The sequence below is a fragment of the Lepidochelys kempii genome, chromosome 15 (assembly GCF_965140285.1).
Source record: "Lepidochelys kempii isolate rLepKem1 chromosome 15, rLepKem1.hap1, whole genome shotgun sequence".
In the NCBI taxonomy this organism is placed as follows: domain Eukaryota; kingdom Metazoa; phylum Chordata; order Testudines; family Cheloniidae; genus Lepidochelys; species Lepidochelys kempii.
Window position 1 is genome coordinate 29480789 of NC_136394.1, and position 116137 is coordinate 29596925.

A 116137-nucleotide genomic window follows, 5' to 3' on the forward strand; every position below is an offset into this window, starting at 1 on the left:
AAATGTGGCTACACCAAAGTCCTTGTAGATGATCTTTCATAATAGCCCACAACTGGGGGTGTTGGCTTAGGATTTGATGTCAAAGTGAATGCACATTTGCTGCTTCCATAAGTCTCGTAAACTTATTCGACTGTCACGCTTCTGTGGGGAAAAGCCAGGCTGTTGACTTGTATTAGTCTATTAGGCATATCTAGGAGAAGCTCAATGCATAGTACCAGTCAGCTCTTGCCAAGGTTCTGTTTTTAGGAAGTAAAAATAGCTTGTGCCGTAACAGTGTCTTCAGTTTAGCTATTGCCTGTAAGTACATTGCAGTGCTGAATGAAGGACCAAGCAAAGAGATTTGTCAGAAGGATTTTGTGGATAAAAGATAAGGTAGCTGGCTGCTTTTGGTATTGAATGTTCTTTGGGTGTTAGAAATATAACTGAAGATCTCTTAACCAGCATTATGCTTCTGTTATTATTTTTCACAGGATCTGTGTGCACAGGGGTGATAGGAGGGAGGTCTGCAAGGTCTGGCTGCTGGCGGCTGCGTTTCGTTCTGTTAATCTAACATACACCACTAACAAACAGCTAACAGAGAATAGTGCTGGCTCGAGGAGCAAGGGTCTGTGGTTTTGGAGCAAGGGGGATCTGATTTCTATCCTTACTGCTATAATACAATTCCTAGTGCTCTGGGAGGATACATATTGGTCGTCTTGACATCAGCTGTGACCACAAAAGTTTTACAGTGTTGTTTGATCCTGTGGTAGCATTTGGAATCCAACCAGTCTTTCTCTGTTAGAATAAGGCAGTCCCAGTCCACTTGCAGCCTGTTAGCATTAGCTGAATAGATTGTGACTTCTATACATATGCATTTCTTCTTCTTCTAGGGGTTCTGAATGGTACTGCTGGCCCTGTTGTCCTGTCTGATTTTGCTATGGTTTGTTTGGATCGAAATGGCAAATTCTCAGCCCATTAACCAGTTAAATTCAGAGACTGAGAGATCCAGTCCAGAGCTGCCAGCAGCCTCTGAAGACGAAGAGCAACCTTCAAAAGGATCAACATGCCAACTGCAGGAGAGGGCTGTACCAGCACTCCAGTCCACAGGGCCTGCTCAGACTTCACTGACCTCTGGACAAGTGTTCGTGGATGCCTTTCAGCAAGCAGCAAGTACGCTTTGGCAACACAAACTTCCAAATCTCCCTTCTTCCCCTGACGTGTCAGAGCCGGTACAAGATGTTCCAGAAAACAGTTTAACAGGGCCTTTATATCAAGTTGCGCTTCCTTCATCAAAGCAGCAGATGAAGCTAAAGAAGTCCATCTCCAGAGGAAACCAGGAGCAGTTTATAGACAACACTCAGGTACAGCTCAAAAGGCAAGCAATGGCAAAATTTGTCCTGGGCTCTTTTGAAGATAACTCGTCTGATGATGAGCTGGTATCTGGATCCTTTAAAGTCACTAGCAGAAGTAGCCTGGTGAGCGTTGGTTCCTCCTCCTCTTTTGAGTCCTTTTCGCTAATATCACTGTCAGAGACTGGATCTTCTTCCACAACCATGAGGTAAAGAGCCCTGAGATTTATTTCCAGCTTCTTTTGCTCAAAGCTATTTGTAAATAAGTGAGGGGGAATGTGGGAAGTAGGAGTCGGTGTATAAAATTAAAAATTACCCCCCAAATCCCACCCCACTCCCATTTTACTGAAAATTGCTCTTTTTCTTTTAATGAAATTTTGTTTTTAAAAAGAAATGTTTTATTTTCTGTTAACACAAGTCGGGTGCTGGAGTTTGAGTAGAACCTCGCTAATCCACACTTCGCTGGTCTGTGCATTTTAGAATTTTGCCCCCAAACATCAGGCAGTCCCTGCCCGCATCTTAGCCAAGGTTTAAAAGAAGAGCCAGCGCTGTTGCAAACTTTTTAAATCTAAACCTGAGCTACACTTTGCAGCAGCGCGTGTGCTATTCTTTGTGAAATTGGGGCCTCACTCAATAATTTGCAATTGTCAGTGATTCCTAACAGTTGTCCTGGTCACTAGTGCAGATTTGCAAGGTTATGCTTGGAGAGGCTATTTATGTATATTACAACATTGCAATGTCCAACTTGCTGATGCATTAAATCTATTACTAAGTGGACTGGGCAGGTGAGGGATTAATAATGGGATATGAAACTGCAGAGTGTAGTCTGCCCAAACTTGACCCCTTCATGATAAGCCTTTAGGTGTACATATAGTTGGGGTTTTGAGGGGGCTTTCAGGTGAGCATGTAGGAGTATTTAGTACCCCTGTTTGAATTAGAAATGGGCCTGGATCCGGATCCTTGATCTAAAGAGGCCCCTAGCTGTGATCCTGATGCACATGTTGCTTCTCAGACCCATCTCTACTTTGAACTAAATGCCACCATGCACAGTATGTTGCTGATTTGGCTTCAAAATGGATATAAAATAATAAACTCAGTGCAGCTGTTTGAGGTGGTGTAGCCCCAAGAACTGTGTTCAGTGTCTGTGCAGAGAGTTTTCTCCTCTCTGCATGTGTTGCATACGTGTCATGGGAGCAGAGGTGCCTGAACAGTTCTGAAAGCACCTTATTCATGCTCAGACAGTGTCCCAGCCAAGCAGCTACACTTCACCAGTGTCAGCCCGCTCTTGCCAATGAGCACTTCTGTGACTTTTGTCTGAAGAGGGGACTTTTGTTTGATTAGAGAGTTGCAGCTTGGATGCAGCAACTAGAGAGGTCATCCTAGTTCTTGCTCTTACATGTCAAGAGGAAAAGATTTCAGCTGAATTAAGGAACGTAAAATGAGAGAAATAATACAAGGTGTATTTTAACCCTTGGACTGTGATGGGGGATGTAATTTGATAAATCAGCTTGACCCTGAGTTGCCCTGCCAACCTTTGTAGTTTTACAATCGTGTATGTGCGCTGACTGTGCAAAGGAGAGAAGAAAGTGACTATACACAAAGTTCTGTCAAAAGCACAAAGGAAACGTTGCAAAACATAGATTTTTTTTCTTCTAATCTTTCCAAGGTTGTTATAACAGGTATTTATTGTCTGTTTAAAAATATCAGATGTAAATGTGCTTTTTTTTTTTTGGTCCATTGGATGTGCCCCTTTAAACACAGTCACTAAAGTTAAAATCAGATCACTTCTTTTTCTCCCCTGCTTTTTCTTTCATTTTGGTTTTTCCCTTGTGTGCTTGTTGTGAGGTGGTGGTTGTTTTTTCTCTCTCCAAGTACGCCATCTGTTGGTATGTGCAAACGTTGCTACCTTGTCACTGCCAATAGTCACCACATGGGCCAAAAATTTGCTGTCAGTTACCCTCATGCTAGCCTCACTAGTGGCTTTGCATGGAGGTAACTAAGAGCAGAATTTCTCTCACTGGTGGGAGGATAAGACCATATTTGATAGAGGGGAACATCATCATGTATGTTACACTTACCTTAGAGTTTATCTGTATGGTGTAAAAAGAAAAGGACTTAGTCTCTAAGGTGCCACAAGTACACCTTTTCTTTTTGCGAATACAGACTAACATGGCTGCTACTCTGAAATCTGTATGGTGTATTTGTTTTGCTCAGTAACTGCAATTTTATTTGGATGACGTATCAGCATGATTTTTAGACACATTAAGCACACAGAATGAGTGCACAGTTAATGGCAACTTCATGTGCAAATATGGTGATTGCATATGTAATGCCGCCAGACCCTGGTCAGTGGTGAGCAGGATCTAACCTGGGACCTCCGTACATGAGCCTCTTCCGCGTGAGCTAAAAGCCAACTGGCTCTTAGCTAAGGCTGTAGAGCAGACTCATTTAACTCTCTCTAAGTGGTCTTGGTGCCACTAGATGGGACAGAACACCACACCTGGAAGTTGTGTGTGTTATACATATACAAATGTGCCTAGAAAAGCGGCAAAGAGTCCTGTGGCACCTTATAGACTAACAGACATATTGGAATATAAGCTTTTGTGTGTGAATACCCACTTCGTTGGATGCTCCAATACATCTGTTAGTCTATAAGGTGCCACAGGACTCTTAGTCTGGATCTGTAAAAGTGGCAAACATGGCTATCACTCTGAAATGTGCCTAGTTAGCCATTTCCCCCTGCAGTTCCTAACTTTTTTTTTAGATTGGTACACAGTTGTGTTAATATGCATCATGCCTACGTGTTCTGAAAGTCTAGTCCCAACTGAGCATTATGGAATTTTAAGGAACTATTTTCAGTAATTATTCTAAATAAATTTGCAATGTGCTGTCGGGGGTAGGAGACCTTTATACTCTCCTACCAGCATCACTTAGGGAGATTTGGGCAGGAATAATTTAAACTTTTTTGCCCTTTTAAACTCAGGTAGAAATACAGCCTTGTACTGTGCAACTTAACTGTGTTATTCCCTGTCTTTGGACTACACCAAAAGTAATATTTAATTCAGAAATTTCCAACATTATTTGACTGTCTCTGTTTTGGGCTGGAGGGGCTGGGGAGAGGGATGTTACTCAGACACTGTAATGAGTAAATGAAGGCTACCTGCCAGGACCATTTCTCTGCTTTTTCACTTTGTAAACGCGTGGTTTCTGAGTGTGTTGAAATGACTACTGGCTGTTAATAAATGAATTGTATCACTTTAAAGAATAGCAATAAGGTGACCTGGGGCTGAGCTAGCCTTGAGCAAAGGGCTGTTTTCCTTACATCTTGGATCAGCAGATTATAGCGGTTGTGCAGGGTTTGCTTGCTCTTTAGCTGCTGAATTGTTTCATTTGGTGTCCTTTAGAGGTAAGAGCTTTTAAAACTCTAAATGATAACAATATGCAGATGTGAGTGTTGGTGAACTGCTTGTGACCCAAAAGTGGGAGCATGTACCTTAAGTGATCACAGTGTTTGACTGTCTGGTGAAACTTGGGGCCTGATCCCGTGCGGTGCTGAGCATCCTCCATTTCTGTTGAATCCAGGAACCACACCTTGCCAGGTCAGGTGCTTAGAATAAAGAGTCGCTGCTAGGAAAGGGGTCATTCATGTTAGGCTTTTATTTCACCTGTGTGTCATGCTGAGGGTCTGGGATCCCAAACAAGTTACTTTTGTGTGTGATCTTTGGTGACAGGCTGTGTCCCTCATTTTTATCCGTGGAGATGGCCAGGCAGAATTTTATCTGCTGGCACCACTGCTTGGGGAAACCATCACTATCCTTCCTTCGGCAGCAAAGGAAACTGCCTTTGCTAGTGGAAGAATCATAAAGCAGAGTAAAAATGTTTACATGTACAAATGTGGGAGAAGGTGTGTGAGGCCTGGTGGCTGGGCCAGGGAGTTGGGATTCCTAGGATCTGTTCCCAGCTCTGTCACCAGCTGCCTGTGATGACCTTGACCAGGTTCACTTCATCTTCCTGTACCTCAGTTTCTAATGATGCAGATCTAACTTGCAGGCAGGGTTATGAGGATGAGTGAATTGGTGTTTGTAAATTATTCTGAAATCCAGAGAGGAAAGCTGCTGGTGTTAATGGGATCAAATCCACAGCCCTCCTTGGACAAAACAATCAAGAGCAAGAGCTGCAGATTTGGCCCTATCTGTTACATATTATTTAATAACGTGTATTTCTAAAGAGCTTCTTGCTGAGGCACTTGAGGTGCTGAGCAAATGAATGGGACGTGAGACAATTAAAACAGCTTACAAACTAGACGGTGCTGTTATTTCAGTAAAGTGCAGATTATGTGCTTGGAACAAAGTGCCCTCATTTTAAAAAAGAGGGGTCTTGCCTGGGGTTTGGTCTTAACACTTTGGGTTGCCTATTGCTAAAAAGTGAGACTGATTAAGATGTGTGGCGAGTCAGAGGGGGTGGGTGGGATTCATACCCTTGTGGCCGCTAGAGCAAAAGCCTCCTTGCTCATCCACCTTATGCGTAAAGAGGGAAGGCACATGCAGTGGCATTACCAGAGTGCTGATCCTCCCCAGGCACCTTGCCAGCAGGGCTGATGCTGTCTCTACGGTGACCTGTATCAGCCCTGATGCTGCACCATTCACTTCAGTACGCGCAGGATCCAGGCCCCAGGGCATGTAGGATGGGTGCAATGTGCTCACAGCCGCTTGCAATAGTGTTTGTTCCTCTTCCACAGCCTGAGAACAGGGAAATGGGTAGGAATAACTTTCCCTGTCACACGGTGAAGGGATCATTAATTTAACCCCCTCCCAGTGCTGAGCATCCAGCTTTTCAGTATATCTGGGAGCAGACTAGCCATGAAACAATGAATCAGATAGACCTATCTGTATTCGTTTACCAGGAAGGGGAGCTTGCTCTTCAGATAAGGCACTTTGCTGTGTCAGTGCTTTTCAGTTTCTAGGGCTGGGCTTGCTGTGAAGGTGGGATCTGGAGTCAGACATGGACTCCTGCAAGGTGTTTGATTGGGGTTTGGACCCAGAGTGACAGTTCAGGCCCCACTCTGCCCATTGCATCTGTTCTCGCCCTGAATGTAAATTGTCATTGACATGAGCTGGCCCCCTGCTCTGATATGAGCCCGTTATACATGATAAGGCTGATAGGAATAGATTGCAGCATGAAACAAAAATAAAATCCAGTCTTTCAAATCCCTATTCAAACCCACTTCTGCCATGATGCCTGGAAGAACTTAACCAATGTTTCATGGCTAAGCTAGGCAGAGGTCTTCATTTGTTTATGTAATTATAACATTTGCTAAAAGGTAGCAAATGACATTGTCCATAACATCATATGGACTTGATTCTCTTTCTCTCCTGCCCTTTGTATGTCGTCCTTTGTCTTGGTCTGTAAACTCTTCTGGGTGGAGACCATGGCTAGCTGTGTTGGTGCACCACATTGGAAACACCTGCTTTGATGCAAGTTTATGTCACTTGAATCCAGTCAGGAAATGCAAATGTTCAGACTCCAGATCAAGGTGATGTCTCTGCCTTTACACATACACTATAGTAGGGTAGAGTTGGGTTCCTCCCCCTACTCCCACCCCATCCCTATTTCGATTTTGCAAAACAAAACTCTGGCCTCTGTAGGTGTCTGGTAAAGGTGAAACTGCTACTGTTGCTTTAAGAGAGAAGTGAATGGAGGCAGCCCGAGGTCATTTCAGAAAAGTTTCTAATCTGTGCCACAGGGTGCTGCTAGAGAGTTCGCTGTTATTACGACTCTAGCTGCCTGGGGAAGGGGAAGAAAGACGGAGAAATGGAGGAGGAAGAGGAAGCCCCCGGGATGGACTCTGCAATGGGACCCTAATCACACATTGAATTCCAGAATGGAGGGAGAGGATGGGTCCAGCCTCAGCTGGTTCCAGTGTTTGAGAAGGTTGGCACCAGGGGCAAAAGAAATGTTCTGCCTTGGGTACCTTGAAAAGGGGATCAGGACTTCAAGGCAGAATGTAAATTGCTGAGCAGCTGCAACTTTTCTCTGCTTAGCAAAACAACAGGCCGCTGCTGCTCCTTTCCGATATGCTTCTAGGGTTTTTCTTTACCAGGTTCCTAGTTCTGAGTGTAGTTCAGCTATGAATCCTTGTACTTGTTGAGATGCGTGCAGAGAAGCACTCCTTGAAAGTTAGCGGTAGCCAGGCATTGTTCCCTAACATTGTCTCCTGCACACTGCATTGTTATTTTTATTTTCTCATTGAAATGTGAAAGTTAATGAATGTTTGTCCAGTGATTTGAATTTATAGAGCAATCCATGTACTTAGGGAGATTAAGGCAGCAGATTTTCTTATGCAACTTTTTCTCTTTAGTTTTCTGAGTGTGGTAGTGAGTTATATCTGGTTTGTTTGTTTTTTTTCCCTGCACAGTGAAAAATATTTTTGTGGCATTTAATTTTTTTTTCTGCGTTTGTGAGAGCTGCTGTCAGATTAAAAATAAATTATTTGAAAAACAAACCCAACTTCCCTGTACTACCTGTTCATTTATTAAAGCTAAAATCTTGTAAAACGAAACTTTTTTATAGTTTGTTTTCTTTGAATTTCAGGCATCTGGGACAATGAAAAATGAACTGGTCAGTTTCTCTTTAGATACTGGGTTGTCATCATGTTGTCCTGCTCTAGCGTTGCACTGCATTGCTTGGGTTCTACCCAGTGCGGGCTGGGGTTGATGTTGATACAGTTCTTACTGAAATATAAGAGTATTTTGGGGGTTTGGGAGAGGGAAGGGAAGGGAAGGGAATCTGTGCACATTAGCTTTATTGTTGAGTTAGCAACCCATTCATAACTTTATTGCAAACCTCATTATTTGGTGCTTTTTCTTAAAGCTCCACCTCCTGGAGTTATTTTCTTATGCGAGAATCTCTGATTTCATTGGGGGAAGGGTGGGGAGTACATTTCTAGCCTGTAAGGTTGCAGGAAAAAAAACTTAAAAATATGAGCTCTGGATTCTCAAAATCCAGAAGGCAATTAAAAGAACCCAAAGTGTAGTATTTTAAAAAAATCGTGGCATTTGTAAGCCACTCTTATGACTTTTGAATGCTTGCGGTTGTTTATCCGAGGAGTGTCAATCTAAATATCTGGTCTTTAAAGCTATTTGTAGCCTTTTGATCATTAGCATTAAGTACTAAAGGATTCCCATCCATGAAATTTACAAGAGACTGTTGTCTGAACAGGATTTGCAAAGGAAGGGGTTCAGTCCTAGAAAGCCCTTGCAAATGAACTTCTTGACTGGAGTTAAAGTGAGTACAAATTGCTCCTATGAGTAAAGGCTCTGACAGTGGGGAGGCAGCATTCTGCCCACTATTGCAGTATTTAGTGACTGATAGGAAAATGAGATTGATTCTGTCAATGTGTTTGATTTCCTGTTCAGAACTACATGCTTGTTTTTCTTATGTGTCCTACGCACAAAGAGCATAATTTATTTGATTGTTGCATGCTGATTTCATGACTAGCAAGTGCTCTGACTCTACAGTCTGATCTGCGTGGGCAGGGCAATGCTTACTTCAAAGTGCCTCTCTGGCCCAGGAGGTCCTTTCTTGCTTCCATGGAAAAAACAACAAAGTATGCAGCAGAGAAGCAGGATGGTCTTGTAGATTGAGCATCTGGTCATTGAGGAACTGGCAGCTGGTCCCAGCACTGCTGTTGATTTGCTGCATGTCCCTTGGGCAAGTCACATAGCATCTCTGTGCCGGAAGGAAGGTGTGCACTTAAAACACTGCAGCGCTTCAGTGAAGATGCTCCTATGTTGATAGGAGAGTTTCTCTTGTTGGTGTCGCTAATCCACCTCCAGGAGAGGCAGTAGCTATGGGAGAAGCCCTGCATGTCTTACACCAGTGGTTCTCAAACTTCTTTTTTCGCAGACCACTGAAAATTGCTGAGGGTCTCGGCGGACCACTTAATGATCTTTCCAAATGTTGTTTGTATCATTAGCTAACTGTTGTAAAGCACTTTGGATAAAAGTGCTATATAAAAAAAACCTTAATAATTAACACTCCCCCCCACCCCCCACAAATAAAAGCACTCAACTCGTATTTTACTATCAGTAGTCTTCCCTTTCTAATGTGATGGTTGTGCCCTCTCTCCCCCCGCCATGGCAGCACTGGGGCTGGGAAGGAGGGGGAGGGGGGTGTCTCTCCCCTGCCATGGCAGCCCCAGAGCTGGGGAAAGTTGCCTCTTTCTCTGGCCGCCACAGCCCCCTCTTCTCACCCCACTACCCCCTGCCACCTACCCTGTATTTCCCCCAAGGCCACCACCTCACTTTACATGTCCAGGCACCTAATTAGTGAAACCATGCCTGCATGGCTCCACTGATTAGGTGGAAAGAAAAGGAGTACTTGTGGCACCTTAGAGACTAACCAATTTATTTGAGCATGAGCTTTCATGAGCTACAGCTCACTTCATCGGATGCATACCGTGGAAACTGCAGCAGACTTTATATACACACAGAGAATATGAAACAATACCTCCTCCCACCCCACTGTCCTGCTGGTAATAGCTGATTAGGTGGGTTGCCCTTCATTCTCTCGTGTGCGGCCACCCAGGCACGCACCTTAGAGGGAACTATCCGCAGACCGCCTGAATGGAGCTCGCAGACCACAGTTTGAGAACCTCTGTCTTACACCATGGCTTAGATGGTTAAAACTGTGTTACTCAGGGGATGTGGTTTTTTTTCCTCACCCTTGAGCAAAGTAGTTATACCTGGGAAAGTTTATCATGTAGACCTGGCCTCAGGCTCCGCTTTTGTGACTTGGAGATAAGAAAGGCCTCCCACATAGCGGGGTTGTGAGGTTTAATAACTGTTTGCAAAGTAATTTGAGGCCCTTGTGTGAAAGGTCACAAGTAGGTGAAAAGTGTGATTTATAGTAAAAGTATTTGTGTCTAGCTGTGTCTGTTCCTACTGCCCAATTGCTGCCTGATGTTATTGAATTCATGAGTGTTTAGTTTCCTCTCTGTCCCTTCTAAAATACAGCTTGCACCTTCCTCCTTTTACTCCTTCACCCCACTTTTTAGCTTTTACGCTTTTGATTTCAACAATGCCCATTTCTCAGAAGCCAAGCTGTTCATTATACCGTATGCAGTGTAGCTGTAGCCGTGTCAGTCCCACTATATTAGAGACACAATGTGGGTAAGGTAATATGTTTTATTGGACCAGCTTCTGTTGGTCAGAGAGACAAGCTTTTGAGCTATACAGAGTTGTTCTTCAGGGCTGAGAAATGTATTCAGAGTGTCACAGCGAAATACAAGGTGGAACAGATTGTTTAGCATAAATAGTTAACACACATTTCAAGGGATCATTCAAGCTGAAGTGGCCCGTTAACACCCCTCCAGTCATCAGAGGATAGGCAGCGGGAGCAGCTGGGTGGGGGGTTGTTAGCAGGTTACAAATTGTTGTAATAAGCCATAAATCCAGTGTCTCTGTTCAGTCCATGAGTTTTAGGGTCTAGAAAAGTTATGAATGTGAGATCCCAGCCTCATCTTTTGAAAGCATTGTGCAGGTTTCCTTTGAGGATGAGGACTGAGAGATCAGCTGTAGAGTGATCGCTTTGTGAGATGTTTTCACCCACAGGTGATAAGTTGTTTTTGTCTTATATCATTTTCTGGTGTGGGTTCATTCGGGAGTGCAGTGATTGTCTGGTTTTGGGGCAGTTGCTGTTGGGGCAGTTAGTGCATGGACGAGGTATACCACGTATTGTGATAGGCATGTGTAGGACCCAGGGATCTTGAAAGGTGTGTTGGGGGTGGTGTCTATCATTGTAGCAGTGGAGATATGTCTGCAGGCTTTGTTCTGGCTGGGTCTGGTGCTGTGTTGAGTTGGTGTGTCTGGTCTGTGTTTTTACCATCTGATGGGTACTCGGAAGGTGACAGTCAACGTGGCAGTACTTTCAGTACTCCTGGGGGCACTCTGTAGATTGTAAAAACAGTTTACTCAAAGTCTTACCTCGTCTAGCAGCTGCAGTTGGAAAGATTAGAAGCGCAAGGTGCAGGAGTTCTGGGCGGAGCAGCAGCAGGAAGATAGGAGGCATCAAGAACTGAGATCAGCTGCTGACTGGGTCAGATGGCAGCAGTAATAGAGAAGACTAAGTGATGGGGCTGAGCAAGGGACAGAAGCAAGACAGCAGGGTTGGAGGGATTTTATTGTATTCCTAATAGGATCTTATACACAACTCCCTGACAGGCTGGAGCAGCAAGCCCTAGACTGAAATAATTCTGCCATAAGCTGCTGTTATCAGCCAGTCTCTCTGAAGGCACAGTGGTTCTGGTGATGATAGCTAATATGGAGCTGTTTCAGAGTAACAGCCGTGTTAGTCTGTATTCTTTTTGCTAATATGGAGCTATGTAGGGAAAAAATGTAAATTTATGTGCCGTGCTTGGGGCAGTGGCCTGGGCTAGTTTAGTATCATTGCAAGATGTAGGAGGGTGATAAACTGAGATTCTAACAAGGTCTGCTAGCAAAAGGGTGATCAGAAGGTGACCACATTTAACGTATGGATTGTTGTGTGCTTTGCTAATGGGAAAACTGTAGGGAATTTTTCCGTGATGGCTTCATACTCCCCCTAATATTGTCTAATTTTATGCACAGTCCAAAGTGTTATTTATATTGTGACCAAAGAATTGTTGGCTGTATCCTGTCAGTTGATCCTCTTCCAGTGCTGTTTAAAAATAAGAGGCAGTTAGGAACTTGCTAGGAAAGTTGACAGTCCCATCTAAAGCTGTGGAACAGATTCACCCTGAACATTGTGTTTTTCATTGGTTGAAAGTCCTGTAACTTTAATCAATGGTTCTGATATTAAAATGTCAATCCAGCTTTAATTTCCTTTTTAATGTGGGAGGAACTTTCCCATGTTTTAAAGGGCATGCGGAAATGTCAGGATTTCTCAGTAGCCGCAAGAGAGAAATGTTGCAATTAATGCAACTTGTGCAGGAAATAATTAACGATGTAACCCATTCAACTTAATTTTCATAGTTGAGAACTGGATCCCATCCGTGCTGCATGACTGAACCTGTTTCAGTTGTTAAGATAAGGAGTACTTGTGGCACCTTGGAGACTAACCAATTTATTTGAGCATAAGCTACAGCTCACGAAAACTTATGCTCAAATAAATTGGTTAGACTCCAAGGTGCCACAAGTACTCCTTTTCTTTTTGCAAATATAGACTAACACGGCTGTTACTCTGAAAGTTGTTAAGATATTATTGCATTATAACTGGGTCCCCACACAGCGTGAGATTCACAGTGTAGATCAACCCATAGGTCCCTAAATGCAGAACAGAGCACACAATTGGGTGCCTTAATTTAGATGCCCAAGTTTGATAAATGGTCTTCTCATATCGCAGCTGTAATGAGATGTTTAAAATTGGCATAATGATTCTCTGTATCACTTTGCTTCTTATTTATTACAGTTCTTATTTAGTTTTCTATATATAGTATTCAGAACAATGAAGTCAAGGAATGTGTACTATAGACACATTCATCAATAACTTACTGTTTTAGTGGTTCACATATAGCTTTCCAGATGTTAAGAATGAGATTTAATGTGTCTGAATCTCCTAGTGTAAAAGCTTTGTTGTGATTTTAAATATTCTTATATATTTCTAGTATCTGAGGCCTCCTGTGCGCTTTCTCTGCATGGCAATTGCTGGAATACTAGACAGAGGTTCAGAATATTTAGATCTGGTTGAATCACAAAGGAGAAAATTATGAAAAATGTAATTGAAAGTGTTTATGTTAAAACTTGCTGGCTGAACTATTTACAAATAATAATTTTGATCAGCTCTAGGTGCAGTGAAGAAGCAGCTGTTCTCTGGATGACATGCTTTGCTTGTTCCTGTGTGTCAGGCTTGTTTGCATAAGTTGCCCCCTACAAGAAACACTGTGGTCCAGCAGACAGGGCGTTGGCCCCTGGGAGACCTGCTTTCAATTCCTGGCTCTCCTACTGACCTGCTGTGTAACCTAGACCCCCTCTGTTTCCTCTCTCACCCTTTGTCTGTTTAGAGTGTAAACACTTTGGCGCAGAGCTAGTATCTTACACGACAGGGCTCTGTTCTCCACTGTGACCTGTACTGGTACTGTAGTACCAATGCTAACGTCACACCTCCCCTCCAAGCAGAGCAGCACAGTATTTTAAACCAAAGCAAAAATTAAACTCCAGACTCACAGCAGAACAGAGTGGAAGCAACATTTGTAGACAAGGGAAGCGCCACCAGCAGCCATGCTATGCTTGGGAAGTATTTCACAGTGTGGCCAGAATTCTGTCACATAAGGCACAGTAAGTTCAGTATCTCCTGTTTGCATCAATGCTCTCCTGGCCCATGTGCTTCACTATTCCTGTCCAAGGTAGCCTCATTCCGAATTTATTCAGTAACCAGTAGTGGCCTACTTCAGTTACAAGATGCAACTGTATGAGAGTGAATCTCAACCCCCGTGTGCTAGATGTAGGTGTGTTGTGGTCTGCACCAGGCCTGGCCAACAGAGGATCTGGGTGGATCCTCGTTTTGAAGCCTTCCCAGCTCATTGAACGATTGTAACACACACAGTATTGATCGTAAAAAATGAAGCTGTTTAGGCCGCTAGCTTTTCCTTTCCCTCTTTGGAGAGCCAGTCGTTGGCCTCGAATCAGGCCTTACTTCTCTTTTTTGTTTTTTTTAACTGAAATCTTAGGTCATGCTTACTTGAGAGGTCTGTTCTCAAACGTGTGGAACTTTGATTGTTCTCCTGCCTAAGGAACAGGAGTCAAAGATCAGGCCCCTGCTTGCGAAGAGCCAAATCCCAGATCCTGTGCGCAGCCTGAGACATTGGGAGTCTGTCTGCAGGGGAGTATCATGGGGGTGCAGAGAGTGGCGTGGGGAGTGAAGTTGACTGATCTGTGAAAAAGGAAATTGCTAGCCATGCACCTCTCCAGCTCACCTCTCAAACTCTCCCCCCCCCCCCCCCACACACACACCAGTTAGGGGGAGGGAAATGCCTACAGAGGTGTGTTCCCCAGCCTCTGCGTGGGTTCCCTGTACTGCCTTCCCCCCACCTGCCTGTGCAAGAGAACTGTACTGATTCCACTGCCTTCTGTTCCTGCCAAGGTAGAGGTACAGAGTGTGTGGGGCAGGGGGCAGGATTTGCCTCTGAAGACTTGACCTGTGCTGAATCTATCTTGACGCTACAGAAGGCTCAAATGCTAAGCATACCTTGGATGAGGGGAAGGTGGACACGTGATGGGATCTGGGATCCGGAAAGGTCTTGCTATGTAACTGTGCTAACTGAACTTCAGTGCCCGGTTTGGCATGGAAACAGAACGCTTTCCTGCCAGGAAATGACTCTTTCCCCCATGGAGTTCAGTTAGTTGACAAAAGGTTGCCTCAGCACCCTCTGTAGCTGAAGAGACTCTGTGTGTGTGTGTGTGTGTGTGTGTGTGTGTGTGTGTGTGTGTGTGTGTGTGTGTGTGTGTGTTAATAAGCCTCTGAAGTTTAGCAAGGGACTTCGCTCTTGCTGTCGATCGTTGAGTGCACTCTGCATTTTGTCACCCCTGGGTTCTTCCTGTTTCTCTTGCTTATGAGCAGAGCGTTGGCACGTTGCCAGCATTGTGTACTCTGTGAATCTTTGTCAGGCAGGAAGCGGATTAGTATTTGTCATGGCACTGTTGTTCTCCCGATGGTAGCTACACACACACTCGACCTTGTCCGTCAACAGTCCTGAAATTCCCCAGTGATTTTGGATGTGTGCGCGTCTGTGGTCTGAAATGCAAACACCAGGATTGCTCTCAGCCTCTCTTAGGGTATCTGTGTAGAGATAGAACATCTCTCCTAGCAGCACAGTTGCCTTTTATCAATGGTTTTGAAATCAGTGACACAAAGCCAAGGTCTTGGGCACTTGGCATCATTAAAGATATCCTGTCACTTTGCATAAGAGTAGGGGATTCAGCCCTGACAAATTACATTTTGCTTACCTAAATTTACTGCTCCCATGCCTCTCAATTGAGTACAGTGTTCTCCTTCACCCCTTGTTCAGTGTGCCATTTAAACAGCTGCTGTGTTCTGTCTCAAAAGTGTCTGCATATTGGTAAAGCAATCCTTTATATCCCGTATTTACCTCTTCAGGGGTGTACGGGTTAACTGATGGCTGTTCATTGCTTTGAGACCCTTGGTTGGAGGAGCAAAGTATTACTGCGATGGTTTGTTTTTCATCTTAAGTTTTAGGCTGTTGCATGGCTTGCCAAATTCATTCCTTCTCAGAGTCCCAAGCCTGAGATCAATCTGACTCTGCCCTTCTGAACTGTTGGCGTATCTAGACAGCAGCCTTGCTTTGATGATGATTTTTAAACCTGTTGTTTTGTATCTGATTCAGGCCTAGCATGTCAGGACTGCACCTGGTCAAGAGAGGCCGAGAGCAGAAGAAGCTGGATCTCCAGAGGGATTTCACTGTGGCCTCACCTGCGGAGTTCATGACTCGTTTTGGGGGGAACCGCATTATTGAAAAGGTACCTTGGCCTTAGCCCAGCCCAGTGCATGCTCTCGGGGACGTCTGGCTTCCTAGCTCTCTTTGCAGTTGGGATGCTGGTTTCCTGAACAGTTCTTATGTTCTGTAGGGTCCTGGCATGGAGGTTCCGAGGATATTAACATAGGTCAGTTATGTCAAAGCACCATTAAGCATCAAAATGGACCCTACAAATACAAAACTCTTTGGAACTCCTTAGAGGTGTCTCCTATATGCAGTTTTTTGCTTCTTTCCTCCCTTGGTACATGTGTGCGAACCCGCTTCTCCCTTGTCCCTGCTGATTGCCTGAAGGTTCCTTCCTTTTTTCTTTTCATTGTAAACCTCAACTCTTGACTTCCAATGTTGCTTCCAACACCTTTCTAGAGGGTGCTACCTGTTGAAGCCAGTCAGTGCTGTGCTCTCGGTCCTCAGAGAAAGGGCTTCTGCAGAGCTTTGTGAGGTATTTTATTCCTTCCCATGCTCAGGGCTGGGCAGTGCCTTGTGTTATGCTTGAATCAGCCAAGTTGTTCTTGTCAAAATTATTTCTCACCATCCCAAAAGTAAGTCTTTTTGGCTAAGACTCGACATCATGAAGACTGGCAGTCAAGTCACAGCTTCGAGAAACCATGTTTGTTAGAAACATTGATCTTGTCTCAACTTCAGCATTCGCAGGCAGCCTGCTCCTGAACTGGTTTCGTTTGATGGGAACAGACATCGCAATTAATTGTTAGTGAGTGGCTGAGAGTCATTTTAGGGTGTTTATGAATTGTATTACAGACATTGGGCCAGTTTCGATCTCCATTGTGCCTGGAATAAATCCAGAATAACTACTTTGACTTCAGTGGAGTAACCAAGAGCAGAATTTGACCTCATATTTCAGCTTTTTCTCATTTGCGTAGAAACGGTAACTAGCCTAATGCTTCCTTCATCTGGAGACTTCCTGCAAAAGTTCAGCTCTTGGAAAGGAGCTATTGTGAACTTTCTGGGCTGTTATAATGTGTCTGTCCCTGTATTCTGCTATTCTACTCTCTCTACAACCATGAAACTCCCATGTCAATAACACTACTGTGTGTGTAATGACCAACATACATGTTACTACGTAACTCCCTTCCAGTGATCTAAAGTCTGCAATTTTGGTGTCTTGGCAGAATTTTGAATAAGGTACCAGCCTTTTAACCATTCCCATAGCTGTGCATTAGGGCCAGATATTGCAAGGTGCTGGGTGCCCTCGTCTCAGTTTTCAGGGGAAATGAAGGGTGTCTCTGCCTTTTGCAGGTTTGAGTCCAGCCAGATCCAAACACCTGCCTCTGACCCCTGTGTTCCTTTCTGCCTTCTTGCTTCCAGGTTCTGATTGCAAATAATGGCATTGCTGCTGTGAAGTGCATGCGCTCCATCCGCAGGTGGGCCTACGAAATGTTCAGAAATGAGCGAGCAATTCGATTTGTTGTCATGGTTACACCTGAAGATCTTAAAGCGAATGCAGGTAAGTCCTAGGTCCATAAAATCTAACCAATACCTGACATTTGCGTTCCCTCTTTCCTTGCGGTACCTATTGCAAACATCTCCTGATAGGCACCAGTGCTGCTGCCTCTTTGTTCTCGCCTCAGCATCACCTGGGAAGTTGTGTAGTGACTGGTTTTAGTCAGAGGCCATTCTGCACAAACGCCTGCAGTCATGAGCCAGGGCATCTCCCAGTGTTTTCAGAGTTTCTCCTTTGCATGGACAATAGGATCAGACCAACTGATAGATTTAGCCTCTTCCCCTCCTCGGGTTCTAGAAGCGTAGTTGCTTTGCAATATATAGTGATGTGTGCAGCTTGTCATGGCTGCAGTTCCCTGGGGGAGCAGCCATAATAGGAGCTGAAGTTGTCAACTCTGATGCAGTCAGTTTGCTATGCATGTTATCCCCCAACCAGCCCACTGCTCTGTACACTACCATGAATGGGCTCTCTCTTCCAGAGTACATCAAAATGGCTGATCACTATGTTCCCGTCCCTGGGGGAGCCAACAACAACAACTATGCCAACGTAGAGCTGATCGTGGATATTTCCAAGAGGATTCCGGTGCAGGTACAAGCAGCTCACAGGGGGTTGGCCTTCATGGGCTAGGGATGGTCACACAAAAGTTATGAACCTGAAGCTCAGGAATCCTCCTGGGCATATTTGATGGTCTGGAAATGGGTCCTGGCATTAGGCAGGTAATTCTGGGGGGACAACCGGAGATCTTAGGGCCTGCCAGTGCCTGTACAAATGAATGGAAAGATTCCCGTTGGCTTCAGTGGGCAACAAGAGAGAATGGAATGTGTCTGCAGAGCTGAGGCTCTGGCTCCTGACTGGGGGGTAATTATTTGCAGTGCCTAGCACTGTGGCAGCAAAGGGGGTCTCCTGGCTAAGTTACAAACAGAAATGGCTCTGGAACCATCCCTGCTCTTTCTGTTACACAAATGACCTTCAAAGCCCGGAGCAGACCCGTACCTTGGTCTGTGCCCTCAGAGGTGCCACTTTGGTGCTGTGGCATGAGGGGGAAGGTGCCACCGGGCTAGGTGGCCCCTCTGTTTAGCGTACCATGGCTCCATCCTTTGAGGAACTGAGAACAAGAGCACCCACTGATTGTTACCACCATGACAGGACAGAGTAGGAGGGGTTGAATCCTCAGGTAAATGGCTCCCTGACCACTTAGGCCTTTAAAGACTGTGACTAATACTCTTACTCTCGAAGGGGAACAGGTGGATTGTAGAGAGAGGCCAAAACTGTGGTTAGGACTTTGAAGTTTGAAGGTGTTGGGATCCATGCTGTTGATCTGCGCCTGTCTCTATTAGAGGGCAGCACAGGCTGCTGTGACGGAAAGATGGGAGGACACTTGTGCGGACAGCTATCCTCACACACTCACTGCTTTTCTTTCATCGCAGGCCGTGTGGGCTGGCTGGGGCCATGCTTCTGAAAACCCTAAGCTTCCGGAGCTGCTGCAGAAACATGGGGTGGCTTTCCTAGGTAGGGTTCTTGCTTTTTCCCCTCAATGCAGCCCTCTGCTTAAACCAACAAAACCCACCACTGTCCAAGGGCATCTCATACACTAAGTTAGCAAATGTGTTAGTGTCCTTGGCTTCTGGTGGGCACCACTATTTCAGAGTGTGGTGTCTGTGTGTATTGGCCCTACAATACTAATGTAGGGACTCTCAAGCCAGGGTTCATGGAGACTTTCCAGTTACATTCCCCATAATGAGTGCTTGTACTCAGTTGTGTTTGATGCGGGTGGAGGGTGGGTGGGATACGGAGTTCTTTGTCTCCCCTTGAAAAGGGACCCACTACTGCTGTGAGTTTGAGGCACTGACTTCATGTTTTTGTTTCCTGCTGGCTTTAAGGTCCTCCCAGTGAAGCCATGTGGGCTTTGGGAGATAAAGTGGCTTCCACCATTGTAGCCCAGACTGTCCAGATCCCCACGTTGCCGTGGAGCGGAAGTGGTAAGAATGCCTTCTGCATGAGATATGCTTTTTCTGAACTTGGCTTGTGTCAGATTTATTTGGGTGTTTTCTGTCAAACTTAGAAGGGAAAAAGTGGGGATCCTCCTAGCCAACGGGCCAGATCTTGGGTGGGTGTCACCCCTCTTCTGCCCAGGCACATTTAAGTGCTTACTTTTCTGCTTGCTAGGAATAGCCAATCCATCATTAAATTGTTGACTCCAGTTGCTGTATAAAGCAGGAGTTTTGTGAATCCTTAGTGCTTTCCTTTTTTCTCTTCCTAATCGCCAATTCTCCTGCTCTGTCTTGATGCATCTCTTCTTCCTTGGGCTTTTATTGTTGCTTTTACCCTCATAAGTAGTTTTTCATCCAGTTTTTTTTCCCAAACTCTCCCATTCATAATCTCCTCCTCGTCTGCCTTAGCCATTCTCACTTTATCATATTCATCTTCACTGTTTTCTCCCTTCCCTTCTCTGCCTCTCGGTCCCCTCTGTTTCTGTTTGTCCTGTGTCTGTGCTTCGGCTCTCTAGGGATGGGTACCTAAGCCTGGTTCCTGATCACTCTCCCAGTACAGAAGTGGGTGGCAGAGAGAATTTACAGGTGTTGCTGTCCACGTCTCAGCTCAGCCACAGCCCTGTGGCTTTTGATGGCTCAGAGTTTATCGGACTTGAGATACTAATCTGGGGTCTCTGCCATGGTGAGATGCCTGGCTGCCTCGCTCCTGGAGGGCTGCTAGACCCCAATTTGTGTGGGGTTTTAAAAAAAGAGCCAGAATGATTTAAAAAAAACAACCCAAAACCTTGGTAAACAACCCAAAACAACCTTGGTAATAGCAATGCTGAGATCTCTGCAGGTTTGTTCTCTGGCTCAGAGCTGCTCTCCTGTGTAACAGGGCTTTGGGGAATACAATTGGTCCCTGCTAAATCTGGCCTGGCTGCTCTCCAGACAAACTGTGAACCCCTGGTTGCTTTCCCATATGATTCACAGTGGAAATATGGCTGTAGTAGTTCCTATGGCTGGGCTGGTGGTGAGGAAGCTTCAGTAATTTGTCAAATCCAGCCATTTGCTGTGGGTCTCCAAGGCAAGAGAATGAGTTAGCGAGGTCCCTCTATAACCATGTGCCCCTCTGCTGCATTAAGGCCTTCTGAGGTCAATGTTTCATTCTGTAGGTCTCATGGCAAAATGGACGGAGGAGGATTGTGAGCAGCGGAGAACAATCAGCGTCTCCCTGGAGACTTATGCACGAGGCTGTGTAAAGGACGTGGATGAAGGCCTGGAGGTAAAGATCCGGGCCCAACAGCGGCTCAGCTCATTTTATTTGAAATTGTAAATAGGGAATCATCATCATCCAGTGGGTGTGTTTCCAATGGCGTCCCGCAGTGATCAGTCCTTGCCCTTGCCCTTGCCCTATTTAACATTTTTATCAATGACCTGGAAGAAAACAAATTCATCCGTGCTAAAGCTAGCAGATGATACAGAAGTTGGGGGAGTGCTAAATAATGAAGAGGGTAGGTTGCTGATTCAGAGTGATCCAAATTGCTTGGTAAACTGGGAGCAAGCAAACAATGTGCATTTTAATACGGCTAAGTGTATGCATCTAGAAACAAAGAATGTAGGCTGTACCTAGAGGATGGGGGACTCTCTCCTGGGAAGAAGTGACTCTGAAAAAGATTGAGGGGGTGGGCGTGGATAATCAGCTGAACATGAGTTCTCAGTGTGACACTGGCCAAAAGAGCTAATGTGATCCTGGGGTGCAGTAAAGGGGAATCTTGAGCAGGAGTAGAGAGGGTTATTTTACCTCTGTAATTGTTTCTGGTGTGACTGCAGCTGGAATACCATGTCCGGTTCTGGTGTCCTCACTTAAAAAGGATGTTTATATGTTGGAGAGGATTCAGAGAAGAGCCACAAGAATCATTAAAGGATTAGTGATAGGCTCAAGGAGCTTAGTCTATTTAGCTTAATAAAGAGAGGATTAAGGGGTGACTTGATCACAGTCTATAAGTCACTACATGTCAAACATACATTTAATAATTGGCTCTTCAGTCTAGCAGAGAAAGATATAACATGATCCAATGGCTGGAAGTTGAAGCTAGACAAATTCAGATTGGAAATAAGGTGTAAAGCTTTAATGATGAGAGTAATTAACCATTGAAACAATTTACCAAGGGTCATGGTGGATTCTATGTCACTGAGAATTTTTAAATCCAGACTCAACGTTTTTCTAAAAGCTCTGCTCTAGAAATTATTGTGGGGAAGTTCTGTGGTCTGTGCTGTACAGGGATCAGACTAGATGATCAAAGTGGTCCCTTTTGCCCTGGGAATCTATGATTCTATTCCTTAATTGGATTCCTAATAGTAATAGAAAGGGACCTGACCAGGGCTATTCGCTCCCAGCACATGTCACAGAAACAAAAATAAATTTCAGCAGTGACTGCCACATGTCTAACAGCCAGAAGAGCCGACCCCTCTACCTGGTACAATGCTCCCCTGCCCATTGAAGATCCAAACTCTCACCACACCTCACCTCCTGCTGCAGGCTGTGCAAAATAGAGGTACCCTGAAATCCAGCAGATGGGGACTGGTTTGAATCAGAGCTAATGGGAGCTGTTTGAGGGCTGAGGCCCTCCAAGCAGCTGATCTGCTACCAGCTCCCTCTCTGTTAAATTGAGAGGAATTCAATGAGTGCATCTGTGTCCGTTGTATTCGCTCTGGACATATTGAACCCCAGGGCCAGGGGACCCGACTCTGTGGGCTTCGATGAGTGCCGCACCCACTTACTCCAGGGTTGCATTTGGCCCAGAAACATCTAAACCTTTCCCTTCAACTTTCTGGCCCTTTCCCTCCTCCAGGCAGCCAAGAGGATTGGCTATCCTGTGATGATAAAGGCTTCAGAAGGCGGCGGTGGCAAAGGAATCCGGAAAGCAGAGACCACAGAGGAATTCACTGGCTGCTTCAGACAAGTGAGAGACTCTGAGGAGAGTTCGTACCCCCAAATCCCACCTTTTTAATTTGCTCCCTCAGAGAAGTAAGAGGCATCAAGGAGGACGCCTCCCTCCACCCCCATCCAAACATATACCTGCCTTTTTAACTTTCCCCACCCTTCCCCGAAGCTCTGAGGAGGGCCTTATCCTCCCCACAAATCCTGCCTTTTTAATTTTTTCCCTTTAAAAGTATATGTAATAGAAGAGCACTTATTCCCCACTATTTCCCTGACTGATTTTATAGGCATATTTTGGGGGTCAGAGTTATCGTCCGTTCAAACGCTAATATTATGTTTTAAAAAGATGTGAAAAGCTCAGTACATAATGGAGTTGGGAACATGAATGATATTTGTATTGGTGCCTAGGCCTGGTGCCAGCCCTCTGTCCAGCAGTGAATTTCCCCCACGGAGGATGGGTTTACACATGTCATCAGTGTCAGGGAATACACAAGCCTGCATCCACCATGTGAATGTGTTTCTCACGCTCTTCTCCTCCCCTCCCAGGTACAGAGCGAGGCCCCAGGGTCCCCCATCTTTGTGATGAAATTAGCCCAGAACGCCCGGCACCTGGAGGTGCAGGTCCTTGCTGATCAGTACGGGAGCGCAGTTTCGTTGTTTGGCCGAGACTGCTCCCTACAGCGCAGGCATCAGAAAATAATTGAAGAGGCACCGGTGACGGTAGCGGCTCCCTCCATGTTTGACTTTATGGAGCAGGTAGATATTCTGGGTCTTTTCTGTGGGCTGGGCTGAGGTGGCTCTGACAGAGAGAGGGGATGTTAAAGAAGAGGAACCTTTTAGCTACTAGTTTTATTATATGTATTTCGGTAATGCCTAGGAACCCTGAGCAAGGCCCCATTGTGCTAGGAGACCATGCCAGGCTCAGAAAGCTTACACTCCAGGTATAAATGGAAAACCACCAGGATGAACTGTTCAGATGCTTGTGTACAGCCCTCGTGTTTCAGCCAAATGTTTAAAATCATAAACCCAAGAGGCTGCCTGATGAGCAGAGCTGGAACTAGGCATTTTAACACCTGGGGCGAGCAAACATATTTGGGTCCCTTCCCTTTTTTCGTCATTTCCCCTCCCAGAGGTGATGTTTGGGCAGGGAGATGGGACACAGGGTTACAGTGCCGCCCTCACCCCCTGATTTTTTTTGGTTGTGCCCCCAACCCAGACAGGCTGGGTGGCCCGTTGTGGTGAGTCATGGGCTGTAGGTGGTGCTTTCTCCACGAGCCCTGCTGTGCAGGGCTTTAAGTGTCACCTGATTCCACCTCACTTTTCCACCCCCACAGCTTTGCACCCTGGGTGGCTGCCCCGCTTGCCCTGCCTTGGTTACAGCCCTACTCATGAGTGTCCAGCAAGTTAATTCTTGTATCCCTTCCACAATCTCCCTGAACTGGGGGTTCTCAGCCTGGGAGCCATGACCACCTCCCCTTTCTAGAGGGATAAATGTACTGTTGTAGCCTGGGGCTGCGGTATGGAAACACTGTCCCAGTGGATCAGCTCTGACCTAAGGGTCTAACCCTTAGTCATGTGAGTATTCCTTACTTCACAAGCCTCTGGTACCTCTTGTGTGACTAATGTGATCTCACCTTTCTGCAGTACACTTGTTGTTTCAGTATTTGCATTATAGTAGCCACTAAGGGCCCCAATCAAGGAGCAGGTCTCCATTGTGCTGGGCGCTGTACACACACATAGAAAAACACATAGAAAAACAAACAACCCCCATGCTTACCAACATCTCAGTTGAATGAGTGACTCTTAAGGTGGGGAGGTTTGTTTAATTTAACTAGCATTTTTGATGGATGATTTTGATTCTCTACTTGAAATTTTTTCTAGCTGCCACTATCCACCTCTGGTTGCTGTAGAGTTTGGTAGCTCTACATTACCTCTCCCATATTAAGCACGTAATTAAGGAGCAGGCTGAACTTCAAAGTCTTGGTTCTTGCAAACCTGACACAGCTTAACTAACCAGGTGTAGTGGCTTTTATTCCTCCGTTCCCAAGTGACGCTCTGTCCCATCTCCTAATGACTTCTGTTGCTTCCATGTTTCTGTGCTGCATTGTGTGGCTCACAGTCAGTTACCAGCTGCACACTAAAGGGATCACGGTTGTAAATTGCTTTCCAGTGTTAGTGTAAAAATTCGTTCTCCCTCTTGGTCTGATGCTTTTTTTTTTCCTGTTTATTTGTATTGCTGCGACATGTGTCTTTCCCCGATTTGATGTAGTGCCCTGGAAATATTACATGAGGGACATGTCAGAAACATGCCTGTAATAGACTCTGAACACCAGGCAAAGCGCTTTACAGTTGTGGACTAGCAGGAGCTCGCGTCACAAAAGCCAGATCTGTTTGTGTTGTGTTTTCAGTGCGCAGTACGCCTTGCAAAGATGGTGGGCTATGTGAGTGCAGGGACAGTCGAATACCTCTATAGTGAAGATGGGGGCTTCCACTTTCTGGAGTTAAATCCCCGCTTGCAAGTGGAACATCCTTGCACAGAAATGATTGCTGATGTGAACTTACCTGCGGCTCAGCTACAGGTATTTGAAATTTGTCAACATACCATTTTTTCCCACTGTTGCTTTCCTTAAAGCTGTTGCAATACATGAATGACTCTGAGGCGCTTGTTGGTTTGAGCCACATGTTGTGTGTGAGTTTGGAGCTTGTGAAAGGAACTAGATTGGCAGACTGGGAGAAGGAATTTCTCTCTCCATCAAGAGGTAGAACATGGGCAGCAGCAGACCAAGCCCCTGCGTGATGTCTTACTCCCAACTCGGAGGAGCCATCTCTAGGAGTGAGAGGGACATTTGGTCTCCAAGGCCCCATCAGTCCTGAGCACCTCAAAAATATGCCCACAAAATGACCAGTTGGGATGACTGCTCTTAAGGTCACTTCACACAGGGCTCTGAACAGCCATCAGATGGCTGCTTCCTTCAATTCCTTCAGAAGGGGTTGGATTTGAACTGGAGATCTAGAGGGTGAAAGGCTCCTTGTCCCTTTCCCGTTTACTTGAGCCAGCCAGTCTGACTGATTGGCTATAATTGTCATGCTGAAGCCTAATTTCAAAGCTAATTTAGAAGAATCCAAGCCACGTCTCCTTTGTCTCCTTTTTCTGATGGGCACTTGTGCAGATTGCAATGGGTGTCCCCTTGCACAGAATAAAAGACATCCGAGTGCTGTATGGAGAGTCGCCATGGGCTGATACACCCATCTGCTTTGAGAGCCCTGCAAATATCCCAGTGCCCAGAGGCCATGTCATTGCTGCTAGAGTCACCAGTGAAAACCCTGATGAGGTGAGTAAATGGAACCCTGTTTAGAAAGCTCCAGCTCTGGTCTGGATCAGATTGAAATGTGGCTGAGGGCAGGGCGCGACCCTGTTTTTAGCAAGATCTGAACTCTGAGAGGCCCTCCACTGATCAAATGTCAGAATATTGGACATATTCTCAGATGAGATTGGTGGGGTTAATGGAATCCACAGGCGGACTTATATCATAGCTGTTGTTTGCAATGGGATTCCTCTTTTCTGACTTGCACCTGTTCGGTTTCAAATGTAAACTTTCTTACTTCTTTGTGTTTTTTTACATTGACTCTAGGGGTTCAAGCCAAGCTCAGGGACAGTGCAGGAGCTGAATTTTCGTAGCAGCAAGAACGTTTGGGGTTATTTCAGTGTGGCAGCTGCTGGTGGTTTGCACGAATTTGCTGATTCGCAGTTTGGGCACTGTTTCTCCTGGGGAGAGAACCGCGAGGAGGCCATCTCGTCAGTATTTCCTCCCAGTAGGATTAGCAATAAGCATTCTTCAGGGGACTCAAGTGTCACTGAATGTTGATGGGTTTAGATATAAAAAATATTTGGTTTTAACCCTAAGAGGCAATGAGCCGCTTCAGCTCTTCTGAGCAGTTTAGCTGTGGACTTGTGACAAAGAGACCTGCAGGGCAATTAGGGAGACTGTTCAAACTAAACTGAACTATTCAGAATTGTGGTGATTTAGCCCTGCTTCAGCAAAGCACTTAATGCTTAGCTCTGTGTATTGCTCTTATGGGTGCTGGTCATGTGCTTTGCTGCATTGTGGTCTCACAGAGCTACTCTGTTATCTTTCAAAGTAAACTGTTTCCCAGTAGGCCAAAAAAAAATTTTTTTTAAGAGCTGAACATGCAGAAAGGGCAGACTTTTAATAACAGACTCGGAGACAGCTTTTGACTGCAGGCTGTCTCTCTCTCGGGTTATAGAAACTTTATCTAGCTAGGTTTTTATAAGGTTGCCTATCACCATATGCAGCATCCTCAACCACTAAATTCTGTGTAGCTTGCTGTATATACCTTGGCTGCTGTGGAAGAGCCTTCTTGCATGTCAGTTGAAATCCAATTAAAATGCGGCGTATGCGTTTGTATGTTTTGTAAAGAGAAGTTTAACATCTGCTCTTGCACTTGTGTATTGGATAAATCAGATTCTGGGTCTTTAGTACTTTGTATGGTAGAAAATGAAGTGGGCAAAGACATTTGCTAAGAGGGGGAAAAGAAATAGTTATCCTGTGTGCCCCAATAGATCGGTATGCTTAGCACTGAATATTTGTCATGCATCTTAAACTCAGTATTAACAGAGGAACTTTTCTTTAAAAGGAATATGGTTGTGGCACTGAAAGAGCTGTCTATCCGTGGGGATTTCAGAACAACAGTCGAGTACCTGATTAAGCTGCTGGAGACTGAGAGTTTTCAGAACAATGAGATAGATACTGGCTGGCTGGACCACCTGATTGCTGAGAAAGTGCAGGTGGGAGAAGCTGAGCTCTGATTTTCTTCCCTCTGGCTAATCGTCTTCATTCTCACATGGACCTGCTGTCCACAATGTGCTGGAAGTGTCATTCTTTCCCCCGCTAGGCCGAGAAGCCAGACACCATACTGGGCGTGGTTTGCGGTGCTCTGAATGTAGCAGATGCCCTGTTTAGGACTTGTATGACTGACTTCCTGCATTCGCTTGAAAGGTAAAGTGCCAAATGACTAACGGGGATAAGCACAATGAAGTGTGGCTGTTAAACCGTTCTTATGACCAAATACTGGTCCCACTGAAACGAATGGGAGTTTTGTAATGGTCTTCAGCGAGAGCAGGGGTATATGGAGCATGTGACATAAGGTGCTGTGTTTGAGAGGTAGTGGACAGGGTGCTGGGCTGCGGCTCAGGAGATGTGGTTCTGTCCCCAGCTCTGTCACTGGCCTGCTGAGTGACTGCAGGCAAATCACTTCCCCTATCTGTGTCTCAGTTTCTCCTCACACCTTTTTGTCTTTTTAGACTAAAAGCTCTTTGAGATAGGGACTCTTTCAGTCTGCCTCTTACTATGTGTTTGTACAGCACCTAGTGGATTAGGGTCCCAGTCTTGGTAGAGGACTGTACATACTATTGTAATAATAAAATGCTTGTTATTGAGCCGCACATGTATGTGTGAGAGAGTGAGGTGAGAGATCCAAGGTTTTTCGGCACATAAGCTGACCTTTGTCACACACATTCAGGCTAGTGGTGCATGATTTTGTCTAATGCAAGTTCCCACCTTAGCAGAGTAAGGCATGACCAGCCACTAAGGGAGTTAAAACAAGGTACAGAATGTTGACTCGTGGTTACATTGCTGATTTCCAGAGTGGGATGTGAAGACAGTGTTCCTATATTCTTTATCTAAGGCAGCTAAGTGGAGGAAAGGAAACTTCACTGTTCGACCTCCAGAGCTTTAATGGGGCCAGCAAAGGAGATGAGATATTAAAATAGAAAACCCAAGGTTTTTGCTTTTTGCTTCTGTGATGTAGGAAGTCAGGTTAGATTAACATAATGGTCCCTTCTGGTCTTTAACGTCTATGAATAAAGGTTCTTTTGTTTTGTTTTTAAGTTGCTGGGTTTTTTTACCTTAGAAATGTCAAGGTCACTCTTCACCAGTTTTCCTGTGTGACTTCTTGTGGTTTTTCAGAGAAGTGTATTGTGAACTTTTACACCTTAGTTGAAGGGTGGGAGTGTGGAATCTTTATTTAAGACATTCTGTCTCCCAATGGTTCATTAGCCATTGGAGCTAAGTAGATGATGACAAAAACCAAAGTTTGAATCAGGCTGGCTAAAAGCCCCTTCCCCTCTCAATTGCTGAACTTTCACTCGCTTCACTCTTGTGATGGTGTCATGTTAGTAGCTCTGCCATCATCATAGAATCTTGTAGGGGAGACGAGCTTAATTTCTCATGTGAAACAGCACAACTCCTCCCTCACCACCTTTAAAATGTTTGATAAACTTTCACACTGCCTTTATACATCAGAAAGGGGATGCAAAACCCAACGATTTCTCTCCCCTGCAAGTCCCCTTTAAAAGCTCTCTTCTGCAGTCCACTGCGATCTAAACCTGCTCTTTGGACTAGTGCTGATGGGTTATACAGTGTGGCTGAGTTCTCTTGGTGTCTGACTTTTTACCCTTGTCCCTTAGGGGCCAAGTTCTGCCAGCGGGTTCCCTGCTGAACATTGTAGAAGTGGAGCTTATTTATGAAGGTGTGAAGTATGCTCTCAAGGTAAACAGTGTCTTGTGTTTTTCCAAGCTTGTGGAGACTTTGGCTCGCGCAGGCATTACTACACGCGGCTAGGCAGATTCTACATGTGTCTCTCACCAGTACAGACAAGCACTTCTGGGTGGGTACTTTCAATCAAAGGATGATAAAAAAATCTTCATTATCCATTTTTTTAAAAAGTCTCATTTTAAATGAGTTTAGCTATTTGTTTTTACAGTATAGAGAATTTTTCTGCTTCCAGATGGACTGTTGCTGGAGTTAATGCCTGTAATAAAGTGCTGGCTTCTCCCATTCATAAACCTAGATAGGTAGCAGCTTTAGTTAGTTAAATCACTTTCTTATCATGGGAAAGTGGAGGATCAGCTGAAATGACAGATGATTGAGCTGTAGAACTGGACTAGCAATTCAAACACTAACCTCAAATCCTGTGATCTAAATCAATGTTTCTCAGTGACCGGTCTGTGGATTCTCAGCGACCAGTCCCTGAGATCTCCCTGACACAGTTTAGGAAGACAGCAAGCTGGTCCCTGATATCAAAAACGTTGAGAAACACTGGTCTAAGTGACCGGGGGGGTGGGAGGGGCATGGAGAAGCAAGTCCGTATTCCATGCTAAATCCTGCTCCCACCCACTACACAATGACAGCTCTGCTTCTGGTGTCATCTCAAAGGGCTGATACACCACAGCCTGGCAAGGCAAGCCTACGTCTTGATCTCCGTGAAGATTTTAATGTTCATGTTTAAAGCCTCTCTCTTTGGTATTTTTCAACAGGTTGCCCGTCAGTCTCTGACAACTTATGTCATTATAATGAATAACACTCACATTGAGATAGACGTGCACAGGTTGAATGATGGCGGCGTGCTGCTTTCCTATGATGGTAACAGTTACACGACGTACATGAAAGAAGAAGTTAACTGGTAAGTTAGAGAGCTGACCCATTATCCCGCTGCTGCAGATTTCTTCCCAATCTCGCAACTAGACACAGCAGCAATTGCAGCTGCTTCTGCAGCAGGCAGCAAATAGGTTGACAGTAATAGAATTTCCCCTCTCCTGAATCCGTCCGATGAAGTGAGCTGTAGCCCACGAAAGCTTATGCTCAAATAAATTTGTTAGTCTCTAAGGTGCCACAAGTACTCCTGTTCTTTTTCCCCTCTCCTTAAGCTACCGAATCACCATTGGTAACAAAACTTGTGACTTTGAAAAGGAGAAAGATCCGACTGTGCTGAGATCGCCCTCTGCTGGGAAACTGCTGAAGTACATGGTGGAAGATGGAGGCCACGTCTTCGTAGGGCACAGTTTTGCAGAGATAGAGGTAACTGTAGGTTAGTGCAGATTGTGTCACTGAGTGGCAAATGGCTTCCAATCTGTATGCTTGATAAAGAAATGCGGATTGTGTACATGCATCCCTACAATAAAAAAAGAAGTCGTCTTGTCACTATTGTGACACTTGGAAGAAAACGACTGCCCTAGGCTCTTGGTGTTGCGTGGATGATATTCATTTATTACACTCTGACTATTCCACCAACCCTCCTACAGGTGATGAAAATTATTTTGGCCCTGGTGGTGAAGGAATCTGGCCATATACATTATATAAAACGGCCAGGAGCATTGCTGGAGGCAGGCTGTGTCATAGCTAGACTCGACTTAGATGATCCTACCAAAGTGCACCCAGTGAGTATTGCTGCTGGGACAGAACCAGGTTATTTTCTATTTACTTACATGACTAATCAGGTCATCCGTGACTTGTAACTGTCTGTCTCTTATGTCTCAGTATCTTAATATGTATGTTCACTTGAGGTTTTAACACACCAGATACTTAGCAATGATGTAGAATTTTGGTATTTGAAAGTGTGACCTTTATATAAAATATTCTGTTGGCCCTAGCTAGTCTGTATCTTAAGCATATATGCCTTGTGGGATTTGGACAGAAAACTGAATTTTGATTATTAAGACTTGATTGAAAATGACCAGAATAAGAAATTCTGACATACGTTTTTCTAATGCCTCTTATTTGGAAACTTCCCACTTGATTCATTCTGACGACACCCTCCTTTGCATTTTAATTAAAATAATGACAATACTGAGCAGTTTCCTTGCCTGCTGAGGTTGTCTCATGTATTTTTCTAGATGGTTGTTTAATTTGAATGAGATCTGCCTCACTTTTCTCTTTTCCACTCTCATTTTATATTCCAAATGCTTTCTTTCTCTTGTATTCGACCTCAGGCCCAGTTGTATACAGGTGGCCTCCCCACCCAGCAGATGTTGCCAATCGGTGGCCTGAAGCTGCACCAGGTCTTTCACCGTGTCCTGTCAAATCTAATCAATGTCATGAATGGGTACTGCTTGCCAGAGCCATATTTCAGTGCAAAAGTAAGTGCCTTTCTCTAATGGCATCTGCTTCTAATACCCAGAGGGTGTTTAAACTGATATGTTTATGCCAACGAACTTTTCTTCAGTTTCTCTTTCATACATGGATGAAGACCTGGATCTACTCTCAAATCTACTTTAACTTGTATTCTTCTTGGAATGGTCCCCCACGATCAGTGTAATAACAAAGACCACGTACAGTATTTCTCTAGGTGGCAACCTTGGTGGAAATGGATAATAGCTTGCTGAGCTCCTTAATGCTAAGCACTGGCTGTAGCACATCTTTTGTGCCTTCCATTCATCCAGTGATCTCAAAGTCCTTCACAAGCCTGAAGTTAAGGCTTACGACCAACCACCTGGTGTGTAGATAGGTAGGAAGGTGTCATCCCCATTTTATAGACAAGGACTTTAAGGGCGTGATTTATGAGAAATGCTGAACTGTCACCACTTGTACTGAGGTCAGTGAGAGCTGCAGGTGCTCAGCACCTCTGACAATCAGTCCCTGAGTGACTTTGACTGGGGTTCTATACCTGGTTCGATGCTACTCCCAGCCCAGTGCCACAGTTGAGAAACCATCCTTAATTCCATTGTGCTAGCCCGCCTGACCTGTTGGTTACAGGGCTGCAAGCATAGTTTTCATTGGGATGTCGAGATCCGTTCACTTGCCTTTCCTGACACATCAGCCTCTGATGTTTTTCTGTGACATCTTCGCAGCAATAATCTTTATTTTGCTTAGATGAAAGAATGGGTATGTGAGCTGATGAAGACCCTACGGGACCCCTCTCTGCCTCTTCTGGAGCTGCAGGAGATCATGACCAACGTGTCTGGCAGAATCCCAGCGTCAGTGGAGAAATCCATTCGAAAAGTGATGGCACAATACGCTAGTAACATCACCTCGGTGCTGTGTCAGTTTCCCAGTCAGCAGGTAAGCCATACAAGAGGGATGGTCTTGTATTCCATCCTCTTTAATATCTTGGTGACTATCCGTCTTTTTTTCTTTTCATGCTAAATTGGTCAGAATTTTTCACCTGAAAAGTTTTTCTGCTAAACGATGGGGTTTCATCAAAAATATTAATGGGGAAAATGTCCTATTCAATACATTTTTTTAAAATTGTGTGGGGAAAAATGGTTTTTTTGATCAGCAAACGTTTGTAACAGATATAGTTTAATTTGAAATCTTTTACACAAGCTCTCAGCCCTGGAGCAATTTTTTTTCCCTCTAAAATTGAGCTAACCTCTTTAAGCTATCCCTTTCCTATTTGAAATCTGAAAAATTTAAGTGTCTTCTCAGCTGTTACTCTGAATGTTCCATGTAAATGCGGCTGGAATAGGTCAGTGTAGTTCACCGCTATGTGTTTTCTGTAAATAGATTTCTGTCAACCCAGGCACCGTTTCCCTGCTGTAAGGCTTTCCAGTGAGCGTGTACTGATGAATGTCTGTCTTTCATTGTTCATGGGACACAGTGGGTGAGGTAATATCTTTTTATTAGACTAGTGTCTGATGATGAGAGAGACAAGCTGTGTGGCTCGAAAGCTTGTCTCTCTAACCAACAAAAGTTGGTCCAATAAAAGATTTTACCTCACCCACCTTGTCTCGCTAATATCCTGGGGCTGACACAGCTACAGCTACATTTCATTGTTCATAACAGTGCATATGATGTTAATTAAAAAAAGTGGGGGGGGATTGTGGTGGGTTTCTGAATTATTCCTGCTGGGACAAGGCACACTTGGAATGTCTTGTGGCGGGCAGGTTAGCTGGCTGGCTGTACTGCGCTTACCAAACAGAGATGTTTTTCTTCCCCTTATAATACTTGTTGCCCTTCCTCTTCGCAGCGTTGGAATTAATGTTTCCAATTTATGGAGACATCTCTACAGCCTTGTAGTGTCCAAGAATGGCAACCATAAAGACACAGGATCAGTCGTGCAAATCCTTACTCTGACTAGTCTAACTGAAACTAATTGAACTGCTCACATGAGTTGGGACAACTTGCATGAGTGAGGCATTGCAGAACCTGCCCCTGATCTTTGGGAAAATGGAAATTACTTACTGCTGCTCCCAGGCTGAGGATTTCAAAGGAGTGAAACAGTTAGACATGTGGCTTCTTTGAAAATCCAACTAGAGTTCCTGCTAATTAATATAGTCTCTTAAAAGGGGGAATATGTGTAGAGCAAGAGAAAAGGGAGCTTCTGTAAATAGATTTTTTTTCATTTTGATTTCTTAGCCATTTCTGAGTACTTGTAAGTCACATCCCCTTGGTTTTCCAGACTGTTGTGCCCAAGCTATTTTTTAGCTCCTTCATGCCCGTGTTTCTTCTGCTCTGTGCAGATCGCTAGCATACTGGACAGCCATGCGGCCAGTTTGCAGAGGAAGGCAGACCGGGAAGTCTTCTTCATGAACACGCAGAGTATTATGCAGCTAGTCCAGAGGTGAATGCCTTCCTGTGCCGTGGCACGCTCTACAGTGTGGGAGGTTTCCAGACATGCTGTGAAATGCTCCATAGAAACTAGTGCCAGCCCTGACTCCGAGGGAGGTGGAGAAGGGTCAGAGCAGCAGGGCGAGCGGGACCAGTGCTGGTGTAGGTGACTGCAAGATGAGCCATGTGGGAAGGCTGGCAGTAATGCTGCACCCCTCTTTGTCCTGAGCAAGCAGAGCATTGGGTGAGCACCACTTCCTGGCTCATGCACCGAGTGCTATTGGCTTGAGTCATTTGCCTGCCCCAGGAGAGGAGGATCCACCCTGACTGCTTCCTAGTCCATGTTTGATTCCCAGCAAAAGCAGCGTGGCCAATGCAATGGCGCGTTAGCTCTGGGATGTGGCACACTCGGTCCTCTCCCCTGTTCCCAGGTACCGCAGCGGCATTCGGGGTTACATGAAATCTGTCGTGTTAGACTTGCTGAGAAGATACTTGCAAGTGGAAACCCAGTTCCAACAAGGTCAGAGGAAGCGGTGGCATGTTTGCCGAGGGCCCAGTGCTGTTCCGCAGGCCTGGGGGAACTAATCTAACCAGTGGATGCTTGTTGTCTCCCCAGCCCACTATGACAAATGTGTGATCAACCTGAGGGAGCAGTACAAATTGGACATGACCCCGGTGCTCGAGTGCATCTTCTCTCACGCCCAGGTGGCAAAGAAGAATCTGCTGGTGATCATGTTAATTGTAAGTAAAAATGGCAACCTCTGTGAGACTAGGGTGGGTGTCAAGTTGGATCAGAAACGGCTGTTGAGATGCCCTGTAGAGTGTTACTTCTGACCTGGAAGGCAAATTCTGAATTCAAGGAAAACGAGAAATAAGGGTGGGAGGGAACAAAGCAGTCTGTAGTCTTGTGTTTTGACGAGTGGCTTGCTGGTAGTAGTTTTATAAAAGGGATCCGTTGCATTGTTGTAAGGGTGAAGGCCAAACTGCAGCTGAGAACTCTGGAAAAATTACCAGTGTGGGAAGCTTCCCTGTAATAAGAGAGTTGATTTGAGATATTGCAGTCATCTGTGAAAGGGAAAAATAAAGCAAATACAGTGGATCGATTCATCATGTACATTGTGCGTGTGTGTGTGTGTGTGAGGTCTCAAATATTCTTACAGCACTTAATAATACTTAATATTTGTACAGAGCATCTGATGTAGAGCATCTTCAGAGTGCTTTAATATCTTTAATTAAGCCTCTTTATTAGATCTACTTTGCAAATGGGGAGGCAAGTTTCGATTAGAACTCAGATATACAGCCTATTACATCAGATTTCCCCTCTCAGATTTTATTGTAAAATTAAACTTCCACAGACATTTTGAAGAAGTATTTTGGTCTTACCCGTTTAAAACATAAAGTTCTTTTCAAACTTTACATCATCTGTTCTTAACATCTTTGACTCCACCCCCAAAATTCTTATTGGTGGCTTCTTCACTAGTGGAGCCTTCATTAAATTATCTTCCCTTTTCTGTGCTGACTTTTAAGAAAAGGGGAGGTTTTCTGGCCTGTGCCATAAAGGAGATCAGACTAGATGATCACAGTGGTCCCTTCTTCATATAGATTCCAAGGCCAGAACAAAAAAATTGGCTCTGTGTGTGTGTATGTTAGAAGAGAAATGCACGTTTTCCTGGTTTGGTGCACAGACGTTTGTAGGCAAAGTAAGGAATGTAGGTAGATGGAGGTTTCTGTTCAATAAGGATTAGTCATTAACGCTGGAAGGATATTTAATAGGACCAGCTGTGTGGTCGAGACTCCACCATGACGGAGGAGCTGATGGCCATTCTCAATGAGCTAACACAGCTCAGTAAAACGGAGCACTCCAGAGTGGCTTTGCGAGCCAGACAGGTTAGTATGTTTCATGGTTTACACGATGTTATTAAACCATGGTGATTTTTTTCCCCCCAACCTCCCCTTCTGCCTCCAAATCACTGCCATTCATTTAGATTCTTTTTATTTGTAGGTTTTGATTGCCTCTCACCTCCCTTCCTATGAACTGAGACACAATCAGGTGGAGTCCATATTCCTGTCTGCTATCGACATGTATGGCCACCAGTTCTGCCCTGAAAACCTAAAGGTTGTGACTGCTTCTTACAATTAATTATAAAGCATGGGATTTACCTTCTAGTTAGTTCTTAGTGAAGCGGTTTGATTTGTAAGCCATTTATTTCAAAAGGCCTTAAAGGCATTAATGTCTTGGAGCTTAAGCTATTGATGCTAGTATATATCAGACCATGTGAAATGCTGCTTTCTGATCTCTTCCAGATGAAGGCCTGTAGCACAGGTTCACCCTCTTTCTGCCTTTCTCCTCAGAAGGGGTAGGAAGTGAATGGAGGATTCTTTTCCCCTAGTAGGGAAACCTGGGCCATATGCTAGGAATTTGAGAACTGTGGTGACGGGCACTCTAGATTACGCCTTAGATCATTTGAAACCCTCAGTGTGAACTGCAGGCTAACGAATCTAGCAAAAGCTACTGAGGGAGATTCAGGATTGGAGCAACTGCAGCTGTGTAACTTCCATCTCTTCTTCGTCTTTCATGCCGGCACTGGGTTGTTCAAACCGTGCCTCGCGCTGAATTCTGTTTTCTTCATGACAGAAACTGATCCTCTCGGAAACCACCATCTTTGATGTTCTCCCCACCTTCTTCTACCACTCCAACCAGCTGGTGTGCATGGCAGCTCTGGAGGTAAAGGGTGAATTAAGACTTTGGCTGCCATTTATTGAGAAGTAATGCAGCTCTTAGAGCCGGAGCTGCTTTTAGTGCCAGTGAGAGAGGCTGTGTTGCACATCGTGGTTGCTTCAGTGGTTGGCCAGTGGGAAAGCACTCTGATTTCAAATTAAATTCTTCTCCTGCCTCTTTGGTCAGGTGTACGTGAGGAGAGGATATATCGCCTATGAACTAAACAGCCTGCAGCATCGTCAGCTCTCAGATGGCACGTGTGTGGTAGAGTTTCAGTTTATGTTGCCATCATCGCATCCAAATAGGTAGGAACGACCTGCACTTAGTCTGTTGCCCGGTTCTGTGTGGTTATTGATGAACTCGACTTCCATGCACAGGCGCCGACTTTTGAAAGTGTTGGGGGGTTCCTGACCCCCAAGCTCCGCCCCAGGCCCTGCCCCCACTCCAGCCCTTTCCCCAAGGCCCCACGCATGCCCTGCCTCTTTCTGCCCAGTTCCGCCCCCCCTCGAGTGTGCCATGTCCTTGTTCTTCCCCCTGAGACCATCCTGCACCCTGTGAACCAGCTGATTGGGTGGGGGGAGGTGCTAATCGGCGGGGCCCGCCGGTGGGCAGGACACACTGGGTGGGTCGAGGGGGAGCTGACCACACCCACCGTTTTTTCCCCATGGGTGCTCCAGCCCTGGAGCACCCACGGAGTTGGTGACTATGCTTGCATGGTTTGATAGCTTTAACGATGGATACATGAGGGGGTTGGGGCATCTTCCCCTCACCACCTGCTTTTGTAAAGCTGTTTGTTTAATTTCTCATTAACTCAGTGATGGAGACCCTCAATGGGAAATTACTAAGCCTTCCTAGTTTCAGAGTAGCAGCCGTGTTAGTCTGTATCTGCAAAAAAAGAAAAGGAGGACTTGTGGCACCTTAGAGGCTAACACATTTATTTGAGCATAAGCTATCTGATGAAGTGAGCTGTAGCTCACGAAAGCTTATGCTCAAATAAATGTGTTCGTCTCTGAGGTGCCACAAGTCCTCCTTTTCTTTAAACCTTCCTAGTGGTGCTCTTAGTGAATAAATCCCCTTTTCCATCTGGTGCATGGTGTTGGTTTGCTGTGTGAATTGAAGAGCTGGTGTTTCATGCAGTAGCTCACTGAGTTGTTCAATACTCTGATTTCAGAGGCAGCAGCCCTGCTTTGAGCAGGTAGAGTGCAGAATTTTCTCTTTGAAGCATGAGAAGTGATTTTCGCCCGCTGCATTAATACTCTACCCCATGTGCTCATTTCTCTCTCTCTCTCTCCCGTGACTTATTGGCTGCGGTGGTGACACTTTGCTCTCTGGCCAGCAGGGCAGAATGGGTTATTTCTGAATCAGGCTTCCCTAGTGGTCCTGGGAGATGGGCAGAAGTTTGCACACAGTCTTGTCCCTCAAGCTGAGTGGATGCTGCTCTGGAAGCCGAAATCAGAACAAACCCTAAGCTACTAAGTGACGTCCGTGCATGCTGCTTTTAGAATGTGAGGGGAGAGCTGTTAAAGGCAGCCAAGTATGCCTGGCAGGAGAATAAAATAAAGACTTGAGGCTTTACATCTCCCAAGTGCTCTGTGGGTGTTACTCCTTGTCACATGGCTGGAAACTGAGCTGGTGTCTTCCCCATTCTATAGATGGACTCAGAGGTGAAAGGACTCATCGAGGGTCACACAGCAGTTCAGTAATAGAACTACAGTAATGAACAGAACCCAGGAGTCCTGAGTCCCAGTCTTCAGCTTGGCCCATGACCATGCTTTGTAAAGCTGGTCGGGTTAATGTAAATAGTACCAACAGCAAATGTAGGCTGCTCTCTTCTCAGAGCCCAAAGGATGTAGATCGGTACTGGCATAGTCAAAAAAAGGGCTCACGTCAGGGAAGACCTCTCGGATCTGCCGGTCTGTTTCTAATGTGAATTAATTAACCCTGTTGCTTAATATGGAGCCTATGTCCTTGTGTAAACCCAGCTTGGTTCTAGAGAAATCACAGCCTTGTGATTATTTGCTCTCTCTTTTTTTTTTTTTTTTTGGCACAAGTAGAGCTCTGTTAATACAAATGAATAATTTATTATTAACCTCTGGTATGTTGGACTAACTGTGAGAGGGGGGAAGATCCTGCTGAAAGAAGGAAACATTCTTCTTCGAGTGCTGTCCCTGGGGGTGCTCCACTCTAGGTGTAAGTGCATCCTGGCGCCGTTGATCGGAGATTTTCGGTAGCAGTACCTGGTCGGGACGCTCACACTCAGTTGGTATCTCCCATCTCGTTGGAATCTTCCTGAGCGTGTGCATCCCACACCCTCCTCAGTTCCTTCTCAACCATCCTTGGCTGAAGACGGGACTCGGGGCAGTGCTACTTTTCTTCCCTGGTCTCTGTAGGAAACAGTAACAACTATTTCGGTGTTCTTTATTAGTTACATCCCAGTTGTTTCCCTTCCTTTAGTGTAGTTACATAGTTAGTTACTTAGTTTAAAATCAAACAAACAAATTTTTTTTTTCGCTTCAGGCTTGTCTCCCTCTGAGATACTCTCCCCTGCCATTTCTAATTCATAATGCCAGGGGCTTCAGGATTCAAAAAGTGTGTTTTCTGTCAGGACTCCATGCCACAGTCGGATGGGCACTAACGTTGTGTGAAGTGCCTCAGGGAAACCCACATCCCTGCAAAGTGTCTCCACTGTACGAGCCTCAAGTCAAGAGCTCAGCACGACAGGGACCTGCGGCTTAAAATGCTTCTAATGGAAAAATCCCTGCAGCCGCTTTCGGAGATGGGGAAAGTTAAACCTGCTCTCACACACTCCCTGGCCAGATCCGAACCAGTTGGGAGCATTGCTTCACCCTCTCTGGAGCAGAGGCAAGAAGCACAACAGTCTCAAAGGAGAGACTTTAACAAGGGTAAAGGGTGTCCCGCGAGATCCTTACCCTCTGTGCTAACAGCACCAAAGGCAGGCGCCTCAGTCGTGGCTCGCGCAGAGGCAGGGACCCAACCTCCTGCGCCGGTCCCCTCGGCACCAAAAATAGACGCGGTGCCGACAGCGCACTCTACTGTGGTGCAGAGAAGAACGTCGGCACCGAGCCTGCCTCCCACCCCGGCACCAGCAGCGGACCCCCTGCAAGGCACCTCCAAGCGCTCTGCGGCACCGCTGACACTTTCCCTTTCACTTGATAACACGCTAGAGCCCAGAGCCTGCTCAGCGCAGCCCAGGGAGCAGGAGCAACAGTTTCTCACTCAGTGTGACCTCTCAGTGCCACCTGAGCTTAACTCCCTGCTCCTGGATACACAGGGCTCACTTTCTGAACAGCCACTCGCCCCACTTGAACTGACTACCTTTACTGACAGCAAACTTGATATACAGCAGCAGGCAGAGTTCTCCCCACCTGCCTCTCCTCCTTCACCAGAACCTCTTCCACATCTGGTCACGGCTCACGGCCACCAGCCTCAGTTTCCCTACTTCGCCCCCCTGTGGGCGGCACCTGGGTTCTCCTACCCTATGCCTTGGCCTCAGTGGTGCCCTTGGCCACATCCTCCTTCCACTCATCCTCAGACCTCTTCCACCAAACCACTACCTCCTTCTGTGCCTCGATTTCCAGCTCTGTCCACTTCTAGAGTACCTGAACCCCTTCCTGAGAATATGAGCTACGCACCATATCCTGACTCACCGACCCTTAACTCTCCATTAGCTCCAGACGGAGCCCTCTTCCTCCGCCTCCACAGAATGTGGACGACTAAACAATTTCAAGAACTTTTCAGGAGGGTGGCACTCAGTCAAGACATCCCCTTAGAAGAAGTTCAGGAGACACAACACAGACTCGTCAGAATCCTTCAACCGTCTGCACCCTCAAAGATCATGATAAATGAAGCACCCCTGGAACCCGCTGACACACTCTGGCAAACTCCAGCTTCTTTATTACCAACTTGCAAAAAGGCCGAAAGTAAATACGATGTTCCTGCTAAGGGCACTGACTTCCTTTTTCTCATCCACCACTGAACTCTCTTGTCATGGATGCAGTTGCACAAACGACAAAACAGCCACAATCTCAGCCCACCCCGCAAGACAAGGACCTTAAACGCCTTGACATCTTGGTCGCAAGGTTTATTCGTCCTCCACTCTACAATTCAGAGTTGCGAATTATTCTGCCCTCCTCGCCAGCTATGACTTCGATAATTACAATAAACTTTTTGAATTTGCCTCCTCCATTCCAGAGGATAGGAGAGCAGACTTCAAATCAATCCTTACTGAGGGCCAACTGATTTCCAGAACGGCTCTACAAGCATCTCTAGACATGGTGGACGCAGCAGCCAGTACTACTGCAACTGTTGTGGTTATGCACAGGTCTTCATGGCTTTCTGCATCCGGCATCCCTAAAGATCTGCAGACCAAAGTGGAGGACCTCCCCTTTGATAAAGATAAACTTTTTTCCACAAAAAACAATGAACTCCTTCACACCATGAAAGATTCTAGAGCAACACTGCGCACCCTGGGCATTCACCCATCTCTTCCCAGGAGACGACGATACCAACCCTACCAAAGACCATGCACACAACAATATTATCGGCCTCAATCCAAAGGATACGACATAACTAGGAATTGCGCTAGACCCCCTAAGCGCAGACAAAATCAAGCTCAAGCAACCACCTCCCACCCATCGGGGAATAAACAACAATTTTGAAACATTGGTCGAGGGTCTGCATGACCACCCCTTGATTCCACTGCCTACTTGCCATTTGGCCCCACTTCCAGAGTTTCCAACATGCCTGGCAGTGGATTACACAGGACCGCTGGGTCCTCGAAATAGTTCAGTCCAGTTACTCTATCCCATTTATATCCTACCTTCCTACCCTTCACCCTTCCCCATCCCTCTTCAGGGACCCCTCTCACGAACACTTACTTCACGCAGAAGTGGCGCACCTTTTACAACTACGCACAGTGGAACCTGTGCCGACACAACATCGAGGGAAAGGGTTCTACTCCCATTACTTTCTGACCCAGAAAAAGACTGGGGGATGAAGGCCTGTACTAGACCTACGCCCACTGAACAAATTCGCGAGGATACAAGAATTCAAGATGGTCACACTGGGCTCAATAATTCCTGCACTGGATCAAGGGGACTCGTTCACAGCCCTCAACCTACAGGACATTTATTTTCATATATCAATTCATCCAGCTCACAGATGCTTCCTACGATTCACAATTGGTCATGACCATTTTCAATACAGAGTTCTTCCTTTCGGACTCTCCATGGCACCGAGGGTCTTTTCTAAGACTCTAGCCGTGGTCGTGGCTCACTTCCACAGACAGGGGATCATGCTTTTCCCCTACCTGGACAATTGCCTCATCAAGGGCAACTCCTATGGCGAGACACTTCAAGCTACCCATTTTGCCATCTCACTCTTTCACAGCCTAGGCCTCCAAATAAATGTCCAAAAATCCACTCTGACTCCTACACAACAGATCGAGTTCATTGGAACTCATCTGGACTCAATCTGAAGCATAGCCTCATTCTCATATCACAGATTCCTTGCTATCACACAGCTCATACACACGCTCTCTATTCGTCCCAGGACACAGGCAAGAATCTGCCTACAGCTCCTTGGTCACATGGCAGCCACCACCTTTGTGGTCAAGTATGCCAGGCTACAAATGAGTTGTCTTCAGGGCTGGCTCAACTCCAACTTCAAACCCAACAGACACACCGTAGGGATGCTGCTAACTCCTCCTCCCAATGTTCTAGCTTCCCTACATTGGTGGACAAGACCAGAAAACCTCTACAGGGGTTCCCTTCCAGCAACCACCCCCAATGCTCATGTTCACCATGGACACTTCCCTAATTGGCTGGGGAGCGCATCTAGGGGGACACAGGGCACAAGGTCGATGGTCTGCGTCAGAGACATGCCTACACATAAATCTCTTAGAGCTCAGAGCAGTGAGGCAAGCATGCCTTCACTTTCTTCCCCTCATAAAGAACAAATCTATTCGGGTCTTAACAGACAACATAGCATGTATGTTCTACATCAACAGACAAGGGGTAGCCCGATCACATTCCCTGTGGATGGAAGCCATCCAACTATGGAATTGGTGCATACAACATCACGTACAAATCATTGCTTCCTACCTTCCTGGCTGCCACAACACTACTGCCGATGCACTCAGCAGGCACTTCTCAACAGAACACGAATGGGAACTGCACCCCGCAATACTTCAACAGCTCTTCTCCCTCTGGGGCACCCCGTCAATAGACCTCTTTGCCACAACCCAGAATCAAAAATGTCGCCTGTTTTGCTCCAGAACGGGACTTGGGATTGCATCCCTAGGAAACGTGTTCCTCATCCCGTGGAACACCTCTCTCCTCTACGCCTTCCATAGACTCATAGATATTTAGGTCAGAAGGGACCATTATGATCATCTAGTCTGACCTCCTGCACAACGCAGGCCACAGAATTTCACCCACCACTCCTACAAAAAAAACCTCACACCTATATCTGTGCTATTGAAGTCCTCAAATCATAGTTTAAAGACTTCAAGGAGCAGAGAATCCTCCAGCAAGTGACCCCTGCCCCATGCTACAGAGGAAGGCGAAAAACCTCCAGGGCCTCTTCCAATTTGCCCTGGAGGAAAATTCCTTCCTGACCCCAAATATGGCGATCAGCTAAACCCTGAGGATATGGGCAAGATTCATCAGCCAGATACTACAGAAAATTCTTTCCTGGCTAACTCGGATCTCACCCCATCTAATAGCCCATCACAGGCTATTGGGCCTATTTACCATGAATATTTAATTACCAAAACCATGTTATCCCATCTACACAGGATTCTTCGGAAGATCATAGACGACAAGGCCCGGGTCATACTTATTGCCCCGGCTTGGCCGAGACAGACGTGGTATCCTTACCTGCTCTGCCTGTCCTCCTGTCATCCACAGGCTCTCCCCAGCAGGCCAGATCTCCTTTCCCAGGACAACGGACAGATCCTTCACCCCCAGCTCCAAAAGCTCCACCTGACAGCCTGGTTCCTTCATGGTTCCAAAGCCATGAACTAGCCTGTTTTGAGCAAGTCCGATACGTCCTCCTGCATAGTACTTACCTGCAGAAGTGGAAGCGTTTCGCCCTCTGGTGCTCATGTAATCACTTAACACCCAATATGGTGACCCTCCATAACGTCCTGGACTACCTTCTGCAATTAAAACAGGATGGACTCTCGCTCAACTCCATCAAAGTATACCTGGCGGCGCTTACTACCTTCCATGACTTGTTAGAAGGTTGCTCACTCTTTACCCACCCCACCATAAAATGATTTCTCATGGGCCTTCAAAATCTCTGCCCTGAAATTTACCCAACAGCAGCTACATGGAATCTTAACCTCATTCTTCACAGTCTCATGAAACCTCCATTTTAGCCCTTGGCTACCTCATCTCTTCTTCATATGTCCATGAAGGTAGCTTTCTTAGTTGCAATAACATCAGCAAGGAGAGTAGGAGAAATGAGCGCCCCGATGGCCTATCCTCCCTACACAATCTTCTCCAAAGATAAAGTCACTCTGAGACCACATCCTAAATTTCTCCCTAAGGTGGTATCCACCTTCCACCTTAACCAACCAATATACTTGCCTACTTTCTATCCCCACAACTCTGTCTCCATTACCGAAAGATCGAAAGATAACGGCTATGTCTAAACAACGTCTGGCCAAGTGGATCTCTGACTGCATCAGATCCTGTTACCACACTCAAAATATTCAACTGCCCAAAGGCATTAGAACTCAGTCCACTTGAGCTATGTCGACATCTGTTGCCTTCTTACATAACGTACCCATCCCTGACATCTGTAAAGCGGCTATATGGTCATCTGCACACACGTTTCCCAATCACTATGCTATCATGCAAGATACCACGGCAGACGCCATAGTAGGCCATACAGTACTCACTCACTGCCGCATCTCCAAAGTCCCGCCGACCATAGTGGGAACTGCTACACATTCACCTAGAGCGGAGCACCCACAGGGACAGCACTCGAAGAAGAAGAGAAAGTTATTCACCTTGTGGTAACTGAAGTTCTTCGAGATGTGTGTGTCTGTGGGTGCTCCACTCCCCGCCCTCCTCCCCTCTACTTTGAAGTACTAGTATGATTTCTCCATGGTAGAGAAAGGAACTGAGGAGGGTGCGGGATGGGAGATACCAACTGAGCGTGTGCGTCCTGACCAGGCTCTGCTACCGAAACTCTCCAATCAACGGTGCCGGGACGCACCAACACCTAGAGTGGAGCACCCCCAGGGACACACATCTCGAAAAACTTCAGTTACTGTAAGGTGAGTAGCTTTCTCATCTCATTGCAAAACTGCCCCAGGCAGAGGCAGGAATACTAGACTCCCTCTGTGCAGAACTCAGTCACTGGTGCTCTGCAGGGGAGACTGATCCAATCTTACGCTCCCTGACTGGCATGGAAGAATTATTGATGATAGGGGGTGCAGTGCCCAAACCCTGCCAGGAGAGGGGACTTGCCTTGCTCGGCAGCATTATTGGGTTCTCAGTGAGACTCCACCCCAGATTTAACCTCCCTCTGATGCAAAATAGTATCAGTGACCCAAGGACTTTGAGGCTATGGGGTATATTAAGATTATAGCAGATTCCTTTATGGCATACTGCCCAATGCTGCTACTGGCACTGTGTGATGGAGACATCAGTAACACCTGACTACAGGGTAGCAGTGGGATTGTCAAGCTGAGGCTGACACTGGCGTGTTTTAAACGTGACTTGCTGGAGGGCCTGGAAACGAAGGGAAATTCTTATAGTCCTCATGAGCCAGTGTTGCGAGTCGAAGCACTAGCAATTCCTGGGAATCCTCTAACCAGGAGACATACGAGATCTGAACAGGCGGTCTGTTTTTAACTCCAAGAAACAAATGGCTAGCACGGCGTGGGGAGAGCATGCTGCAGATAGCCAGTGAGCCCAAGCAGAGTTAAAATCCCCACCTGTTCCTTGCATGGCTGGTTGTCTCCAGTGGAGGAACTGGGATCACTGAGCTGTCAGTGAAAAGGAAGAGGATGCTTTGGGGCCCTCCAGGGGGACTACCCAGGAGGAAGGTTTGTAGGGCTGAGTTGAGGCTGCCAGTATTTCTGTTTGGTGCCTTGCATCCAGGTCCCGAGCCACATGACTTGTGCAGAAAGGCTATTTTCCTGTGTGTGTGTGTTTTTGCTATTGTTATTGGCATGTGGATCTCCATGACAGGCCCCTTTTCAGACATACGTAAGCTGGGTAGGTCGTTCTTTCGATTTTTAAAAGAATGTAATAGAGAAGAGAGCTCAAGGCACCACATGGCAATTAAAATCACAACCAGTGAAAACATCACCCAGCAGTTTAATAAAATGGAAAAACATATCGGCAAACCCCATCTCACTGCCCCTAAAACCACCTACCCTCAGGTTTCCCCAGAAACCCCGGGGCCTGTCAAACAGAGTGCTTTTGCAGTGAGCTTGATGTGATTGTTGAAGGGTTTTTAAACAAATTGCAAATTTTAAACAAATTCACTGAATAGTTGTCACTAGGTCTGATCTGAGCAAAGAAAAGGAAACCTTAACAAGACACTGGTGGCTAAGGAGGCAGTGTGGATGGGATTCTTTAGACACCTCAACTCTGGGGAGGGAAGAGGAGGGAGAGGGAGATTTATTCAGGTATTCTCTTTTTTTAAATGAGCATGAATTCTAGATAAGCTGTTTCCTTGCATCACATGCGTATTACCTGTATCCATGTCCTATCTAACTGCTCTCTTGTTCTTTGTACAGAATGTCTATCCCGATCAGCGTATCAAACCCTGACCTAGCCAGGCATAGCACCGAGCTGTTCATGGACAGCGGCTTTTCTCCTCTGTGTCAGAGAATGGGAGCCATGGTTGCTTTCGACAGATTTGAAGATTTCACAAGGTATGGAGGGAAGACTCGGGGGGTGGGGGCGGGGAATAAATCGAAGACATAGTGTTAGCCAAGCACCACCTCCATTATGCTAACCCAGTACTACCACTGTTATACCAAAGCAAAACAAGCGAGTGTTTACTTTTGTGCTGCACGGTCTTCAGTCTGACCATTAAGAAATGCTCTGAGTTCAAAGGATCTTGCCAAAGCTCAGTATCAGGCAGCTGCAGAAGATGTTTCCAGCATGACACTCAAAGCGGGAGGAGATGATGATTCACTTAGGCAAACTGTTGCTTTTTTAATTCATGGAAACACTTGTTAAACAGATTGTAACTTGTAACTCTTCTGGAGTGCTTGCCTGTCCGTGTGTAGGTCCTTACGGCCCTTACCACCATAGTATCTGAGTGCCTCACAGCCATTTAATGGGTTAATCCTTACCACACCCTTGTGAACTTTGGAGGAGGCTAGGTTAACACGTGACTTTCCCAAGGTCACAGAGGGAGTCTGTGGAATTGAACCCAAGTCTCCTTGAGTCACAGGTAAGTTTTTCCTTTGCTGCTGATGGTACCCAACTCCTTGTTGAATGCTTGTCCTCAGGGAACACTCCCAATTCCCTGCTGAATGCTTGTCTTCAGGGAACACTCTCCATAGTTCAAGGCTGTTGGTTTTTGTATCAGGTGGGTTGTGTGTAAGGACTTCTCTAGCTTGATACAATCACTGACTTATCCACCACAACCTGTTTGGATTCTGCCAGGAATTTTGATGAAGTGATCTCCTGCTTTGCCGATCCACCCTCAGAGAGTCCCCTGTTCAGCGAGGCGCGATCCACGCTCTACGAAGAAGAGGACAATAAGGTGAGGCGGATATCTGGTCGCGTCCTTCTGGAGATGCAGCGTGAATGCTTCTGGGACTGACCTCACTGTCTTGTTTTCAGAACGTCCAAGAGGAGCCCATCCACATCCTGAACACCGCCATCCGATGGGCCAGCCACCTTGAGGATGAGGAGCTGGTGCCAGTCTTCAGAACCTTTGCTCAGTCGAAGGTCTTGTGCCTCATACACTATTCTGCTTGTAAACTTGGGGTGCAGCTCCTGTACAACATGCTCACCCGACATACTACAGCTGTCACTTCAGCCCTCCTGGCAGGCCATGTCTAATGCTCTCATTTGCTGAGTTAGTGGTAATGTCTGTCAGAGTTGTCTGTTTTCCTGGGGGTGATGATTTAAAATCCCCTTGGGCACATGAAGGCTTTGCCGGTGATATGATGCTTGGCTCCTGTTTTTTCATACAGAAAAACATCCTTGTTGACTGTGGCCTCCGGAGAATCACATTTTTAATTGTGCAGAAGGTGAGCAGGGAGAGGGCTTTGAGTTGCAGTATCATTTTGGTCACACTTTTAAAGGTACACTCCATGTAGTTTTTAAAGGCTAATAAATGATGGCTAGAGGTTTACAAGCCTGTTACAGACACGAGTAGTATGTGTTAGAGGGATAAAAGAAGGACATCGGTAGAAGGTGTTATGGATGGTTATAAGCAACCTGTTAGCCTCTGTAACAATAGATTGACATATCTATTGTGTTGCTCTTTATATGAGGGTACTCTTAATATAAAATGTGAATGTTATTTTGTCAACTCAATTTTTTGATGGGGTGGGATGGGTTCAAAACAAAGATGTTACAAGTTGCTCTTCCTCTTTTGGGGGAGACTTCACTGTGTTGTGTTTAAATGCCATTTTTGCTAGTACAGGTGAGAATTGCTTGAGTCTACTGTCTGTATTTAATGCCATTGCTGAGTTAATTTTGTTAATGTGTCTTTTTTTCCTTTTGTAGAGCGAATTTCCAAAGTTTTTTACATTTAGAGCAAGAGATGAGGTAAGGCTCATTGTCTGATTCTACTGTTTGATGTCTCTTAAGTCAGCTCTAGAAATAATGAAATTATTCCAAAGTCAAACAGAGGTTTGCTCTCTTCTCTGGCGTGCACTCAGTTTGCAGAAGACCGCATTTATCGGCACTTGGAACCAGCCCTGGCCTTCCAGCTGGAGCTGAATCGGATGCGTAACTTTGACCTGACTGCTGTCCCCTGTGCCAACCACAGGATGCACCTGTATCTAGGAGCTGCCAAAGTGGAAGAGGGCAATGAAGTTACTGACTACAGGTTTTTCATACGAGCCATTATAAGACACTCTGATCTCATCACTAAGGTAAAAGGACTTTGCGTTCCTTTCTGCTGTGACTTGAAATTAACACCATGTTTTTGTTGCTTTGTCCAGACCTGTACAGCTCTCTGGAAGAGTGTTGTTCAGGGAGGGATGGGCCTGTGGTATATTCCTACCCCTTTCTCCGAATAGGCATGTGCCACTTGTTTTTAGACAGTCTGCTGTGGCTGCCAAGAAGGGGACCAGCTGTGAGGATGGTTCTGAGGTGCAGAAACACGTTGGCTAGATGTGGTAGAAACTACTGGCCAGCCATGACACTTTCCATCCCCCATCTTAGTAGTGTCTCGCAAGCGTTGATGAATTTATCTTTACAACCGCTTGCCATCCTCTGGGGAGCCTGAGGCACAGAGATTGAAATAAGTTGCCCATGCTGATGCAGGGCATCTGTGGCTGAGTTGGGGATTGAACCCCAATATCTGTGGTCCTAGTCTAGTGCCTTAGCCCCAAGTCCATCCTTCTGGCCACAACCAGTTGGAGACAGGTTTGAAATAGCCCCTCACCACCAGGTCACTTTCTCTCAGAGATCACCTTTTCCTTCACAAAGCTGCTGAAGCATGAATGGATAGTGTTCAGAAACACCTAGTGGGAAAAGCTATGATTTCTTTGCTGTTATTTTACTCTGGCTTTAAGGACTGCGATCTAGGATAGCTAGGGTGTGGGGCATTTCTGCTTTGGGGGGTGCCCAAACTTTGCCAGTCCGAAGGTTGGCCTGCCAGAAGCTCAGGATTACATGCCCAGTTGTGTCTGTGAAGGAATGTATTGCAGCTCTGCTCCTTTTTAATAGAGGAGGGTGACACACTGAGACTGCAGGTGCCAATGCCGTGCTCTGACCCTGTCACGGCCATGGGCTACACTTCCGTATTACAGCTGGAGGCTAAGGCTGTGCTTTTGCTCGCCAGCCTGATTCGGGCAGGGACAAGCTTCTGTCTTACCTGTGGCGGTATTGCCACTTGCTGTCCATTCCCAGCTCACGTGCTGCCCTGTGCCCTGTTCTAGGAGGCCTCCTTTGAATACCTGCAGAACGAGGGTGAACGGTTACTCCTGGAAGCAATGGATGAGTTGGAAGTGGCCTTCAGCAACACCAGTGTCCGCACTGACTGTAACCATATCTTCCTCAACTTTGTGCCTACTGTCGTCATGGATCCGTCCAAGGTGAGCTTCGTTGAAGTGGAGAACAAGCTTTCTGGGGCAGCAGTCACCTCTTTGGTCTGTATTGGTACAGCGCCTAGCATCCCAGGATCTTGGTCCGTGACCAGGGCTGCAAGGCGCTATGGTAATACAAATCATAACTTTCCTTTTTCACTTCTAATGGGCACTAAAAATGGAACAGCCACATGTTTTCCTGTATGCAAAGTTTTCACCGTGGTAGGTTTGGCTATAGGGGCAGCAATTGGAAGGGATGGGAGATGTTTCTTCCCCCAAGTAGTGACCATCCTGTTGCTGTTCTGTTCTCCCTCCACCCTCTCCCCCATTCCACTCCATTAGCTGTAGGACTCAGACTCCCAACACCTCCATGTGGCTGCGTTGCTGTGTGCTTTGCCTCCTGTTCTAACTGTGCATTCATGGTGGAGGTGCCGTGTGCTGGGGAGATGCTGAGACCGCCAACATAGGAATGAACTAGTATGTTAAACTTAGACCTGCAGGAATGCTCATGTAAAATGGTTGGTGAGTGGTACTGAGTGGCTGCCCACCACTGCCAGGGGATCAGTGGACCCTTGCTTTCTGGGCTGTCAGGAACCGAGAAGCAGGGAGGGAGGGAGAACAAATGGAAGTGTAAGACTGGAAGGGACCTCGATAGGTCATCTAGTCCAGTCCCCTGCATTGAGGCAGGACTACCTGTTATGTAGACCATCCCTGACAGGTGTTGGTCTAACCTGCTGTTAACCTCCAGTTACTGAGATTCCATATCTTGTTTCTCACAACCAGTAACAGGTAACTTGTTTCACACAACCAGTTTTTTTTTTTCCTGTCGGGCAAACACATTTGGCAGCACCAAGTTGCACTCAGCTGGAGGGACTAGGAGGGTGTTGCAGTCATACCGGAGCTCAGAGCAGGGAGGTGGTGGTGCAGGGCCAGGGAAGGGGGATGCCTAGCAGTTTCTCATTGGTACACATTTAAAATGTCGGTGTGTGAAAGCTGAAAAGGATCAGGACAGGGGGAAGATGCTCTTGGGCTTAGACTTGTGCCATGTTACGGCCAAGAGTGTGGTGTTACGTAGTCATGAGACTAATCGGCTTCACTGAATGAAACTATTTGAGATTTGCCTGTTACATCTGCAAGCATTCCCAGGTGCCTGGCGTTTGTGTCCCTAGATTGAGGAGGCTGTCCGCTCCATGGTGATGCGCTACGGCAGCAGGTTGTGGAAACTCCGGGTCCTGCAAGCTGAAGTGAAGATCAACATCCGTTTGACTCCTGTTGGCAAAGCCATTCCTATCCGCCTCTTCCTGACCAATGAGTCCGGCTACTACCTGGATATTAGTCTCTACAAAGAAGTGAATGATCCCAGGACTGGGAATGTGAGTGATTTACACTGGAGCTAGTGCTGAGTGCATTTAAAAAAAAAAAGGCTGAAAGCGTTTTCCTCTCTGCTCAGACTCTCTCTCCCCAGGCTTTCCTTTCACCAGATCTTGTTACCATTGTTGAGCAAGTACAGTTACTCAGTTATGGTAGCATCAGGAGGGATTTCTGCACCTGTTAGGGCTGGAGTCAGTAGTTCCTGTTACGGCGACCAGGGCCTGGGAGCTGTCACTCAAGGTGTTACAATTCCTGAAAATATTGTAACAAGTCTGGGGCCACGGTTGTCATTCAGCTGCACACTCTAGCTACTTGGAACCTCCAAGTGACATCAGGAACGGAACTCTGACCCTCCTGCTCCAAAAGCACCACTTAAGCTAAAAGAGGATTGCTGCCGGCTCTGAGCAGTGTAGGTCTTATAACACATAGTTGCACAGTTCTGATTCCGAGCAGCAGAGGGCAGTGGTGCATGCAGACACTGCTAGTTTTATTACAATACCGTCTGTGACTTCCCCACTCAAGCTGGATACGTTGTTGTTTTATATTGAATCCCGTTATCACTGAAGGTGTAGAGCTGTTGTCATATACTAACTGATCTAACATTTCTAAACCACTCTCCGCACCTCACATCTGAGGGATTGTGCATTAACTTTGTAAAGAACAAGTCACCTGCGTGGGAGGGGAACTGACTCTCGACCTTCCCTTTAGATTATGTTTCACTCCTATGGGGATAAGCAAGGGCTGCAGCATGGTATGCTGATCAACACACCATATGTTACCAAGGACCTGCTCCAATCGAAGCGCTTCCAGGCACAGTCGCTAGGCACTACCTATGTGTATGACTTCCCTGAAATGTTCAAGCAGGTAAGTCCTGCTAAGTAGCCATTGGAAATATTCCCATCATTTCCTTTCCTTTCCTAGTTCCATTTCCAGTTTTCCTGTTTGGGGGGGGAGAGGCCGAGGGGTGAACCCTCTCTACTCCCAACTAGCATAAAAACAGGTTCATTTATGTTAAGTGTTTTCTAAGGAAATCCTCAGCTGATGTACAATTGACACAGCTCTGCTGACTTCAGTGGGGGAATGCCAGCTAAGGAGCTGGACCAGAATGTCCTGTACAACAAGAAACAAAGCTGAGCTGTGTTGTCAATTGTTCTTGTCCCCTCTTTATTTAAATAACTAGAATATCATTAATTGGATGTTCATTTGTGGTGCAGCAGTAGCCGTTGAACCGCTTCAGCACATGCTTTCTGTCTCATGTGGTGTGTGTGTGTTTAATTCTCTTAACTGGTTCTTTTGCAGGTTCTCTTTAAATTGTGGGGCTCTACAGAAATGTACCCCAAAGATGTTCTAACCTACACTGAGTTAGTGTTGGATTCCCAGGGGCAGCTGGTGGAGATGAACAGGATACCTGGAGGAAATGAGGTATGAACAAAATGAGTAGGGAGTAGGTGGGAGACAGTGTAGAGCTGGGGAGGTATGGTGTGGGAGTGGGAAAGACAGAAAACAGAAGGGAAGAGGTGTGGGGGAGAAAGAGAGATGAAGGAGAGAGAAGGAAACAGACACCAAAGGCAACACAGAAAAAGATTCATCGTGATCTGTTATAGGAAGGAAAAGAGAGAGAGAATGGAGTGGAACCAGAGAGAGAGATTAGTTACAGAATAATGAAAGGAAGAGATGTAAGTTGCACTTCTGTCGAACGCATTATGTAGAGAGCTGATTGACCCGTTACAAGTAAATATAATCCCAATAAATGGTGCACAGCAGTTTGTTCCGTTATCTCACAGGTGTGTGGTGACACAGGTGCTTCTCAGTATGACTGAATCCTTAGACTAGTAGGTGTTGGGACAATTTTCCAAGCCCTGCCTATTTCATTGGCTTTTTTTTTTAGTTTGGCTGCATCACTTTCAAGTGGAGCCCTTCTTCCTGCGCTGCAAGATGCTGTGCAGAGTTTGTTGTGTGGCATCTTGGAGGAATGAATTGAATCGCATAAATGGTTAGGGAATCCTGTCTGAGCTGTGACTGACTGTTTCCCAGGTGTTCTAGCCACTTTATCAGAAGCCTGAACTTCTGCAGGTTGAACAAATCAACCTGAGTAACATTTTAAAGTTCGGAGAATGGTGTTGGGAGTAGAAGCTGTGTGTGTATGCAGAGCCATTGATTAATCTGTGACAGAGTGTAGCCTACAACTAGTATTTACTTCCTCTCGAGAAACTTGCCCTTGTGACTTGATATCTCTTTGAGCAGGTTGGGATGGTTGCTTTCAAAATGAAGCTGAAAACCCCTGAGTATCCCAGAGGCCGAGACATCATTGTTATCAGCAATGACATCACCTACAAGATTGGCTCCTTTGGGCCCGAGGAGGATCTGCTCTTCCTGCGAGCTTCACAGCTGGCTCGCTCGGAAGGCATCCCACAGATCTACATTGCAGCAAACAGTGGGGCACGGATAGGGTTTGCAGATGAGATAAAGCACATGTTCCAGGTAGCCTGGGTGGATCCCACGGATCCCTACAAGGTAGGTGCACGTGTCTCACTACAGTGGGGGGGGGGGAAAAAACCCGCTCTGTGAAAGATGCAATTTGGGAATAAGAAGGGTTGAAAGATGCAACAGCAGTCCTGAGATTAAATGGGATTTGATAACATACAGGGTTAATACACAAGTCCAATTGCAGAGCTCTCCTCACGAGCAGGTCCCCCCACCTCCACGTGCCCTCCATCTACATCCTGTCTGCTGGCTGCCACCTTTGGGCTGTGGGATCTGCCTCCAGCCCATCTCTGCGGTGTCTAGTGAACCCACTAACTGGATCAGGAAACCAGAAGGTGGCGCTAAAATGCCCCTCAAAGCAGGACGCAGGAGAAGGGGCAGCCTGAGAATTCAGTGGACTGATTGTAGAGGCTCAGTTGAGTCAGACTGGTCTCTGGGTGGCCGATGGTCAGTTCTGTGCATGTGGTTCGGGGTTCTTTGTGCTGTGCATGGGTCTAAACAGTGGTGAGCTGGAGCCGGTTCGCTCCAGTTCACTAGAACCAGTTGTTAAATTTAGAAGCCCTTTTAGAACTGGTTGTCCTGGGAGGGAGAACTGGTTCTAAAAGGGCTTCTAAATTTAACCACTGGCCAAAAGTGGCGCCTTAGGCGCCACCTCCGTGGGTGCTCCAGGGCTGGAGCACCCACAGGGAAAATTTGGTGGGTGCAGAGCACCCACCGGCAGTTCCCCGTCCCGCGCCTGGCCCCAGCTCACCTCACCTCTACTCCGCCTCCTCCCCTGAACGTGCTGCCCCGCTCTGCTTCTCCCCCCCCCCCCCAGGCTTCCCGTAAATCAGCAGTTCGCGCCGGAAGCCTGGGAGGGCTGAGACGCAGGCGGCAGCTTTGCGCTCAGGCCCAGGGAGGTGGAGGTGAGCTGGGGCAGGGGTTGCTAGGAGGGCCGCCGGCGCCGCAGCAGGTAACCCGTGGGGTGGCGGCCAGGCAGGGGAACCGCTCCCCGCCCCAGCTCATCTCCGCCTCTCTGGGCCTGAGCGTGAAGCTGCCACCTGCGTCTCAGCCCTCCCCGGCTTCCCATGCGAACAGCTGATTTGCGGGAAGCCGGGGGGTGGGGTGGAGAAGCCGAGTGGGGTGGCGCATTTAGGGGAGGAGGCGGAGCGGAGGTGAGGTGAGCTGGGGCCGGGCGTGGGGCTGGGCGGGGAGCTGCCGGTGGGTGCTCTGCACCCACCAGATTTTCCCTGTGGGGGCTCCAGCCCCAGAGCACCCAGGGAGTGGGCGCCTAAGGTGCCACTTTTGATGTGATCTGTGGGGGGAGTGGCTGCTCCCCCGCCTCCCTCCCTAGCTACGCTCCCCCGCCCCTAGGAGCCAGAGGGACCTGCTGGATGCTTCCGGGGAGCTGCCCCAGGTAAATACCGCCGGGATTCCCCACTTCGCCTCGGCAGGTTCCTCTGGCTCTTAGGGGCGGAGTGGGTACCCACTACAGTGGCCCATGAGACCCTCCTGCCCGGTTCTGGGGGCAGTCAGGGGACAGGGGAGGGGGGTAGATGGGGCAGGGTCCTGGGGGGGGGCGTCGAGGTCCTGGGGGGCAGGGGTGTGCCACGACCCCCTCGTGGGATGAGGAGGGAACCAGCTGTTAAGATTTTGGCGGCTCATCACTGGGTCTAAAGCTAGGTTTATTCTTTTTGTCTCGCAGTCCAGGCTAAAAAATAACCCTACAGTTAAAATAACAATGGGCAAAATTTTCAAAACTCCCAAAATGACTGAAGTCTTATTGTCCAAAAGCGAGCTTGGTGCCTAAGTTAAGGTGCTTAACTCATTGTAAGCGAATGGGACGTTAGGGCTTAAGAACCCTAAGTAATTTCTATGCTTTGAAAATTTTACCCAATGAATTTAAGGGTTTCTGTTTATTCTCTTAACCACTAGTGGGCATTTGCATACATTTTATTGCAGTTTAGTGATGCTGTATCAGTGTGTTATGTGTAATGAGGTGGTATATCGATATAAAAGTGTGTGTGTATGCATTATAAAATGCATACATTACTGTGGGCTTTAGAAACTTAAATTAGCAAAATACAAGTGCAGCTTTATTCTATATAAGGTAAAGAGATTTTTAAACTATCCATCAGTGAAAACTGCACCACAAGCTGCTTATGCTTGTATCGTACCAGACGTTAACTTTTGCAAGTAGCAAGCGCCTGTTGAAAATAGTGTATTTAATGGCTATGCAAGCAGCTTCTTCAGCTAATTCTTTCCCGCTTTATTGGAAGGGGTTCAAGTACTTGTACCTGACGCCACAGGATTACACAAGGATCAGCTCTGTGAACTCTGTGCACTGTGAGCATGTAGAGGAAGGAGGAGAGTCCAGGTGAGTGGGTTTTTATTCAAGTCCCTGCGTACGTCTACACTGTGAGCTGGAGGTGTAAGTTCCCCGCCGAGCTCTGATCAAGCCAGCACACTCACCGTAGCCACTGTGGTGCACGGAGCTAGCTGCCCAGAGCATGTACCCAGTGTCGTGGACTTGTCAGGTGTTTAGATTTATCCCCACCACACCCCTGTGAGACAGTGAAAGTATCGTCCCCTTTCACAGTTGAAGAAACTGCAGCCTAGAGAGGCAAAGTGCCTCACGCTTGGTCACACGGTGTCTCCTGTGCCAGAGTCCCAGGCCTTACCTGCAAGCCCCTTGTGAAAACTAGGTCTTTTGTCTTCTCTGGCTCTGTATTGTCTCTTCTGCTTCCCCACAGGTATGTCCTAACCGATATCATCGGTAAAGATGAAGGGTTCGGTGTGGAGAACCTGAGAGCATCTGGTACCATTGCTGGGGAGTCCTCCATTGCTTATGATGAAATTGTGACCATTAGCATGGTATGGCTTTTGGAATCGTTAGCTGATTTTATGAGCCATTCTCCTTCACTCTTATCCAGCACATGAGGCGCCTGTCGCATTTGCTTCTAAAGCCACACAGGATGAGGCCGCTCAGGGTTGGCCAAGTGAAGTGGAGCCAAATATTTATGAAATCCCCATGAACCAGCTTAGCTGTTGATGTTCAGATGAAGTATGCTAAAGCTGTGAAATGCTTAGGATGTATTTTCTGGCCTAAAATGCCAGTGGTATGCTACATTCAACAGAGTATTGACCAGAACTAGACACTATCAGCTGGAAACCTGAAACCAGAGCGAAACAACAAGGTTATTGTATACAATGTCAGAGTTCAGTCTTCATTAGGTCACTTTGATTGTGGTAATGGCGTATCATTTAGATGAAACAGACTAGCAGCAGCCATTTCATTACCTATCTTCCAGGTTGGTAGAAAAGAATGTAGAGTTCTGTTGATTCTTCCTCATGATTATGTAGCCCTTTTTCGTCAGTAACTTTTGTCTTCCTTGTCTGCACCTCTTAGGTGACGTGTCGTGCCATTGGAATTGGCGCTTACCTGGTGAGGCTAGGGCAGCGAGTGATACAGGTGGAGAATTCCCACATCATCCTCACTGGGGCTAGTGCTTTAAATAAGGTAACGAGGAGTTTAGTGTCACCCATCACTTCTATTTTCCCCTGAAAATTGTCCTTTCCTGTGCTGAATTATCACTCTCCTTTGTAGGAACCAGAAACATTTGCTGTCTCCCACCTGCAAAATTCCATAATGGATACTTAATATTTCACATAGAAAAACTCCACAGTACTCTGGACGTGATAGGTGTTTAAACCAGATGAGTTATTCATGGAATATGTGTAGAAGAGACCAGTAAGGGAATTACAAGTGATTCACAGCATTTGAAGGTCTCTACAAACATTGATGCATACACAACTTGCCTGTGTTTCCTGAGATAGAAAGGTTGAGAGACTTGTTAAGGTCACAGAGCAAGTCATTTTTCAGAGTAACAGCTGTGTAGTCTGTATTCGCAAAAAGAAAAGGAGTACTTGTGGCACCTTAGAGACTAACCAATTTATTTGAGCATAAGCTTTCGTGAGCTACAGCTCACTTCATCGGATGCGTACTGTGGAAAGTGTAGAAGATCTTTTTATACACACAAAGCATGAAAAAATACCTCCCCCCAACCCACTCTTCTGCTGGTAATAGCTTATCTAAAGTGATCACTCTCCTTCCAATGTGTATGATAATCAAGTTGGGCCATTTCCAGCACAAATCCACCCCCCCCCACAAACCCACTCTCCTGTTGGCTCGTTCACCTGCACCTCCACCAATGTGATATATGCCATCATGTGCCAGCAGTGCCCCTCTGCCATATACATTGGTCAAACTGGACAGTCTCTGCGTAAAAGAATAAATGGACACAAATCAGATGTCAAGAATTATAACATTCATAAACCAGTCGGAGAACACTTCAATCTCTCTGGTCACGCGATTACAGACATGAAAGTTGCGATATTACAACAAAAAAACTTCAAAACCAGACTCCAGCAAGAGACTGTTGAATTGGAATTCATTTTCAAATTGGATACAATTAACTTAGGCTTGAATAGAGACTGGGAGTGGCTAAGTCATTATGCAAGGTAACCTATTTCCCCTTGTTTTTTCCTACCACCCCCCCGCACCTCCCCGACCTTCTTGTTAAACCCTGGATTTGTGCTGGAAATGGCCCACCTTGATTATCATACACATTGTAAGGAGAGTGATCACTTTAGATAAGCTATTACCAGCAGGAGAGTGGGGTGGGGGGAGGTATTTTTTCATGCTTTGTGTGTATAAAAAGATCTTCTACACTTTCCACAGTATGCATCCAATGAAGTGAGCTGTAGCTCACGAAAGCTTATGCTCAAATAAATTGGTTAGAGCAAGTCATTGGCAGAGCTGGCATTGACAGAGCCTTGCTCAGTCAGCTAGTTCAGCGTGGCAGGTGTATGAACTTGCAGAGTTACTCCAGCTTAAATTAAGAAGAGATTTTTTTTTTAAACCCATTTAGTTAGACCAATGCAAAAGGTGGTCTGGACACTTTTATTTTACAAAACCAAAGTTTAGCTTAAATCAGTCAAGAATAGGTTTAAACTAAACTAAAATAAGCCACTTTTTAGACCATAATAAGCATGTCTACACACAGGTTTGCACTGGTTTTAACTAAACAGGCACAAGTTTGTGTGTGCATAAGGTCTACAGCTACTTTACTCTAGGGGTGATAATCTTTTCTATTTATAACTTTAACTAGGTCCTGGGGCGTGAGGTCTACACATCCAATAACCAGCTCGGAGGCGTGCAGATCATGCATAATAATGGTGTTTCCCATGTGACTGTCCCAGACGACTTTGAGGGCGTCTACACCATCTTACAGTGGCTTTCGTATATGCCAAAGGTGAGTAGCTCCAACGGGACAGCAATGTGTTGGCTGTGACGTTTTATTTAATGTAATGCCTTGTTTAAAACCAACAAACAAACACCCAACAACTTTTTATAATCCATTTGACGTGCAGAAATTACTTCTGTAGTTGTTTTTGAAGGCGTTTCTGACACCATCTAATGCACTAGAAGCATTGTAGAAAGTAATGTGAAATATTGTCCGTACGGAAGAATAATTATCTGTAAGGAAATTAGTCTGGATTAATGCTTTTTCTGTAACAGCCTAAGTAGCATTTCAGTGGGGTAAAGGGTAAAGTGGGAACAAACATTGTCCAACAGATTTTTATAGTGCTATTTGGTAAAACTGGGTTAGAGATTTTTCTTCTTATAGGACAATCGTAGCCCAGTGCCTGTTACTGCTACAAGTGACCCCATTGAAAGAGAAATTGATTTTGTCCCTTCCAAAGCCCCCTACGACCCCAGATGGATGCTGGCAGGAAGACCACATCCAAGTAAGTAAGGGCGTTCTAACCTAGACCTTCTGCGGAAACTCCATTCTGTCTCCCCATCCTACATTTATTTGTTGCTGTAAAATCCTCCCAGTCCTGTGTATGCAGAATTTTACCACTGTTTGATATAATGTGCACTAGGAGTTTATTGTGAACTGATCAGCAAAATAGCCTTACAGTTACGCACTCTGTTTGATTGCACAGTTGTTAAGGGAACCTGGCAGAGCGGCTTCTTTGATCATGGCACTTTCATAGAGATCATGCAGCCCTGGGCACAGACGGTTGTAGTTGGCAGAGCAAGGTAACAACAAAGCACAGCTGTTAACAGTGTACTCACTAAGAGCCATTTCCTGCCTGGACATGCAGAATCCCACTGAAGTCTGTGCGCCTGTCTGAGTGGTAAATCAGGCAGGAGTAGGCACTAAACTATCTGTATAAAAGGTAGCTGACTGTCAGCCAAGGGTGCTTTTTAACTTGGGGCTGCGTTGTCCCCTCCTGGGGGACTGGCTTTCCTGGGAACGGGTTCTGTGGTGTTCCCCCTACATTGTTCTATTGAGCAGTGGGGAAAGCAAGCCCCCTGGCCTTGCATGGAGACCAGTTGAACTTGTCAGCTTGTTAGAAGTGAAAATTCATCTCTGCTTGAGAAACTGACCTGGTCCCTAAAAAGAAAAGGAGGACTTGTGGCACCTTAGAGACTAACCAATTTATTAGAGCATAAGCTTTCGTGAGCTACAGCTCACTTCATCAGATGCATATCGTGGAAACTGCAGCAGACTTTATATATACACATATATACATATATACCTGGTCCCTGGCTCTCTGCAGGTTGGGAGGGATCCCCATTGGTGTGGTAGCGGTGGAGACCCGGACTGTGGAGATGGCAATACCAGCTGACCCTGCAAACCTGGATTCTGAAGCAAAGGTATGTTGGGAAACCGTTGGGGAGCGTGAATATATGTACAGTGGCAATGCTTCATACTGTAAAGCTAGAAGAAAATCCTGCTCTGGATGACCCTTTTGTGTGGATCTGGCTTCTCCATCCTGCCTCCTCTTTCAGGCGGGTGGAATCAACTACCCTCAGTCCCTTCATTGGTTTTAAACCTTCCAACTACAGAACTTTGTCGACCTACCAGGCTCGTTTGCCAAGAGGGATCTAATCCGAACTGAACACTCCTGCTCGCTCTCTTTCAGATAGTCCAGCAGGCTGGGCAGGTGTGGTTCCCAGATTCAGCTTTTAAAACTGCCCAGGCTATAAGGGACTTCGACCGAGAGCGGCTCCCTCTCTTGATCTTTGCAAACTGGAGGGGATTCTCCGGTGGCATGAAAGGTGATTCGCTCTTCGCTAAACAGGAGTCAGGGAGGAGAGCCGGGTTGTGATCCCACATGACCCTCTGTGGAGTATGGGGATCCTGAGCGAGCTCAGCATGTCCCCTTTATTGCTGCTATTTCCAGGAGTGTGCGGTTCCCCAGGAGCATGCTGACTCTGTGATGCTGTTCCGAGAGTCACCTCCTCCGTAGCTTTCCTGCATGGCGGCTGCTGCAAGGGCGGACGGCTCGGGGGCGGGAGGGCTGCATGAGTGTCACACTGCAGGCTGGGGTGTCTTTGGTTTGGTTTATTTTTTACTGTGGAGGCAGCCCGCTCAGTCTGTCGGGGAGGGAAGTGTGTTGGGTTGCTTACGTGAGAAATCTAGCAGGTTTTATAGGGTCAAACCGCTGGGCATCCTCAACTGGGATGGCTGCAGGGTGGCACCTGGAAGAGGCGGGCACTGTAGAGTAGAGGTGAGTGCAGGGGTCCAGAGAAGGGACAGGGAGTGAAGTATTAAACCTGGCGCTTCTCCCTGGCATGTGTCCCCAACCCACAGCTTGTCCCTGTAGCTCCGCAGAGCAGAGGGCGTTACCAGAAATGATTGATAACATAAAGGTCTTGGTTTTCAGACATGTACGATCAGGTGCTGAAGTTCGGTGCGTACATTGTTGATAGCCTCAGGCAGTTTAAACAGCCTGTTCTTGTCTACATCCCCCCACATGCCGAGCTAAGAGGAGGGTCCTGGGTAGTAATTGATCCAACAATCAACCCTGTGTACATGGAGCTTTATGCAGACAAGGAGAGCAGGTAGGTAATATCTTTCTCAGAGTTTTTGGGGGGTCTCCTGTTCTGGTACTTCCCTTGTAACTTTCTACTGTTCTAGGCATTCTTCCATAGCCTTTGGCTTAAGTTTCTCCTCAGTCCATCCATGCTTTTTTAAGGGTTGGACAAGGATGATGAGCCCAAAACCATCAGAGCGATCTAGATTGCTTAGTAAACTGGAACAAGCAAATGACATGTGTTTTAATACAGCTGAGCTAAATGTAACTGTGTACATCTGGGAACAAAGAATGTAGCTTCTACTTACAGGATGGGGCACTCGATCCTGGGAAGCAGCAACTGAAAACATGTGGGGGTTGTGGTAGGTCATCAAATGAACCTGAGCTTCTAGTGCAATGCTTTGGCCAAAAGGGGTAATGTGATCATGGGGTGAGTAAACGGGAACCTTGAGAAGGAGCAGAGAGGTTATTTGATCTCTGTATTTGGCACTGGTGTGACCACTGTGGAATCCTATGTCCAGTTCTGGAGTCCACACTTCAATAAGGGTGTTGATAAACTGGAGAGAGTTCGAAGACCAATAATAATGATTAAAGGATTAGAAAACATGCCTTATAGTGCTAGGAGCTCAATCTATTCAGTTTAACAAAGAGAAGGTTAAGGGGTAACTTGATCACAGTCTATAAGTATCTACGTGGGGAACAGATATTTAATAATGGGCTCTTCCATCTAGCAGAGAAAGGTATAACATGATCCAATGGCTGGAAGTTGAAGCTAGACAACTTCAGGCTGGAAATAAGGGGTACATTTTTAACAGTGAGGGTAATTAACCATTGGAACAATTTTACGAAGGGTCGTGGTGGATTCTCCAATCCTGACTATTTTTAAATCATGACCAGATGTTTTTCTAAAAGTTCTGCTCTGGGAATTATTTGGGGGCAGGTCTCTGGCCCGTGCTATGCAGGAGGTCAGACTAGATGATTACAGTGGTCCCTTCTGGCCTTGGAATCTGAGAGTCTATGAAAATGTGACCTTCCTTTTCCTGTGCTCGTAAAGTGCGTGTATTCTCCATGCCATGTGCCTGGGCCTTTGAATGATGTTCTTTTCACTGATAAAACCTTCCCAACAGCCCATGGAGGTGGAGGAGAAAACTAAACTGCACTTGGGAAAAGAGACACATTTCTTCTTTATACAGTGTAGCTATAGCCATGACAGTCCCAGGATATAGGAGAGACAAGGTGTTTACTGGACCAACTGAACCAGCCCTGAAGAAGAACTCTGGGTGGCTCAAAAGCTTCTCTCTCTCACCAACAGAAGTTGGTCCGATAGAAGATATCACCTCACCCACATTTCTGCCTCACTTTCAAGCAGGGCAGTCGTCATGAATGCAATTATTGTGAAAAGTCTGAACAATACCTATCTAGTGTCCTATTTAAAACTATACTACTACAACTCTGTAACTGTGATCTGCTCAGATCTTCCAAGTACCAGGAGAGAACCTGCATTATTATTGGAAATAATACATATAGAACACCCCAAAATGTACGGCACGTTATAGAGGAAATACAAGCCCCTTATGTGATTCCTTTATGAGTTCATAGACTCATTTGCAGCGGTCTCATTAACAGTTGAGATTTGTTAACCGGCCAAACTCATGAGCCAACAGCTACAAATTGTTGGACTCTCACAGCACAATTTGCTGGATATTCTACATAACAGGTCCTCCAACAATATACATTGCTGAGCTAAATATATTTATTATTTTTAATGTCCCTCCTTTTATCTTCGTGAATACTTGGTGATAACTATTGAATGTAGGGGCAAATAGTAGAAAATGCTAGAAAGAGAAAACTGCAGAAAGCTCAGATTTGGGAAGGGAAACCCTTGCAGATTTCCTATGTCTTTGCTCTTAATCCTTGAATTTAAACACCCTCTGTACTGTAACAATAAGAACAACACTTCTGCTGAAAATAATGTAAAACTGGAAAGTCTTCCCAGAATGTATTTTCCCCATATAGACATCTCCACTGTACCAAACTTGACATCACAAAACCTCCGTGCTTTCTAGGGGAGGCATTTTAGAGGCTGAAGGAACAGTGGAAATTAAATTCAGAAGGAAGGATTTGATAAAGACTATGAGAAGAATCGATTCAGTCTATGCCAGACTTGTTGAACAGCTGGGTAAGAAGAGAATTTGTTTCCCCCTTCCCCTTTAGTTCCAGTTTACGTTGCTCCCTTAAAGCATGAGGCATGAACTCTGGAGATGGGTAAATAATGGTGCTGCTGTGACCATCTGGGAAATCCTGTTTAGGTGCCAGTGGAGGTTTCTTTTGACAGTGAATCCTGGACAGTGACTGACCTGATTGGGGCCACTCCGTACTATTTAAATATAAATTAATACTAATCTCTCTAAGGGGTTGTGTTCATAGTGCCTTGTCTATGTTTTTCACCCCATTCACACGCGCCCTCAGAGAACAATCATCAGTTCTACAAATGTTATTTCTTCTAAGTTACTTTTTGTTTCTAAGACCTTAGGAAACTATAAAGATGCTAGTTAGTCTCTAAGGTGCCACAAGTACTCCTTTTCTTTTTGTGAATACAGACTAACACAGCTGCTACTCTGAAACCTATAAAGATGCTGTATGTCAAACTCAAGCACTCACATGGTCTGTTTAGGCAGAGCTTTAGCTTGGAAACTCCTTGGGACAGAGACAGTGCCTTATTTTTCTGTAGAGTGCCATGCACATTTGTGGCAGTGTATAAACTACAAACTCCCATTTAAGGTCACTAGTACCGTAGTTAAGTCCATGGGTTTTCGGTTTTCGTTTTTTTTAAAGGAGAATTGTTAACCCTTTCTTGGTTGTTCCTAGTTTAAAATTTGCTGCTCTCTTACTGCCTGGCTTGCAGGTAACTGAACTCAAATCTAGACTGACGCATGCTTTGTTTCCTGGAATAACAGGTACCCCAGAACTCCTAGAAGAGGATCACAGAGAGCTGGAGAAGCAGCTGAAAGCTCGGGAAGAGCTCATGTTACCTATCTTCCACCAGGTGGCAGTGCAGTTTGCTGACCTTCACGACACGCCAGGAAGAATGCACGAGAAGGGCGTTATTACAGTTAAGCGACAGCGCTTTGCTTTCAGCTTTCATTGTGCCGATATTGGGGAAATGTAACAACCCTGATGATTCACCGTTAGAAAACCTGGTCAAGGCATTTTAAAGAAAAAAATCTCATTACTGTAGAGGGCAGTGCTCGGGCTGGTGTGGGTGAGACCCTCTCCTGTCATGTCATGGGATGGGCAGGAGCATGGGAGTAGATTGCTGCTGCGTGACATGACATTTCTGACTTGGTATTTCTCTCTGAGGCCCCAGTCTCTGCAACTCCTAATGCAGGAGTGAACCCTGCTGCACCCACCTAGAACCCCATTGGCTCCAGTGTCTGGCTCCGTTAGAATGCTGTGCTATGTGGAAAGAAATTGTGATCGGAGTTGCATTGTGCTGCTGGAGAGAGTCTTGCTGTCTCTGCAGGGTTTGAACAGCAGAGGTGTTACCTCTGATTCTGATGCTACTTTTCAGAAGGGCAGCATGTCTGTAAGCAGGGGGAAGTCACAATGGGGGAATCTCTCTGGAGATGCAGATTGCAAGGATACACTCTGCCCCTCCCAAATATTTGTCCAGACAAATGGAGTGTACCAGGATCCTGAACTTCAGCTATTTCCTCCTCTCCGCCATCCCCAAAGCATTTCCTTTGCAAGCCTGAATTTTGAACTCTCTTCCCTCCGTCACCCCAGGATATCCTTGAGTGGAAGAATGCCCGCACATTCTTATACTGGCGTCTGCGGCGCCTCCTCTTGGAGGAAGCAGTGAAAACGGAGATTCTGAATGCGGACAGTGAGCTCAGCAACATTCACATCCAGTCCATGCTGCGCCGCTGGTTCATGGAGACGGAAGGAGCTGTGAAGGTATCTCTTCATCTTGGCTATTTCAGGTTCTCATGTTACTGATTTGCAGTCTGTTTCCTCAGTGTAGCCAGTACTGTCCAACGACAGCCTGCCGTGCTTCCCCACACGTGCACATGCTCCATTGACTTCCTGAGTTTGGTTGAAACATGTGACCAGAGTTGCTGTTCCATAGCTTGAGTGTAACGTTCCTGCCATGGTGCGTGGCCACTGAAATCCAAGCACAGTCTCTTCGGATCAGGTGGCTTACACTGGATGCGAGGGATCATCAAACTTAAACAAAACTGTGCAAAAAAAGAAGTCATATGGTTGATCTCTTTATCTTGAAGCAGTGTCTCTCAGTGGAGAAAGAAGAGATTGCATGCCCGTGCCTTCAAGCTTCTTTGTTGTATTTTTTATCTTTAGATAAAAATTCTCTAAATCATGACTTATCAACTTTAAGTTAATGACAGTTGTGGCTGTTACTATCCTGTAAGTCTGATTTTTGTCCCTTGTAAAATAATAGAACCAATACAAAGAGAAATAGAACCACTAACCATCTAGGGAAAGACAGAACCCTAAGCAGTCAACTACATGAGTTTCAGAATAAGTTTCACTAAACAAACTCAAGTGCTTAATGAAATGATGGAATTAGTAGGTGGAGGGAATGTGAGATACTTTCGATGTAAGATTCAGGGATATTCAATTTTGAATAAAGGAGTTGATTGGAACCTCACAAAGTTTTACTCCCCCAATTGAATTTGTTTGGCCTTAGCTATGAACACTGTCATGCGGACTGACAACTGGGTGTCTGACCCAGAGTAAAGAGTAATCTGTGGAGCTGAGGGAGGGGTCTAGTGATGTATTTCTGGGATCTGTGTTTAGCTCAGGTTTTACTTAACATCTTCCTTAATGATCAGGAAGAGGGAATGTGGAGCATGTTCATGAAATTCACTGAGAAGAGAGGAGTTGCAAATACCAGTAAGGATGGGAGGTGAGGGGGTTACAGAACCATCGAAAGAGAATAGGAAAAGTGGGGAAATAAATTAATAAGAAACCAAGAATCAATTGAAAAACTGCAAACCAATACATCTGGGAGGGAGGAAACTAGCCCAGATGTCTGGGTGGGGATATTAAATGGGAGGAAGAAACCTGACAGAACAGTAATGCTCGGGGGAGTGGGAGGGAATCTTTGGGAGAGGGAGTAGAATTATGCAAATGATGCATTGCATATTCACCTACTATGCAAATTAAGGCATCACATCGTTTGCATAACTGGTTCAGCTTTCTGGACCTGCATGGGCCTTAAAAGATATGTGAGGGTAAGATCTGTTGGTATGAAGAATAGTGTCCCAGAGAAGGTTGTATGTCCTGGGATATTCTAAAACTGGATTTGACAGTACAATCAGGAGTAATCCTGCACTGGAAAGAAGGTGGATTAGATGACTTTGTAGGACCCCTCTCTCTCCCAGGAGTATGTGAAGATGCTCTTGTTGTTTTCTCTAGGGCTATCTCTGGGACAATAACCAGGTGGTGGTGGAATGGCTGGAGAAACACTTGAAAGAAGAGGAGGGTTCCCGATCAGCCATTCGAGAAAACATCAAATATCTGAAACGGGATTACACCCTCAGACATATCCGGGCGTGAGTACATGGGGTGCTCTGGCCTCTTACTGGAGGAAGCTGGGTGTTGCTCAGTTTAAAGTAACTGAGTAGTATGTCTCCTGGGTATAAATGGCCACAATAGATGATTTCATCAAACCACAGTTTGAGTATAGTGTATAGATTATAAGATCTTTAGAGCAGAAGCTATCTTCCTGTGTGTTGTGTACAATGCCCAGTTCTCTGCCAGCAATTAAATGATGCCACCCTCCTCCTTTCCTTCTTTTGTCCACTGTAGCTTGGTTCAAGCAAACCCAGAGGTGGCCTTGGACTGCATGATTCACATGAGTCAGCACATCACCCGTGCACAGAGGGCCCAGATCACTCATCTCTTATCTACCATGGATAACGCCCCCCCTTCTTGACAGAGAGGCCACAGGTGGGGGTTCCAGGAGCAATCACTATAGACAAGGAAGTGCACAGAGAGAAACCACTCCTTTGAGACCAGATGTCTTCTTGCCTGCGTGTATTCGACCCTAGTGTTGAAGCCTTAGACTCTACTGATGTCTCTCAATAAATGATGCATTTATTGCATTTTCTACCATGAAAATAGCCTTTCTGTGAACACCATGTTCATCCTGGACTTGTGGGGACAATTAAAAAAACAAATCCATTACAGTGGCATTTTTGTGGGATTTAAATTCAACCCAAATTGACTTCGGGAGCCTTGTCTCTAGCACAAAGCCGGTAGGGATGGGCCCCAGGGTAATTTTATAACTGAAATTAAAATCCTTTTTTTTTTTTTATTGTAAACCCAGTTCTTAACCATACAACGTTGAGATACATTTCATTAGAATGAATGGAGCTGGGAGTAGAACTCAAACTCTGTATAATAGCCGGAAAGAGAAATATTTTTGTACTAATGTTTATTGTTGCTGACCATCTGCCAGCATAAGAAGAAAATGTTATTTTTAATGAACAAGAGAAAACTGTGTTTTGGAAAAACATTCACACTAACCACAAGAAAACCATTGGAGAGCCTCATCATTCTCCTGCTATGGCAGTGTTTAGTAGAGCTGATTATGAAATAGTTCTTGGAGCATGGTCAGGGATTCCAGGGAAGGTTTCGACAGAGCCATACATTTCAACCTGTCTTTCATTTTATTTGTGGTCAGGACACCAAGTTTGCAGCTGTTAACACAATTTTTGGTGCAGGATTTGTTAGAGTGCAGTTCTAACAAGGGAATGAAAAGGGGCATTTGAATTTTCCATCTCTTCTTTAATTGGTGTCCCCTTCCATTTCATATTGGAATTCTTTGGAATTATTCCAGGGTCTGCACCTGCATCCCGACCCACCCATGTACACTCTATTTGGAGTGGGAAGGGAAAGCACATGTGGACCTGACCTTGTCAGTGGTTAACCTGACCTGATGAATTAGGGTAACGTATCACACACTTCAAACTATTTAGTTTAGTAAAAGCAATGATTTAGCTCTTACTGTGCCTTGTTCTATTGGGTAGCATTTAACAAACCCATTTGCCTAATGTAACTGCAGAATAATGGTGATCCAGCCTTTTGCCATTTTAAAAATAAATCCTCAGGTCCAATATATCCTTCGACTGGGTTGCATAACCTCATGACAATATACGTACCATGTCTCACAGTAATCTTTAATTATAAGAATAAAATATGGCCTTATGGGAATAGAATTGGTTACTTAGTTTAAATACAGTGTTAAAGCCATTATTTGGCAATGTTACAGATCCCGTCAGTTGATTTTAAACCAAATAATGACAAAACCAAAGAGACGCACAGGACAGTTACGCACACAGTGGGCTAGGGAATGTGTTGAAACAACTTACTATATGCAATGCCAGTGGTGAGGTTTTTCCAAAGAATGTATTGTGTATTTTATTGAGAATTGGGCTGCAGGAGAGACTTTAAAAGCTCCTTGATTTGAAAGGTGTTACACGTGCATGAGTTTTGTCAGAGAGAGGAGGATGTGTTGTTAACAAAACTCACTGTATGGAAGGAGGATTGGAAAATCCAGCCCAAGTGCTCCAAATAAAATGACCACATTTTTCAGGGAGGATTCTGTGACTTCTTTTTCTTTGCCTTTACTAAATGCAGAGGTTCTATGACCTGTATCATCTCATTGCATTAAATGCGCAGAGCAGAAACACCTTCCAGCAAGTGGCATGGAGCTCGCTTTCCTGGAGCAATGTGTTCATTCACAAACCCCTGCTCTGCCATGAGTGAACTGTGCCAAGTTGATTACCATTACGGTTTCCAGCGGCTGCTGTTATAGTGCGGAAATGCCCGGTTGTGGTTCTTTCTAACCCAGTTGTGGTAGTGAGGGGTGGGGAAGGAAGGGTGCTACAGCCAAGTTGTCTGTCGTGTAACTGTGGGATTTTTTCTTTTTCCCCTTTCCTACCTGGGTGGATTGGGGATTTTGCAGGAACATCATTTGATGATGCATGGCCTGGGGACTGCACTGCAACACTTGTGCACGAACTGAGCAGGTTTTTTGAAAAAAAAAAAAAGGGAATTCTGGGATAGCTTGGGTGGGGGTAGACCAAAGAGTAAATGATTCTTTTAGATTATTCTGTACGTAACCTATGAGAATGAAGACTTCTGCTATTAAACTAGCTATAGTTCCGGTAATCTTACAAAATAAAATCTCTTAAAACATGAATATTTGCAAAGCCCATGTATGATGGAACGCTCTCCACTGCACCAAATTTAGGGATGAACTCTCTTCCATCATCACAGTTGCAATGTCAAAGCCTATTTAAAACCAGTGAAAGCCAATAGCATACGTTATGTGCACACTGGGTGATACTTTATTGTGGCGGCTCGGCTAGTTACCCTCAGCAACCCTCTGTCTTTTAATGGAAACTGAATACTATTTGGATGAAATATGTCTGGAATTTTCGAAGATGTTTAAAGGAGTTGGACGCCCAACTCGCACTGAAATGGAAGTTTAGCTCCATCGTATTTTCCCGGTAAATAGCACTGCACTGGTTTTCACCACAAAGCTGCTGAGTTGTGCAGCTGGTTTCACGAGAGAGCACATTTGTACAGGCTTAGAGCTTGGGATGAGATCAACGTTTCAAGCTTCAGGCTGAACGTAATGGCTTTTCTTGGCTTAGTTTTCAGCTTCTGAAATTTTGTTTAAATGTAACCCTTAGTGTAGGGGAAGCCTGTGTAATTGAGGCAGAATTATGAAACCCTGTGTACGCTTGTTTGGAGCATTCATTTAGGGCTAAGCCCTGCAATCCTTACTCAGGTTAAACTCTCTTTGATTTCAGTGCCTGGAGAGCAAGAGGCCTAACTATAGCACCGGCACCAGTTAGTAGGAGTATGTTTGAAAAGACTTGTAGGGAAATGTAGGGTGCATAGGCCCTTTGCTGGATAGAAAACTTGCTGCTGTCAAAACGGCTGCAGAGAACACCAGAGTGACGTTCAGCAGTGTCCTCTGATGAACCGTCTGGAGAAAGGACTAGGTGGTGACCAGACCTTGGGTAAGTAACATGGCAACAGTGGTCTGTGTGATGCTCTGCAGCAATTAAACATAAACACTGTTTCCCCCCACCCCCTGCCCCAATCCAAAACCTTCCTTGTCACTTACTAACCCTGGGGCATCTGTCCGATACAGCATTTGATTTGCAGGGAAGTTCTGATGTCTTCCAGGTGGATCGGCTAAGGTACAGGGAGGTGAAGAGGTAGCTAAGGTTGGAGCCTGACTGGCCTTTCAGGAATGTGAACCCAGTTCCATCATCTTCTCAGGAGCCATTTTGCTGGAATGTCGGGCAGCCAGTGACACTTGAGGAGCGGGGTGAGGCAGTGACTTTCACACAGGCCCCCGAAGAGTTGTCCAGTGGTGGTAACGTTCAGGCCCTTCCAATTTAACCTGATTTCAACAGCTCATCTTTTTAAGATCTGTTTTCATACACAGTGGATTGCGGGACTTCTTCTGTGAGAAGTGGAACTACACAAAAACCAGTGACTGCAGGTGAGTTTAGATTCAAAGATTCTCCGCAAGTGGGCTGTGGAGGGAAGTACACGATACGCCTTTTAAAAGTGTTCTCAAGGGAGGTTTGAACTGGGGGGGGTGAGGGGAGGGGAGGAAAAGGCAATAGATTTACATCTATTTCTATTTCAGGAAAATTCTAAATAGGATCAACTGTTAGCCTGTTTTGTAATGCTACTGTTTGAAGAGAGCAAGCGACTAGGAGCCAGGACTCCTGGCTCCTATTCCTGGATCTGCAGAAATGGCTTGCTGAATAACCTACAACAAGCTGCTCAGCTCTCTGCGTCACTCTCTTCCGAGCTGTAAAATGGGAGTGATTCCGATGTATGTCATGGTGGATTTCAAGGCGTAGTATTATGTTTGACGTTTGATGAAAGGTGCTGTATAGAAGTAAACTGTTTTAATTTGAGTCAATAGTAGAAATGAGGGACACAACTGTTTTCCTATAGTGGTGGGCTCTTTAGATAATGTATAGTCTCATGTTTAAGAGAAGTTTCTAGTCATTTGCAGCAAACTTAGACAGTATATCAAGGATCAACATTTTCTGAACTTACTGCATTATTAAATCAGATAAAACCATTCTCCACCATGTAATATTCAGATAGCAATTTCCAGGCCGTTGCTTTTTAACACTTAGTTGCAAAATACCCTTTGAACTTGGCTTTATGTACACCAGACTAATTTTAACACAGTACGTCTAGAATAACCCAGGGTGTTAGCACTAAAAAATATTTATTAAAAAATTAAAACATCTTAAATGATACCACTCACATCAAATGATCGATGTTCACATTATTTTGTTTTCTAAATGGGACTTGATTAAACAATAAATTATGACATGGAGCATCATGCCACTTTAGAAGAGGTTATTACGTATGTGCATATTTGAAAAGATATATATGCATAAGACATTATCACATCTCATTTTCAAAATGTTGATTTTCAACAAGAAAGTACCACTGAACATTTCAGTGGGATAAGAACCTGCATTCTACATCTTCCCAGAGTATCAGTATGTAGAATTTAGCAAAGTTTGACTGTTTTATTTTATTCTTATTTTTCAGTATACAGATTTAAACTAATGGGGCCTTTTTCTGCTTCAAAACATTCTTAGTCATAATTTAGTGTAGGGAAGAGTTTTGTCTGAATATAAGTAGGTACAATGTTGGTACAATTATAAGGAAGTGTAAAATTGTTCTCGAGGCACAGTGATAAGCGAAACATAAAAAATAATAATAAATATTACTTCAATGTCACAGAGGTACAAAACTAAACACTACATTTAAGTGTAATTCTTACAATTTGCTTTACATAACTCGTCGTTTGAACTGTTTCTTCAAATGCAATTTTAAAATGTTACCAAATACATACTAGTTTTCAAAAGTTTACCAAAAAAAAGCATGGTAAGAATCAATTTTGCTTAGATCAATTAGGAAAAAAGACAATTATGAATTGGTACTGTACAGGTAAAAAATATTTGGTCTGACTTTTTTTTTAAAAGGTGTTTCACAGTATCAAAAGTGCTTGTTTAAATTCAGCTTTCAAAATGAAACTGAAGTACTACAAAAGTGATTTAAAATAAGGTGTTGCATTTGTGATAATGAATAATTTAGTTCATGCAAATAAAGAGTTACTGCATTTCAAAAAAAAATTGAACAGTGCTCAGTTTACATAATTTCTTTTCTCTTCAAACAATAAATATAAATAAATTTACAAATAGTAATACTGCCTAGCACAAGACTCAACGGAAGCACAATACACAGAAACTATTGTAACAAACCTAATCTTTCTTTTTCTTTTTTTAGCCTAAGATAAATGTCATTCCTAAAATTCCACTCCAGTGATCAGTTTAATAATTCAGCCCTACAACCGCCTTCACGTGGTCAGCTCCTAACCCTCCTTTTTTATTAAGCTCTAGATAAGAAAATTGTGGGTTTGATTTAAAAAAATTCTGCTTGAACCCTCCTTCCCACCCCGCCTCCGCAACAATACATTAAAGACAGTTACATCAGAAAGGTGTTGGCATTGCAAGTGTTTCCAGAAATGGCATGTGATCTCTGTTTGTTTGATGGCTGCAGTTATTTGGCTCTTTGAAAAAAAAGAAACAAACACATACGATCAGGTAGTTCTTGGAATCTCTGACTCGGTCCTGTGGGAGCAGTGAGCTGCTGCAGTGGTTCCTGTGTGTGTTGTGGTCAAATAGGATCTGCATGCCAGTCCTGCACACGACGTTAGTTCTGAGCATTGGATTACATTTAACCAGAATGTGACAAGTGTGTGAATTGTTCTAGTAAAGTTTTTCTTAACTGATGCATTCCATGCTCTGTTTTGTCAGCTCCCCGTTCTTGTATCACAACAGCCAAAATCCTTTTTGATCTCAGTGAAGATGAAGAGGGAGATGTGTTCTCAAACCCTGTGCTAGTACTGGCTTGATACATTTTGGCATCACACTGAGAGGTCTGGTAAATACCTTGCATGATGCAGGGGTCTGCAGAAGGAGCTGCTTTCTAGCTTTCAGATCATATCCCAAGGCCTCAGAGGGAATAGGCCTGTGACAAGTTACTTAGGTCCTCGCATGTGTGAATCTTAAAGCAGAGCAATGGGCTTGTTGCCTTGACCATTCATGTACTGTGATGAGGCTACATTATCCAGTGTGGCGTAAGTAGTGTAGAGGCCTGTGACCTGTAAGTCTGAGAAGGAATAATCACTGCCACTTGAGACAGGGGTGAGGCCAGCCGTGCCCAGGTCACAGTCTGAGAGCTGGAGAGGGGAGTTGCTGAAGGCACCTAAGGTATCTAGATTGAAGCTGTCGTCTTTCATTTCTTCCCATATATTTCCTTTAAAAGATGATAAATTCAGTCCCTTTACAGTTTTGACCTGCCGTGGGCTGGGGTCAAGGTGTACAATGGTCTTAAGAGTAACTGTTTAACTCTCTTAACTGAAAGATTTTAATTTCTACTCAGTCATACGATGACGCTTGTGAGCAACTAGGGTTTTGGTATTTGTGGTACAAAGGCATTCAGAATAGCAGGAGTAATATAGGTTCAGCTGGCCAGTCCACAGCTAACTTTCCTGCCCCTCCCCACCTGCTTAAAACGTATTCTTCACCCACACTCATATTATTTATATAGCACTCTTCTCTCCTGCCGTGCTGCATGGACACGACCTAGCTAATCTTCACAACCACCCTGGCAGGGGGAGAAGTTCTCCTTTTAGCAGGTGGGGAAACTGAGGCACAGAGGCTGCAACTCGACCACGGCCACAGAGGAAGTCCTTGTCTGAGCTAGGATTAGCACTTGGGAGATCCTGTTCTAGGCAGGTTCTCAGACTTGGCCATGACCACGGTGCCTTTTTATGAACCATTAAGCTAACCCCCCACATATACTCCTGATCTTCACTGGACACTGTACCTCTGGGCTAAATTACACTGAAGCATGTACGGAAATTCACACACACACACCCCGCCCCTCCTCTCCCCTCCCCTCCAGCTTCTCCTTTACCTTGTAGTGCGAAATCCATGATGCTTGGATCAAGAGCATCCACTTCAGTGTTCATATCTGCTGTCACATTCAGGAAGTCTGCGGGTGCGCGGCGCATTGGATGGTGAGGAAGGGGGCTCTGACTCATGTCAGGCAGAGTATGGAGAGGAGGCGTCTGGGCAGGTGCCGGTGAGTCCGGGGCTATGCGAGCCTGGGTCTGGAGCTGGTGATGCAGTGGTATGGACTGCAGAGAGAGCGTCATGGGCTGGGGCTGCAGCTTGGAGATGGAAATTCGGCCTTGGGCTGCTGCCATGTGGGTCAGTGTGGACACTTCGGATTCTGCCTGCTTACTAGGCCGCCTGCAGGTCTCAGGTCTGTCGGTGATTAGTTTATCTAATTCCTCTGTATAGAAAACAAGTAACTGAGCATACTTGCCTACCATCGTGTGAGCAGGGCTAATAGGTCCTGAGGCTGCTGAGGGTCTGCGATGCAGGCTTTGCTTTTTGGCAGTAAATAGAGACACACTGCAGAAATACAGTTCTGGAGCTGGACAGGTAGCTCTTGCCACCTCCACTCTTCCCTCCCTTCCATACACAGGTCTTGTCTTTGATGTCTTATGATCAGGCCAAGAAAACCCTGGCATGATATTTACCAGGGCAGGCAGGCTAACGCTCTTCAAACCACCTGGGGCAGACCTACAGTGAGCGCCTTGTTGATAGAGATTAGGAAATTTTAATCTGACTCAGGATTCGCTTAACTTGTCTTTACATCTTAAGTATGTTTTTTTAGGACAGCCACATGACAGCTTCAATAATACTTTGTTTTTAAACTCTTCAGTCAAAAATAAAATGTTCTGTCATTCTGATCACACGTTCCAGACTTACCAGGGAAAGTCAGCTTTGGTTTCAGCCACGGCCATGCTAATACGATCTTAACAAATACACCGTTTGTATAAAAATGGGGAAATCTTGGAGAATGAATAAAAATCTCAATAATTCTGCGGAACAGGCATGAAATGTGGTGTTTAAAATGCGGCGCGCGAAAGGACTGACCAGCAGAGGCAGCGGAAGTTGTCTAGAATGTCCAAAGACTTCAGATAAATCGACCAGACAAAAATGGGACAGAAGATAAAATCATCTTGGATCTGATCTGAGTCTGAAAGAGCCAGCATGCCCAATTAAGACGCGTGGTTACTGTCTCAAGATAAAACTGACTGGGGTACTTTGAGAAAACTGGAGTCAGGGCTTCGTATAGGTGTTGGTAATTTAACACCTTTCACCAGATGATCTCAAAGCATTGTACAGCATGAATTCCGCCTCCCTCCCACTCTGCTAGGTGGGAGGTGGCGCACCCGTTTTGCAGATGAGTAGTCTGAGGCCCAGGGAGCTGAAGTCTGGTTTGCCCAAAATCTCTCAGTGTTAGTGGCAAAGCTGGATATAAAAGCCAGGAGTTCTGGCTTTCATTGCCCAGCATTAATCACTAGACGACACTCACAGGAGAGGTGAGGGGAGTGATGATCAGACAGTGAAGGGCAGGGAGAGGCAGTAGGTGGGAACCTAAGTCAGTGCCTGGCGGGGTGGGTCAGGGCTGGAAAGATCAGAGGCAGGAGAATTTAGGAACCACACCAAGCAAGCTTTGGATGAAGTGCTGAATCAAAAAATACATTAAAAAAAATTATCTGCCTCTTCTGCGCTGCCGCGACTCAGTTCTGATGCCAACGCTGACTATTTCATATGGAAGGCACTATTCCAGCAAACCCAGGCCTGCTTTTTGTGCTAGATTCAATGGCTGCATGTCTAGTTGGCAGCTGGTATCAAGTGGAGTGCCCCAAGGGTCGGTCCTGGGGCCGGTTTTGTTCAATATCTTCATAAATGATCTGGAGGATGGTGTGGATTGCACCCTCAGCAAGTTTGCAGATGACACTAAACTGGGAGGAGAGGTAAATACGCTGGAGGGTAGGGATAGGATACAGAGGGACCTAGACAAATTGGAGGATTGGGCCAAAAGAAATCTGATGAAGTTCAACAAGGACAAGTGCAGAGTCCTGCACTTAGGATGGAAGAATCCAATGCACCGCTACAGACTAGGGACCGAATGGCTAGGCAGCAGTTCTGCAGAAAAGGACTTAGGGGTGACAGTGGACAAGAAGCTGGATATGAGTCAACAGTGTGCCCTTGTTGCCAAGAAGGCCAATGGCATTTTGGGATGTATAAGTAGGGGCATTGCCAGCAGATCGAGGGACGTGATCGTTCCCCTCTATTCGACATTGGTGAGGCCTCATCCAGCGGAGGGCAACAAAAATGATTAGGGGACTGGAACACATGAGTTATGAGGAGAGGCTGAGGGAACTGGGGATGTTTAGTCTATGGAAGAGAAGAATGAGGGGGGATTTGATCGTTGCTTTCAACTACCTGAAAGGGGGTTCCAAAGATGGCTCTAGACTGTTCTCAGTGGTAGCAGATGACAGAACAAGGAGTAATGGTCTCAAGTTGCAGTGGGGGAGATTTAGGTTGGATATTAGGAAAAACTTTTTCACTAGGAGGGTGGTGAAACACTGGAATGTGTTACATAGGAAGGTGGTAGAATCTCCTTCCTTAGAAGTTTTTAAGATCAGGCTTGACAAAGCCCTGGCTCGGATGATTTAATTGGGAATCAGTCCTGCTTTGAGCAGGGGGTTGGACTAGATGACCTCCTGAGGTCCCTTCCAACCCTGATATTCTATGATTCCTGAGAAACCTGTTTGGTTTTAGGCCAATAATAAACACTCTTGGAGTGTGCCAGAAGAGCATGGTGCTTCCCTAATCACTCAGCTAGCCAAACCAACTTCCTTGGCAGCTGTCTCTCGAGGCATCTAGATAGACTTATTGTGTAGTGCTGGGGAGGAGCCGCTGGTCGTGGTACATGTAGGTACCAATGACCTAGGGAAGGGTAGGAGAGACGTCCTGGAGGCCAAATTTAGGCTGCTAGGAAAGAGACTGAAGTCCAGGACCTCCATGGTGGCATTCTCAGAAATGCTGCCAGTTCGACACGCAGGGCCAGGTAGGCAGGCTCTTCAGAGTCTCAATGCGTGGATGAGACGATGGTGTCGAGAGGAGGGGTTTAGATTTATTAGGAACTGGGGAAACTTTGGGGATAGGGGGAGCCTATACTGGAAGGATGGGCTCCACCTAAACCAGAGTGGATCCAGGCTGCTGGCACTTCACATTACGAAGGTTGCAGAGCAGTTTTTAAACTAAGAGATGGGGGGGAGGAGGGAGCCGATGACTGCAGAGGCGCACGTGGGTCAGCCAGAGACTTCTCTTAGAGGAGAGTCTATTGAGAGAGATTTGCTAGGTTTTAGTCAGGAGGAGGGGATGAAAGAGGATAAAGTATGGGCCAGATCAGACGAGAAACATTCACATAAAGAATCTGACACAGCAGAAAAGGGCAGACAAATAAACAGTGACAAGTTTTTAAAGTGCTTGTACACAAATGCTAGAAGACTAAATAATAAGATGGGTGAACTAGAGTGCCTTGTGTTAAAGGAGGATATTGCTATAACAATGGGACACAATCATTCCAGGGTACAAAATCTATGGGAAGGCCAGAACAGGTCATGGGGGTTGGGGAGGGGGAGCGGCACTGTATGTGAAAGAAAATGTAGAATCAAATGAAATAAAAATCTTAAATGAATCCACGTGTTCCATAGAATCTCTCTGGATAGTAATTCCAGGCTCTAATAAGAATATAACAGTAGGGATCTATTATCGACCACCTGACCAGGACAGTGATAGTGACGATGAAATGCTCAGGGAGATGAGAGAGGCTATCAAAATAAAGAACTCAGTAATAGTGGGGGATTTCAATTATCCCCATATTGACTGGGTCCATGTCACCTCAGGACGAGATGCAGAGACAAAATGTCTCGATACTTTAAATGACGGCTCCTTGGAGCAGCTGGTACAGGAACCCCCCAGGGGCGAGGCAACTCTCGATCCAGTCCTGAGTGGGGCGCAGGATCTGGTCCAAGAGGTAACTATGACAGGACCGCTTGGAAATAGTGACCATAATATAACAACATTTAACATTTCTGTGGTGGGCAGAACACCTCAACAGCCCGACACTGTGGCATTTAATTTGAGAAAGGGGAACTATGCAAAAATGAGGAGGTTAGTTAAACAGAAATTAAAAGGTACAGTGACTAGAGTGAAATCCCTGCAAGCTCCATGGATGCTTTTCAAAGACACCAATAATAGAGGCTCAACTTAAACACAGTAAAAGAACTAAAAAAGAGCCGTCTTTTGTAGGTGACAAATCTGAGGAATTGTCACAGATTGAAGTGTCACTAGAGGAGGTTTTGGAATTAATTGAGAAACTTAACAGTAACAAGTCACCGGGACCAGATGGCATTCACCCAAGAGTTCTGAAAGAACTCAAATGTGAAATTGCGGAACTATGAACTATGGTTTGTAACTGACCCTTTAAATCAGCTACTGTACCCAATGACTGGAAGATAGCGAATGTAATGCCAATATTTAAGAAGGGCTCTAGAGGTGATTAGACCGGTAAGTCTAAAGTCAGTACCAGGCAAATTAGTTGAGAATATAGTAAAGAATAAAATGGTCAGACACACAGAAGAACATAAATTGTGAAAAAGTCAACATGGTTTCTGTAAAGGGAGATCATGTCTTACTAATCTATTAGAGTTCTTTGAGGGGGTCAAAAAACATGTGGACAAGGGGGATCCAGTGGACATAGGGTACTTAGATTTCCAGAAAGCCTTTGACAAGGTCCCTCACCAAAGGCTCTTACATAAATTAAGTTGTCATGGGATAAGAGGAAAGATCCTTTCATGGATTGAGAACTGGTTAAAAGACAGGGAACAAAGGGTAGGAATAAATGGTAAATTTTTAGAACGGAGAGGGGTAACTAGTGGAGTTCCCCAAGGGTCAGTCCTAGGACTAGTCCTGTTCAACTTATTCATAAATGATCTGGAGAAAGGGGTAAACAGTGAGGTGGCAAGGTTTGCAGATGATACTAAACTGCTCAAGATAGTTAAGACCAAAGCAGACTGTGAAGAACTTCAAAAAGATCTCACAAAACTAAGTGATTGGGCAACAAAATGGCAAATGAAATTGTAGATAAATGTAAAGTAATGCACAATGGAAAAAATAACCCAAACAAAACATACAGTATGATGGGAGCTAATTCAGCTACAACTAATCAGGAGAAAGATCTTGGAGTCATCGTGGATAGTTCTCTGAAGACGTCCATGCAGTGTGCAGTGACAGTCAAAAAAGCAAACGGGATGTTAGGAATCATTAAAAAAGGGTTAGAGAATATGATGGAGAATATCTTATTGCCCTTATATAAATCCATGGTACGCCCACATCTTGAATACTGTGGACATATGTGGTCTCCTCATCTCAAAACATATATGCTGGCATTAGAAAAGGTTCAGAAAAGGGCAACTAAAATTATTATTAGTTTAGAACGGGTCCCATATGAGGAGAGATTAAAGAGGTGTGGAGAAAGTGAATAAGGAAAAGTTATTTACTTGTTCCCATAATATAAGAACTAGGGGCCACCAAATGAAATTAATGGGCAGCAGGTTTAAAACAAATAAAAGGAAGTTCTTCACTCAGCACACAGTCAACCTGTGGAACTCCTTGCCTGAGGAGGTTGTGAAGGCTAGGACTATAACAGGGTTTAAAAGAGAACTGGATAAATTCCTGGAGGTTAAATCCATCAATGGCTATTAGCCAGGATGGGTAAGGAATGGTGTCCCTATCCTCTGTTTGTCAGGGGGTGGAGATGGATGGCAGGAGAGAGATCACTTGATCATTACCTGTTAGTTTCACTCCCTCTGGGGCACCTGGCATTGGCCACTGTTGGTAGACAGGATATTGGTCTGTATGGACCTTTGGTCTGACACCATATGGCCGTTCTTATGTCTACACGCAACGAGCCCCGCAGGGCGACCCTGTCCTCTGAAACACTTTCCCTCCTTTCCCAAGCCCTGCTCTGTATAACAATTTATGTTCGACTGGCCAAACCATCTCGTTTACTGTGACTCTTCTACACAGCAAGCGGGCAAAGCCCAATGCCAGTCTACCTGGATTGGCCATGCTCCTGTGAATAGCGGCCAAGTCCTTCCTCTTCCATTTCTGCATCTCTTCTTCCATCTTGTCGATCTTGGCAGGGCTGAGGGCCCACAGGCAGCCTTTGCGCGAGGTGCCGCTCATTTTATTCTCCACTTTCTCAAAGCACTTGTTCAGGGAGAGGTTGTGGCGCACGGAGTTCTTCCAACCATCGGGCGCTGTCTGGAGGGCAGAAGGTTGTTATTCGAATAAGCTGCTGCAGTGAGGAGAGCCGTCGGGTGGATGGACTGTGAATTCTCCATGGGAGACTCTCACAGGCCACGTGGATCATAACAACCTGCCCACCCACGTAGCAATGCAAGCAGCTTTCAGCATATCGCACTCAGCCTCCTTTTGCTCACGTTTTTAGTACGTCACAAGGCTCTGGGCTGCACTAGCTTCCAAGCACAGCTCAAGGCATTGGTGTCAACCTAAATAAAGCAGTTTGGGTCTGATTCATCTCTGAGACAGCCCCTCTCCCTAGGCACTTTGCCCTTCTGCCAGGTGCTCTCAGCTGATGCTGTGCTGTTGACCAGCTAGACGTGCTCTGTGGAGGCTGGAGGCAGCAGGGTATTTTCAGGGGTGGACAACTGGCTGTGGAACTTGCTACATGTATGGGTCTGCCCAAGGCAGAGTTTGTGGAACTGGACACCAGTTGCTTGAGGGTAGGGGGGAGATATCAGCCCTTAGATGTCACAGCAATAGGCCCCGTGTAAAAACCTAGGAAGATCTGAGCGAGGCTCCAAGGCTACCAGGGATGGCGTTTCTTGAGGCCACCTTTTCTCGGGGTGTTCTTGCTTTGGGGGACAGCCCAAGGAGGGGATTAGGGGGGATGAGGTCATGGTGCCATATATTGTGGCCCAGGCCGTTTTCTCTGTTTATGCCCAGTGGCCTATGCATAAATAGCCTGCTCCCCTAGACACAGTGTGACTCCAGAATTAAAATGCAGTCAGGGTAAAGGCAGGGGAGATGCGTGGGTGTCTGGGGTGGTTGGTTTTGGTACACGGTGTTTTGAGATGCTACTGATCGAATGCACTGGCAAGTGGCTAGGCCTGTTTTGTTCCCTTCAGTCATAAAAGCTTATTGATTCCTTACCTTGAAGTAGGGGAAATGCTCCTTCATGAAGCTGTAGATCTCGCTCACTGGGAGGCTGCCCGTTTTACTGTTCTTTAATGCCATTGCAATCAAGCAGCTGAAAGAAAGAGAGAGAAGATAAAAGCCAGTTCCCTCTTCAGACTGTGCTGGCCCATAATATCCTCCTCTTTACCTAGCAACCTGACAGCCACCTTTGCCCAGACACACGTGCCCGTGTGAACAGTCACTTCCCACTGCACTTGGGGTCTCATCAGCTCTACAGTAACGTTACCCAGCTTCCGTGTTTAAGGGTCCAAAAAAGATAATGAAATCTTGGGAACCAAGCTCTTTGGCGCTGTTACACCACCTCTGTTCTGCTGGAAGGGGATTAGCTTGTCAATGTCTTTCCACTATTATTAACTATGCTAGCAACCTGGACAGAACAGCACAGTGCTGTGGGAGGAGTGATGCAGATTTGCCTCTCCAGAGAAGGCTTCTGTCAAGATCATGGGAAAAGTAAATGACTTTTATGCTAGGAAAGGAAACGGATGCTTTTGCTGTGCCAAGTATGATACATTTATAACCATGCCAAATGCAGGCTGGGAGCAATATCCCAGCTTGTCCTCCACTCACCTGTAGGAGTAGATTGGCTTGGGATAATGTTTTGGATGGACTTCCTGAGCAGTGTGAGGGGCAAGGCGAGGTTGAGAATATTGAGGATGGGGTCCATAGGATGCATTGTATATTGCAGCTGGGTTACACTATATTCAGAAGAAAGAGGGAAAACTGTCAGAAGATTCAGCTTTCCCCATTCTGCCCGCCCACACACACACACACACACGCCATGTGTTATTTCTGGCTTTGTACTGATGAGACACGAAAGCTCCCTGGAAAAGATCACATTCCAGACAGTACGGGTGCAACAGAAAGACTTCCCAGAACAGGCTCCTGTGCGCTGAAGAGACAGGAGATTCTAACCAATCCCACAGTTGGTGAGGCCAAGTGTGGACTAAAGGACATGGAGAGTTTACAGCAAATTCCATTCTTTCTCATAATGAAACTCCTCTCCCCTCCCCTCACCGTGCAACCCCCCTCCCTTTTTGCAAGGGGAGGCACTTCCTATGCCGTTTAGACTCTAATTGATTCAGACACCAAATTACAGGACATCATTAAAATGAACATACCAAAAGCTACCCAGTTCCGGTTCACTATACAGTAGCACACAAGGCTCTTGCTCATCTGAATGCTATTATCAAATAATTTGTTTGTAATTTGTGACATTGTCACAGCTCCATCCCAGGCTGTCCCTACCCATCTCAGGCCCATCACATTTTTGAGCAATCTGGCATTGGTAAAATACTGGCCTGAAGCTCTGGAGACTGACTAAAGTGGGGTTTTGTTTTTTTTAAATATCCACAGTAGAAGAACTATGTGGGCTGTGTGGTGCAGTCTGTTCCTGGCAGCAAAGCAGACCTGAGCTGAGGAGAGGGATGGAACGAGAGCAGCTCTGTCTCCGTTTCCACTCCGTCCTTGGCCTCTCGGAGTGTCACGGGGGGAGAGGGCCGTGATGGAATTCTCCCCAAAAGCTGCAGCTATGGACTGGAGGGGTACTCTTCCAGACCCTGGGCATTGCTGTTTCAGTGAGCAGAGTCATCAAGAAGCCGGCTGAGGGTGGGTAAAATGACACACGGATAGAATGTTTTCTTCCAATTTGGGGGGGATTGTGTAGTGACAACTTAGTTGGAATAAGCAGCTGATTACTGGTTCTTGAAAGGGAACACTCCCAATCCCGAGTTTCTATGGCACATCACCAGTGGTAGGGAAGGCAGTGGTGTTTTTCCTCCTGAATGGTTCCTAGAATTGGCATTTTAGAACCTGTCTCTCAAAGGCACATGCACAGAGATTAGGTTAGAGGGATTCAAGTTGATTTTAGCTCGGCTGTTCACTTTGGTGTAGAATATCTGTAGGTCTGTGTAAGAGCCTGCAAATCCGATCTGTACAGCTACTCTGAGACGCAGGCTGCATGGCAAATAATAGTACCTGTTGCACATTCTGTGCTATGGCAAACACTTGCTGTGAAGGAGGAGCAGGGAAAAGCAAGTGCTGTGACTGTAAACTAGGAGATGGTTGCCCTCCGACTGTGTACTGGCTCATCTATTGGGATGAAAAGACAGAAGTGTTGGTCCTATAGTCAAACATCTTTCCTTGGCAAACATTGCAATGACAATTAACCCGCTCAGGTCAGCTCTTACGTTTGCTCCATGCGGTGTAACAGTATTCAGTCCCAGAATTCCCTGTGGCAGACTGGCCTGCACCTGAATCAGTGCTCCTGGAGCACCTGCTGAATGCATATTACCTGGCACGGGACCTATTCATGAAAAAGCACAAAGGCTAAATTAAAATCCTTGCCCCAAAAGGTTGTATAGTCTAATGGCATAAATTGCTCCATAAAGTGAACACAAATAAGTGTGTTTGCTGAAGTAATGTTAAGACTAAGGAGAAGTTTGGTGACCATTAACTGAGAGGCTGTATGAAGCGCACAGCTGCAGGGTTGGTAAGTTATTCTCATTTTAGTGATGTTGAAACAAAGGCACAGAGATAAATGACTATTTCCAGAGGTACTGAGAAAGTTCTGAGAATGAAGTCCTTGCACCAAGATCACACAAGGAGGCTGAGCTGGGCATAAAAGTCAAGTCCAGACTCTTTGATCTTTGTTCTAACCCCTAGTACGCAGTGCCTCTTTAAAAAAAAATAAATAAAAAAAGATAGGGTGTATCTCTTGTAACAAAAGGCAACAGGATGTAGAGAGCTAGATCTAATGTACTTACTGTGAAAAGTTACAAACAAGAAAGCTTGTTACAGGGAGTTTTGTCTCTCTTTATTATTATTATTTGTCAGTTAACAGCAGGGCAAGTTACCTGTCTGCTGCAGCATCGACTCTTGAGAGCTGATGCTGAAGTCCATTCTTCCACTAGCCATCTGTTGTAAGCGAGGAACATCAACAGAGGTCAACCACGACAAGGACTGCAAATCGCTTGGAAGGTCATCTTCACTCAACTGAGATGGGGTGGAAGCCAAGAGTCTGCAGGGAACAAGGTGGGAGGTTACCAAAGAGCACAAAGATTCTGCTAGATTGTCTGTGGGTAAGACGGATGTCTGGGCGGCCCAGCCTAATGCAAGTTAACAGTAGACGTGGGTCCGAGTTACAAAGTTGGGATGTTTCAGAGTAGCAGCCATGTTAGTCTGTATTTGCAAAAAGAAAAGGAGGACTTGTGGCACCTTAGAGACTAACAAATTTATTTGAGCATAAGCTTTCCTGAGCTACAGCTCACTTCATCGGATGCATGAAAGTTGGGATGTGGATCCAAAGCTCAAGATGTGAATTTTTTGTTCAGGCCCATCTCCCATTCATAATGCCTCCGTGTGTTCCTTTGTAAGAGAGGTAACATTTTATTTAGCAGGCATTGAAGTGTTTCTGTTTTGAACCAGGACCAATTTAGGAGACTGTTCTGTCGAGATCTCCCTGCATCGTGGTCAGCTGAACATTATGAGAAGTATGAGAGAGAGAGAAGGGCATTAGCACAGCGGTGCTGTACTCCAAGTGCTGCTGGCGTTTCCATCTGAAATGCGGCTTTTCAGAGGTTGAAGTGGCTCTCAACGTGCAGCCCGTGCTGTAAACATTCAGTTATCGCACCAAACAGGTGTGCACTAGGAGCACTTGTTGCCTCGGGCAAAGGTCCAGTTTGGCATGCTAAAAGAAAAATACTTGAATTTAAAATAACCCACACAGAACACTGGTAATGGAAAATTGACTGCAGTGGGACTATTCCTGTGCCCAGTGTTTGCTTAAGGCTTTTTAGAATTGGTACCTAAGTACTGAACAGGAGTGACTGTTTTGTACTTATCTCAAAAATTACTTTAAAACGGTGCGGGGGGGCCTTTGAAGCAGTAGATTATTAATGTTCTAACCACTCTGACAGGTTTCAGAGTTACAGCCGTGTTAGTCTGTATTCGCAAAAAGAAAAGGAGGACTTGTGGCACCTTAGAGACTAACCAAGTTATTTGAGCATGAGCTTTCGTGAGCTACAGCTCACTTCATCGGGTGCATACCGTGGAAACTGCAGCAGACTTGATCTCTGTGTGTATATAAAGTCTGCTGCAGTTTCCACGGTATGCATCTGATGAAGTGAGCTGTAGCTCACGAAAGCTCATGCTCAAATAAATTGGTTAGTCTCTAAGGTGCCACAAGTACTCCTTTTCTTTTAACCACTCTGAGAAACTTAAAAAAAAAATCTGTTAACACAAGATCTTTAAAGGGTCTCTGTCCATTTCCAGATGGACACTGCTAGGGCAACTTCAGCTGAGAATAAGATTTTGTAAAAACAAGTTTTTTTTTATGGAACTGTTTCCATGATCTTTATTTTAATTCCAAATCCACATTCCTCTGCAGCATCTGAAAACCAAACAGTGCAGCACTGTGCTAGTGTATGAGAACCAGGAAGGGAAACTGGATTCAGGTTATAACAAAAATTCAGATCTAACCCTTCCTTAAATAGAAGCTAGGAGGGCTTCAGAAACCAGCATATTGCAATCTTCACTATAAAGCAAAATCTGTAGATTGTGGGATGAACTGCAGATCTCCTCCATTCGGTCCTTGGTGAGATCGAATGGAATTATACCCAACTTAATTTTTTAAAACCACCTCCGATGTGCTAAATCTTCAGATTGTAAGAGTTTATGACCATAAATGCAGACTATCTTAATTGATAAAGCCAATGGAAAACCGGGCCAGACTTCTCTTGGTGAAAAGTTTCATTTAGAAATCGGCACATTTTGCCCTGCTTGCACAGGCTGTGCTCTTAGAAAGAGATGATCAACTTTGTATTACTTCTGATAAAGAAATCACTGCATAAAAAGCAAAAACAAACACATTTATATGGAGGGCCAAACTGCAAACGTTCTTACTCAATTCAAAGCTGCCACTGAAGTCAGTGAGTTACAACGATTACAAGTGGGTGTGAGAGTTACTCATGTTGAATTGTGCTGAGAAAGTCGGGCACCACTTCACGTAAGGAAGGGGGATATCTCTACATAGCCCTGAGTACGGACTGCACAGATCAGCCGTTGAAAACGTTTCTATTTTGGAAGGACACAGGTTAGCCTGAGTCTGTAGATTCTCTTTTTAAAACACCCTAACTGAAAATGTTCTCCGGTCAACTAGTGACCTTTTAAAAAGCCAGGTGCACAGCACTAATGTGTGTCCATTGTCAAATGGTGAGACAGAGGCAGTCAATACATCATATTTCTGCTGAAGCATCTTGTACGTTTTACATAAGTCTAAATCAGCTTAACATAAAATGCAAAAACAGCAGTGTGTTGCAGCCCAAAAGGCTATTGAGATTTTAGCTTTTTCTAGTCAAGATTTTCAGTAGTTCAAAAGTTCCCCAAACTCCACTACCCAGTAGATCTCTAAGGCAGAACTTTATTTGTTTGCACAAAGATTTTAAAATACAAAACAAGCAGAAGCCAAAGCTCAAATCCTGGCCAAAAACGTCTTCAAATCCTCCTCCGAGGCTACCCTGGTTTCTTTCTCCTACTGTAGTTATAGTGCAATAATTAGCATTGCCATGGTTACCACTGTTCAGTTATTTTGTGAGGCCTGGGACTTAAATGCATAAAAAGAACATCAGGTGACCACTCTCCCTACTTAGCGATTGGCTGGGTTGTAAGTAAACAAGAGCATTAAATGATTTGAAAACTGGGCAGGCTCATGTCGTTTGCAACAGTTGGACCCGTTCATTGTAAGCCGATAACCCATTGTGTTGCAAACGACTGTTGCCCAGTGGCACGTGGCCTCCATTGTTTTTGGCATTCTTGCTTAATTGTTTTTTTCCCTCCTCCTTTTTACAAACTTCACATTAATCTGGCTGAATGACAGCCAACACACAACACACACACAGACACACACATGCCATCTGGCACCCTGGTCCCTGCCAGTCCTTCCAAACAAGTCAGCTCCTTCAACAAATAATGGGGTCAGATGGGCGGTGAGGGTCAAAACCCACTGCACACGCCTCCTGTCAGGAAATGAATCTGCCACATGCCCTCTCTCCACTCCACAGCATAGGCTAAACAGCTCCAAATAGGAGGACCACAGAAGCCATATTTGCACAATAACCTTTCTACGTTTATCTATTTGGAAAACTGATGAATTCCTTTGCTTTATCTTAATGTTAAGTGGATCCATCCAGCTCTTTCTAGAAGCCTAAATGATTAGTAATCCACTTTGTGTGGTTAGATGTTGTCAGAAACCTTAACTGCAAACAGCCTGAATAGGGTGCTGTCTGAACAGTAGGAAGCTCAAGATTCTCCTACTTCCTAGTATAACCTGAAGCACATCTTTCCTTTTACACAGCATCCTTATTCCACAACATCGCAGAACAGCGTGCAGACAGTGTACTGGACATAAGCATGGACCTCTTCTAACAGAGACAGGGAGGGGCATAGAGGCCATATTTTAAAGATAATATATCAGTCACTATGCCCCATTTTAAACCAGATACAAGGGTACAGTGAAATAGAGTGCCCCGATCCATTTGTAAAACAAATTTTAGCCCCCTCCATCCTAGCATAGGCTTCTAGTCTGCATTTGACTTTGTACTTCCCATCAAAACAAAACAGACCTTTGTTTTGTTCAATTAAACAGCTCTGATGTATTCTCTTACAACTATTTTTTAAAATAGACTGACAAGTACTCTAACAAATGTTAATAGTTTGTAGTAAAATTGTAGAATCTAAGCAGGTTACCAAAAATGCATGTGGCATAAAGGGATTATTCTTTGAGTTGTCTTCAAAACAAACATAAATTTCAGCAGTGGTGACTTCAAGTCACTTCTATACTTCCCATTTCACAGTAACCCAATCCAGGCAATGAGAGCTCAGATCTTTTACAAAGATTTACACAGGGAGAGCTGTCCCATGGCTGGGTTTTGTAAATGTACAAATATACTAGGCAATATAAATTCAACTCTTCTAACGGTAGATGGGTTCTGGGTGTGTCTTTGACTCTTAGGGGAAAAAATGCAAATCAAACCATCTGCTTTAGTTAAACCATGCATAGTAGTAGCTAGCTGGCAATTTATCTACTCATGGAGTTCAACCTTCTTCCACCTGTGTAATCCCCTCCCCACCCCCCAATGTACAACTACATAGATATAACTCGCATACAAAACTATCTGTTTTGTAGATCTCCATTGTATCCTTCTTCTCTTTTTTGTCTTAAATTAATGGTAAACGCTTGGAGGCAGGGCTCATGTCTTCCTGTGTGTTTGTACAGCCCCAGGTATGTGTGGCTCAGATTAATTTAAATACCGATGGAGTCTATCTAACACATACTTACTGAAAATGTCTAAGGAGTCTGTCTGCTTGCTTGCTGAGAAGCCCTCCATTTTTGGAAAGCAGTTTCTGTTCAAGATGGCGGCTGTTGCCGAGGGAGCACGCTGTGCTCTCTCCTGGAGACTTTATGGGTGTTCTTTTTTGTCTGTACTGCCCTAACGCTCTATAAAGGCAGCCTGGCTTGTAAGCAAACTGCTCAGGCTGAGGATATTAAGGTTAGCCTCAGATTTGAAGGTTAGGGATGGTCTAGGAAAGTGGTAAATTCTTAGGCAGCCGTTCTCAAACATTTTGTCAGTGTGGGTGGCAGTATCATAGAGGCTCTCATGGAAACCTCCACTCACACTGTGGTGACAAAGAGAACTTCCCTTCTCGTTTGTGATTGCAAACATCCCTTAGGCAGTTGCACCAATTGCTTACATATTTTTAGCTGTCTCCAATGCAGGAAATGTTCTGTCATTTAAAAATGGAGTGAATTAGTCACACTGTCTATTTTTGCCCCTCACTTTATTGGTTCTGTTCTTCTTTCCCCTTTTCCTCCTTTGCCCCTGCAAATGCTTCCTTGCCACTTGATTCCCATCTCCCATGTAGCACAAGCACCTCTCTCTGTCTCCACAGTTCCTTTGGAAGTTCCTCTCCTGCTAATGGCTGGCTTGGGTCTCTGCCAACAAATCCAGCTTCCCCTCTGTCTCTTACAGGGACTCAGTGTCCCCTACATACAGGCAATGAGGCGGGCTTGCTGCTTCTTGTTCCCAGCACCTTTTCTCATTTCTGGGTCCCCTGGAAATAACCTCAGGTAGCCCTAGAGACCAGACAGCTCTCCCTGGACCACCACCAAGTGCTCCGTCAACCACAGTTTAGAAACCCCGGCGTCAGGGGTAATCTATAGGCAGACCGTGGGCCAAATCCGACTGCCAGATGCTTTTGAACGGACCCTGAAATCTTTTTATTTACTACTTGTTGTTGTTTTGTTATTTTCTCTGCAGTCTGGACCTTAACCAAGAAATTTGGACCTTGACAAAAAATAATTGACTACCCCTGCCCGGCATTAAAAAAAACAGGGCTTTGGAAAAAAAACAAAAACCTGATCACTGTGTGCAGTGTTGCTGTTTCACTTTTCCTTTTTCTTATAGTAGTCAAGATAAAAGGACAAAACTCTTCAAAGACCTCTCGAGCAAAGATGCTTAGCCTCTGGTAGATGGTACCTTAACGGCTATCAGAATGGTTTCTACATTTCAGTTAAGTTTCACAGCGCCCGGTGGCAGCAGATCAATATCAGAGAGGAGGGTGGGGGTGGGGGGAACTGCATGATTGCCCAAGTCTCACAGGAAGTCAATCGCAGAGCTGGGAAGTGAATCTGTAGCTGCTGACTCCCTGCTGTGCTCTACACAACAGTCTTTCCCTGCTGTGGACACAACTCTGCCAAACTGACTCATGTTGCATAGCACCTGACTCTGCAAGTTGTTCCATGGAAGCAAACCTGGCTTCTACTTGGAGTAAAGAAGGGAGACAAAGTCTGGCCCTACGTACATGGTGCTGTATAAACTGGTAAAAGCAGCTGGCTGTGAGCTAGAGCTATTTTGCTCGCTTTCATTAGATGTCCCTAGTTTGATCTCCTGATTACCAACAATGAATTGATTTCCCTTTGCCTTGCATCTTGTACCAGTATCTACTCCAGTGCCAACTGAGTGTAGAATGCTACATTCACGCTGCACAGGTGTAAATGACCATGGGTTTGTGTACCCTTGAAACGCTGCACCTTAGATACAATCTATGCTGATGGGAGGGGTTTTCCTGTCTGCCTAGGTAATCTACCTCCCCATAAGGCAGTAGTTTGGTTGACAGAAGAACTCTTCCATTGACTCGTGGTCTCCCCACCGGAGGTGAGGTCGGCTTAACTATGCCGCTCCGGGCTGTGGATTTTTCACACCCCTGAGAGATATAGCTGGGTCGACCTAACGTTTTAGCGTAGACCAGGCCTAAGTCAGGAGTATTACCCACTGCTTCAGAGATCCAAGCATTCTAGCTCACTGGGGATGTGGGAGAGCTTTATAGATAAAAGGAGAAGTGTTCTGTACCACAAGTATTTGAAACTTCTTGTGGTAACTGAACACTCAACCAAATTCATTTTCTGCCCCAGGTCTTGAACTAGGTGCCAAGCCCCTCCGGTGAGGGGTTCAGGGTCCTCTATACTGATTTCATTGAACACTGAGGGAGGGGTCTTGGAACTTGGCAGGATGGGGCCCATAGACTGGCAGAGCTAGAAGTAAGAATATTGTAAATGCAAAATAATTTGAGAAGCAAGGGCCATCATTTTTTATTTTACATTGATTATTAAATTTCAGGAACTGCATGGGCAACAGTTGAGCTAATCCATTTAAATCAATTCTCAGCACCCTGAGTTTGACTCGTTTTTAGGAACTTTCTCTCTTAAAGCAACTAAGGTGATAAAATCCCTCAGCCACGTCACGGTGTCAAGGGAATGGACGCTGCAATTCTCTTCAGGAACAATTACTGTTGTATTAATTATGTATTTGTAACCTTTTAGCTGCAGCAAGTTCTATTTTAACCCAAACTCCCTGATCGTGATTGTCCCCAATGATGAATATAGAAAATATTTAAATCATAGATTGCTCCTCACAGATCCAAATTCCAAACTTGGTTTGCTCATGTTGTAGCCTGACTTCCCGACATACAGTAGTCGTATCTTACAAGCACATCCTGTCACAAAACATTTTACAAACAAACTGATATACAAGCGGTAGACAAGGCCCTTTTTCCACCACTGAAGTGCAGCGATCTCTGGAGTGGAACATAACAGCTGTTTATGGGTCTAACTCAGCAGGTTATTTAAGCATGTGCATAACTCTCCATCTCATTGGTTTCAATAGGACTACAAACATGCCTAAATCTCTTGCTGAATCAGGGCCTATTGGAACAAGTCATACTACATAACCATTTAGGACAGGAACTGAGGTATATCTTAACCAGATGAATCTGTGGGGGGAGTTTATGTTGGAAGAATGTAATTACATCCGTTAGAATTTAGCCAGGATATCTAATGAGTTAATGCTCCTGTGATAATTTTGTGTATTTATATTCCTGAAACACTAAAGGTTTATTTATTTATTTGAGGATGCGCTTCACCCAGTATATGACGCAAGTAAAGTAGATATTTTCTACTCATACAGTCAGTGCTTTGTGACTATTTAAACATCTTTTGGCTAAGAGCTACCTATTTAAACCGTTATTCTAACCTAATATGAATAGTGACTTTATACTCACATTGCAAGTCCTTCAAAAATATTGTACAAGGCTGCTCAAATAAATCAGAAATAGGGGAAAATGAGGATGCTGTTATACTACACTACACTGAAAGTCCAACAACCTTTACACAAAGTGATAAGCTCCAGACAATAGTTAATTTACCTAACCAGCTCTATTTACTATTTGTAATGTGATTCCTTAAGTGACATTTCATTTTAGTTAGTGACGCTTTTAAAAGTATTCCTTGCTATACCAGTACACAAGTATGTTTCTTTGACTCTGTTAAACTTGTATTTGCATAAATGCTGATTAGGCCAGATGAATTACTCTTGCATTCCCTTCTTATTCTAGAGGCATGTGGTCCAAACATAGCATTTTAGGCATGTCACTGTTCTCACCCTGTAACATATGTAGCCCAGAAGTAGGTTAGCGATTGGCCAAAACCAGTATGCTGCTGCTATATTCTAAAAACAAAGAGAGTCAAACGTGAGCAAAAATGTTGAATATTTCTTAACAGTGAATGTTTTGACTTTTGTTAATGTCCCACCCTTAACAAATACGTACTTGCTCTGTGAAAATGTGTATGGCTTTTTGAAATGCCAGTTAAAATCAATTCAGACCTTCATTAGGAGGTGTTAAAACCTGGATTACAGTAGTTGGACCAGTGCCACAGTCATTTCTGAGGAAACTTCCAGAGACAACACTGGGAGTTTTGCCTGATACTCTAAACGCAAACAGACTGCAGTGCAGAATCAGACCCATTATATAAGACTCTGGCGTGCTCTGGGGCCAGTTAGTTCTGTGGTCAAGTCAGTCTAGATTTAAACTGTTATAAAAGTTAGAATAGTTTAGTATGTATTTTGAGACGTGTCCCTTATGTTATTTGATAACCATATTTCCCCATACCTCCCCCCAAGTGGGTCTACTGAATCGACAATCAATTGATTTTTGGGAAAAATGCACAGTTTCACCCACATGCTGATTTGGAACTAGAGCACTGTTTAGCAAATAAATAGCCACTCCTGTGTTTGGGATCAGTACATATTTAGGAACTTTTAAAATCTCTGTTGTGTAAAGTTGCTTTAGTGCATGAATATTTGGCCCAATGGCCCTTAATGGTTCCAAAGTTGCCATTCTGTTTTACTTGTAAAATTCTACCAAAAAGAATATTCGTAGAGACCACAGCATTTGTAAGCTGAATAACTTTGCCCCTCAAGGGCCTGCTCCACAGCCCGCTGACATCAAGGGGAGTCTTTCCATTGCTTTAATAGGCTTTGACTCAGAACCTATAATTTGCTTAGCTCACTACTGGAACACCCACAGATACTCTATTGCATTATAAACTTGTCACCTGTTGTTTCAGTTTTGAAAAATAAAATATTTACACTAAAATCAGTTTAATCTTAAAAACGAATTAGTAAGAGCAACATGTTCAGGGTATGCCAATCCCAGCAAGCTCTTCTACAGCTTTATCATTCCCTAAAGTATTGGCTGCAGTCAATAGAAGTGTGTGTCCCTGCTACCCTTAAGGTGGTAACCTCGAAGGGTGAGAGAGAATGTTTTCTATGGAGGAGTTGGAAATGCATCCTTTTATGCAAAGTAGGCAGGTACCTACATCCCATAGGAGGGAGGAGTTGAGGGTGTAGACGATGGCACTTAGCAAGGATGGTGTTTTATGTTGCACTGTTGAATCTGTGCAAAAATGTGTATCTGAAACCATCATACAAGTCTGTCTGTGTCTGGACTTTACTGAGTAATACAGTCCATATCTCCACTCCATCCACTCTCTCTCATTTAAATATGCTCTTGGTCTGGAAGCTCTCAAGATCCGCCAAAGTGATTTTTTTAAAACAAGGGAGACCTTGTAATGTTTCAAATCTGACCTTTAAACCGCATGGGCACAGTTTCTCTATAAACCACATGTACAAATTATTTGTAGTTGCTGCCTTTCATTCCTGTCTCTCTCCCTCTGTCTGTTCCCTTCTTTACCCTTCCTGGAAAGCCTGGTCTCCTCTAAGTGTAACTGTCCAGTTGAAAGATTCTAAGTGAGACAGAAGGGTCTTCTCAGCACAGTCCCAGCCTCCCATTCACTAATTGGAGGCCATTTCCTACTCTGCGGAGCCCTTCTGCTCCCCCATGGAGAACTCAGGACTGTGGGTTCCAGTCTTGGACTGTGGTGACAGCAGGAGAGTAAACAGAGCTGATAGAATTTGACAGGTCTATTCTTTTCTTAAAATCATTCCGTCTAAAAGATTTTCTTTTACATAATCCAAAGTGTTTTCTCATGAAGTAGGACAAATACTGTTCCATATTTGCAGTGTAGTTCAGATCCGATGCATTTTTATCAGAAGTTACTACTTGTAAATGAGGTCACATAACTCAGAAAAGACTTTTTAAAAAAATCTCAAACTAGTTAAAAACAACTTTAGTGATGTAGGAGCTATTAGCTTTAAGACTATAGGATACATAACTAAAAGCAGTTTTAAAACCTGCTTGATCTCCACGTAAACGAAAAGAAAAGGAGTACTGTGTGGCATGCTCCGATGAAGTGAGCTGTAGCTCACAAAAGCTTATGCTCAGATAAATTTGTTAGTCTCTAAGGTGCCACAAGTACTCCTGTTCTTTTTGCGGATACAGACTAACATGGCTGCTACTCTGAAACAAGTAAACTAAGATACTCTGGCTGTGTGTCCTAAAAGTAAAATAAGTTATATCCTGCAAAATGCTTGGGGTTTTTTGGGGGGTTTTTTTTTTTTTGCTACTATGAATTAAAGAATCTCCTCTATATGAATGGTTTTTGTTTCAGTGCTATATGCTTCAGAGAGTTAATACTGATTTACAATTGAGCATCCACAGGTCACCCACACCCTTCCTAAACAACAGACATTTCTTTACCAATATTTACAAAACCAACAAAATGCCTAGAGCAAACAGTGCTTTAATAAACAGCAAAACAGGGTTTCACAAACCTTTCTCCATAGTGGCTTCACCCAGTATAACAAATCACTTGTTGCGCTGAAAGAAGCTGCCTGGCAATGTTTGCATTTTGAATAGAGAGAGGCTAGAAGAAGAAGGAGAACACATACGGCTGCCCACTTTTACCCAAGGAAATGTTGAAAACACCCACTGGCTGTTAGAGTCACCCACTCAGCATTTAAAAACAAACCAAAAAAAGCCCTCTTCACTTTGCTGCACTGATTCACATGCTACAATGTGTTTCATAAAACATCACCTCATGTGATAAGATGTAGCTGAATTAACCCAAAGCACTGTAATTCATGCGTAACTGTCCCATGACTTCTCAGAAAAAAAGATTTTTTTTTAAAATGTAAATGGGTAAGTGTTGGTATAGGTAAATAAATGCCTACTTGCTAAAGGTTGTCAGCAAACCCAAGTTTGTTCCTGTTCATATTATAAGTAGTTTGGCATATGAATGCATTTGGGAACTAAAGTAAATATTTATTTTAATTAGGACCTTCCCAATTGCTAGTTGAACATGACTCCTGTTTTTCCTATCAATTCAAAATGCTACATGACAGGAGGCTAGTATCATAGTCTGGCAAATCACGTAGAGCACAGACTATGCCAGAAGTTCACACCAGGCTTTGAACATATTTGCACTGACTATGATTTACTATCAAAACATTTTAAGCCAGGATGTTTCTGAGCACATAGTATGCTACAAGCAGTCACCAAAGAGAAAAATCCTTTTAAGGACAAGAGCTAAATGTAATTAGCTTCTTCATTAAAGAGGATTTCTGGAATATTTGATTTTATTTAGAAACATACACAACTGTTAAAGTCATCTAATGGGCCATGAGGATGCAACACCTCTTTACAAACGGATAAATTCCTCACCTGTATTCCTGCGGCGAGGGGTGATGATTTTGCCCTGAATTTCTAATGATTCCTGACATCATGGATGTAATGTCACTTTCTATCATCTCCTTTGGGGAAGACCAAAAAAATAAAAAAAATAAAAATCATATAGGTATGAAGTAGCTATCCAGCATTTCAGCAGTATGGAGGAAAATTTAAAAAATTCCAAATTAAAAAACCTGGAATGTAAGATATAATTGTTGTTGTTGTCACGTTTCCTATCATTTTTAAGAGCAATGTTTTACTTAGGCTATGAAATGTCTAAATATTTTACAAAGGCAAAGGAGAACATAATGCAGAATATATAACTGACGTAATAAATGGAAGGGTCAAATGAATCCATTACAGCATCAGGGTTGTGTCAACTAAATACCCACCAAATTAGGAAACCAGTTGTGTGTCAGTTTTTATATACTAAACAAAATCATATGACCTGACCATTTAAAATGCAGGAAAACTAAACGACATTTAAAAATGACCACGGCTAATATTTTAAATACATCTAAGTTATTACCAGAAAAAAAATCTGCCAAAGAACTGATGTGAAGACCCAAGCTTGACAAAAAATCTGGGTGACTGCAGAGTCATTTAAAAACGCTCCATAATGCAAGCAGCGGTGGCAATGAATGAGATCATCTTAGCAGCGAGGGAAGGAAAGGGTCAGTCACACAACTTGCCCCGAAGCCTAACTCTTTGCGACCCTGTTGTTCTGAAAGTACAGCTAAGGCGGAGTGAGGCAAACTAGAACCTACGTGCGCCCACAAGGCGGACCCCAGTTTTCAGGACAAGCCTGCGACCTCCCTGCGCGAAACAGGAGCTAAACATTGTGTCTCTGCCCATGTTGCTCAAGAGGAACGTGTAGATTACACCCTCTGTGCGGGCAGGAGAATGCAATGCGCTAGTTACACAACGGTGAGCGAAGCAAGCCCCGCGGGGTGGTACCTGGAGCGAGATCGGCGGCGGCGGCGGCACTTCTCCGGTCTACAGGGGTCTCTCTCTTTTGTAATTTGGCTGCAGTTTCGGGCTCCAAACCGTTTTTAAATTTCCCTCTCAGGAGCTGTCCAGCCTGGAGCATGCGCACTGGGGCGCGCGGGTGTCTTGGCAGGGTCAGCCGCAGGGCAGGGGCCAGGGGACCGCCGCCTTTCCCAGCCCCCCCCCCCCCGTGTCCGCCCCCCCCCCCGCGGCTTGCCCGCCCCTGCGGGAGCGGTTCGGGGCCAGCGGTTCCGCTCCCCGATCTTTTATAGCCTTTAAACGCCCCTCGAGGGCTGAGTTGGGAGGGAAGGGAGAAAATTAACCTTTAAAAAACCGGTTGCAGAATGTGTAACAGGGCATCCACATGGGCACCCCTCGCTTTAAAAAAAAAAAAAAAAAAAAAAAAAGGGGGGGGGGGGGCTAAGAAGGCGTCCCGGGCTTAGGCGCGGACCACATTAAATTGTTTTTTTTTTTTTTTTAAACAAAGGGTCTCCTGCTTTTGGGTGGGGTGGTGCAAATCCAACGGCGCGCGCGCCGCTTCAGCTCCCCTTTGGTGGCAGCCTCGTATTTCTGGCGGGGGCGGGGGGGTGGGGAGGTGCGAAGGGGAGACGATCAAGGGGTAACAGCAGCCGCTGGATACTGCTCTGCCAGCCGCGCCGCCGCCTTGCGAGGGATCGGGGTCAGCAAACTGCACTAGAGCAAGAGCTTTCACCACCCAGCCCGCCGTAGCTCCTGAGCTGGGGGGACAATTGCACGAGTGCAAGAGTTTGCACACACACAAACACCGAGCTGGGGGACAGTTGCACTAGGGAAGGAGTTTGCACGCACACCCCCTGACCTGGGGGACAACTGCACTAGGGAAGGAGTTTGCACGCACACCCCCTGACCTGGGGGACAACTGCACTTGGGAAGGAGTTTGCACGCACACCCCCTGACCTGGGGGACAACTGCACTAGGGAAGGAGTTTGCACACACACCCCCTGACCTGGGGGACAACTGCACTAGGGAAGGAGTTTGCACACACACCCCCTGACCTGGGGGACAACTGCACTAGGGAAGGAGTTTGCACACACACACACACACACCCCGAGCTGAGGGACAGCTGCTGTAGTGCAGGCGTTTGCACCAGCCCCCTTCCTCCCCCGCCCCCCCCGGCTACCGCTATGGGACGGGGGACAATTGCACTGAGATTTCGCCCCCTCCCCCTGCCCCCCAGCTGCAGGCTCCCGTCCCGCGGAGCCTCCCCCCTCCCCCCCGCTGCAGCTCCTCCGGGGGGCGCCGCGGCCGGACCCTCCAGCTCCTCCCGGGCAGGGGGACGCCGAGCCGCAGCTGCCCGGATCGGCCCGGTCCCTGCAGCGCCGCGGCGGAGGGAGCGGCGTGGAGGGAGCGGTTGGTGCCGCCTCCCTTCCCCGGGCCGGCGCGCTCCTTCCCCGCCGCTCGGCCCGCGCCTGGGGCCGGCCCCCGCCCCTGCGCTCCGCGGGAAGGGGCCCGGGAGCGGGGGGGCCTGTAGGCCCCGCCCCCCCGAACCGGCCCAGGGGCGGCCGCCCCGGGAGGAGTGAGGGGTGAGGAGGGGTACGGAGGGCACTGCCCCCCTCGGGGGCCAGCATAAACGGGGAGGGGCTGCCACCCCCCCACCCCCGGGACTGAGCCAGATCCCCCCGAGAGAGTGTCAGCGGGGGGGGCAGACCCCTGAATGGAGAGTGGGACACAGACCCCTTGAGAGAGTGTCGGAGTGGGGGACACAGACCCCCTGAGGGAAGGGGGGGGCACAGACCCCCTGAGGGAAGAATGGGGGGGACACAGACCCCCTGAGGGCAGGTTGGAGTGGGGGCCGACCCCTTGAGGGCAGGTTGGAGTGGGGGCCGACCCCTTGAGAGAGTGTCGGAGTGGGGGACACAGACCCCCTGAGGGAAGAGTGGGGGGGGACACACAGACCCCCTGAGGGCAGGTTGGAGTGGGGGCCGACCCCTTGAGAGAGTGTCGGAGTGGGGGACACAGACCCCTGAGGGAAGAGTGGGGGGGGCACAGACCCCCTGAGGGCAGGTTGGAGTGGGGGCCGACCCCTTGAGAGAGTGTCGGAGTGGGGGACACAGACCCCTGAGGGAAGAGTGGGGGGGGACACACAGACCCCCTGAGGGCAGGTTGGAGTGGGGGCCGACCCCTTGAGAGAGTGTCGGAGTGGGGGACACAGACCCCTGAGGGAAGAGTGGGGGGGGGACACACAGACCCCCTGAGGGCAGGTTGGAGTGGGGGCCGACCCCTTGAGAGAGTGTCGGAGTGGGGGACACAGACCCCCTGAGGGAAGAGTGGGGGGGGACACAGACCCCCTGAGGGAAGAGTGGAGTGGGGGACAGACCCCTTGAGAGAGTGTCGGAGTGGGGGACACAGACCCCCTGAGGGAAGAATGGGGGGGACACAGACCCCCTGAGGGAAGAGTGGAGTGGGGGACAGACCCCTTGAGAGAGTGTCGGAGTGGGGGACACAGACCCCCTGAGGGAAGAGTGGGGGGGGCACAGACCCCCTGAGGGCAGGTTGGAGTGGGGGCCGACCCCTTGAGGGCAGGTTGGAGTGGGGGCCGACCCCTTGAGAGAGTGTCGGAGTGGGGGACACAGACCCCCTGAGGGAAGAGTGGGGGGGGGACACACAGACCCCTTGAGGGCAGGTTGGAGTGGGGGCCGACCCCTTGAGAGAGTGTCGGAGTGGGGGACACAGACCCCCTGAGGGCAGGTTGGAGTGGGGGCCGACCCCTTGAGAGAGTGTCGGATTGGGGACACAGACCCCCTGAGGGAAGAATGGGGGGGGACACAGACCCCCTGAGGGAAGAGTGGAGTGGGGGACAGACCCCTTGAGAGAGTGTCGGAGTGGGGGACACAGACCCCCTGAGGGAAGAATGGGGGGGACACAGACCCCCTGAGGGCAGGTTGGAGTGGGGGCCGACCCCTTGAGAGAGTGTCGGAGTGGGGGACACAGACCCCCTGAGGGAAGAATGGGGGGGACACAGACCCCCTGAGGGCAGGTTGGAGTGGGGGCCGACCCCTTGAGGGCAGGTTGGAGTGGGGGACAGACCCCTTGAGAGAGTGTCGGAGTGGGGGACACAGACCCCCTGAGAGAAGAGTGGAGAGTGGGGGGGACACAGGCCCCTTGAGGGCAGATCAGAGTGGGGGACAGAGCCCCCTGAGAGAGTGTCAGAGTTGGGCACACAGCCCCCCAAGGGCAGGTTGGAGTGAGGGACACAGCCCCCCCCCCCCGGGGACTGACAGATTAATGCCAAGAAGCAGCTCCCTACCCTACCAGACCAACCTAAATTAGGAGGAGAGGGAGATACACCCTCCCTGTGGGAGAGGGGTGGGGACATGGATTGTGAGGAGGAATTTCCCCTGCAAGTCTCAACATAGAGAGAGACAGAAACAGCCTCCCTGAGGGCCTTTTGGGGTGAGACAGCTCCCTGTAGAGATTAGGAGGTGCAGAGAGATGGGATGTGAGGAAAGGGGCGGGGATAGTGTAAGGTGAAGGAAGGAGGATAGATGTGGGGCTCACCAGGACTGGTTAAACTGGTGCTCTGTGGAAGAGCCAGTGACAGGTCCAGGGGCATTTCATGCAGCAAAGATACATTGAATAAAACCATAGCTCCCTTTATGAGGAGAATAAAGAACTGTGTTGATAAGCAAGGCTTTCAGATAGATGCAGATGAGTAATATTTTAGCAAACCACTACACAGACATCAGTAGATAGGAGAAGAAAAGCCACATGTTCTGACACTCACACCGACTTTCCCTTCCTATAGCCTCTCACCAGAGGTTTTTGAAGCGTGTTACAGAGGTTAAATCATGAGGCCACACAATACACCTGTAAGGTAGGTCAGTCTTACTACTGTATCTCCACTTAACAGGAAAACAGAGGGAAGTGAGCAAACTAAAGTCCAACACTGAGGCTGTGGCAGAGCGAGGAATAGATCCCAGAAATCCTGGTTTCTGCTCCCTGCTTATTGTCACTAAACTGCTCTTCTTAGCTTTCTCTCTGCATTAGTTTACAAAGGTAATTGGGATTTTTCTTTCCTCTTGCCTCCCATCAAACAAGTGCCATACCTTTAAGTGAGATTTATGTGAGTGCATTTATAGATCAGTGGCAATATCACGGTGTCATTCAGAGTTTGTACACTCCACACAGATGTGGAAATATTTCAGAAACACAGTTTAAGGGTGCATAAGGCCCAATCGGTACTGAAGACAGTGAGAGCCTATTGGATTTAGTGGCCCTGGAATTGGGCTGAGCTCTCCCCCTCCCCCCCCCCCCGTTGCCTATCAATAAGAATTGAGAGTGCTCAGCACCTCCCAGAATCAGGGGTCCTTAGTGGAACGGGCACACATGTAGAACCAATAACCAGCCAATATTAGCAGCATTAAAAATAAAGTAATACAACTGTTACAGCCTGAGAGATACTGATTTTGTCACTAAATTATTCAAGTACAATGATATTTTGTGCTGTTGTTTCAAATGTTATTACATGGTTCCCGTAACGGAGTTTCTTTATAGGTGCACATTAAGCTTAACTTAAAGCTAAGGCACTTTTAAACTAAAGGCCTTGGTTCATCAGGTGGGTGGGGGCAATGGGTAAAATACAAAAATATTTCTTCTAAGCTTTCTCAGAATCTTCCTGTCCCTCTGTACGACCAAATGCTATTAAACTCTACAGTTGTCTTGTTTCCTTGTAGTAATGCATTAATTGGAAAGCTTAATTTACCACTGAGTTGCACAACTGCAGTTTAGAACCAGTGAACATGGTAAGTATTTTCTGGCAGTGAATAGACAGTACAGCTTATGTCTGCTTTGTTCACTAGAGAAGTTTACATAAGAGAAGAAGGTAAAGGGATGGGCAGTTTAACAGTTTGGCCCAGATTCTGCAAACACTTAGAACTTCTTGCACATGAGTAGTTCCCTTAAAGTCATATGCATAAGTGTTTACAGAGTGCAGCCTTTATTATTGTTAGCCAGAGCAGGGAGTGGAATCTCCCAATAACAAGCTAAACATACTGTTAAACTAATATTAAAAATTATATTTAAAATAGTTTTGTTCTAAATAAACAAGTATCCTTACAAGACATCAGTATCTGTTTTATTGTCACTCTTTTTGCTGTTACCTCCTTAGTTGGCTTTTTATCAGAGATCCTTTGACTGTTCTGTGCTAAGGTTTAGTTCTGTAGAAATCTGAGTGCAGGTGAACTGCAAGTTGATAGGTATATTCTGACAGTTTGCCTGTGGCCAGTTTTTCAGTTTTAAAAGAGTCTTCTCACCCAGTTAGTGTTACACTGGAGACACTGGGTTGTTGGACAGAAGTAGGAACAACAATGAAAACAATGTGGACAAGAAATGTAACTGAATTGCATTTGTACATGAAGCAACTGGGCCTCCTTACAAGGCTTAAAATAAGTGAATTCCAGAAATGGGTTAAAGAAGCTGGATGGAAGCTTATTTTTCCTTATTATTCTGTATTAAGTGGTTGAACTTGGCTTGTACAGTCCTGTCTATTTAAGGAATGAGGCCAGCCCATTTGGCATAACTGAAGTTATTTTTGTGGTGAACACTGGCAAAAAGAGTTTATTGGCTAGTTCTACTTATCCCTTTCTATTCTTTCATTCAGATTTGGGCTAACTTAATTAGAAGCACATGGCTGAACCTGTATGTAACCTTTAAAAATAATTTAACAGTAGTTAAACCTTCTCCCTCTTTTGGAATAACTGCTTTGCAGCAGATTAATCATGAAACAAAGCAATGTTGAACCAAAAGAGAGAGTTACTTTATAAATGCACTTGGTCTCCAGTTTCTTTGCTCTGAAATATGAGTTTCTCCTAATCTTACATTTTTCTGACACAGAAAAAGCATGAAGAAGCTCAGCTAATTTAGTTGTGGTAATTTGTTTTGGATTCTGTACTAACTTGCACTGAATTCACATTGCTATCTACAGATGTTCCCCCAAAATGCATTCATTTCATTTTAATTTCTTTCTTATTAACTTTAGGAGATAATTCCAGAAAAGCAAGAGACAACTGAGGAAAATACAGGAATAGTAAGACGTGAGCTGGTACTGTAGAAATTTACCAAAACTATGGTGACCTCTGTGCCCCATCCAGCCAGGTGATAAAATATAAGCATTTCCCTACCTCAAAGCTGTTTGGTCTGGGATACAGAATTGCTATCTTCAGCCCAGCATGACTGAAAAACTGCTTCATGTTTACTCTTGATCTTTTCTGTTAGAGTACATTAAAATGTCCTGACCTTTGAGCTCCATAGTCCTGGGTAGGCATGATTTCTGATTATATTGCTCCTTTTTCATTGGCAGAATATCTTAAAACGTGTGGAGGAAATAATGATGCGCTCCAAGAGTAATGCCTTTATTTAATAAAAGTAAGAGCTTCTTGAAAAGGAATAATTTCCCTGCACGCTTCAAGCCGCTTTGTTTTATGTGAAAGACTGTATTCCCTGGCTCCTCCTTTGTTTGCACAGTGTCTTTTACAATTCATTCCTCCAACCCAGAACTTACATAGTCTATTTCCAATTGGAACTGCAACTTCATTTTGCAAATACCTAATTTTAAATAAGATACAAGGAATCTGCTTCTACCTCCTCTGCTAACCGGATCAGTGCATAGCTTCCAAATGTGTGTGTATACATTTTCCCTCAGAAATAAAATGCAACTATTTAGTTGCCAAAAACCTCTGTTCCCAAGATCTGTTCATTCATATTCCTTTCATATTAAAGTCTAAAATGAAATGAATGTAAATTTGAACTATATACAAGTTAATTTAAATACAGCAAACTTACAAACTCTCTTAGTACAATGCAAAAACACTGTCTTTGATTCAATGGTACTGTATCATTGTAACAAATTACACTTAAAAATCATTCAGTGTGAAATTGCAGATTAAGCCCATCAGGGATGGAGTTTTAGCACTTGTCTAGCCACTTGGGAGTGTACAGATGGTGAATCTGAGTTTTACAATAGGCACAATCACTGATTACACCCATGGATGTAACGGACAAAAAGACCTGCCTCACAACGAAGATAAGAAAAATACAGTGGAGGTCCTAGTGCCTGACTTGTTCAGAATACGCTACTTTTAAAAATGCCTTTACTTTTAAAAGATTTGTTTAATGTGTAGTACAAAGAAAAACCTAATTAATATGCCCTTCATTTTCAAAAGTAGCTTTATGCCTATTCTTTTTTAAATTTATTTTTTCCATGTTGCATCCATGTAAGCAAAAACTGTATTTTGACTTGTTGGAGTTATGCACATATGGGTTTGGCAGCTTCTAACTACCAGTGTCTTCAGCACTTAAACTAAAACCTGCTGTTCTCTATTCAGAAGGGAGAAAGTCGTCATGCTCTGCATGGACTAATGATAGTTTCTCTCTCACCTAGTATTGTCATGACTTTGAAAAATGCCAGCTGACCTAGTCACTGATTTCAAATTTCATGATGACACAAGGAACGGATCCATTATCCTGATGTAAGGGGTCACCAGGATAAGGCTAGTAATAGAAAAGGAGAGCATCTTTCCTGGTATGCCAGCCTCCACTTATAGCTTTTTAAAAAGAAGCTTCTCTTTTTGGCCATGAGCAATGCTAACTATACAAGTTTCAGGAGTCTTATGCAAGCTCTATAACACTTATCCACATTACTGTACACTCATAGATACTCTTCTGTCACTAACATAATTGCTTTTTTTCAATTTTAAGAATGGGAAAAAGGTGAAATACCTTTATTCCTATGGTATTAGTGCAAGTGCACTTCTTGTACAATTTGATAGACTCTCTTAGTTCAAACAGCAGAAGATTTAGATTTTCCTCTTTATTTCCTTCAGTGAGTTTTATAAAGTTCTCTTTGCAGAGAAAAATCCAAAAAATATGTATTTTCAATACAGGCTAGGTTTTGTTTGTATTGCTGGCTATGATATGTGTGTACATTTAGAAAAAAAATATTATAAAATACTTCTAAAGGTCTGACAAACAGAGAGAAATTTTGAGTTACAGGAGACTGCGTCTCATTGTTCTTAATTATCTCAAAGTTCTTAGAAGAGTTATAGATGTATTTACCATAAACATTATATAAAGCCATAGGCTGATGTGTAAGCTCAGTGAGGCTGGAACCACCTCATTATTATATGTTTGTACAGTAGTTAGCACAGTGGGCCTAGGGCCTCTAAGAACTACCACTGTACAAATACATAATAATAAGTGCTTGAAGGGCTGACAACCCCACAAAACGTAGAAGATTCAGTGTAAAGTCTAACTCTCTGTCCCATCATTTCTCCACTTAAACTTAGTGTTGCAGCATGGTACATTGTGAATGGTTTGCAAAAATTAGAATGTCCTTGATAGAAGGTTTGTTCTTTGATGCACAGCATAATTTATCTCTGTGCAGTGTTATTGTGTAATGTAATTATTTTTATATAAAATATTATACAACAGACACTGAGAAAGAATAAACTTGATTTGCTGGCCCATGTTGCAGCACTTCCGATGTCCACCATAATTGCTAGTGTCAGGACTTCTTAGCAAAATGTAACCCCAAAATGTCTCAAAAGCAGTAATGCGCTTCAAGTATAGTTGTAGATTTTTATTTGTTCTTCAGTGATATCATTATTGAAGACATATAAGCCAGTGGAATTTTCATTTCTAACATTAAATCCTTTTCCACATTGACATATGATAAACCTAAAAACTTTTTTAAATATTCAGGCCCTAATGTGAGCCCATAGAAGCAAGAAGTTCAGGACTGAAGTTGAAGTTACTTCCTTTACTTATTGTCTGTAGGAATTGCAGCACATAGGGAAGGTAATATCATCTGTGTTTAGAGACACCCCCTATAACATCTAGGCATGAAAGGGTGTGCTAAGAAATAGCTTGTCAGTTTGAACTTGAATTTGCTCACATTTGTGAATTTCAGTGAAATCCTTATTGCTACTTAAACATGAGCATTTGTGCTTTAATTTTACTTTGTATTTTTGGCAATAAAAGATAATTATTTTAAACATGTTTGTTACCAACTTTTTACAATAATATGAAAGTCACTTTTAAAGGAATATGTATAGGAATATGATTTGTGGATATAATTTACAAGTCTTGTGGTGACTGGGTGAGAGAATGGTGGAATTTCTGCTGTTGTGACTGCTTACATAATTACATAATTGACATTCCTGGTTATACTGTTGCTGTTAGGTAGGGTACAGTTTCCCTCCATCCAATCCAAGTTACAGGGAAGCATGCATGGTTGTGACTTATGTCTTCCTACAGCCTATTAGTGGGCTTTTCCAGACTCAGGTTCATGATAGTTTTAACCCAGTCTCCACAGACCAATTGTGAGTATGACACAAATGACTATAATGCATGCTCTTAACTGTGTTCATGCCCACACAATAGAGGGTTTTTTCCCCTTCATGGACAACACAAGTAAAACAAGAACATTTGTAACAAAGAAGAAAATTTTCCACCTTTTTCCTGACCATTAAGAATTATTCCCCTCTGTCTACCAGTTTACAGCTTAGGCCAAATGTGTAACATTTGTCATAAACTCTACTGGATCCCTTCCTTTAGAGTTCATGTTGGCCTCCAGTCCTGTTGTTTGCCATAGCATTGCCTTCACACAAGATACTTGTAGGAGGTGATTTCCATTTATTGACAGTCCAAATGGTCTTTAAAGGTTTCCCAGTCACCAGCTGTCTCTTGTTAACAACTAGAAATGCCCCCAGGAACTTCCTCTTATTTGATGTTCAAATATATATATTTTTGATGCAACATGTGATCACATGTACCAAGTCAAATGACAGTTCTGCTACTGAGGAGGTACTTTATAGGATTTTCTGGTATGTTCATTGTGAACAATTAGGGACCTAATCCTTTTGTATCCTTATATAGTCATTTACCACTACTCCTTGCCTTTCCTTATTGAGCTAATTCTTTCCACAGTTTGAAAGCTTTGATATCAGCACTTTCCTTGATACCCTTATTCAATAGTTATTTTTCTATATTACAGTATAAAAATTCTTCAAGATGTATAGATAGACTACGTCTGCCACTTCATCCCATCAGCCCCCATTGTCACTTCCTTGACAAAGATAATTAGATTTGTTAGGCATGACCTCTTCTTGTGAATCTGTGTTGACTGTCTTTGTCCAGCCTGTACCTGTCCAGGCATTCTCCTATTTGTTCCTTTACAGTGACTCTGGAGTCATTCCTAAGGACAGACTTCTCTGAATCCAGGCTTAATGAAAGAGGTGCTGGGGCTCAAGCAATTTTTTTACATTCATAACTGATGCAGCAAGCCCAGAGATGCTGGGAGTATGAACTGCCAAGCCTACAGGTGCTGGGGCTAAGCCCTGGCACAAATTAAGCACTGTCTGAATCCTCTCTATCCCTTCTTTTTTCTCCCATCCTCCCTTTTTTTTAAGTGAGTCTAGTGTTAGTGAAAGATGCTATACTGACAGTATTGGAGACAAAAGTCTTTACTTAGCCACAGAACAGGTACAACATGGAGGCAAGCTTCAATCTATGTTGCCCCTTGCCAGAGCCTTAATTTGGCTTCACGTGGTGAGTGATGAGTTAGATCACCATACCTATTCAGTCCTTAGCTTGTGGACTCAGACTGTCAAGAAGGATGGTAATTATAATGCTGATTTTGGTGACAAGATCACCAACTTATGTTGCATAGAACACTGAATAGCCATGACTTAAATCATAACTAATCTGGGATGGATTCAGACAGTGACAGGCCCTTCTACCCCGTTTCTCTGCTCCTGTTTTGCTTCTTAGAGTCATTTTAGCCTACCCTTTGGATAAGGCTTGTGTATGGTGAGATTTTAAACTCTGTTGAGCCACGCATAGTGCTTTGCAAATGTCAATAAAATTGCTAAGACTTAAGTGCCTCTCCCTTTGATCTCCTTATAGAAGGAACTCACAGAACAAGTTAAAACAAGTTTCTGCGTTCTGCCGTATTTCCTATGCATGCAACAGGTGCAGAAATCTGATCCACAGCCCTCCAGTGGCTGGAACACTGGGGCCTTGTCTGTATTGGGGTTTCAACCACTGATGTTGTTTTACCAGTGCAAGTCCCTACAATAGACATGATTTACACTGGTACTGCAGTGTGCTCTTGTGCAGTTATATTGGAGCAAATCATGCTGGACATATATGATTTTTGTCTCTACTAGGAGTTTACACTGATAGGCTTATGCCTGTTTTTCAAAGAAATGTTTTTAAAAGTAGCAAGTGACCTTCAGGGTGTGGGTTGTCATGTAGCTAGTTACTGCTTAGTGTACAGCTGAAATGTTATGTTGGTGTCAAAAGTATTGTTTCTTGCACTAATATTTTTCTTTTGTTCCCCATTTTCGAGTTTCATTCAACATCTGAGTTTCAAGTCAACACGTGCTTGGAGATCTAGTGGAAACATAGCATGTTGGGGTCAGAGTTTGGGATCTTTGATTCTAGATTGGCCTAGAAGATCACTTTGAGTTTTTGGTTGTTTCTTTTTACTTCAGTGAGAGCTGTATCAGGTGATTATCCTCTGAGGTTGTAAGATAGTTGCTTTATACACTGATGGTCACCCGGAGGGCACTGACTATAGCTTCAGGGGGAGCTGCAGCTTTTGCGGAGAAGGTTACGGTAATGTCTAGACTTGATAGAGTGGATGGAGTGAAATTATGCTACTAACTGAATCATATAGATACAGACACAAATGGATACAAGATCATAATTTGTCATTTCTCACTTTAAAGTCTCACTAAAACTGCTCTTCATTAGTCAGAAATCCAGTGTCCAAGACAAGGGCTATCCATCGGGCCAAATGGCAAAGTTTAGCTTCAGATCCAAACTTTGCAAAGCTTAAGGATTTTGGTTCAGAGTTTAGCTCAAGCTCCTCTAGTGCCAGGCTAATTTAAACTGTTATGTTGTATATTTGTTTCTGAAACCTTGACTTGCTAGGCTGAAATCCAGTAGATTTGTGAAACCCAAATACAATGATGATGATTTAGGAGAAGCAGCATCAAAAACTATTTTTACCATAAAGTATGCTCTAGTATACTACATTCAGCTGGAGTGGTTTTTAGTGAGCAGTTAATAAGATCTGACAATTGCAAGAATCAGTCAGCCCATAATCACCTATTAAGCAATCCAATAATTTTTTAAAGGACAGTGGGAAAAAATATCACAATCTGGGATATAACATTTGGTTTCCATTTCTTTTTCCAGCTACAGTGAAAATGAAGTAAGTATACAACTTCCTCCAAATGTGTATCAGACTTCATAAAAGCAAATCTGTTTTTCCTGCAACATGCTTGAGAAGAACAGTTAAAGAAAATGAAAGCTAAGAATGGATGTTTTCTGGAATCTCTGGCCCTAATTCTGAAAACACGTTCACAGAGGTTAAATTTACTCACGTGAGTAGTCATATTGAAATTGTCACTGTGGCAATTCCTATGTTTCTGTTAAATCAATGGGACTGCTCACATGAGTAAAGTTGAGCATGTGTGTGTTTGCCTAAGGATTTAAGACTAAAATCCCTTCTCTTCAACCAGCTTTAATCAAATTAGCACCATTGAGTTATGTAGTTGCTTTTACTCATGGATAGCTTACTCTAGCAGGTTCTCTGCTACCTCAACATTTGTGTGCTAAACATTGCCACATTTAGGTGACTTTTGCTTCATGTTTACAAGACGAGGAAATATAAATAAACCATTTCTTCACCTTCCCTGACCAAATTCTTAATTTCAGTAATTAGAAGACACCATAGTACAGACATGCTGTTTCATCAGAGTTTAGGCTACAAGACATAAAACTAACATTTTCAAAAGCATTTCATGGTTTGAAGGAATGGTCAATTAACCTTCTGTTTCCTGTGGGGAACCCTGCAAAGAACTGTCAACAGTTCAGTTTAGAGAGATTTGTCCAGTGACCTACAAGGCTACCAAGTTCACAAATGCATGTAACAGTGTCATCATAGATTTGTTTCCTGGGTTACTATCACAAGAGAATAAACCAATTGTTGGACAGTTTCTGCTACAGTATCTGGGCGACCAACTGAATGATGGGTGCTGGCCTACTGGTATGGTGTGCACCAATATAGCTTTTCACAACTGGAACCAGTCAACAGGAAAAAGAAAAACTCCTGAATCTTCAAGATATATTATGTGGCTGGTTCCTCCCCCACATAACTTTTTTTTTTTTAAGAGGGGATGAGGGGAATTCATAGGCTGCCTGCTGAGCTTCTTTGTATTTTCAAAACTCTTCAAATGCCAGTGTAAAATAAAAGGTTGAAAACATTTGATTATTCTAGTGGCCACAGTCTCAAGATTTAAGTGACAGCAACATCTAACATTTAATTCCAAATTAAGGACATTCTGTGGGAGCAGTAGAAATTGATTCAGAAGATGGTAAAAATAAGGTTTATCCATTCTGAGACCTTGAGGAAAGATTATACTGTCCAGCTACAGTGGCGACAAAAGTGACCAGATTTTATAGTGGAATTGAAAGGAAACTGAGGGTCAAGTCCTGCCAATGAAGTTAGTGGGAGCTTTGAAAAAGGAAGGCAGGATCAGGCCAAAAGAGATGTGATGTTTTCCAAAAGATTAGAAAAGTGTAAATGAAAAACCAGCAGTTGGCCTTTGGTTTTGGCTTTGCGTTGAGTGGTATGTAAACAGGAGTGTAGCAACTTAGTAAGGAGTGGATATTGTCCAGCTGAATGAATGACAAGTGAAGGTTTCTCTTTTACTCAGCACCAGAACATTGTGGGGGTAGGATTTTAAAAGGGTGAACTTGGTGAATGGATGTTTGACATATCACGGGCCGTACTGATTGGGTGCTGACTATATAGATTACTTCAATGCCTTTCTACTTATTTATTTAAAAAAGCACTTATTCTTCAGTTAAGGATCTAACTACTGTATAAACTTACAAATGCCAGGTAATTCCAAGTTAAGGCATGCATATCTTTATGGCACCATGCCAAACAATGATATGAGGCATTAAATGGTTCAATGGTGTGAGAAGATGGAGTGTCAGCATTACATTTAATTTTCCTGGCTTTTGTCATTTTGTCAGACCCTTACCACTTAATTTTCAAAGTGTTGACCAGGGTCTTAGCTGCATGACTCTAACAGATTTTAATCAGAACAGCCCAGTAAATCCAGTACAACCCTTTGCAAATCTGGAGGCTAATGCCAATTAAACAGAAATGTTTGGTTAGGCATTTGCCAGAACTGTTGTTACAGAGCTGATACTCCCTGACTTTGAATACATATCTATATCTTTTACTGATGTTTTATTAACAATAGATTGGAATGACTTAGTCTAAGCTGCTCTGGTATATTGTATAGTGTTTTATATAGTATGCATATTAATAAGCTTTAAAATAATGTTAACATGGTATTGACAGTTTTAATAGCTGTTTTTAAATGGATAAATATTATCATTTTAATATTCCTGTCAGAAACATTGTGCTTAATCACTTTTCAAATTGCATTTTATAAACTGAAGCCATTTTTAAGTTATACAACTACAGAAGGAGAAATGGCCATATCTAACATTTTAAACATGTATTAAAAGAAAAATCACTTGAGGACTGAGATGTTATACCAAATTTCTTTTTGGAGCAAAGTTTTTACTGCTCAGTTAGAAGCTCTGACTGTAGTGTTTTATTACTAGAAATGTTGACAAGTCTTAAACATAAAATGTCAAATTTATAATAAGTGAACAAGGCCTCTTGTACTACAAATATGCATGTTCCTGTATGTAAAGACAGTTGCAATTGCAAGATTCTACTTCAGGCACACAAACTTCCTTTTCAGCTGTTGCTTCACAGATTGCTGTGTAACTTTTGGTGTGACTCTGCATTTACAAATTTGCGGGGTTTCTTCCTAATGCACAAATTGTTCTTGCTCATCCTTATATATTCATAGCATCAGATCTGTGATTGAAATGTTGTCTTAAAGATAATTTCAAGAGAGCCTTAGGTTAGGTGTAATACCATGTTTTTACTGGAAGTGTCCTACTCTAGAAATGCTCACAATGAATAATTTAGTTTAATTCACTAAAATAATCTTAAAGTCAAGTATTCAGTATGAGAACCACTAATAACATATATATTTCAGCTTAAATGAAGATTCTTTGCCTTTTTAAAAGTACAGATAAGGATATCAGATGCTAGGGAAGTCTTGGAACTGGAGACTTTATTTTTCATGCAGCAAAAATTTCAGTCATGAAGAAAGTTTCTAGGAAAGTTTTGAGGAAAGTTTGAGGGAGTTTAGAGTTATTTCAGCATATATCTATGATGCTTTAATCTTTATTCTCAACATTGCTGAGTATTTTGAGTTTTGGATGCACATTTGTCAGTTATAGATTCTGATCAGGAAACTATCCCAAAATGAATAACTGAGAATATAAAGTAACAAATGAAAATCCAGCATTCACCATAAATGCCACAAGATTTACAGAATATTTTCTAAGCCAAGGTGTTGGAGATCCATGATTTTTATTTCCGAAGATACTATGAAAAAAGAAACCTAGTCCCAATGATTTTCCTCATAGTTTTCTGTATGTATTAGGGATTGACACCAGGGATTACAACTTCATATTATTTAAGAATGTGTATGAGGTAGGGCTTTATTGGGGAAGTAGCGGGAACAAGACTGTCAAAGATAATGAGCAAGAACTATGTATTTTCTGTGTGGGAGATGGGAGTTCAGTAAATTTGGGCTACATTCAGGTTCAAGGCCATGGGCTAGATGACTACAGCAGTCAGTCTTCACAGTTGACTGTGCTGGCTGCACTGATCTTGCAACATCCCCTGTCGCCCATTCCTTGTAACTGCACTGTCATGAGTTCTGAAGGAAATGACTACTACTTGTCCAGTTAGACGTGTCATCTAAGTACTAGGTGGGACAATTTAGGGGAGGAGAAATGAGTTGTTCAGTAAAAAGCAGAGAGAAAAGCAGAAACTAATACATATATATGAATGTAGTATCTTTGAATAATTTAATATAATATAAGGAAGGGTTAGTCTTGCAGTTAAACACAGCATTAATAGTTAGGTGATTTGGTTCTATTTCTAGCTTTATCGTTGATCCCTCTGTGTGACCTTCTACAAGCCCCAGGGGGCCTACATTGTCCAAAGTGTCAACTAATTTTGTGTGCTTTAATAAGGAATGCCCAACTTCACATACCCTCAGGTCTAGTTTGCAGAAGCCAGTGGTAGTGGCATGTTCTCAGCACCTCTGAAAATCAGGCTTTAGCTGTCTCAAGTTGGGCATCCAAAAACGAAAACAGCCAAAATTAGTGGCACAGTTGAAAATTTAACCTTAAGTCTCTCTTAGCCACATGGTGTAATCAATTTTTAAGCTGAAGTCGCCACTGAAATTAATGGGGTGTTCTGCTCAAATACTTAATAGTATGATATGATCATCTCTGCCTAGGTTTCCTCAGCTGTAAAATAGGGATCTGTCTCTCAATGTTGCTCTAAAGCTTAATTCATTAGTGTTTGTAAAGCACTTGAGATCCTCTGATGGGAGATGCCATAGCAAGGCAAAATAATATGTTCTGCTGTTGCCACAAAGGAGAAAAATTAAATTTTCTCAAAGGCAAAGCTGCTATATACTTAATTTCAATCTGGCCCAGTTGTGGATAACAAAATTATAACATCCTAGAAAAATAGACTATATATTTGAAATGCTGATGGATGCTTAACTATAGTTGAGCTCAGAGATGTTGCTTTTACGGTCATTAAAAAGTACCTTTTTAATATGAACATTTTAAACTCTGTGCATAGTGTTCATCTGTATTTAGCTAAACCATGTGCTCCAAATGTTAGCACCTTAAGTGCAAATTCCTTTTAAGCATCTGACAAAATGACATGAGTTTCATTATTTGCTAAACCATTCCATGACACTTAAATTTGTTCTTTTGAAGCATCACATTACCTCTGACACTCAAGGGATGAAATCAAGAAAGATTGGTGTAAATAATTTATAGAATACTGCCCTTTGGTGTTAACCGTAAGAGTGATGTGCAAGTGGAGCTAAGTCTAATGAAAGATTTGTTAATTATTCAAACTAAAGTGTGCAGTTGTTAACATTTCAAGATTAGTCACAGATTTTGAAAAAATATAAAGTCCTGGCTGTGAAAAAAATTAGAAAATTACAAACTGAGGGATCTCTGTGGAATTATACATACACACACAAATCCTCACCTGCCCACAGATGTACACACCTGGCATTGGTTGCACACTAACAGGTGTGAGTTTTTTTTAATACAGGCAAGCATGTTACTGTAATTTGGGTGTGATAGAATCCTCCCCAGTCTTTTCAGGGCCCTAAATGCCTTCCATTTTCCCCTTGGCTTGCCGTGCCATCTCAGTCATGTGGGCTGCCAGCTAAAGTGAACTTTCCAGTTCATTATTGTGTATGTGTTTATTTCTGTTGTGATAGTTGCCAGAGGTTCTAATCAGGATCAGTGCCCCTTGTGCTAGGTTCTACATAAACACACATAAGGACATGGTCCCTACTCCAAAGAGCTTGCAGTCTATGTTTATTCCCATCTGCGTACCCCCCCGCCCAATCCAGAGAGGCAATTGGGCAGATGGCTATTTGAGTAACATCACATATTTTTTTACCCATGGCCTGAGTATGCTGCCTGCACAGCACATTCCTCCCAGGAACAAAACGGGTATCTCCCAGATGTCATGGCAGCAGATTGGCAAAGCCTGTTGTAGTGCTAATAACCACTATGTTGTCATTTTAGTAATTATGTGTTTGTGCTTTTCAAACATGGACATAAGGAATCCCTTTTGTGGGGCTTACAGGGAGGTGGGGTGGGGTGGAACACTGGGTAAGATTACAAATCCTAAAGAGAAATTTGCTCACAATCCATTTTTTTCAGCCCAAAGAGAAAAAAGTCCAATCATGGATAAGTACAGATGCTCCTTGACTATTCTTTTTTCTGTCAGAAGACACAGAATAGATTTAAAAGGCAAAGCATGACTTCGTAGGTTAATACGCATGAGGGGGAGGGGAACGCAGGATAGAATGCAATCAAGGAGCATCATTAGACATTGAGAAAGATATCATTAGGTTAAAAAAATGTTTTTTGAAGAAAAACAAAGGAGAAACAATGTGTCAGGGTTGCCCAACACAAACTTCAGAGTCATTGACCTTGACAATAGATGCACCAGCAAACTTTGCCTCTGAGAGGTTAAAAATTCCAGCCAGGGTAAAAGTGGTGTGAACAGACAACAAGGAGTCCGGTGGCACCTTAAAGACTAACAGATTTATTTGAGCATAAGCTTTCATGGGTCAAAACCTCACTTCTTCAGATGCATGGAGTGAAAGTTACAGATGCAGACATAAATATACTGACACACGAAGAGAAGCGAGTGACCTCACAAGTGAAGAACCAGTGTTGACAGGACCAATTCGATCAGGGGGGATATAGTCCACTCCCAACAACAGATGAGGAGGTGTCAATTCCAGGAGAGGCAAAGCTGCTTCTGTAATGAGCCAGCCACTCCCAGTCTCTATTCAAGCCCAAATTAATGGTGTTAAATTGGCAAATGAATTTTAGTTCTGCTGTTTCTCTTTGAAGTCTGTTTCTGAAGTTTTTTTGTTCAAGTAGAGCTGCTTTCAAATCTGTTATCGAATGTCCAGGAAGATTGAAGTGTTCTCCTACTGGCTTTTGTGTGTTACCGTTCCTGATGTCCGATTTGTGTCCATTTATTCTTTTATGTAGGGACTGTCCGGTTTGGCCAATGTACATGGCAGAGGGGCATTGCTGGCACATGAGGGCATATATAACATTAGTAGACATGCAAGTGAATGAGCCTCTGATGGTGTGGCTGATATGGTTGGATCCTCTAGAGGTGGATGATGATGATGGTGTCACTAGAGTAGATATGGGGACAGAGTAGGCAACGAGGTTTGCTACAGGGATTGGTTCCTGGGTTAGTGTTTCTATGGTGTGGTGTGTAGTTGCTGGTGAATATTTGCTTCAGGTTGGGGGGGCTGTCTATAAGCGAGGACTTGCCTGTCTCCCAAGGTCTGTGAGAGTGAGGGATCATTTTCCAGGATA

At 44.7% G+C, this 116137-nt stretch overlaps 2 protein-coding genes across 9 annotated transcripts; one reads left to right on the plus strand and one right to left on the minus strand.

The window, feature by feature from the left end:
* Positions 1 to 878: 878 nt before the first annotated feature.
* ACACB (acetyl-CoA carboxylase beta) lies at positions 879 to 68905 on the plus strand. Of its 8 annotated transcripts, none has more exons than XM_073313681.2 (52): positions 879 to 1537; positions 15706 to 15838; positions 17179 to 17317; positions 17793 to 17902; positions 18742 to 18823; positions 19195 to 19293; positions 20460 to 20569; positions 22140 to 22250; positions 22775 to 22984; positions 24637 to 24807; positions 25399 to 25560; positions 25861 to 26024; positions 26885 to 27035; positions 27143 to 27246; positions 28716 to 28797; positions 29565 to 29710; positions 29955 to 30105; positions 30330 to 30464; positions 31017 to 31163; positions 31897 to 32085; positions 33486 to 33586; positions 34005 to 34093; positions 34190 to 34314; positions 35347 to 35460; positions 35576 to 35689; positions 36209 to 36298; positions 36479 to 36597; positions 46074 to 46211; positions 46954 to 47053; positions 47134 to 47241; positions 47490 to 47546; positions 48028 to 48069; positions 48183 to 48398; positions 49410 to 49565; positions 50726 to 50929; positions 51636 to 51791; positions 52227 to 52349; positions 53172 to 53441; positions 55670 to 55767; positions 56144 to 56264; positions 56800 to 56910; positions 58562 to 58705; positions 59081 to 59201; positions 59403 to 59499; positions 60024 to 60120; positions 60390 to 60525; positions 61134 to 61311; positions 63350 to 63462; positions 64241 to 64395; positions 65070 to 65240; positions 66723 to 66859; positions 67116 to 68905. In XM_073313681.2, the coding sequence occupies exons 1-52, from the start codon at positions 879 to 881 to the stop codon at positions 67240 to 67242; spliced, it is 7383 nt and encodes a 2460-aa protein (XP_073169782.2). In that variant the 3' UTR covers positions 67243 to 68905. The 8 variants fall into 8 exon arrangements, 7 of the variants coding, with proteins under 7 accessions (XP_073169782.2, XP_073169783.2, XP_073169787.2 ...); XM_073313683.2 differs by lacking the exon at positions 879 to 1537 and adding an exon at positions 7108 to 7259; XM_073313682.2 differs by lacking the exons at positions 66723 to 66859; positions 67116 to 68905 and having other exon boundaries at positions 933 to 1537; positions 64330 to 64395; positions 65070 to 65160.
* A 4457-nt stretch (positions 68906 to 73362) lies between these two features.
* On the minus strand, positions 73363 to 96126 carry FOXN4 (forkhead box N4). Its single transcript, XM_073313690.1, has 9 exons — positions 96041 to 96126; positions 84442 to 84605; positions 83776 to 83891; positions 83564 to 83677; positions 82157 to 82284; positions 81545 to 81641; positions 80425 to 80632; positions 74352 to 74732; positions 73363 to 73688 (listed from the first exon to the last, which is right to left on the minus strand). Exons 1-9 carry the CDS (start codon positions 96124 to 96126, stop codon positions 73438 to 73440), a joined length of 1545 nt encoding a protein of 514 aa, XP_073169791.1. The 3' UTR covers positions 73363 to 73437.
* Between the last annotated feature and the right edge of the window lie 20011 nt (positions 96127 to 116137).

Coding starts and splice junctions, on each gene's coding strand:
- ACACB (XM_073313681.2), top strand. CDS start 879: ATGGTACTGCTGGCCCTGTTGTCCTGTCTGATTTTGCTATGGTTTGTT. Junction 20,570..22,139: donor ACGTGGATGAAGGCCTGGAG/GTAAAGATCCGG, acceptor TCCCTCCTCCAG/GCAGCCAAGAGGATTGGCTA. Junction 47,547..48,027: donor CATTTTTAATTGTGCAGAAG/GTGAGCAGGGAG, acceptor TTCCTTTTGTAG/AGCGAATTTCCAAAGTTTTT.
- FOXN4 (XM_073313690.1), bottom strand. CDS start 96,126: ATGATAGAAAGTGACATTACATCCATGATGTCAGGAATCATTAGAAAT. Junction 83,892..84,441: donor GTCGATGCTGCAGCAGACAG/GTAACTTGCCCT, acceptor TTTCATGAATAG/GTCCCGTGCCAGGTAATATG. Junction 73,689..74,351: donor CATGGATTTCGCACTACAAG/GTAAAGGAGAAG, acceptor CATCTTTTAAAG/GAAATATATGGGAAGAAATG.